Source organism: Sparus aurata, chromosome 11 (genome assembly GCF_900880675.1).
Source record: "Sparus aurata chromosome 11, fSpaAur1.1, whole genome shotgun sequence".
Taxonomy (NCBI): domain Eukaryota; kingdom Metazoa; phylum Chordata; class Actinopteri; order Spariformes; family Sparidae; genus Sparus; species Sparus aurata.
This window is the reverse complement of record NC_044197.1, coordinates 21207753-21327034: the sequence shown is the minus strand read 5'-3', so window position 1 is coordinate 21327034 and position 119282 is coordinate 21207753. Positions and strand designations below refer to the sequence as shown.

The 119282-nt window shown below is 40.4% G+C and overlaps 6 protein-coding genes across 12 annotated transcripts; all 6 read left to right on the top strand.

Moving 5' to 3' along the window:
• The first annotated feature begins 2439 nt into the window (after positions 1-2439).
• Positions 2440-19752, top strand: slc5a5 (solute carrier family 5 member 5). 2 transcript variants are annotated; one of them, XM_030434515.1, is made up of 17 exons: positions 2440-2536; positions 4675-5056; positions 5830-5895; positions 6069-6120; positions 7481-7548; positions 8313-8467; positions 9727-9867; positions 13363-13492; positions 13834-13922; positions 14694-14806; positions 15075-15145; positions 15306-15392; positions 16159-16361; positions 16481-16578; positions 17431-17516; positions 17933-18016; positions 18692-19752. In XM_030434515.1, the coding sequence occupies exons 2-17, from the start codon at positions 4712-4714 to the stop codon at positions 18788-18790; spliced, it is 1887 nt and encodes a 628-aa protein (XP_030290375.1). In that variant the 5' UTR covers positions 2440-2536; positions 4675-4711; the 3' UTR covers positions 18791-19752. The 2 variants fall into 2 exon arrangements, with proteins under 2 accessions (XP_030290375.1, XP_030290376.1); XM_030434516.1 differs by lacking the exon at positions 17933-18016.
• Positions 19753-24025: 4273 nt separating this feature from the next.
• Positions 24026-29577, top strand: cluap1 (clusterin associated protein 1). Of its 4 annotated transcripts, none has more exons than XR_003985983.1 (14): positions 24026-24115; positions 24652-24719; positions 24842-24953; positions 25231-25315; positions 25421-25600; positions 26103-26198; positions 26549-26632; positions 26730-26863; positions 27092-27233; positions 27663-27735; positions 27830-27936; positions 28178-28227; positions 28459-28518; positions 29215-29286. XR_003985983.1 is itself a non-coding variant. In XM_030433657.1 (14 exons), the coding sequence occupies exons 2-14, from the start codon at positions 24698-24700 to the stop codon at positions 29389-29391; spliced, it is 1326 nt and encodes a 441-aa protein (XP_030289517.1). In that variant the 5' UTR covers positions 24026-24115; positions 24652-24697; the 3' UTR covers positions 29392-29577. The 4 variants fall into 4 exon arrangements, 3 of the variants coding, with proteins under 3 accessions (XP_030289517.1, XP_030289521.1, XP_030289518.1); XM_030433657.1 differs by having other exon boundaries at positions 27830-27940; positions 29215-29577; XM_030433661.1 differs by lacking the exon at positions 28459-28518 and having other exon boundaries at positions 29215-29533.
• Positions 29578-30129: 552 nt separating this feature from the next.
• Positions 30130-33088, top strand: ccdc124 (coiled-coil domain containing 124). Its single transcript, XM_030433662.1, has 5 exons — positions 30130-30261; positions 30876-31053; positions 31955-32153; positions 32299-32404; positions 32524-33088. Exons 2-5 carry the CDS (start codon positions 30895-30897, stop codon positions 32726-32728), a joined length of 669 nt encoding a protein of 222 aa, XP_030289522.1. The 5' UTR covers positions 30130-30261; positions 30876-30894; the 3' UTR covers positions 32729-33088.
• Positions 33089-33819: 731 nt separating this feature from the next.
• kcnn1b (potassium intermediate/small conductance calcium-activated channel, subfamily N, member 1b) lies at positions 33820-46462 on the top strand. 3 transcript variants are annotated; one of them, XR_003985982.1, is made up of 10 exons: positions 33820-35749; positions 37305-38438; positions 38593-39018; positions 40294-40389; positions 40655-41073; positions 41275-41416; positions 42287-42397; positions 42561-42692; positions 42919-42988; positions 44512-44562. XR_003985982.1 is itself a non-coding variant. In XM_030433655.1 (10 exons), the coding sequence occupies exons 2-10, from the start codon at positions 37320-37322 to the stop codon at positions 44797-44799; spliced, it is 2799 nt and encodes a 932-aa protein (XP_030289515.1). In that variant the 5' UTR covers positions 33820-35749; positions 37305-37319; the 3' UTR covers positions 44800-46462. The 3 variants fall into 3 exon arrangements, 2 of the variants coding, with proteins under 2 accessions (XP_030289515.1, XP_030289516.1); XM_030433655.1 differs by having other exon boundaries at positions 42561-42688; positions 44512-46462; XM_030433656.1 differs by lacking the exon at positions 44512-44562 and having other exon boundaries at positions 42919-43915.
• Positions 46463-47820: 1358 nt separating this feature from the next.
• Positions 47821-59326, top strand: uhrf1 (ubiquitin-like with PHD and ring finger domains 1). Its single transcript, XM_030434150.1, has 17 exons — positions 47821-47977; positions 50371-50533; positions 50819-51085; positions 51749-51903; positions 52554-52769; positions 53109-53224; positions 53370-53556; positions 53856-53979; positions 54088-54195; positions 54318-54422; positions 54889-54995; positions 55099-55261; positions 55475-55612; positions 56187-56289; positions 56439-56587; positions 56776-56874; positions 57502-59326. The coding sequence occupies exons 2-17, from the start codon at positions 50381-50383 to the stop codon at positions 57646-57648; spliced, it is 2337 nt and encodes a 778-aa protein (XP_030290010.1). The 5' UTR covers positions 47821-47977; positions 50371-50380; the 3' UTR covers positions 57649-59326.
• An 818-nt stretch (positions 59327-60144) lies between these two features.
• On the top strand, positions 60145-107006 carry LOC115591422 (lysine-specific demethylase 4B). Its single transcript, XM_075488186.1, is given in 24 exon segments — positions 60145-60231; positions 60233-60251; positions 63042-63055; positions 63057-63491; positions 64033-64208; positions 65314-65428; positions 65869-66062; positions 75076-75125; positions 79594-79697; positions 81114-81251; positions 90008-90204; positions 90450-90697; positions 90943-91178; positions 91568-91688; positions 92611-92771; positions 93351-93555; positions 96760-96836; positions 97086-97141; positions 98062-98170; positions 100841-101029; positions 101468-101644; positions 102085-102204; positions 103282-103374; positions 104858-107006. Coding segments are annotated over 24 exon segments (3837 nt in total). The 5' UTR covers positions 60145-60159; the 3' UTR covers positions 105389-107006.
• Positions 107007-119282: the final 12276 nt, after the last annotated feature.

Sequence of the window (119282 nt, the reverse complement as noted above, 5' to 3'; positions counted from 1 at the left end):
AGAAGATGGATACCACTACCATATCTTTCCTTTAAGAAAGATGGTTGATTTCAGTCTAGCTCAGACTGGAGGAAGGGGGAAACTGCTTACCTGTACTTTGCAGATGACACAACAGTGGTGGGACGCGCTGTCTACCGCAGTGTTGTCCAGCAGGTAGCGGGATCTTTCTTCTTCCATGCAAAGATGTATTTCTACGGAGCCCCAGACATGACATGGTCTAAAAAAAATATTAAATTGTGGCCGGGGCTCCGTATATTTCAGTACTATTAGAATTTATACATTTTCATTATGCCCCTTTATGCCCCACCGACCACTAAGTATGTCCCCCTATGACCCCTATGACCCCGGCCTACTAAATACTGCCCATGACTGCCCGTGACTCACCTTAACAAACACACTGCTCATGAACCTACACACACATCGATCATTGCTCATTACATTATGACGTCTGCCACACTTAGATGCTATAATATTGCACAACACATATAGATTGTCTTTTTCCATCTTTTCCTATTATCTCACATTATTAAAAGAGTTGCACATATCCTGTTGACAAATGAGATGGTCAGAAGCATTAGTCTCTTTTATGAGGGGCTAAGAGAACAAAGCCAGGGTATGAGAGAGAACACATTCACATTTCACTTATCACTTTCACACATGAAGAGGCCTCGAAGGCCAGCGATATCACCTCCCAAATCCCTTGTGGACATGCGACAGTGAAGGAGCCATAAACAAAGGCAGATATCGGAGACAGGCAGATGAGGCCAGGAATATTTTGCTTTCTTCAACAGGGTGACGTCTCCAGGAATCATAGTTCGTGTGCCAAGAAACTGGGACCAGTTTGTGCACCACCGATGTGAGGGCTAAAGTCTAAACCACGGATTCTCCCCACCTTTTTTACTTGATTGTCCAATAATAGTATTCATCCTATCTATATGATTGACCAATGACAATTCAACACATACATTGTGACAGCAATATATAATGTATTACATGCTGAAATTCTGCATCTTTTTCTGGGCAACTGGTTGCAGTTAACAGCGTTGCTGCTTAGGGCTCTGCTGCCTGTGATTTTTCAAACAGAGAAAGTCCTTGATCAAGCTTTTTGCTTTTGCTTAATCATACAATTCTTCTTGTCAAATAGTTAACAATACGTCGTAGTCTGTCTTCTCTATTAGTCTGTCTACTTTCACCTCTCAAACAAACGAACACGCCTGACAGTACTCAACACCCTGTGCAACCACAAAGATCAAGTATAGCTGTGTTGTTGCTCACACCATTGATGGCGTGACACACGGCAGCACAGGCAGTTAGATGACATCAGGTAAAGTAAATCAATCATCAAGTCTTTTCAAGTCCATAAATGTATTTTTCTCGAACTAAAGGTTAAATACAGTACAGTTAGTACAGTTTGCGTGCTATTAAGGTTCTGGTTAACTAAAATCAAAGAAAATCACTTTAGTTCACTCAAAATCTTCAAGGAGAATTCTGCTTCTTGTTTTTAAGAAGATTTAAGTGATGACTCTGATTTTGTTGTCAATGCAAAGCTCCGAATCTTTGACTGTAAAGCTGCTGTTATCTTTGGTCTTCATGTTCGGACCATAAAGAAGTTAAGCGCACTGTAATGAGATCTAAACTTACCACCTCATATAACGTCTGTTATATGAGGTGGGAGGAAAGAGAGGTGAAAGGAGTTAGATAATAAAATCAATTCTAGATACTGAGAGCCTGAAGGAAATTCTCAAGCACATGAAGCTTCACGTTGCAATGGGGAACACTTTGATCAAGTTCATTCAGAATCCATGAGCATTACAACCATGAACCGCTCTTACCAGCACTGTCAAAAGCGCCATGGTGAGATCCAACTCCAGCATTAAAACAACAATACCACTTCTGTCAGCTGTGTTATAATTATGACAGGTTAGGCGGTGACTCAGTGCCTTATCACGTCTCCTGCCATCTCCCGAGTCAACTGCACTTTTTTTCCCCCTGTAAACTTTCTTTTGTCCAATTTCTGATCCTGTTTGCGCCACTGATACAAAATGAATAGTTCAATATTTTGGGGTATGCCATAAATTGCTTCATAGTGGAATATAATTAATATTCCCCCACACAACCCCCTGATAAACAAGGTGCACCTTTTGCTGTTTTAGTGTTGTCTATGCAGACTGGTCCCACAGAGAATTTAGGCTAAAGTATGGTTAGTTAAAATAATACAATATAAGAAAATACAGGCAACAGAAATGATCATGAAGACACGCACACAGACACACACACAGGTTTTCAGGTTTCAATTCCTCAACAGCCACTTGACCATCCTTGTGACTTAATGACCCTTTCAGCCCGCACACACACACGCGCGCGCGCACACACCTGAGCGGGAAACCTCCACGGGAACTTTCACGGTGTGCGCACGCCTCAAGTACGCGTGCACGCCCATGGAGGCGAAGCAGCTGCTGACGATTTAAAGGGCCGTCAGCACATTCCTGTGGCACTCCGAGTAAGCAACGGGACTTCATGGAGTAGCCTACCAGTGGTGAGTGTTTGGACATTTTATTCAGTTATGATTGGGAGAACAAAACATTTTTATGCAGCAGGTAAAAAAAAAAAAAAAAAAAAAAAAAGTATTTCAACCTGCTTCGTAATGAGCACATTTCAGCTGCAGCTCCCTGTACTATCAACTGTATCAGACGCATTAAGAGACGTTATTCACACATTATCGATTATTCACCTCCTTAATGAAAGAATTTTGAGTTGACTATAGACTTAAACAGGCTCCTCTCCAATTGAACGGAAACATTTTGCTCTAATTTGAGAATCACGATCGAACTTTCTCCAATTCTTTGTTCTTTACAGTGGAGAGAAAACAAAATAAATCATTAAAGGGAAATAAATCGGGGAAAATTTCCAGTCAGGTAAAAATATTCACGAGTAATTATTTTAGAATTGACTTAATTAAGATTAAGATGATTGAATTCGATGTCTTTTGAAAGCACTCGGTCCTATGTTGTAATTTAATGACTTCATCAGTTCATCATTATAATTAGCCCGTTGCTGCTTTCTTTATAACGACAGATGCAGCATTTGTCAACAGCCCATATGAGCGTCTTTCAGGTCAGGTTCAGCTGTGGTTAGTTAACCTTACACCTGCAGTAAGTTTAGTGAAAGACTGTCATCTTGGCAGCTATGGTGGAACTGTAAGGATTGCTTGAGCAGCACTTTGGTAATAGAAGGATGAGTGTTGGAAACACTGGGGAATGGTGGGTCGATAGAAATAATTGATTGTAGTGTTTGCTTTGATTGTTGGTGGAAGACACAAATCCTGATCTGCATGTCAATGTCAGGCAATTTGACATGCATTGAACGTTTGATTAAATTAAAATTGATTAAATTACAGAATTGATGAGAAGTGGGAAATGCTTTCATCAAGAAGACTTGCCTGTCATGGTTTGTTTTTTAATTCTGAATGATCAATAATTTTTATGAAAAATATTCACTTTATATTAAGTTTTTATATCAACTGTTCCATTGTTTTAGTCTCATTCCCAGAGTATCTGTCCTGCTTACAAGTAGCCTACATTTCTCAGAAGCAGCTAAAAAGTTAGAAGTTTGTGACAACTAGAGGCACCAGAGAGCAATGTTTTCATGAGCAGGTCCAGTTTGTATTTTAAGACAAGATATGCTTTCCCAACAAGAGTTTTATTCCACTTGTTGAGTTTGTGTTAGTGATGAGCCTGGAAGTGTAACAGTGAGCCATGAAGTGACGATGAGAGGAGGGAGAAATGGGAAGAAGGTTTAAAAAATAAACTACATTTGTGATATGGTTTTGTGGAGGGCCTCGGTGCAAGTGTCAGACTGTGGGTATGGAGACCATACATCAAGAAATCTTAAGGTTTGGTCTAATATGTCACATGAGGTCTATTAGGGTCCCCCAAAGGAGATTGCGAGTTAACTTCCAGGGTTCGTCAGACTTACTTTATTGTCCAACCGAAGCAGGAAAATAGCCTCGGTGTGCTAATCTTTCATTCTTACATCGAATTGTATGTCCTCAGTTTGTGTGGTCACAGATTCTTTGTTAAGAATATTTCAGGGTGAGAGATTAATTAACTTAACCGTAAACGAGAAATGCGAGCTACAGATGTATTATTTCTGTTTAAATGATTATATAAACGTGCCTGAGTAATATTGAATGAACATCCAAAAGAAGTATGTTAGCCTTTGACAACAAAACAAAAAACATCACATTAACAAAATTAGGATCTCTCACTATTACAGCCATCAGTGCAATCACACAACGTCCAGCAACACTTTCATATTTAGGTTCACTGTAGTTGGTAAAAAAACAAATTTGCATTTGGGATAAAGGAACCCTTGCAGATATTCTGTATCGTCGCCCTGAGGCAGGCAGCTCAAACTCATCTAGCTGCGTCTGTTGCTTCCTATTATCCTCCCTGCAATCTTAACAAACCTGTCATGCCTAAACCTTATCATGGTTGACAACATGTTAAAAAGATGTCAAAATAACACTGTATTTTTGGTGAGAAAAAGTGAATGTAAAGAGAAGTTCTTTTGTTTACAAAATATGATTTGTTTATGGGAAAGTGACAAATATTATGCCTTGTGTCTGCGTCAGCTGTTGTATGGCCACTAAGCGTTGTGCATTCCCTCCGACAGATCTACCAAACCACAAGGTCAAGAGCATCGAAGTGAAATGATGGAACAGCAGTCCTTTGTCTGGGCTGACTATGCAGTCTTTGCTGCCATGTTGTTGGTCTCCATGGCCATCGGACTCTTCCAGGCCCTGAAGAAGAGCCCGAATGAGGCCAGGGCGGAGGACTTCTTCACCGGGGGTCGGAGCATGCCGGCAGTACCTGTTGGCATGTCGCTCTGTGCCAGTTTTATGTCAGCCATCCAAGTTCTGGGTGTTCCTTCTGAGGCTTCTCGCTATGGTTTTAAATTCCTCTACATGTGCCTCGGACAGAGCATCAACTCCACGCTGACGGCTTTTCTATTCCTGCCAGTTTTCTATCGAATGGGCATCACCAGCACCAATCAGGTCAGAATAGGCTTCCAGTTAGTTTAATATGCTTTCATGTAATCTGTCTGCAAAGATCTAAAGATTTAAATTTTATATTGTTAAGAAATGATAAAAACTGTTCTTATGCTTTTGCAGTGCATGGTGGTCGACTATTTGGAATAATACAGAAAGCTGCTGTAAATTTGAATTGTTACCAGGCCTACAAGTGGTCTACAAAGGCTCCCATGCTAACAAACGATGTGGGTGGGATAATGTGAAAAACAGTACATTGCTGTAATAAAACTGTAAATTTACTGTAAACTTAGTATTTACAATAACTCCAGGTGCTTATTGAAATGACATAGTGTAATTCTACATCATGATCATGTATTTTCAAAGTAACATTGTCTCTGTGTTATTGTAAAAACACAATATATTGCTATGATTCCCATCTATATTACTGTGAATAATTACAGTATAGTATTGGGAATTTCATGCAATTATTAGCCAGTGATCTGCTGTTAAATTAGAGTGGTATCTGTTATTGTGTATTCTCAGAGAATCATAATAGGAACAAGAACTCTTTATTAGCCTTTGATGGGTTTGATATGAGGGTTTCAACAAACTAAACACAAGATGATGGAGCAATAAGTATTTCTTACCAAACACAAAAAGGGTCAGGATTTCTCTGACACGATGATGAAAAGCACCTGTGGGTCATTGAAACGTTGAATATGAGAGGTGAGGAAGGATGAGCGATGCGTGCAGAGATACTCCGCCGTGTTATAACTCCAGCCGTCTGCCTGTCACAGTACCTGAAGATGAGATTTGGCCGAGGGATGCAGCTGCTGGGGAGTATCCAGTTTCTTGTTGCGACGGTAAGAAAGACATCACTGTGTTCTCTGACACTCTTCAGCAAATATTTGATTTGGTTTGGACTCAGTTTGCTAAGTCATCACCAGTCAGGCATTTTTGTAATGTCCACAGACTGATCATGACGTCTAAAACTGCCTTAGCACGGTGATTGTCACTATTGTTTCCTCTTTCTCAGCTGCTTTACACAGGAATCGTCATCTATGCACCCGCCTTGATCCTCAGCCAAGGTAGGAGAGCACTTCCTGAAACCCACCTGTCTTGAAATGTTATCAATCACTCATATGTCCAAGGTGAAAGAATAATTAACTAAAGCGTAAAAAGGATGTTTAATATGAACCCTGGACAAATGTGAGCTACACCATATACACCGTAAACTTCTGAGTCTCAAAAACTGATGCTTCAAAATTACCAATTAAAGTAGACTAATAAAAGTTGATTGGCACATACAGTTTCTTGACTTTTTCAAAGTAATGTCAACTTTGTACAGTAATGTACAGTTTGTAAGGAAACTGCAGAAGTTACGTTTGAGGTTATATGAGAAAAACAATGAAAATGTTTACTTGCACACTAATAAACCTGATCATTATCTGATTAATGGCGATTATTCAAGCGGTCATGTAAACAGCCTAATGTGATATGCTTTATCCGTAAAAGCTGTTATCAGATTGTGAGAAATTTTATAAACACACCTAGTTTTTTCCTCAATGTCACCTCTAAATAGTTTAACCACCAGCACAGGTGTGAAGATTTTATACTCACTATGGATTTACAGAAGAACGATACCTGCAGGTGCTGGATTAGATTCAGTTGGCAAAACAATGTGATATTGGTTGACAACAATAAATCATGAGTTCAGTTTTACCACATTATATGTTTGATCCCACGGAGATGCATCGCTAGAACTGGGACGCAGGCAAAACTGTTGTTTTTCTGACAAGCTTTGCAGCCGGCAAGTAATAAAAATACATTTAAAACATTATAACAAGTAATTTTTATAAGATAAGGCACAAAACACCAATCATGACCCTCATCATGAATACAAGGATGCAACAGTGAAGTCCAGATTATTAAATTCTGCTGGTTTGATTCCCCTGGTCTGCATGTCGAAGTGTCCTTGGGCAAGATACTGAACCCCAAACTGCTCCTGATGTGCTGGTCGGCACCTTGCATGGCAGCCACTTCCATCAGTGTATGAATGAATTCATTACTGTAAGTTGCTTTTGACAAAAGCATCTGCTAAATGCCCTAAATGTAAATGTAAAAAAAAAATGTAAATGAACCTCATAAACCATTGCTGATTGCTACAGTTTAGGTTTTCTCTTCCTTCCTGATGTTACCAATACTGTCAATTCCCCACCAAAGACTATATATTTGCTTAGCACACAGCCACACCAATGCAGAGTTTAACCTTATTCGTCCTGCGTGAGAAAAAAGAAAAAATTAAATAACAGTTTGTATGGAATGGCTGCAGGTCAGACAAAGCTTTATACATTATTTTCAAAGAAAAAGGGATCTTAAAAGTGAATTAAAAGGGATATTCTGTATTGAAACACTCTAAGAAATCTAAGAAACTCTTTCAAATTTCAGCTACTGGACTCAACATGTGGGTGTCTCTATTTTCTACTGGGATTATTTGCACCCTGTACACCACACTGGTAAGATAGTTATTTTTTTCATGTCATCAAACCAGCACAGTGCTTTGACTGTATGCTTCAGACAAGAGGTTTTTATTCAGACACAAATGCTCATTCAGAAATGCATATGAGTATTGTGCAACTATCTGGCAGGAGTCCCGTCAGTTCAAAATATACAATCCTCGACCTTGATGATTTTATCATAGCTGGATTGTTAGACCTTCAACCAGTGTTGCAGTTAGATATAGCAGTTCATGTTTGCTTGACCTAACTAAGGACTACTCATGCGTCTACCCACAGTGATGTTATTCTGTGTGTTTAGGGTCGTTTGCTGGAGTTGGTTGGGAGTATGATGCCACACATTTGTTGAACTTTCAAATAACAATACGACAAGCCTGCCCATTTTAATTTGCCTTCTGCAATTATTTTCATACATACAAACAACTTCAAAACTATGAGGATCGATAACGGAGAATAGAATTTTTAGAAAGTATGCAACATTATCTGAATTTGAGCGATTATCGTGCCTCTCCTCAGAAAGGATTATGTTGTTATAACATTAAAGATATATTGTCGGCTGGAAAGAACTGCACTGTGTTTCTCCTGGAAGAACCGTATTTTCAGTTATCCAAATGCGGTGCAATGTACTATAACACCCATGCCAGCCAAAGTCACTTTAGTAGAACAGCATTAGCAATGAATACATTCTGCCCTTCTTTAGTTTTTTGTAAAAGTCTCATGTTGTGGTCCTGTTCCCCTGTCTGTCTCTCCCATTATGTCAACAGGGTGGCGTGAAAGCCGTGATCTGGACTGATGTGTTCCAGATCATCGTCATGTTTTCAGGCTTCGTGGCCATTTCTGTCCACGGCACAGTTCTGGTTGGTGGCCCTGCACGGGTACTGGAGATCGCCAACAATGGATCACGGATTAATTTTAACAAGTAAAAGCACTGTTGGTTTGTTTTTTCATTTAACGACACATGACTATGAGCACACAGTAAGATGCTCACACTGTAGAATCTTATCAAATACCTACAGTTCTAAAAAAACAGGTCATGGTGTTAAGAACTATGATTTGAAATCTTTGGTAACAAAATTACCTCACTGAAATGTACTAATACTGTATTAACAGTGTTGGGCAAGGTACTTGGATAGTGTATTGAGCTAAGCTACCAGTAACTCTAAATTAAATTAAGCTTCACTACATCGAAGCTATTTTTTAAAATATATATATTGGAACAACTTTAGCATATTAACATAATTAAACCGTGTATACTCAGCAAATAGTATATTATAGTTATAGTTTTCGTTAAGGCTCTTTAGTCTGTATTGTAGTTTCATCTTTTATATTTATATTTTATATTTGAGTTGGTTTATTTAGATAATGTATATAATTCAGCCTTTAAATGTATTTGTTTCTTTTACCTACCTTATTGTTTTTGTATTTTGATATATGTTAAGTGCCTGTAACACTTTAATTTCCCTTTGGGATTAATAAAGTACTCTATCCATCGACCACTATCCAATATAACTGGCAGTTTCAAAAGTGGTATTTTTATTAGGCCCACTCTGTACTAGCTATATCTACATACATTTTAAGCTAATAATTTTGACTAACCAGCATACTTTGGTTTTGTAGAAATTGCATTTTTGCATTTTGTTTTACAAAAGTAAAAATTCAGTGTAATGTTTCTCTGTTCCCTCATTTCCCAAACTCTTACCTCCTATATGTAACGTCACTGTATTTGTTTATTATTTAAGTTTGTCTTTTTGTCTCAGGATCAATTTGTCTCCGTCCTCCTCACCCTTTGCCATCTTTCCATCAAGTAACTTAACTTACTCAAGCTCACCTGTCTGTAATCCCCTACAGCAGAGATGTTGTAGGCATCAGTCCAAGGATTGTTTTGTGATGTCACCGTGTACACGGCCGTGTATGGCGGTGGCGTCACTGACTGATCCTTTTATTTCAGACCGCAGAAGAAAACTTCGCTGCGCTGAGCTTCAGAGAGCTAAGCTACTGAAAAGCTATTTGATTCAGAAAACAGCGATGCTACCACCACGCTACTGAGAAATGTAGTTAAACTAGTAACACTGTTACTTGTAGCGACATTACTGGTTTAACTACATTTCAAACATCTACTGAGAAATGTGTAAAATGTGTATTGATTATGTTAATTTACTGTCAAGTGTTTTCTCATAGCTTTGATGTTGACCCGCGGCAGCGCTATACCTTCTGGAGCCTGACTGTCGGAGGTGCAATGGTATGGCTGTCCATGTATGGTGTAAACCAAGCTCAAGTCCAGCGCTACATCTCCTGCAGAACAGAAAGACAGGCCCAGTGGTGAGCGGAGACCTGTTTGTGATTCATATAATGTTCTAGCACTTCAGGATTTACTATATCAGGTGTTCATGCTATTAAAAAGCTTCCATTAATTGAATTTAGTTTGCTGCTCATTTTTAGGTTCATATTTTAATTTGGGGGAGGTCTCCTAGAACAGGTTTTTATGTTTTCAGTTTAAAAAACACATTCATTTTTCTCATATTGTGCATTTCTGCAGCACCTCTATTCAGACAAGTTACAATGTTATCTGTGAAGCCAGGCATGCTTCACTCACCAGCCTCGAGGCATAGTGAACTGACATTAGCAGACATGGTAACCCAGGTAACACTATTGAATCATTATTTTCTTACAGCTAACTGCAAACTGATCCCATGAGTGACTTGCTTCCAGCCAGGCTGAGCCAAAATGAATTACCTGCAAAATAGCGCCTTACTCACTTTACAACTCAACTCAACTCAACTTCATTTATAAAGCACTTTAAACAGCTGTAGCTGGGACAAAGTGCTGTACATAAATAAGATATAGAACGTAAAAAACATAAAACATAAAAAACAATATAAAAACAATAAAACAATAACAATGTTAAAACAATAAAAACAATAAAACACTAAAACAAGAGCAGAGTCTCATGATGGGTTGAAAGCTAAAGAATAAAAATACAAATATACTGTATATATAGGCTGATTTTACATGAGGACTTTGTTAAGCTAGCTAACTCACAGGTCAGGGTTGAATGCCTTCAGCTGTCACTTCAGCTTGTCTGTAGGCTATTATTTAATGTAGTCTGGCTAGGTGAGCCCGAGTGTTTTGAAGTAATTCCAGTTTGACATAGATGGATTCTTTTATTCCTCTTTCAAACCATCCGTCTTCTATGGCCAAGATCTTTACATTGTTGTCCTGAAACAACTCTGTAAGGACACTCCCACACAGAGTTTGAAAGCCTGCAACTCCCCTGCAGTTAGTTAGACCTGAAGAAGCCTCTTTGATGAGGGGTGAAACATCCTTAAAAATTAAGCATTAAGTTTTCCAGGAAAAGACACAAAACGGTTACAGGCATCCAACCTATGACTGTCATATTTGGTTGCCTTCAAATGAGGTTTAACATTCAGTTCAGACCAGAAATCTGGTCTAAGATGCACAAACATATTTCTAGTTTAAAAGTTGTTGTAGGAACATTTCCGTCGCATTTTTATCAAAAAATTAACTTAATCTGCTAGTTCCTTATAGTGTCTTCAGATAGTATGAGTGCATGAAGAGTTATGTGTTGGTTGTTGCATCCACCAACAGAGAAATGTATGTGCTTTGCTCGCATCTCTGACAGCGCTGTGTGAGTGGAGCCAGTGTTAGCAAGGAAATAACACTGGAAACTGTAAGGTAGTTTGCTAAACTAGGGTCATCTAGCTTGAGGACAAGAGAGAGGAGGGTTTTTTCTCATATTTCAAGGATCTCTAGACACAACAGGGACACATTTTTTTGTTGCAAAACCTTAAAAAGTCTTCTTTGCTTAATATGTGACCATTATATCACAAAGAAGACATACAGAAGTGAAATTACCAGTTGCATTGTGTCCTCAACAAGCTTTGGAAATAACAAAACTGACCCTCTCTTTCATTAGCAAAGTAGGGAAATTATTGTTCTGACATTAAGTAACTCAGAAGCGTTTTTTAATAAAGAAACTTAAGATTTCATAATAAACATTTTTACAGTATAAGCCAATAATCCAGGGCTCAGCTGAGGCCTGCACATGCCTCGGTGTCAGACCAGTTTTCTCTGCACAGTGTGTAAACTTTGACGAAACTTGGTGTATATAATTAGTCTAATAGCAAATGTTAGCATAGTGACAATCTTAAGCAAGATGACAAACATGATCCACTTCTTAGCTAACAATTGTGGAGTGTGCCTTTAGGTATTGATGTCTTTGGAAACACTTGTTAAGTTGGATGTCATGCTAGTTTACTGCGTCAAAATGAGAATGGGAAAGTTGACGCTGCAAACAGTAATTAGTTTTAGCTCGCTCTTCTGGTCTGGCAGGTAGCAGTGGATGCACAAGAGCATTGTTGAAGAACAATGTTGACATTGAGAGACAGAGTTTCATTATTGACACGAGTTGGCATATCACGGTTGGCGCTATTTTAGACCTCCTGGAGTTAAAAAAACAAAAACAAAAACAATTTACTGCCTGTTTACCTCGGCCTGCTTTGGATTCAGAGGAATTTCACTCACAAAGAGAAATATAATAGTTTTTCGTACGGTTGTTGAAACAATGATACTAGAATAAATAGCTGTGGATTTGGGTAGGTGTCCATGGAGACTACATACAAACAGGGTATAGAATTTTGTGCTACACCCCTGGAAATGGACTGGCATGCACAGAGTGTTGCCATGAAATCCCAACAGGTCTTCCCAAATGCCCAAATTACATCTACAGCTTCAGGAAGCATTACTCCCATGCTTGGTTATCTGCTTAACAACATAGCAAGGGGGGTGATGCAGAGTCTATCCCCTCTGGCCAGAGGACTAGAAGGTAAACGGTTCAGAGAACCACCTTTGACTCCAGGCAAACCAAGGCCAAAAGATATCATAGATAGATAGATAGAATTACTTTAATGATCCCAGACTGGGAAATTATTTAATTATTTATTTATTATGTACTCAGACTCCTAGAGGCAGACAGTCTCATATTAGATCAATAGAATCCTTATGTAGATGAGTGAAGAGAAACCTTATTTAGTTACTTAGTAGGTCTCGTGGGTCTGGCAAGGGTTAAATACTCCCCAACCAGGAAGCTGCCTTCAGAATTGGTCTGGCACTACACAGTGTTCTCACGTCTAATGCTTGTGCCTAATCTCTTCGATCAAGCTTCAATAAGTGTTTTAGCGCAATACATCCAAGTCTCCTGAACCTCCATCAGAAACAAGTTGACCAGAGTTATTATGAAGTAGCACACAACAAGGCACTGCACATATAACTGACCAATGATCCAACATGCACTGCTTTTAAATCCCCCTGTCCTCACCTGCCAACACCCCCTCTGGTCTCCAAGTGGCCTTTAAACTGAGGATTAGTGGATTAGGGGTGGGGGAAAGTGGAACTAATAATGAAAGGCAATAATGATATGAGAGGCAGAGCAGGAAATGTGAAGAATGGAATCTAATGATGGGGTGGTGTACGTCCATGGTTGTGACACATTGTCATCAGACACCTGATGGTATTCCCCTCTTATTGTTCATGTTCTGCTGACTTCTGAAGAAAGACATGGTTGAAGTAAATGCAGATGTTTTGAGGCATGACTCCTTTCATTTTGACTTCATGAATCAATGACTTAATGAATCCAAGAATCTCCTGCCTGAAGCTGACAGCTCTGTATGTTGCACATCAAGCCTTTTATTGTGGTGTAGGTGTATTTTTCCCCTGACCTGCCAAAATGAGTAAATAGTGAAAATGCAAAAGACCAACATCAAACCCTCGAGTGAAGTTTGCCTTTTCGTTTTCCAGGGCGCTGTTTGTGAACCAAGTGGGCCTGTGTCTGATTGTGGGCAGTGCAGCAATCTGTGGAATCGTCATGTTTGCTTATTACATCAACTGTGATCCGCTGAAGTCCGGGAAGATTTCTGCCCCTGACCTGGTACTCAAGACACTGGAGAATAAATAATTATAATGATCTACAACTAGAGCATGATGCTGGGAAGGGTTTTGACAACTGATGCCATGATGACTGTTATTATTTATTACAGATTCAGATGATCTTTTAACCAGATTTTAGTCTCTAAAATTATGTGACTGAGGTCAAAATGAAAATCATGAATAGGGTTATCTTTTACTGTTTGGTGAGAAAATTATTACTTTACATCACAAACAATGATTGTATTATTGTACTATCCAATGAAGAGCATCTGGAAATAGTTTGTAATTGTCCAACACAAATCTGAACTTTTCCACTCTCCCCCCCTCTCTCATCCTATGAAGTATATGCCGTACTTCGTTTTGGAAATATTCAAAAGTCACCCTGGCTTTCCAGGTCTTTTCCTCGCCTGTGCCTATAGCGGGACTCTCAGGTATTTCAATCTTTTTTAAACTAAACATAATTTCCCACTTACATTACAGGGAACCACCAGTGGGAAAAAAATAAGCAGTAGGATATTTAGATAGTATGGGGTATAACTTTGAGGTTACTTCATTTAACCTTTGCATTGTTTTACTCAGGCAAATAATCATAATTTTTTTAAATATATATTTACTTTTGATACTTTAAGACAATTTTTCTACTGATACTTTCACTAATATTGAATATTTTTACATTGTGGGATTAGTACTTAAATAAGCAACATGAGAATTTATTCTGTCTCTACAGGAAATTAATTCCATCAATCACAATATGTAGAGTTTTTAAATTGTTTATTATTTTCAGTCTTTAGTCGTAGTATCAAAAGGCAGATACCCTTGCACACTGTTGTCTGACTGGCTCTATATTTGGCACTGAATAATATTAAAGTACATTTCCTGAGAAAAATATATTTTCTTTAGAGCATTTCAAGTAACACTTTGTGTAGTTTTGGCAGGGCCGGCCCAAGGCATAAGCAAACTAAGCGGCTATTTAATTCTAAATTCAAGTTATTTACATTTTTTTACATTAAATAGGGGCCAAATCAAATTCTGCTTAGGGCCCCCAAAAGGCTTGGGCTGGCACTATGTTTTGGGATGGCAACAAACTTTATTGACACACATCTGCCTCCCCTTGTGACAGTGATAGTCACAGAATATTAATAGTTTGTAAACCTGACCAGTGAGTCAGTTGAGGTGGAGTAACTGGTCTTTCTTTATTACAGCACGGCCTCTACAAGTATCAATGCAATGGCTGCAGTAACGATGGAGGATCTACTGCGTCCCCGTCTGGTCCACATGGCCCAGAGGAAACTGATCCTTATTTCCAAGGGACTGTGTAGGTTGATTCTCAAGTCCCCTAAACTAAGTTGTTTTTATTCCAACGTGAACTCTTAAAACCACTTTTTATTTTAAACCATGACAACAATCACAATATTAGGCAGAAAACTGCTACTTGATTTCCGCCAACTTCATAGCACAGATCGTATTTTATCAGTTTCAGATTGACTCATGAGTTGATAATGCCAGTTCGCGTTCATTTTGAAACCAGGTCAAATGCAAAAGGAAACATTTTCACAGGTCATTATTTTCTCTTTTTCTCTCAGCGTTCCTGTACGGAATTAGTTGTATCACTGTAGCTGCTCTTTCCTCCCTCCTGGACTGGGGAGTACTTCAGGTATCATATATTAATATTAATATAATACATAACGTTTAATCAGTTGTGCAATCTCCAGTGCTTTGTAAAAATTAAGAATTAAGAGACAAGAATACGATTTGAACTCAGTAATAAAGTCTCATTGGTGTGTTTGGTGACTGCTTTTGTGTCCTCTATTCAGGGCTCGTTTACCGTCATGGGTGTGGTCAGTGGGCCGATACTGGGCGTGTTCATTTTGGGGATGTTTTTTCCAGCAACAAACAGGCTGGTGAGTACCCTGAATTACTTTTAGACATTTGGATTCATTTCAATGCGTTTCCTATAGAAAGTCTCTTGCTTTGTGTCGTTACAAAACCACCGCTATCCGTCAGTTGTGTAGTATTTCTGTCCTTCACCCTGTTTATTCACTAGCAAGGACCACACCTTCAACAAGAAACAATTTATTATGAAAGAAAGAGAAAACAAAACGTTGAAGATCTTGGTTCTTCGAGTTCTTCGAGTGCGTTGTGGGGAAGCTCTGTAGAGAATCCGCCGCCGCACTCAGGCAGCGACGGACCCCCGCATGGTCCTACAAAGGAGAGGAAAGAAAAGAAGAAACAGGGAGAGAGAAATTGGTTGGGGGGAGGGGCGCAGAATACGAGAGCGAAGACGAGGAAAGGGTCAGGTGGTTATTTATAGGAATATCGGAAGTTGGCGCTGTTGAGGTGTGGTCCTGCTCCTGAAACTTTGCCATATAAGCTTCAATTAAGGAAGTTCATACTTTTGTTATTAGTCATGATATTCCTCTTTGACTCGGGTGTTTGATTTCAAGAATGTCACTATCGGAAGCCAAACAAAACCATTTAAAATCATTAACTTGACACCACATTCATACAACTTTCACAGCAAACAGCCAGGTTTTCTGGAAATCACCGTTTTCCTCACACAAAGCCGACCCCAAACAACTTGCATCTACAAAGACGACCTTCTTTATGTACGGCTTCGCATTTGTCTCGAATTCCCTTCTATTAAAAGTTTGTTTCTTGGTCTTTCAGGGGGCATTCTCAGGAATAATAGTGGGCTTCTGTGTCTCCATGTGGCTCGCTATTGGTTCAACTTTTTACCCGCCCAGCGAGGAGACCATGGGTGTACTGCACAGCTTCATAGACAGGTGTGGACCCAGCAACATAACGCTGAACAGCAGCCCGACCCCGGACCAACACTCCATCTCTGTTCCGCTTCTCCCCAATAACCAGGGGTCAGTGAGTTCTTTATCGACGGATAATGTCATCAACTGTCATTAAATAGAGAACACAAATATCCTGACATCAAACAAGACACATGTGGCAGCAATAAAACAGTCTTTTCCCAAGCTAGGGGCCTGCACAACTTCTACTCCATGTCCTACCTCTACTTTGGTGCCATGGCAACAAGTTCGGTCGTAATAGTTGGGCTGATAGTGAGTTATGCCACAGGTAAGATAATAAAGAGACTACAAAAAAACTGCTGACACACTATGACACATCCTTCAGAAGAACTGTGTTTATTCAAGTCAATAAACTACAATGAATAGCCGGTATTATAGACTTGCCAACCTTCACTCCTCCTGCAATAAAAGCTTATAATGTAAAATGTTTATGAATCGGGAAGGTGTGATTCAACTTTGGTATGAATGTATTTCTCAGGGGTCAATGCAGGTTCATCAGTCAATAAGCCTGTGCATACAGGCACACAGTGATAGAAAGTAACTGAGTGCATTCACCAAAGTACTGTACTTAAGCTCAATTTTGAGGCATCTGTGCTTTACTAGAGTATTTCCATTTTCCGCTACTTTAGACTTTCACTTTACTACACTTTGAAAGTCAATATTGTACTTTTACTACTTTTATAACTTTACAAATTACAAGTTACTTTGCAGATTGCATGCTGTATTAGAGCCAAAGTTCTGCATTTTTTTAAAATTAATTTATCAGCAATCAGTCAGAAAAAGAGATTCTCAATGGTGTAAGTAACTCATTACATCTGCTGAAATTACTTTAATTAAGTCATTTTAATGCCACGAGTATTTTCCAAGTCTGTATTTTTTCTTGTACTTAAATATGCATTACATCATGTAGTGTAATAGAGTACAGAGTTCACACTTGAATTAAAATCTGAACTTTTCATCTGCAACGGTTTGCAACGGTGATGCATATATCTATATCTATATCTATATATATATATATAGATATATATATTTATGTAGAGAGAGAGAGAGAGAGAGAGAGAGAGAGAGGTATAATACTGTACATATACATACAAATTATGTTGTGTCTCTCTACACACAGGAGCAACAAAGAGGAGTCATATAAAAGAGGGCCTGCTATGGTGGGATCTGAACAAAAAGGAAGTAGAAGTCCCATCAAAGCGCAGAGTAAGTATGACTATCACCAGCTCATGCATTCCCCTCTTGTTTTATGGGTATAGAGGCATTAAAAAGGACAACAGGATGACCCAATCATCTCAACACATTTGGGAGATCATCCGTCTATTATCACAGGCTCGTTAACACACTGGATTTATTGGTTTACATTCTATAAAAGTGTGTGTTTTATTTTCTCATTTAATGTGTAATTCTGCCTGGTGCTGTTTATCTTTTCCACTGTCCAATCAGCTGCAGGTGCACGGATTTTGTTTCAAAATGTCACACATCCATTTTGAATACAATTTCACAGCAAAATGTCCCAACAAAGACTCCTTTGTTGCTGTTGATCGAGCAGTTTGGAACAGATTTGTATTGATGCTGCATGTTTGAATGTGAATGTGCTTCTTGGCTGTGTTTGTTTTAAGACTGGAAAGATGTCCAGGATGTTTCCCTGCCCTCTGCATAGTGCATGCTGGGATACACGTGTGCACATAAATAGGAGTAGCCAGGTAAAGAGATTAATGAATGAATCATTATCCTTGATTATTAGTTAACAAAAAATGTAGTTTAAGTCAGAGAAATCGGTCCCACGTTTGATCACCTCTTGGAGCTTGATTGTGATTCTTAATAACTGTGGGGAAACTATTGCTAAATTTCCACTGCATGGTGCTGCTCAGCTCAGACAGGCTTTAATCACCATAAGCAAGCTGAGTTGAGACTAGAGGCTGGAGTTGAAACACTGCAGACTGCTGATGGATCGAGGAGCGTATCGCTACTTGAATCATCTGCGCAAACCCTCCGTTTTTAAAAAGCCAAGCTAGCATCAATACCGACCAGCAATTTTTGCATTCACTCAAACCAGACTTGACAAAAAAGCTCTCAAAAAAAACAATTAGGAACGCCGTCCCTTCCATCCTCTATTGCTACTGTGTTTGTGTTGCATTGAAAATGAGCCATACCATTCAGTGGAAATTGGGCTTTAAGGTATAAATCTAATCTAATGTATGGCAGATCTACAGAAACTATAAAGGGCTCTACCCAACACCTACAAGAGTCTCAGCGCTGATTGATTAAAAAATAAATAAAAAATCATATTTGATCATGTGCACCTGGGCATTACTTTTCAGTATGTGTATGTTTAATTGTTATTGTTTTAATACCCGAATCTTGGTTTTTTTCCGCAGGGAGACAAGTTGACCGTTAAACCACAGCTTGTGCCTTTGAAGGACCTGCGTAAAGAAGAGGAGGAAGTTGGGAATATTGCATCACCATTTAGAGTTTAGGTGTTGGACAACCAAAAGTTTTTAATCCAGAATATCACAGATGGCATTTCCTCTCTATTAGCAGAGTTTTTTTTTTTGTTTTTTTTTTGTAAATTTTAGTAAGTCTGCTTTACATTTGGAGGTTAAGACTGTTTCATTTTTCTTAACATGTGAATGAAGGCTTTTGTAACTGTGCCAAGGAAGGTAAAAACTGTAATCAAATACCCTCTGTGGTTATTTAAATTCCTTTAATGTTGAAAGGCTCTTGTCTCTTGTCAGGACATCCATGCTGGTATGTCCCATTACTGTAGCAATGCCCACCTGCACTTCAGCCAGTGTTAATGGACATGTGACAGACAGGAGTCTGTGTCTCCACACAGAGTTCCCCTCCTTTCATGATGTTACGTGAAGCTTCCTCTTTAACAGACAGTAAAGGGAGACTTGGTTTGTTGGTTTTCTTGGACTCCTATAAACGGGAGATCTCCCGAGCAGTTATGGCTTTCAGTATGAAAGGTAGTGACACTGTAAAGATTGCACAAGCATTTTCAGTCACAATAGGTCTTTCAAAACTTTCAGATTCATAGGTCATCGCGGATTTCCAAATCAAGTCAGTCAACCTCACCAGGGACCTGTTAAACAAACAGAAGCAGTAACCAGCATCATTATCGTCTATGATGTAATAATAAAAGTCAATTTACCATAAAACCCGAGGTAAGCTCTACTCTGTCCTCGAGTGAATGCAAAGAAGCAAAGGAAGGAACATTAAAGGCAACTTCTGTTAATTCTGAATAGTTTAGCACTTTGGGGGTCATTTTCCCCCTGGGTTCCACTCTGGCTGCCACTGTATGTGAGACACTTGTTTGCTCCGGTATCAATGCAAGAAGGATTAAAGTGAGATTAAAATAAATAAACAACACAACCTTTTTCTTCCAAAATGAAAACTGAATTCATGAAGCAATAAAACACACTGATGCCAAGTTCAACGCTAACTTTATGAATCTTCTTGTGGTGGAATTTCCTCTCGCTTGACCGTTCAGGAGTGATAAAGAAGATTCAGAGACACCAATGACTTACGCTGAGATAGTTTATAGAACATGGCTATGGAGGAGCAACATAACATCACATCTGTCTGCACAGCGCTGCCATGATAATTCTCCCAAGGCTTCCCCAACGTCCAAATGATATCTTACAGCTTTAGGAGACAGTGCTTCCATACATGGTTATCTGTTTAACAACATAGCAAGGGGGTGATGCAGAGTCTCTCCCCTGTAGCCAGAGGACTAAGAGGTAAAATAGGTCAGAGACACTTAGTCTGTAAACATAGATATATCGAAGGCCTCCTTACAAGGTTTACGCAAACAGGTGGCTTAGCTTCGGCTTGATCGTCAGACATCTGTTCTGTGGACATATCCATAGTAGAATGAATATCTAGATTGCATAGACTATGAGAAGATTCCTCGTAGAGCAATTGACACTATCATTATCCAGACTTGAATGTCTGTACAAGACACGTATCTTGAGTGACCAGGGAGAATCATAAAATTCCCCCAGACTTCTCACCTGTTCTACTGTTCTGCTGTCTCAGAATGAATCCCATGATTGCAAACACCATCTCTTTATTTTAGATGAAGTTTTATGGTACATGTTTATTGCATATCTTTCATAAAAAGTATGGAAGCAAAAATGAATAAAATACAGTCCAAGAGTTTCCTTTCTCTATTGTTTTCACCCATATCCATTTGTTTGTTGGTTGGTTGATCTGTCTGCAGAACTACACAAAAACGACTAGACAGTTTGTTCTGTTTCTGATACGTTGTTGGAGGGTGGATTTTTCTCACCTTCTTTAACATTGTGAGAAAAGGCTCTTGGTTGTTAATTTCTCAAGGAATGAATGAATGAATGAATGAATCTTGATTTTTTTTTTTTTTTTTTTTTAAATCAGGTGTATTTGGTGGTTGGTATCAATCTATAAGTGAGTACATTTGATGTGGTTCCTGGATCTGGTGGGCTTAAATTATGGTTAAATGGTTCGTTTTCATGACTGAATAAACTGATAAACAAACTAGCCTTAAAGGACAACACAGTTTCATACTGTTGTACTTTATATATATGTGGCGGACCCTGCCCCCATTCTAGCTTCAAACTTTGTTCTGGGGACCTTATTCTTCTGGGGACCGCTTGTTTATTCAGTAATTGAAAGAAAAAATATGTATTATTTTCATTATTACCTCTAAAAATTGAACATATTAATATTTTGAGTTTGAATTTCTTCCCCCAACCAACATAGTGCCCCTTTAAGCAGTTAGGGGTATTTTAGAATTTGGAGTGACAGAGGGCTGTTGAGGTTGATAGTACATTCAGGGAGTGTTGGGACTTGGTGGAGGTATGTGCTCTTATGATTGCCACTCTAATGTCAAGAATGAAGCTGGGTCATAAATCATTTTCTGTGAGAGTATCCTGGCTGTAGGTCAAATAGCAGTGTCTCCTGAGATGGTGTTTGCCAGAAGGTACTTCACTTAAAGGCTGTGCAGGCCTCATTAAGATTACTAATCAGTGTTCGTTTTGCTGTCAATAATGGATGATAGTGGTTACAGAACCATCCGATTTTGTAATCATCGGCTCTTCCAACCAGTGTTTCATCTGACACCACATTTTTTTTGAGACATTGCTGTGCAGTGAAGTCTTTCAGCCCTCAGGAGCCCCCTACTGACTTGTGAGCCCTGCTTCCTCCTGATCCTCCTACCTCTGCCATGATCAGCCCCACATGGAAGGCTGCTCTGAGGCATCAGTGATGCACCGTATTGTGTCTTATTGAATGTTTAAGGAGGTTCACAGATGTTATTACAAAAATGTACCAGAAGGATTGGCCATCGGGGGCCCTAAACATTTGCCTGGATTGGCGCTGCATGCAACAAGTAAAACTTCTGCATTAAAAAACGTTTTCAAATAAAAGCATGTACGACAAAAATACACTATAAGTATGAATAACTAAATGTAGAAGTAAAGTTATGTTTCCGTCAATCTGTTGCAATGTTTTCTTCAGTTTATTTTCTTGTATATTTGGTAACTTAAAGGGTTTCAGGTACAGCTGAATGATAACACAAAAACATAGTATGCAGTGGGTCCACTTAAATATATATAGAAGATGAAGAGTAACATGTACTCTTATTGTAAATATTTGGCTTTTTCACGTACTTACACGTTTTCATGTACATTATCCAAACACTATTTAATTTCCTCTTTTTTTAAGTGAAATATTAAACGTATTGTATTTATAAGTTGAGAAAAAAACCTTTGTGAGGATGAAAATATGGTCACAGTTTTAACTGGAGGAGCAGTATTCACTCTTAAAACAAGATTCCAGGAAGTAACTTAACTTTGACCAAGATGTTTTTATACAAGCACATTTACTTTATCTTGTGTATAGTAGAAACCATAGCCTTCTTCTGCTTTACACCACAGTTCCACCCCTTTATTCAGTGTGTTCATTTTCAACTCTGATTTTAAGGCCCTTGAAATGATAATAAGAAGCTTTATGGTTAACATCGTGCAAGTAATAAGAATATTGCGCTTTCTAAAATATGCTGGTGTATACTGACACCTGCTGATGACTGAATGCCACTTCAAAACACACACACGCCTGCCACATTTCCATTATGGCTGCCAGACACATGAAACCAATGAGTACAGAAAGCACGTCGTATTACATGATGGTCATTTATTGCATTTTTCCTTAATCATTCACGCTTTGTCTTTATACAAAAGTACGCATAACATTTTCCACACACTCCTCTCTTCCAGAATTAATCGTTAGGCCTGACTGGTCTGTCTTTAAAGTTGAGGGATCGTGCTTCTGTGCACATTGGTCCTGAACCCCTCAGCCACCTCCATGTTGCTGCTGCTGCGTCGCAGCCCGGTGCCTCACCACTCATCCGCGGCCCTGTTTGAGTCCTCGTCCGCTACGGCACAGTCCAGGCGCTGAACACCAGGAAGCGCCAGGTCCCTTTCGTTTAGCTTCTCCAGAAACGAGGAGAGCAGACGTTTGTTTAAATGGTCCGTCAGGGTCCTTTCTTCTTCGACCCGCTCCTTGGCGACGTTTCCACCAGACTCCACTTCCTCCTCCTCGGCGTCCGCGCTGTGCTGCGGAGGGGCCGGCCGGCGGTTCAAGGACAAGCCGTTCGACTGCTCGTCCTCCCCGGGCTGCTGCTCCGTCCAGCTCCCGGCGTCCGCCCCTGATTCCGTTTCCATCCGTGATATTAAAGTGGTCTGCAGGGCGGCATTCTCCAGCTCTTTCAGGCGTTTACTGTGGAGGCCGCAGGCAGGAGGAGGCTCATTACCAGCCGGGTTGTTGTTGCTGTGAGGCGGCTCACCAGTTTGCTCCATCATGTTCTGCGTTAGTGCAGCCCACAGACAGACCTCTGAGGGGCAGGCTGACGGGTGTCGCCCCCCTGCGGCCAGACACGGGCACTACTGCGTCAACACGCACACTGTGGACCTCTGCCAGTGAAAGAAATTGGTAGAAGTGTATGCATCAGTCCTTTAATCACTTAAAAGCACTCTCACGATTACACAGTGCTCCATTTCATGTACGTAGAAAAAACAATTTTCAATTAAGGAATAGTACAGGAGCATCATATTAATTTGTATGTAAACTTCATCTTTGTTCTAACTAGTAACTAGAGCTGTTAAAGGAAAAAACAGCAGCAGCAAACATGCTGTTTGACCACACTGAGAGTCATGCATGTGTGTCAATGGAATGCTGTCCAAATCAAGTGATGTATAGAAAGCTAGCTGCAAGATAAAATGTAGTTGGGTAAAAATTATATTTTCTGCTGCATGACAGCGAAGAGTAGGAATAAAGTGCCTTAAGATGGAACTCAGAAAGGCCCTATATAAAATGTGTATGTACATCTATGTATTATCTATCATAATAATCTTAATAATAACATTTATTTGTAAAGATATTTTTGGTAGTGCAAATGTAAACACTAGACAACAAACATAAACAGTAAATTCTGACCAGCTTCAAATTAATACATTCATAAATTCCCTATTTCATCACTGGCCACTTCCCCAAGTGGTTTTCCAACAAACTTTGCAACAATGACAGCCCGAACTTCTTAAGAACTGTCTTGAGGTACATTTTGGCTACGTTTGTTGATTCCAAAGCCGTCAGTTGATGTCAATTTACTCATAAATGTGCCCAAATCAACATCAGAAATAAAACGCAGATGGAGCTGACGCCACCATCATTTGGCCGCTTTGAGCTTCCGTAGAGCAAGAATCGGTTGCCATAGAGACCATCCCTGGTAGAGCGAACGAACCTCTAAGCTAGCAACAACACCGGTAGGTAACAAACCATTATTAGGTCCGCAAACACGATATGGCACGTTTGCTATCTGCTGATCGGGTAGTTTATAAAAATATTCTCTTGTAGCGACATGCTAACCTGCTATTTACCTTCAGTGACATGAGGCCTTAGCTTTTTGATTTGGTCGATCTAGTAACAAGATAGCTAGTTAGCTATTAGCTATGTAGTGACAACTCTGCTAGAGAGTTCGTCTGACGTTACCTTGACACACACACATTCACTATTTTATTTAACATTAAACTTGCAGTTAGCCTTAACATAAATCACTAATGGTGCTGTTATATTGCACGAAGAGCTTTTTGTATCTTAAACCACCCTAAAATGATGATGGAAGTAGGCTATATTCATGTTATTTAAAAACACATTTATCTGAGAGTACTTCACAGTCTATTCAACACAGCTATAAAACCTTTGATGCTTTCCTTAAACGGACTCAAACGAAAATACACATTAATGTTCAGAGTCTGTAGCTTGTTTATCTGTAAACACATCTTCTCTCCTTTGCTGTCAGAAGAGGAACCAGTGCGTGTTTTGCGGTACTGTTCCTGCAGGTCAAAATGTCCTTCAGAGACTTAAGAAGTAAGTGATGCTCGCTATCTGCTCCATGCTGTATAATATAAACGATGACTTTCCTAACCAAACTGAAATCTGTTTTGTGTCAACGCTCAAGTTGGTAAGTTGTGTTGCATTTCATTTGACAGATTTCACAGAGATGATGAGGGCGTTGGGCTATCCTCGGTTGATATCTATGGAGAACTTCAGAACACCAAACTTCACTTTAGTGGCAGAAATCCTCATATGGCTTGTAAAGAGGTATACTTGAACTAAAAACAAAAGTCGAGGTTATTTAAGTGTAAAGTCCAATCCCAGAGATCTGTAATGGTTTCTGATTTTTACTCAGCTCAGTACATCAACTCTTGTTCTGTACTTTGGTTTTAACCTGCCCTGTGGTTTTGATGTAATGTATTTTTTTGTACTTGGATCAGCCAAAACTTGTGTATATAAATCATGTATGTAAATGGAGAATGCTGTAATATATTTTATTGTTCGTCTTTGGCTCTTTGTTCCTCTTTTTCTCCTTTACATGCAGATATGAGCCCCAGATGGATATCCCCACTGATGTCGATACAGAGTCAGACAGAATATTCTTCATCAAGGCCGTGGCCCAGTTTATGGTGATGCCTTTGCTTAACTTTACATATTGTACAGATTACTATTAGCTATTGAAAGCGTGCTGTTGCTGGTCAGTCTGTTCTGACCAGTGTCTCCCGTGGTTGCAGGCAACGAAAGCTCACATCAAGCTGAACACCAAGCGTCTCTACCAGGCCGATGGCTACGCAGTGAAAGAAATGCTGAAGATCACATCAGTGCTGTACAGCGCGATGAAAACAAAGCAGATGGCCCTGGGAGATCGAAGTGAGGAGGACAACAGCAAGTTTAAGTTTGACCTCGGATCACGGGTGAGATTTTCAAAGGATTATGTATGTTATGTTGAAAACCCAGCAAATGCCATATATTGTGCAGTAAAGCAGATTTCCTTTGTTTTATTAACTTACTTAACATAACATAACCTGATTTCAAAAGTTGGTCACCAGGTCTGGCCCATCTGCATGTTGACTCTCAGATTAAAACAATATAGTACAGCTGATGTTTTTAATACTTAGTAAATGTTAAACAAATATTGTATTGTAGTGTTAAGTTAATCTATAAACATTATTTGGATGGAATTTTATTAAGTTCCAACTAATTTTTACTAATTTACTAATACACTAATTTAATTTGCAATTGCATAATAAATAGTTTATACATCATTTGATTGTTAGTTAAAGGTGAAATAACTGTGAATTCAATTGACCATTTTTTGAATGATTATAATTATAATGTGTTGCCCTTTCTTTTATCAAATCCTAGGCAGAAGAGAAACTGATTTGCTGATAAAGTGTCGCTCTGTCTTCACTTTAGATTTCAGATCTTAAAACAGCTCGGCAGCTTGCATCTGAGGTCACAGCTAAAGGAGCATCTCTGTTTGATTTACTTGGAAAAGAGGTGGACCTAAGGGTAAGAGAAAAGAGACATTAACAGACACTCATATTTGTTTCCATTTTTCTTGAGTTAAATGTTTTGATAAAACCATAATCAAGAAACCATGCGCCCGCCCCTAACCCTTACCCAAGAGAATGATCTAATTTTTCTTCAAGAGAGTGCATTATTAAAGATTAATCTGACATATAACTGTTAATGGCCATCAAGTAACATTTGTACTGACGAGGGGGATAGCTTTGTTTTTCAGCAGTAAACCAAAACAGGGATGATAACAGTCACATTACAATACCATCTATTTGAAAAAAAACATCAGTAACAGTGATACAGGAGGTGCAGGAGTTAACTCATATTCAATGTCCCCACAGGAAATGAGAACTGCAGCCATCGCCAGACCTCTGGAGATCAACGAGACTGAAAAAGCCCTCAGAGCTGCCATCAAGGAGGTTTTGGTATGAATTTATCCTGAAAATGTGATATTTTTTGGGGGGAAAATTCACACAGGCCCTGTATTTATCTATGAGACGGCACTTTGTGGTCATTGTGTAGGAAAGTGTGGAGAAGACCAAAGACATGCTGGGCAATGTTGTGTCTGATGAAACCAGTCTGGACAACAAGATAGAGAAGAAGAAACAGGAGCTGGAGAGGAATCGAAAGAGGCTCCAGACACTGCAGAGTGTCAGGTCAGTTCACAACCTGAAAGGTATCAGATAAGAGTGATCCTACAGTACTTTTGATGAATTAAAAACAAAGTATGGAGTGAATGGGAATGAGCTTCAAATTTAGTTGAATTATTGGCACACTTTGTTCAAAACTTGTCATTGAAGCTTAAAGTTTTCTTTCGTCAGTCTTGGAAATGTCTGTGCTCAGCCCTTCTAAGTGCTTGTTTTTTGTTCCTGTCATATTTTTAGGCCGGCCTTCATGGATGAATATGAGAAGATTGAGGAAGACCTGCAGAAGCAGTATGAAACATTTGTGGAGAAGTTCAGAAACCTCTGCTTTCTAGAGTCTCAGCTGGATGAGTACCATAGACTGGAGCAGGAGAGATTTGAGGTGCGTGTATGATTAATAGAACATTGATTCTCAAATGTATGTGTATGTGAAACTGCTTGTATATAACTAACACTTCATTTGTAATTTTGCTGAAGCACGTTGACGCTTAACACTGTCTCAGTGATCCTATGTGTAACCCGGAGACCTATATTTGTTTGTGAAACTGAATTATAAAAACACACAAAAATACAAAATGTAAAACACAAAAATATGGAAATTAGTCAGTTTGTAAAAAATGCTTACCATCGATTAAGTCTTATTTTTTGGTCTAAAGAGAGCATAATCTTTCCTGTTCTCATGTTTTGTCTTCGGTAAACCATTGTTTTACTGCTACACCAAAGCATCTCTTGACATTCTGTGCAACTGACTGAATTTGACCTCTTCATTTTGGCTATACTGTATGCATTTGTCCGTGTCTTTCCTCTGCAGGAGGCTGAAAACACCCTGAGGATGATGCAGCACAAGCTGAGGGAGGAGGAGAGGGATCTGATGAAGAGTTCCTGTGAGACAATCAATCAAACACACTGTGAAAGCAAAGCAATAGTCACATGATCTTGAGGTTTCTTTATGATTCAAACAAAATATGTTTTCTGCAGTGAAAGATGAGGACTCTGACATGGATGTTCCAGAGGATGAAGGATCAGACAGTGACATGGAAGACATCCGACCTTCAAAGCCACGGCCCACACGAAATGGCATCATGGCAGGTAAAGGGAGGAGGGACAGACGTGATCTTTTTATTATCAATTATAAATTGCTTTGAAATATTTGCGAAGACTTAAGTTAATCATAGACAAAGCTATCTCCCTTTTGTTTTGCTTGTAATGATTCTGATTTGTTGTATATATATCTGCAGTTCAAAAATAAATGCCCTACATCAAATTTCACATAACTTAACAGCCTTCTTTCACATAAATTGAGTGTTGTGTCTGTTTGCACCATAGAAAGAGGAGCGCGGTTTATTGGGAACATGCAGGGCGGTGATAGTGATGAGGTCAGTAGCAACATCTATGCAAGATTCCTTAGTTTTCCTTTCCTAAAGACTCTTTTTTTTTGCTGATTCTGCTCCTAGTGGCCCAAGATGGTGCCCTCTGTGCTGTCGCTTGCTACACAATGACATGCTGTGTACTTCAATATTTAAAAACGTTTCACATCCTTTTGGTGTTCCATCTTGTACTCTATTCCATAATTTGCCTTTCTCTGTTATTCACTTGTATTTTAAAAGCCCTCTTTAGCTGTTTCCAGAAGGTCGATCCCTCATGCCAAAAAACAAAGGAAAGGAAAGGTTTGTGCAGGACCGGGATGTAGTCCACTACTCAAACATCTGTGTGTTAAAGGAAAAATCCACTCTCAACTTATCAGTGGGGTTTGTTTACCCAAAGCTTGCAGACTTGCAACAGTTTCTGCACTCTTGCTCTGCATGTAAGACTCTCAAAGTACACAAGAATATATGACTGTTTTTCTGCATCATACAACAATAAAAGCACGCATACAGTCACAACCTCTCTACCCTTGTCTTGATGCATCTAAAGAATTAGTATTTCTGTCTCTTTTTAAATTGCATTTTGGCTGTATAGCGTGAAACGTTAGTGCAGATGTTTTAATGCAGATGTTTGGGATGGATTTTTCCTTTATATTAGGTAAATGGTTTAACTGGTCCCTGTTGTTATCTGGCTCAAGGTGGACATGTCCCAGTTCAATAATTCACTGTCGGATTAGTTCAGGACAGGGTGTGTTTTCATGTCAGCTGAAGAGGTGATTGAGTCGTTAGATCTTCCTGCCTGATTAACGTTTTTGTAAGAAATTAGTTGGTTCAGTGTTTAGTTAGAATGACAAAATGTCCGTCCCTGTTGTAGTTCCACACTGTGTGTTGACTATTTGACCATGAAAGTGAAGATGACTATACGTGTTTAATATTTGATTCTTAAAACTATGAGCTTTTTGTTTTAATTGTCGTAATTATGTGTCCCTGCTGTTTCAGACTGAAGACAGCGAGATCGATGTGGACGAGGATGACGAGGAAGATGAAGAAGGAGAGGAGGAGGAGAGCAAGGATTTGGAGGATGACAGCCTGGAGGGCCCAGTGTCCAGGGGTGCTCGGCCCTCCAGGGCGGGCATGAGACCGCCTCTGATGGAGGAGAGCGACAATGACTTCTGAATGAAGAAGACACACACTGACAGACATGCAGATGAGCTCCAGCTCAGATTAGACCATCATTAGTTTTCAGAAACATGTATTTATCATGTTCCGTCATGTTGTTATTGCATTGTAAAACATCAGTATAGTTCTTACTTTTGAATATATGTGTAAACTGTTTGCCTTAATAAAATATTTTAAATGTTATTCCTCTTCTATGTATAACATTTTATTTTCTTTCAGGTCAATCAATCCAGTATTGAGGTGTTTAGACGTTTTAGAGTGTAGTGTAGTAGATTTTGCGCAATGTAGCCTTAATTTTAACTGTGCTTAGCCCTTGACATAAATAATACTTGGTCAGATTTAAAATTTGTATCTAAATGACGTATATATTTTCTTTGACAGTAAAAGAAATTAGGAGGATTGTACTGACGACATGCTCAGTGACTTTAAGATGAAAACAATACGAAATTCAGACTGAAACATACAATGAAACAATAACAAACTTAATGAATACTTCTTGAGGATGGCTTACAATGAGGCACATGTGTTGCAAACAGACCTGAGATTGAGATTCAGGTGAAGCTGTCTATGACATAATATTTCATCGCTGGCAAAAAATAATGCTTCGTTGCATTTTAAAAAGCAATAATACTGCTAAACGGAACAAAATACGTTTCTTGACATTGAGATATCAATACAGAACAACTAAAAGTATTCAGTTATATCTCTAAAGTCAAGTATAAAGTCTAAAAAAGTGGAACGTCTCACCGTTGATCGAGCAGCTACGTCATCAGAGTGCGCGGTGCTCTCAGAGAGGAGGTGGCAGATGCCTCTTCGAAACAACAGCCAACTGTCGACTACTTACGACCAGTTTTTCCTATCATACTGGTATGTCACCATGTTTAAACGATTGCATGTTGTGATCATTATCCTCTTAGCTAAACTTCGGTGATACTAAATTTTGACTGGTCAGCTGTTTGACAAGCAAACCATCCTTGTTTTTCAGGCGAACATCAGCTAGCTAGAGCTAACTAGCTACACTGACAGGCAAAACTGAAACAATGTGTAGCCCGTTTTACAGAATTCCGTTAGCCTAATGTTTACTTAAAAAAAACTCTTCTTTTCCAAGTCGCCTGTATTGTTAAACTGCGTGTTCCTTAACCCAGATGTGCACACAGATAGGTAAGCTGGTTCTGGTAGATAACTAGCAGGCAGCATTGACTTGCGTTACCTTATGCAAACGTTATAGGAAGTTAATTTAGGTAGACTAATGATACTAACATTACATGCTTCTCAAAAGAGCTGCTGCACATTGCCCATCGTTTGTTTTTGTCAGTATTCATGTGATAAACGCCAGTCAAAGTCTTTGACAAAGGCACTTACTTTTTTGTAGGGTTTTGAATCACCAAATTGTACTGGAAAAAGACAATATCGCTATCTGACGCCAGCCTTGAAAAGTGACTTGTCAGTCAGACTATTCTGATTTTGTTCTTGTTTCTCAGCTGAAGAGCAGCTGTTGGGATGCCAAAGAAGTTCCAGGGCGAGAACTCCAAGGCGGCCACAGCCAGAGCCCGCAAGGCTGACGCCAAGGCAGTGGCGGACGCCCGCAAGAAGCAGCAGGAAGAGGATGCTCTGTGGCAGGAGACTGACAAACATGTACTCAAGAAAGAGCAGAGAAAGGTGAGCTGTCTCTCAAGGGAAGTTTCGTGTGCAAACTGTGGATTTTGCATAGTTGTGCAGCTCAGTTTGACTTCGAGGATATGCAGCTCCATCTTTAATCATGTGTGTACGAGTTATGATTGAGAAACAAGTGACAAGGCAGAAAATCAGGATTACCACAACACTCTGGACAGGAACCCTGCTTGTGGCTTCTTATTTATCATGCACAACTATCCTCATGTCTGAAGTCTAATCAGGTGACAGTTATTCTGACTTGACTTGACAATAAAACTGCTCAGCCACATATTCTGCCATTACAAAAAATATTCAGTTTTGATTCCTACACTGTCAGACATGTTTATAACTGAGGTATAGTTTCTGGGTGTGTCTAATATTTTGGCCCAGTCATTTGTATACATGAGAGGGACAGAATATTAGAACACCTTTTTTGACAGTGTCAACATGACTTTGAACATATTTGGAAGCTTTGGAGCAACATAAATCGTATACATGATTGATTCTGAGAGAGGGGGAATTTCTTTCGCTTTACTTACTGCACTGCACTGTACTGTACTGCACTGCACTGCTATCACTCTCTTAGACACGCCCCCCCCCCCCCCCGTTTCAGCACGGCCTAACTTCACAACTTGCCATTTACCAGCAGAAGTCCAATGACTACAGGTGACAGTCTTATGAGGGCTTAACATGTGATACATTTCAGCATTACTTCTCACACCTTGTAGTATTTACTGCATTGTCTTGATCCTCAGTGCTGTCAGGGGCAAATTAGCAAAGCTTGTTGAATGGTGAAAGATTGCGTATGCCGTGATACATGTAATAGCTGAACAGTTGTAAAACAGCAGATTTTACAGATTGTAGCAGAAGTACAAAAGTCTGATGAGAAAGCCTTCTGTCGTTGCAGGATGACAAGGAGAAGAAGAGACTCGAGCTCTTGGAGAGGAAGAAGGAAAACCAGAGACTTCTGGATGAGGAATCTGCCCGCATAAAAGGCAGAGCCCAGAGGGAGGCTGCACTTGGAGGAAAAGTGACTCGTGCCCAGATTGACGAGGTGCTTCAGAATGAGCGGCTGAAGCAGGAGGATCAGGAAATAAAGCCGAAAGGTAAAGTTGAGGTTGATAATGATGACTAAATACTCGGGCTACAATAAGATACAATCTGATGAAGTCTGTTTCGGGTTCAAATCAATGATTTTTATTTCCCACGGCATCCCCTTTGTCATCTTTCCTGTAAAATGTGCTCCTACAGAAAAGAGCCACCTGGAGGTTCCCCTGGAGGAGAATGTGAACAGAATCATTCCTGATGAAGGAGCCGTGGAAGCCAGGACAATAGAAGACGCCATCGCTGTGCTCAGGTACTGATTGGCTGGCCATTCATACTGTGTGTGAATTCTCTAATGTTGGGTACAGTTTAAGAATCTTAGGCTTACAAAACATGTGAATCCCTCGTACATCCCTCTCTTCCTGTCTCCAGCACTGGACCTGAGGACTTGGACCATCACCCAGAGCGGAGGATGAAAGCAGCGTTTGCTTCCTATGAGGAGGCCAACATGCCTCGCCTAAAAAAGGAGAACCCCAACATGAGGTTGTCTCAGCTGAAGCAACTGCTGAAGAAAGAGTGGATGAAGTCGCCAGAGAATCCCCTGAACCAACGCTTTGCCACCTACAACACAAAATGAATGCACTGTTTCCCCCCATGACTCCATCGGAAAACTGTCTGCCTATGCACATTGGAGACTTCCATTTAAAAATTTGAATAATTTCATCTAAAAATGAGCGTTACTGATGAGAGCCGCCCAGAAACAATCTCTACAGTTCCAGAGGACTTAGATTTGTTGGTTCACTCACTAGAAGGGACAAGCTGATTTTCCCTTATCAAGGCCACAACTGATCATCATGTCTGTGCACGTGGCCTCTAATAAGAAATTAAGCATCTAATAAGTTTGATTACATCTTTTTTTTTTCTCTAGCACTTCTGGGGAGATGGGAGAGCAGATGTTTTGAGAGTAACTTATTAAAGTTCACCACTCGATCATGAACATCTCTTGTTGCTTCTCCCTTGTTCTAAGAAGGCACATTAATCAACTCACACACACTGAAGTCAACATTTTTGCCAGGTGCGGCTGTTGTACGATCCTTACCCCGAAAATCACATGACAGTTACAATGACTTTATCTACAAAGATATTGGTCAATTTAAAGTAGTTGCTTAAAATTATGTATTTTTTTCTGTTACTTTGGCAAGTGACCAACTAGTTTGAAATGCGCTGTTTGTTTGCTTAAATAGTGAAGTGGTTTGACATTGAACATAAAACCACAGTGAAGTAACAGCCTTACTGTGAAAATGTGCATGACAGCGTTTGTCTACTGAGATGTTTTTCTTGTCATCAGGTCTGTCAGCTAGTAAACAAGGACCCAAGATGCTCCTGAAGAGAGTCGGTTAACTGCAGCAAATGTAAAATGTGACGGCCTTGGCCGCCGATTAGGGCTGTTGTCTCATAAGCTCAAGTATTTTCACAAGATAATTGTAGTTGATACTTTCCTCCCAATATTTTAAGGCGTCGTTCCAAGCAGAGGTTTATCAACTTTAACCAATAAAAGAAACTGTCACCTCGTGGCCTGATAACTCTACTGCAGAAAATACAGGAGTAGTTCTGCAGTTCTTTACAGGCTGACGGATGCTCTTCAGTACGTTATTAATGACAAGTTTTTTTGTTTTGTTTTTTTGCATACAGCCCTCTCCAGGCTTACGCAACAAATATGATATGTGAATATGTTTGTTTTGTTTTTGTGATCATCTACAGGCCTCAAACTGTGGCTGCCTTTGGCCTCCCTTATCTGCTCCAGCAGACTTGAAGGTTTCATTATCTGCACAAATGTATTGGTGAAATGAGATTAGATGGATGGTGACTGACTGAAAACAGAGAACACTCAGAGCTGTGTTGGTGCTGTGGTGTGTCTGTTTTTGAAATAAGTAATACAAAGTGCAGAACCGGGTCGTACACTGCTTTCCGAGGAAATGTCTCCAGTAGCCAAAACAAAACAACTCTAATCCAATTAACCGCACCAACAAAATGAACGCCTTAGGGACATATTTTCTGTTTGCTTTTGCCATCCAATCCAACATTTCCGGAATTATTTCTGTACGTGCTCAACACAAACGTGGTTGTACTTGTTGCTTCTGAATTAGCTTGCATTCATTTATAAGGCCAGCAGTGGTGTCCAGCGCTGCCATTGGTCACAAAGGTTTTCTCCAGCACAGCAACATTTATATACTGAGCTGCTGAGGCAGCAAGCTGCAGGCTTTGTAGGTTTGTCTGATGCTAGTGAGAGAGATAGACAGCAGGAGGAAAAACTGAGCTTTAGCAGCCTAAATGTAAGAAATGTTTATATATACTGAGATCACAGTTAAATTAAACTGGTGTTATAAAGGAAATGGGGTTCAACAAAATAAGGCTCCTCCAGCAGCCTGAAAATTACAGGAAAAAAATGCAGAGTGTAGCCATTTACACATTTTAAATGCTTGGTAAATGTAAAAAATTGCTGCTATGATTAGTCGATTGATCGATTATCTGCCAATTATTAATTGATCATAGGTCTGAGAAGTTTTTCAGCTTCTAAAATGTGGACATTTTCTGGATTCCTTTTGTCCTCCATGACAGTAAACTGAATATCTTTGGCTTGTGGACAAAACCAGACATTTGAGGAAGTCATCAATTAACATTTTTCACAATTTTCCAGCATATCATGGCCCAGACAATCAGTTAATCAAGAAAATGAATGACTCAGTCATTGATAATGATAATAAATGGAACTCGCCGCCCCTGTTTTTTGGATGATAATCAAGAAAAGCAATTATGCTTCTTGAAAGAAGTTTGTATTTTTTAAATGACATGTACTTCACGCTGGAAGGCATCAGACCTGTTTCTTCTTTGCCTTTTTGTCTTTCTAAATGGCACAAAAAAGAAAAAAAAAAAACACTTCTGCAGACCAAATGCAGATTTTGTACATCTGAGATGATGGATTTCATCGTATATTTTAAAAATAATATTTGTAATCTTCTTTTTTAAAGTAGAATTATTGTTAGTTATTCTCGTTACATTTGTTGCTTCATCTCAGACAGATCTGAGGAGGCTTAGCACTCACTGGCTGTATCCATTCAGAACCAGATTTTTAAAAAGACCACCTTTGTCCAGTCGGGCTGCTGTGGCGGAGGAGATAAGAGACTGTGCGACGGCCTTTGAACCACAGAGCTTCAATGACAAGTTTTTTTGCGTTGTACACAACCAGTCCCTTTTCTTTCCCCTAGCAACCAATCAGCCCGTTCCCAATTTATTGAGATGTCTTTGAGCTTGTGCTTGTGATGTTCAGCCTTAAAACTCTGGTCTGATGTTACAGGTTTTTTTGTTCTTCTGCATTTAAACCTGTCACTGCACCCTCCCACTCCCTGTCCATTTGCATCGCAACCCTTTACCAGGCCAGCTGCTGCTGCCCTTTTCTTTCTTCATGTTGAATTCTAATCATTACTTTCAAAGGAAAGCGTCTCCAAAGCTCCTTTATCAAGTGTCCGTACTGGGAGGAGGCAAGCCGCTGTCCAACACCCACTCAGGCTGCTCCTCTTCATCTAAACACTTCTGATCTGCAGAGAGGGAGCAACCTGCCTTTTCAAGTTTGGACGGAAATAACATATGGAAGAAGAAGGTAAGGATCACCAGTAGAAGTGATGATTTGTTTATATGTTATTTTTATTTATTAAGGAGAAAGTTAAAAATACAGATGTTGAAATGCAGCCAAAGGGTTATATTTCAAAAGAGGACAACCACCAGTTGGATTGATTAGGCTTGCACTCTTATAAAGTGTTTCGCACTCACAGAAAATTAAGTTGTAAAGCCTGTTAAGATCTCACGCTGTTCTTTTTTTAGCTGCGCTTTAGAAATTAACCATATAGTATGCCTTTTATACATGAATCGGGGGGACATTTGTTATGAAATAAAAGTTTAATTCCAAACTTTTCTTTTTTTGGTGGTTGAAAGATGATCACTGTCAGTGCTCCGTCACAGTAAAAATGATAAAATGGTAGAAAACTCAAAATAACATCTAATCGTTAAACCTTCAATTTAAATCTTTAGCACAATGACACTCAATGATTCTAAATTATGAATTGCTTTTCTCCAAAGTGATCAGTATACATCTCTGAGCCGTGAGCGGAGGGTGGTCACATCTGCTTCTGACAGAGTGTTTCACATTCAAAACCAGCTGAACACACAATTTGAGATTTAACAAATCATTGCCAAAGCTGAGTAAACAGACCACATGTAAGCACAGGAGTGTATTAATAATCAAATTACAACCCACTGTTGTGTTTACTTTGAATTGACTGCTTTTCCTGAGCGATGGTCAGTCAGGGATCTTTCTCCAGCCTGGACTTTATACCTTATGTTCACATATGGGATTTGTTTATGACAGAGGAGGAAAGATAAAAGTATCAATTAATGGATAAAGCGGGCACATCATTCAGCAACATCACAACATCCTGCACCCAAGTGCGTTTCAGGATCTTTGAAATTACTAATTTTTCTATTGCACTTATCCAGTCGACTGACCGGCCACTTGTCACATTCACCCATTCATACACTTCAACATGCAGCCAAAGGAGACGGGGAATGGAACCAGCGACCTTCCGATTACTGGATGACCAGCTCTGAATTCACAGCCTCCACAAATGAAATGATTTATAAACCATTCACTAAACAATTATTTATTTTGGAGTTGCAACTGATGTTCATAATGCTTTATCAATGGTTAATGGGTACTGTGTTCATCTGTAAACATTATGTGGATGGCCATTTTAAAGCCGCGGCTGATGTTCATAAACTTTTCCAATTGCTTTGTGATTAGCTCTATAGAATTTCAATGTTTGTTAACAGTGAAATAACTATTAACTTAAGTTTAATTAGCTATAAATTTAACATTTATTCATGATGGTTATAAAATGTAACTGATCTTTATTTCATGTCATCTGGCTCTTTTCTCATCTTCCATCTTTCTTCACAGTCTAAGGTCGGGAGGGAAATTCTGGAGAAACAGCTGATTTATTAAGAGAATTATTCCCAAGTCGTCAAATACTGACGCTTTGGGTCGCAAAGTGTGTTTGTATTTGACGACTTGGGAATGAGACTCAATCAAATATCTCAAATGTCTCCAGAATTGCCTTCACGAACTTTAAGAGTGATCTGTGTATGTGATCTCATTTCAGCTCTGCAGTGATGCCATGAGGTTGATTTTAGTTAAACCCACCAATGCAACACGTCGCCTTGACTCAACGGGTGAAGTCTTCCACGATGGGGACCACGCTCATTGCACCTCAGGAGGTCCGTCACGTCTGACAAAATCTCCTGAGGGGGTACCCGACCGATTCTCTGGTTCCTCTGTGGAAGCATCGTCTTCCCCGCAGGAGACGAGTCTGTGCTGTGTTTCATCTTTGCCCCACGAAAGGTCAAATGGAATCAGTCCACCAAGAGTTTCAGGTCAGATGTCGCCACTGAAAACCCGAAACTTAACTTTGTCACAGCTGAGTGACCAGGACTGGCTGCTGCTTTGTGGCCAGGTTAGCAGCGTAGGAGATGATTCGCCCTCAGCAGAGAGAGCAGGGGCTAGTGTGGGACATCCAAACCACAGTGACCGATGTGGCTGTTCCTGTCCTGATGCACACCAACATTCAGACGCTTCGAGTTTTCATCCGCATTCCAAACGGGGCACAGTCCAAGACTGCGTCTCCAGAGTTTCAAACAAGAGAAGCCTTTCATCTTCACCACAGACCCAGCTTTTCTCTCAGTGCACCCAAGCTCCAACCACTTGCCAGGTTTTACCACAACAAACTAACCAAAGGGATCTTTTGAAACCTGCGACAAACCATCCACAGGAGAACCTCATGCTCCAGTGCAGTGACCAAGAAGGTCGGAAGGAGCTATTGCAGCCTTGCGATCATTCTAAATTTAAAGACGTAGGCCAAGCAAATTTATTCAACATCCCTCTGAACTCCATTGGATGTGCTGACACAAATCAGAAACATCTTCCTCAGCCTGCTGTCCCCGCAGACCTCAACTGGAGAGAGCTTTTTGGTAAAGAACCACTGCTTGTTCAGCAATGTCGAAAGCATGACTCCAACTGCTCAATGAGCGGCGATCAAACCTGCAAGTCGTCCGAAGACCCCTCCATTGTCCTCAAGTGCCGTCACCTCCCTTACAGACCTTTAACCAGCGCTCCGAGGGTGAAGAGGTCGTCTACTCCGGCCAGTAGCAAAAGCGTCCAGTCCTTCTCCATCAGCCAGTATAGCTCTCTGGACAACCCGGATTTAGTGGAGGAGAGACCTAGACAGCGACAGTGTCAGGTACATAAATTCTTCCTGGCAACTTTATTTAGATCTTCTTAAGTTAATCCGGGGAGACTTTGCCAATATTTGCCTGAAAAGGAAAGTTCAGTCCCTGATTGGCTTGATGCCATCCCCTGTACTGACTGACCATCACTTTCACTTTCTTTTGCAGACTAACTCTCAGCACCTCAGTGGATCCAAACCGACTCCTCTACCTACTACTGACATGTTTGAAACTGGTGGCATAGTTAATGGGGACGCATTGCGATCTCTGAGCGGCCACAGCACCTCCAGGTCCAGTCTCGCAGATGTTCACTCAGGCCAGCAGCCTCTTCAGCTTCTTCACAGCGCCATCCTGGAGGATGCCTTCTCCAAAGTGATCAGAGAAGATTCCAGCAAGGCCAACAGTGAACACCTGACCAGGGAGGACGGTACAGTGCCACAGAAGAAGACCAAGGACATTAGCTACCGGCTGGGTCAGAGGAAAGCTCTCTTTGGGAAGCGGAAACAGTTGAGCGACTACGCGTTGGTCTGTGGGATGTTTGGCATCATCGTCATGGTGATCGAGACAGAGTTGTCAAGGGGATATTACAGTAAGGTATTGTACTCCTCTGTCGACTCACTTTATTTATAAAATAAAGTACAAAGGAGTGTATGGTAGAGCAGAAAAATTAATCATACTGTAGAGTGGTTTGACATTTTGTACAAGTATATCAGGTTTTCATCACTTGCCCCTCTAGTAACAACTGGTCTTTGTCTTAAGTCAGATGAGAACATTTTTCAGGTTAATTTCTTCCCTCTCCTGAGCCATGCACATGCCAGCCTCAGGATGATTGATGCACTATGGAGCCAGTAGCCCCTTTCACACAGGAGAAGACGCATTAAAGCCACAGCGGCAGTTCGCCAATTCTCCGCCGATGGTGATTAACACAGAAAGAAGCATCTCCGCCTTAAAGACGAAACGCTGTGTAATTCACACAGAAAGCCGGTGCTGCGGCTCCTAAAAAGGCATGATGGTACACTTCGTGATGATGACGTCAGTGTGTTTTCAAGGTGTTTCCCCGGTGTCCCCCCTGTCAATCTAAACCCGTGGACGGTTTATAATCATATTGATGCTGTTATAATGTGTCGTGATAGAGATCTCGATCCACCAGACATCCTGGAAAGTGATACGTTCTTCGCACTAAATTACATAATTACATAATCGCTATCAGTAAACTGGAAGCTGTTTGGCTCTCTCACTCACGGGGACGGAGGCTGATTTCTGGGGGAAAGTTCACTGAAGTCTCGGTCGGGAGGGCTGACCGTCGCAGTGATTTCTTTTTTACAACAAACACTTGGTGAGTTTTTTGCCAGTGACAGACGCTGATTTTCGGGCATTTTCGGACATGTAACGTTGCTTTGTGGGACGTTTCTCTTTATTAAGTTGAGTGAACTACCTGTTTAGTTAACAGATCATTCGATCGACATGCCCTCGATATGCAAAGCCGGCATATCCATTCACACTGGTTCAGTTCGCCAACAATGTGCCTCTGATACTACCTCCAGAGGCATATCAGCGCCAGAGCGAAATTTCACCCTCGCTGCCCCCGAGAGATTCACACTGAGACGAAGGCGGGGAATAGGCGCAGGAGCCCGGCATCCAAAAGGCAGTGTGAATGGGGCTAGTGAGATTTCAAAGAAGTTTATGTAGTTTTCGCATTCTGGTCTTTGAATAGTCTGTTTTTTTCACCTAAGCACTTGTTTTTGAATATCTTGTGCATCTATATTGCACAAAGTGGAGTACTTTGAGGTCACAAAATGGCATTTTTTTTGCCAGGTGCCTGGAAGAACAATTATTAGGTGTACATTAAGTGTTGTCTTTGTCTTACAGGAATCCATATATTCATATGTACTGAAAGGCCTGATCAGCCTCTCTACTGCTGTTCTTCTTGGACTCATTGTGTTGTACCATGCACGGGAGATTCAGGTATGTGGATGAATCAAGGGAACTTAAAGCATACAGTGCTTGGTACCTCTGGTAAACCTTATTGTTTTTATTGGCCAAGTCAGCCATGTGGTTCATCTGATTTTGGGGCACAAAAGTAGATAAACTATTGTCTGATTACTGTTTTGATAAAGGCTAAATAATCTTTTAGTTTAAATGAAAAACATCATCATGCACCAGTACAGTCCCTGTTCTTCTTTGGAGGTCAATTGGGTCATCATCCTTAAGTCTTCTCTTCTTTCTACAGCTCTTCATGGTGGACAACGGAGCAGACGATTGGAGGATAGCTATGACCCCCGAGCGCATCCTCTTTGTGGTGTTGGAGCTCTTCATCTGTGCCATCCATCCGATCCCGGGCCAGTACGTCTTCACGTGGACCGCTCGACTGGCCTTCAGCTACACGGCATCGGTCGCGGACGCCGATGTCAACATCATCCTCTCTGTGCCGATGTTCATGCGCCTCTACCTGATCGGCCGGGTCATGCTGCTCCACAGCAAGCTGTTCACAGATGCTTCCTCCCGCAGCATCGGGGCTCTCAACAAGATCAGCTTTGACACCCGTTTTGTGATGAAGACTCTGATGACCATCTGCCCCGGCACGGTTCTGCTGGTCTTCAGTGTTTCCTGTTGGATCATCGCAGCGTGGACAGTGCGCGTTTGTGAGAGGTATCAGCTTAAAACTTCTAAACTTCTTAGGCTACATCTTACATTAGTAACCAGCTGCATTGCTTCAGTATAACAGGTTTGTGTATTCCTATTCTCCATCTTCTTATGGTGGTTATCCTTTTGAGTAAGACAAATCAGTGATATTCTAGTATTTAGGACTTGCATCGCCTGCTGTTACAACCAGGTTTCTTTTCTCTCCAGGTATCATGATGCACAGGAGGTGACCAGTACCTTTCTTGGAGCAATGTGGCTGATCTCCATCACCTTTCTGTCCATCGGCTACGGCGACATGGTCCCCCACACCTACTGTGGCAAGGGGGTGTGCCTGCTTACAGGAATCATGGTGAGATTGCGGTACAAAATCTGGCCTTGAATTTAGAATAAACATAGTATGTTATTTGTGAATAAACTCATATCATTTATATAAAAATTATGCAAATTATATAAAGATCAAATGAAACATTTAAATGTTGTTGTGTTTTCACCACAGCTAAAGCCAATACATTTTTACCTAACACCTCGATATATAATTCATGATAATTGTAGCTGGATGGAATATCATTTTAGCCTCTACAAAGAACTTTTTTCTTTGATTCTAGCAACCACTTTAAACAAAATATGATGAGGGTGAACAAACTTTTAATGTTTAGAAATTTCACTTCCGATCATCCTGGCCACAATAATTGTAATTCACAATTTTATCACAATAACCACCATTAAATATACTTAAAACTCTTATATTGGCACTATACTTGACCTGTTAAGAAAGAATATTGTGCAGAGATGGGAGTGGAGACTGGAGGTGTTGAATACATTTACACAATTCAATCTAATTTAACTAATTTTTCGTAGGGGATACCATGTCAGCCATGGTAACAGGCTTAGTATTTTGGGATGACTGAAAAGATGTGGGCTCCATCCTTGTGATAATTCACAATAATCTGGAAATGTACATAGGAGTGTACGCTAGTTAGCTAGAAAGCTTTTTAAAGTAATCACAATTATCACAAATTCACAATCATCCCAACTATGTAAATTCACCACAATTTAACTTATCCCAAGTGTTTTTAATATAGATTGTATAGAGGCATCAGTATTAAAGACAAACTGTTTCATAACCAGGCAAAAGATCCTCTGAGTTCAGCTTGGAAGTTTTACTTCTAGATATATATAGTCGATGTTATTAATGATTGTGATGTGCTCTCCTCCTCAGGGAGCAGGCTGTACAGCCTTAGTGGTGGCTGTTGTTGCGAGGAAGTCAGAACTCACCAGAGCTGAGAAGCACGTCCATAACTTCATGATGGATACTCAGATCTACAAAAAGGTCGTTTTTCACTCACACATACAAATTGATTTGACTTTTTTAAACATACATTAACAGTAAACTTACTAGAAAAATAAAAATAAATAATTACGACATGAAACAAACATGATCTGCCACATTCCTACTGTGCAGTTTCATCTGCTCGGTGTTCTTTCCTCCTCAGATTAAAAACACTGCAGCCAATGTGTTGAGGGAGACCTGGCTCATCTACAAAAACACCAAGCTGGTCAAGAAGGTCGATCGTGCCAGGGTACGCCATCATCAGCGTAAATTCCTGCAAGCCATTCACCAGTAGGTATGAATATGTCATCGCCAGGGAGTGTAGCATAAAGACAAAAAGAAAGCTCATTCATATTTCATTATCAATGTTGGTAATAATAATGATCGTTAGATACAGTTTGTTGACATGTTTATTCATTTATCTATGTAGGTTATGACTTCAGTTGTTGTCAGCACAAACTGTTCTCTGCATTTATTTCACTTTGCACAAAAGTGACTTTGGCTCTGATTTTCACTTTTAGACTGCGAGCAGTCAAACTGGAGCAGAGAAAACTGACTGATCAGGCCAATACAGTTGCTGACGTTGCCAAGGTTTGTATTTGAGGTGTCATTCACAACAAAATTGTCAAAGCACAAATATTTTGCTTATTGTAAACCTCACTTGAATGTTTGACATTCACTGTGGAATGATGTGTTTAGCAGAGTTTCACACATTCATCGGCTGAGGGGAGAGAGTGTCTCTGTGCTCCCCTGAACCAGTTTACCACATGAAATTACGAGCAGGTTTTTGTTACATCACGAGTCATTTGGAAGTCAATCATGGTGCAATTAGCAGCACTTACAAGTGTTAAGTGCAAACTTGATGCCTCAAGTACTTTAAGTAGGAGACACCCTGTGATCCGGCCGATTTGCATTTTCATAAATTACATATTGTTCAATGTGTTCTTCTCCTGAGAGTTTATAAAATGTTGTTAAGAAATAATAGTGTAATATGTAATTCCGCTTTCAGTTGAGTTTTTCATGATATTGTGTTTTTACAGTGTTTATTTGTGGGCCTTCCATGAGTCCATCCCACACATGAAATGAAGTGTATGGAGCACTGAAACAAGTCAACATCAAAAATAAATAAAATAGCCAGAGAAATACATTAACATGCCATCAAGTACGACAAAATGTAAGAATTAATGAATTAATAAAATGCAACATAAGTTGATATTTCTGGATTAATTTCTTTAAGGGATCTTTTGTCCTCATGGAATCTAAAAAAAGTTGTTTTCACTATATTAGCTTATTACCTCGAGTTGCCCTTTAATCACTATTATGATAAAACACACACAATCTTTTAAGAAATTCACATTTGTTCGGTTTTTACTTTCAATCATGTTAATTGGAACAACGGGACTTACGATTTCAGCATTGTCTGTGTCTGTTCAAATAAAACTTTAACTGTAAATGTTCAAAGAAAAGGAAAGAGAAAATACAAAAATAATACATTTGTGTGTGTTTATTTATTATCATTTATTCATATATAAACACATGAATAATTTAAAATAAATGAATAAAGGGGGTATAAATACAAAGGTGAATAAAAACAAAAGAAAATTCAAACCATGTTATGCTCCATTTTACAGATTAATTAATGCCTATAGTTATTTTTAATATTTCTGGTGCATTTAATGGCATATCATTTAGTAATTGTTAATTGTTTTATTTTTGATTCTGACAGTTTAAGTTCTCCATATGTATGCGGTCTTACACTTCATCTTATATATGAATGGACTCACCGAGGGCCCACAGTTTCACTGCTGTAAATACACCATATCACAAGGATTATGGGGTTTACATTTTACCCTAACTAAAATTCACGTCTCGTCTGTTGTTTTTCTACTATGCCAGTGCTTTGGCAACACCCACCTTTTTACCTAGCCTTTCTTTTTCTTGGATATAATTGTATTTTTCCACCAGGGTCGAGTAGATGATTGCAACTTTTCTGTGTTTATGATCTGTATTCAAAAATGTGTGATATTGGGGAGCGAGGTCCCCCACCACACCAACCGTGAAGTCTCCTCAAAAGGACTCCAGATGTGTGAACTGTCCTCCCCGTTGCTTTCCAGACTCAGAACATGATGTATGACCTTGTGTCGGAGCTGCAGCACCGCAGCGAGGAGCTGGACAGGAGGATCGTCGCTCTGGAAGACAAACTGGACTCCATCCTTCTCAGTGTGCAGTCGCTGCCCGTTGTGCTTTCTCAGGCAATAACAAAGCTACAAAAGGATTTCCTGGACGACTTGGCCTGTCGAGTCCATTTCCTGTCATCCTCCCTGAGCTCTGAATGCTGTTCAGTCCCTGCCAGGCCGCTCTGTCCAGGACCCACCACACCAGAGACACCATACAGCTCCTAGGCCACACTCAGTGTTTTTTATCTCTTTAAATGTTCATGCTGGGAAGGATTTTCTCAACATGCACACTCTTTTTTTGTAGTAGCACTCTGCTACACATTCATAAAGTTACACACATTCACCCCTGGGAGTTACAGCCGCTGTCTCATACTGAGCAGGTTCAATGAAAAGGGAAGTGCCTCGGTTAGGGGATTCTTGAGGAAGGGGAGATCATTATTCCTTCATTTCCTCTGCTTGTCAGTCCAGGGAGCAGGTTTTCATCTGGAAGTACACAAACATAAGTCCACAGAGCCTCTGTTGATCCATATAGGAAGAGGATTTGTAAGTTGGCTTCATGGAAAATTATAATGTTACTGTCAATGTCAATCAAATCCATGATTAAAACAGCTTATCCTGTATACACTCTAATCATTAATTCACGCATAAAAAGGAACTACGAATGATTTTTTTTCAAGGACACCTCTGAGCTCACAGACCTCACCTGAACAAGCCTTATTTATTTTCGCTCACCAGTCAACTAATTTGCTAAATGTAATAAAAAGTTAATCCTTGTGGAACTGGAAACATTCTTATTAGATTGTTATATTCTTGAAGGCAGCTTTGATTGCTGATTATCAATGATCGTCTTAGAAGTATACAAGTCACTGTCTTGTTCCTGCGCTGAACTGGCAGTGAAAGTGATGGAAAAAGCTGTCTCTCCTTTATGGCTGAGGTTGTGTAGTAGGGCGTGTCCCACAAATGAATATGTAAAACAGATGGTCAGACCAAACCATTATGATTGTGCCAAATGCCACATTAAAGCCTAGAGGGGGAGAAACATTGCAGTCTGGGCACCATTTCCTTGTGATATAACATTCATTTAATGCAGCATCTTCTTTAAAAGGCCCTGTAACTTTTCTCTTTTCACATCATTGTTATCTTGGTTGATTTGTGCTCCTTTTGTAACTACATTTCCATATGGTGATTTGCTGCTTCCTGCTTTAGTATTTTTTGAAGTTGGAAACAGTTGAGAAATGTTTGTTTGAAATAAAGATAATTCATATTTTAGAACTTGGGAAAATCCTAGTCCTGAAACCCAGAGTTTCCCTTAGGCTATACTACATTTATATCTTAGTCTGTTTGTATGAATGAGAAGTCACAGGTGTACTTTGCAGCTGTCACACATTGTACTTTTTTATCTAATACATTTAGGCCCTTGCCCTTAGCCAGCAATACGGTCACCAAGATGTGGACCTCAGGAATAATTTCCTTTTTTTAAAAAAAAAAAAAAAAAAGGCTTTTTTTAATATAGCCTAAAAAAACAGCGCTGATAACTGTCTAATCAGAAGTTGAAAACATCTAGTCAATCCTTTAAGTGTCTGCCTGCAGTGCTACTTTTATTTTATGTATTATGTTCACATAATTGCTGATGATCAAGAATTTGTCACTTGTTGGTGTACCTGTTGGTGTATAATAACAACAATAATGCAATATATTTGTGTTTACACTTCAGGGACACAGAATGGGAATAGTGTCCTGCTGTAAATGTATCAGGTTATCTTATCAGGAGATGATGATTTGTCATTTCACCACAAATAAATACACATATATGCTCACCTCTTTTATCATTTCTGGTTGAAATAAGTCAATTCAATCCACATCAAATAAACAACTTGGGGAAAAGACAGTAGTTTGTCAGTGTTTTCTTGTCTTTTTTAAGTTACTCACTACTCAGGTCATTTTTTCAGTAATTGTACCCTCAGTCAAGTGGTTATTTTGATGACTTGCTTTACTTATACTCTTGATTTTTGGCTGCTCTCTCTTCCTCTTCCCCTCCTTTCACTGCTTCTAAACTGACAGCTGCTGTGACGGTGTGGGAGAGACAAAATGAAGAACAGAGATGAAGAACATGGAAAAGAGGAGAAACCTGTCTGTGTGACTGCATTAGTTGAAGAATGAGACAACAGTCAGGTGCTAATGGGTAAAACTCCATCAAAAAGAAAATTGGGACTTTTTAACCCTGGTTATGACCTTGAATAGGCCTAAGACTAACTTGTTTCAGAACACAACATATAACTCAGTCAACATGATTATTCTGTCACAGGTTTCCTTATGTTTCTCTTGGTGGAACTTATGAGTAAAATGATGATTCTCTTTGAAAATGGCATCACATAAAGGTCACTTGTGTTACAGAGAGATTTGGGTTTTAGGAAATAATTTATGCTTGTCAGGTTAAAAGCAAACTAAGCATAGGCCCCAACTAAAAAAACATTACCACTACTCACTTGACTGTTTATTCCGTGACATGTATTAATTTTTATTTTGAGAATATTTTTTTAACACATTTCTTTTGAATTTTACTCATATCCCTGACTAAATTTGTGTAGTGAACATGTTTTAATTATTATTTTTATGACTGTTTTTTTTAATTGATGGCTGGAGGGCCAAAATTGAAATGAGAATGCCATAGCCCAAAAGGATCCGAGGGCCTCAAGGACACCCCAACCACAAATTTAGCAAACAAACGCAACAAAATTTATATAATCTATGTACCCAAAGTAGATCCTTCCCTCGCATAAACGCATGCTTCTGATTTTCAAGGAAATAGTTAGAACTGAGCTGGCCTCTTCCGCCTTCAGCTCCCGCCAAACAAAAGGAGACGTAATTGCACTTCATTAATTAAACGGCATTCATTGAGTCAATCCGTGGCTTCCACATGAAAGTAAAACATACTCAGGCAATTTGTTTGAAGAATGAGGCTCATTGTGAGACCAAATAATGAGGCAGTCGTGTGTCAGAGGTGATAAACAACACGACCAGTGAGGTTGTTTACCAGAACCACCATCTGTCTCTCCGGGTTACCGGTTTACAGGGCGCTGCGTAATCTCGCGATAACTTCTCCGGAGGCGAGCTGCACCCACGAGAATGTCGTTTCGCGCGCTGAGGCTAAGCTCCAGTCACATTTCAGATTGACAGCTCCGCCAGCCAATGAGCTCAATTTGCCCAGAGGAAATCAGCCAATGGCGAAGCGGACTTTTTAAGAGCAGGCGGGCTATGAAAGTCTTGAAGAATAACTCATTGATCTATCTCCAGCAAGGCATAGAGTTGGTCGTGCAAACCTTGCTTTAAGAGTTATTTGGAGAAAACGTGCGCGTTACTCCTTAAACGTCAATTTCTTGCTTTCACTTGGACGAACAAACAGGTAAAGCAGCTTTTTTCTCATGTTCTGATAACTTTTACAATTGAATTCATTGATATCTTCACTCACTAGCTAGCTTACTAAGGTTAGCTAACTTGACAAAGTCCTACCTCGTTTCTGTTTGGTTTGATGTGGTGGACCAAGTGCCCTGGCCGGCCAGATGTTAAATAAAAAATGAATCAAATCTTTCCGTCACCAGGACAGTTTTCGTGTTGTTGAATGCACACCGATTTCTCGTTGGTAACACACAAGTTGAAAGCTTTCTTAACAATAAGTTGTAACGTGGTGTGCTGTGGCTAAGCATTGCTGGGTGGGTGATAAACTTGACTGTTTTCTTGTGTTGTTTATCTGTAGTAAAGCTGCACAATGTGCAGCGCATGGTAGCATTTCAGCCAGCCTGGCTCCCCCACGGCTTCCTGGGAAGCAAAACAAATACGCTAACCTTAAACGGATTGTCTATTTTCCTGTTATTCCAGTATTGTGATGAATTAGCTCATGTTTTCGTGTGCATTTTGAAAACAATGAATGGTGTCGGTGAAATCACGCCTCGTAGGTTGGAGGAAGTAGTTTGTTTTTGGTGTTATTACTCGTGTTTTTGCCCCCCCACTGGTGTTGGTTCATTTCGAGCCAGCAGAGCGAACAGGACCTCAGCTGAGAGCGCAAAAGTAAACGGCAGGCAGCCGTCGAGCTCGCTCGTTACCACCGCTTTAGAACAAATCACGGCCTCCGCGGGCAAAGGACCGATTTGGTATTGTGATGATCGATTTAAAACTACAAACAAGGTAGTATTTCAGCGTGCCTTATTGTCAGAGAGCGAGGGCACATTGTTTGCTAGCGCTCCCTCCCGTCCGGATGTGCTCGCTTTAAAAGAACTGGGAGTGGCCTGCAGCTCAGTTTCCCGCACTGTATTTAAATCAGCTTGTTCCCTCCCTTTCTCATACTCTGTGGAGGTGACAGCCCAGTGCTGACAGCAGGACAATACACGAACTGAGACTGCCTTAATCATATTTCTACTACTGAGAATCATTTGAGTAATTCACTGAATACAGTTAATGTGATTGAGACCTTTTTTGAAGAAAAATGTCCTAGCCTTGAATTATGAAATTGGCAGGAAGTTTGTGCTGCAACAATGCCCACACAGTCCTCTCATAAAGCAGCAATCCCAGGATGCGTTTTATGGATTTAATGATAGAATATTTTAAAATGTGACATATTGGTCAGAGTTACAGGTTCAGGAAGCTCTGACAAGATACAACACAAAGTTGAATACTTGTAAACACGAGGCATGGGTCGACATGAAACAACAATCATGTCACTCTTACTCTGTCCACTTACTTACTCTGAAATCACTTCAACCTTAAATTCGGTAATGATGACTAAATCCTTAATCATAAAGTCTTTTGGCACAAGTAGATGGTGGTAACCAGATCTCTCTCATGTACAAAGTGCAAGCCATGCCTACATCTATGGTGACAGGCTAGGGCAATTAAAAATAAATCAAAAACCAATAAAATACTGTACGACAGTGAGCTAGGCAGCTTTTTAAAGTCATTTATGTAAGAATACCCCTTCATCTTCATTCATGATTATCCCAATAATGAAAATTCACCACAATAAACTTTTTTACTGCTGTCTGTAAAAGTCTTTTTTGTTCCAGCCGTGGTAAACACAACAGTGCAGTAATAGTTAAAATGTGTTACATTACAACAATATTAATTCATGAATTAATTTTAATCTTTTAAAATGAAAGTTGGCTACCTGGTTGACAATACTAGCATTATTAACTAACAGATATCTATTAAATGGCATGTTTGATATCACGGTGAAAAGTTGACACAACATCAAGGAAATGAATTAGAATTTTATGTAAAGATAAATATAACAAGGGTTGTGTTCCATGTTAGGAACCACAGAGTCTAATTTACTTCTGGAGTAGGTGGGGCTATGTTGACATGCACTGCTGGGGAAACTCATTTAAATATTCAGAATCAATATGTATATACTTAAATATTTTTACAACACTAATCTGAACAGCCTCAAAAGGATATTGATCCACATTTTGATTGTATGCAAATACATGTACTTTAATCAAGACAACCAGTGATTAGGTAACTAAGACTAATAAACATCTCTCATCACACTTTTTATACAGTTTGATTTGTACATTTATAACATGTAACCAATTTTGTGTTATTTGCCAAAGATTTTTGCAGTGACCAAACTCGAATGCAAATAAATAACAATTTATAGCAGACAAATCCGCTCAGTCTGTTCATTATATTACACAAAACTGACTAACTTCTGAGCACTATCAGTTTTAGGTGATTATGTAAATGATTGACTAAAAAACAAATTATTGTGGTTATAATGGGTCACTGTTTGGCTGTTTTACACAGGGCAGCTGCAATGTGGATTCAAGTGCGCACAATGGATGGGAAGGAAACCCATCGGGTGGATTCCTTGTCCAAACTAACCAAGGTGGATGAGCTCCGTGTCAAAATCTTTGAGCTGTTTAAGGTGGAGCCAGAGAGGCAGAGGCTGTTCTACCGTGGCAAGCAGGTGAGGCAGCAGGTTTACAATGTATTTTAGAGATGTATTGTTGATGCTCTTCATAGTAGCATTTGTGTGTTAGTAAGTCCAGGTCTGAAAGCCTCTCAAAGTATGAGTGTTTTTATGAAGACAACCTTTTTAGGTTTACATAGATGATCTAGGAATTTTGAATAAAAAAAGTAAAATTTCTTGTTATGACAAAACATCTTTTCTGCCGCTGAAACAATTGAAAAAAAGGAAATGCTGCTTTTTTTTTTCTTTTTATATCATATTTTTGTGTTTTTTTTTTTCCAGATGGAAGATGGCCACACCATATTTGACTACAACGTGGGCCTGAACGACATAGTGCAGCTGCTTATTAGGCAGAAGGCGCCCCCTGGTGATGTCGTTAAAAGCAAGGAAAAAGAAGCTGAGCTCTCCGACTCTGATTCTGGTTGTGGCTCAACTCAGAGCGAGTCTGACAAGAGCTCCACTCACGGCGAGGTAGAGGGCCAGACTGCCGGCACGTCTGCCCAGACAAATGCAGCAGAGCTCATCGATCCAGGGTTTGGATTTTACAAGGTTAGTTTTTATAAGCTGATCATTTGGTTCACTTCAGTTGTTAATATTTAGAGTTTACAGGTTACTTTTGCTCTGTGGGGTGGGGGAATAAAATATATCTGTTGGGGACAGGTGGTTAAAGGCTATAGTGAACAACCTGCTTCAGCCAAGGTTGGGAAGAGGTCATGAACCATCTACAGCTGATGTGGCTATTTTGGGTCCTGTGTTTTTGTTGTTGTTGTTGTTGGGGCCTCCATGGCCAGTGCAATTGGTGGATGCTTGATCATATTGAGATCTGTGGAGTAAGAGGGCCAATCGGCACCAATGGCTGTCTGCCATGTTCCTCCAGCCATCCCTGAGCAGTTTTTGTACTATGGCAGGTTGTATTGTCATGCCAGGGGCACTGACATCAGGGAATGCCATAGCCGTATGGAGTGTACATGGTCTGCAGTGGTGTTTCCATGGTTGGTGTGTGTCAAAGAACATCCACCTGAATGACCGGACCCAAGGTTTACAAGCAGAACATTAGATTGTAGGGAGAGGATCAATGTTATTCACCTTACCTGTCAGTGAATTTGATGTTTTGGCTTGTAAGTGGAACTTTGTGGAATCCAGTTACTTTGTACTTCCTCTGTAGACTGTGAAAATGTATAATTTGACCCAGTGTCTTTTCTGTTTCTGAAGATCAATGAGCTGGTGGATGCAAGGGACCTGAACATGGGAGCTTGGTTTGAGGCCCAGATTCTGAAAGTTACGAAGACAACAAAGACTCCTAAAGAGGAGGCTGCGGAAACCGAGCCAGCAGAGGAGGAGACACTCTACCATGTTAAATATGAAGAGTAAGAATCTTTGTCTTCTAATGATCAACCTTTTCCAAAGATTTTGTCCATCAGTAAATACCCAAAATGAATGTGTCCAGTCTCACAAAACTCATAAACCAATAACCATCCACCTGCAATGTGGGGTTTGTTTTGGTTGTCAGAAATTATATTTGCAGGTGGAGAAACTAAATGGTTTCAGCAGAGAAAATGTTAAAGTCTGTAAAGTCAAAACTGAACATCGTTGTTGATAAAATTACTATGTATTCATTGTGAAAAGTGTTTTTATAATGTTGGCTTGCTGTGTGTATTACAGTTTGCTTTCTAGAGTACTGATCTTTCTCAATGAGTTTGGAAACGTGAAACGGTTGTCTCCTTTATCATATATTGTGTAAATATGTGAAGAAAGACGTAGTGGGATAGAAACATGGTAGATTACAAGGTGCACCCTAGCAGCTGAAACATTAGGTTTGTCGTGGCATCCTTTGCCCTCTCTGAGAGGCGCTCTTGTGTTTGCGAGCTTGCAAGTACGTTAATGTTGGAGTTCTAAGTAGTGTAGTTGTGCAGACTTGCTGCACTCGCATACATTCAGCTATGTAGGATGCACCTGTGGTGATTTGTGGCTCACCTCTGAACAGCAAACTGACATGGCATCATGTTTACTGTCACAGCTACCCAGAGAATGGGGTGATTCAGTTGCTGGACAAGGATGTTCGTCCACGGGCCCGTACGGTGTACCAGTGGCACCAGCTGGAGCCAGGAATGGTCGTAATGGTCAACTACAACCCAGACGACCCCAAGGAACGCGGCTACTGGTATGACGCAGAAATCCAGAGGAAGAGGGAGACACGCACCCTGCGAGAGATCTATGCCAAGATTATCCTTGGGTAAGAGTTTTAGCTTGTTGTGGTTTAGTTGTAGCATTCTGTAGTAGAACAGAGTTGAGAACTACCATTAGGGCCGCAACTTAAAATTATTATCATTATCAGCTAAACTGTTGATTTCCACAATTACATCTGCAGTAGCAGGTTGGCAGATGTAAGTTTCCTACTGTGGTTTTAAAAGTAGATTGCAGTGTGGTACTATGTACTGGCAACATTTTAATGTGTTCAGGTATTCACTATGATAGTCAATCACCTTACTTTTTATATTTATCTATAATATGTTGCAGTCATCTGTCTGTACAATTCTCAATTCTCCCTTTTAAGTTTCATTTGTGTTTGCAGTGATGCTGGTGACTCGCTCAATGACTGCCGGATCATGTTCCTGACTGAAATCTACAAAATTGAGGAGCCTGGTTCTCTGGGTGAAACCCCAGCTGGATCTGAGAGTCCGCTTAAAAGTAGGTTTAAAGATTAAATGTTGACCTTTGTGAAAGCAGCCATCAAAATTGTAAGCAGTTTTAACCCCCACCGCTCAACCAGATCACGTTCAAATGCTTTATAATAAAATGGAACATAATATAATGAAATATCTGTATTCTCCAGGATCAAATGGGCCTGAGTGCAAGCACTGTAAGGATGATCCCAAGAAGAACTGTCAGTGGTGTAACTGCCATAGCTGTGGCATCAAGCAGGATCCTGACAAACAGCTGCTGTGTGACGAATGCGACATGGCCTATCACATTTACTGCCTGAACCCTCCGCTCACCTCCATCCCCGAAGATGAAGACTGGTCAGTAGGATTAGATTTACAACTTTCTGTCTCCATTGAATACAATCAAATATATGAATGATATTTTGTTTAATGTAGTCATAAAGTCAGAATGTGTCCAGGACCTTCAAAGTTTCACGTGTCGCTCATTTGTTCTGTAGTTGACTATTTAAAGCCTTAAGGTATCGGGGCTGTTTGGCTGAAATTAAAGAAACCGAACATGACACTGTTATCATTAGTCAGAACTCAACCTGCTAAACTTGTGTTATGAATAAGTTGAGCTTGACTTGACCCTCACTCTACCTGTCGTACTGTCTCAGGTATTGCCCAGGTTGTCGCAATGACACCAGTGAGGTTGTTAAGGCTGGAGAAAAGCTGAAGGAGAGCAAGAAGAAAGCGAAGATGGCTTCTGCCAGCTCCTCCAGCCAGAGGGACTGGGGCAAGGTGAGTGCTCGGCTGACACAGAGCTGACGGCTTACATGCAAGCTATGACTTTATGCGTGATGTTAAACTCCATCATTCTCACATGCAAATCATGTGCTCCTCTCCTAGGGAATGGCCTGTGTTGGTCGAACTAAGCAATGCACCATCGTCCCATCCAACCACTATGGCCCGATACCCGGCATCCCTGTCGGCTCCCTGTGGAAGTTCAGAGTGCAGGTCAGTCCAACAACAGGAGCATTAAATTAATGCTATTACAAAAACATGCTGCATTAACAATACAATAGGTTTCTTGGTCATCTGTTCCAGTGGACAGTACTAATGTTTATTCTGCTTTCTAGGTCAGTGAATCTGGTGTCCACAGGCCACATGTAGCTGGGATTCATGGCAGGAGCAATGATGGTGCCTACTCTTTGGTCCTAGCAGGAGGCTATGAGGATGATGTGGTATGCCTTATTTTTTAAAATTGTAATAACAAGTCTATTTCATTGATGTAGTATAATCACAAATTAGAATATGTATCCATAAAGCCTTGATTTGGATAAGGAAAAATGTCTTAAACTCACTTTTTGGGGAAAAGGGGTGAGGGTGAGATTGGTAAAATGGTAATGTAAACAAATAAAGAATGTGGATCAAGGAGATATCAAGCAGTTTTTAGGTGTTGCCAGACCTGTAGGACCTGAGCAACAGGAAACTACCCTCCACCATGGAGACCTAGAAAGAGGCAGAACACATTAAATGATCCAGACTTATCTTAAGTATAAGGGGCTCAAATAATATCTGTTTTTAAATGATCGGAATGGATGTCCCGTGAAAGTTTGAAGCAAATTTGTTTCCATGCAACCAGTTTAGGTTAAAAACCTTCTCTTTGTATTTGTTTGTGTAATATTTGTGGGTGTTCTTACATTGTAGGATGATGGTAATGAGTTCACTTACACTGGCTCTGGGGGGCGAGATCTTTCTGGAAACAAGAGGACTGCTGAGCAATCATGTGATCAGACACTCACCCACATGAACCGGTATGACTCTAAAGGACACAACATACTAAAACTGCCTTTAAATCAATTTCTGAATTGTTTTGCCCTATCTTATTTCTAATCTAATTTGTCTGGTTCTCAACAGGGCCTTAGCTCTCAACTGCAACATACCCGTCAATGCCAAAAATGGAGCGGAGGCCAAGAACTGGAAGGAGGGCAAACCGGTTAGAGTTGTGCGCAGCTGCAAGGGTCGCAAGCACAGTAAATATTCGCCTGAGGAAGGAAACCGATATGATGGCATTTATAAGGTATGAGGGAAACACTGAACAGGTTTCTGTTTGTGCTTTGCAGCTGTCAAACTGGCTGAACAATTATGCCAACTTTTAAAGTATCAAACATGGGGTGTGACAATTGGTTCGTTATGTTGATCAACAGAATGATTCAACTGCAAGGATTTGCTGAAATCTTGTAACTTTTACCATGTTTTTGTGGTTTTAGTTCATGTCATTGGTTTTTTTCAGATTGTGAAGTACTGGCCAGCAAAGGGCAAGTCTGGCTTCTTGGTCTGGAGGTATCTGCTGAAGCGTGATGATGATGAGCCAGCACCATGGACTAGGGATGGCAAGGAACGTATCAAGAAGCTTGGTCTCACCATGCAGGTAAAGATGCATTCTACAGTTTATGTATACAAAAAGTCCAAATATGGGTTTTCAGTGATATTAGGGTGTGATGAGCTTCTAGTTACATCCACAATGCAGGGTTCACGATTTGTCTTACAATTATTTTAATACAGGTGTGACAGTAAATCCCCTTATTAAGAATGAAATGTGCAAAAATATTTGTTTTTAAGGCTGCCTTTTCTTAGACATTTGTGTAAGATACGAAAATAAAGTGTTCAATGAATGAAAACAATTGCGTTGTTTTGAAACAAAGTCCTGATTCTCTCAATTTAATTGGACAACTTTCTAACCTGCTGATCTTGGCATGATTTTTCATCATTGTATTAGCATTATGTGCTAAGAATATATCTTTGATCGACACCTTCAACTAGTATATTAAGTAACGTGTCAATATTCTAACATTTGCAATTGTAAATAAAGGAAATGTGTTCAAATCTACTCCATGTTTACCTGTTAAAGAAAATGTAAATAAACATGCAAATATTTGCTGTGCTTTGAGCTCATTGCTAATAATGGCATAGCTTTAATTTAAATGGACTCCTTCTTGTTTCAGTATCCTGCTGGTTATCAGAAAGAGAAGGAGAACAAAAACGAAGTGGAGGAGGCGGCGGCGACACCCAGCAAGGCAAAGAGGAAGAGAAAATCTCAGGGCAGCGGTAAGTTCTGTGTTTTTTACTTGACCAGAGTATTTAACAGGGGTTTGTACAAGATTGCTGAAAATCATCCCGGGCCATTCTTAATTCAAGGAGCTGTGGAGTGTAGAGGTTGCTCGTCATGCTTAAGTATTAACTTTTCTTTCTATCAGAATCCACCAAGACCTCACCAGCCAAGACTCCTAAGAAAATGAAGGTAGAACAGTACAAGCTTACCAAGGAGCAGAAAGCGCTCATCAAGAGCGACGAGGCAAACAAGAAGGTGTGGGGTGAAGCCATGGAGTCACTGTCGCTTGGACCGGTGAGAATGCCTGTTTTTATTTTGGAAGCTTACATGAAACTGTATATGGTAACAACAAAGCAGTAAACTGAGCTTGGAAATTTTAAACTGCTTCTAGACCTTTTTCATTCTAAGAGGAGCTTTGCTGAGTTTTCAGCTGCTGTAGTTTGTAATTCATTTTTACACATCGTTTTATTTTTCTTCTGCAGAAATTCTTGAACAAAGTTGAAGAAGTTTTCCTCTGCATCTGCTGCCAAGAAGTGGTCTTTCAGCCAATCACCACAGAGTGCCAACACAATGTCTGCAGGGTAAGAAACTTTCATGGTCTCAAAATTTCAAAACCCGGACTCTGTAAACTATGGAAAGCTGAATTCACAACTCTGTAGCAGTTGCAAAAAGTAAACCTATACATCAAAATTTAGAAATCAGTGAAGGAATGTTCATGTTTGTTCTATAAACAGTTATGGGATGTTTTCAATGAATAATGCACTTAACAAAACTAAAAACTCAACACATCTTTCAGAAGCTTAAATAAAATATTTATGACTTTTAAGCACACAAAATGTTAGTTCTCTCAGATTTTGAGCAGATATCTGTTTATCTGTCTGCTCTGGACATTTTTCTGCAGTCAGCATTACAAATGCACCGTCCCTCAGTTTGTGTCTCTGAATCTGCGTGTCATGAGTGTTTGTGACTGAAAAGATATGTTTTTTATTTTATAGTGTTGCATTAGTGGTGGTTTGACTGGTTATCCTAAATGTCATGGTAGTTGTAGTAGCTTTTGATCAATGTCACGTAACTACCTTACACCTGCCTCAGAAGAAATGTGACTGAAATTCTCAAATGACATTCTGAGGAATGCAGGAAAGCATTAAAGAAGCTTACAGCAAACTTAAAATCACAAATTGATATTCATTTATTTATTTTTCCTCCAGGAATGCCTTCAGCGGTCCTTCAAAGCAGAGGTGTACACCTGCCCGGCCTGCAGGCACGACCTAGGCAAAAACTACTCCATGGCCGTCAACAAATCCCTGCAAGACATTCTAAATCAGTTTTTCCCAGGGTACAGCAATGGGCGATGATTATTGGTTCTGCCTACTCGGTGCTTGAGGAAACGTGATGTAAACTGTAAGGGGAATTTTCAGTAGAGGCAATAAAGAATCAGTTTCTCTTAATATATTTTTAATGATTATAAAACTACATTTTTTTGTGGACTTCAGTGCTACCATTTTTCACCTTGGATCTGCCATGATGCGTAGTTACCGATAATTGAAAATTCCCTTGTGACTGTACCATTACTCCGTTAACGCCTTCAACTGTGATTTTACTCCCCAGCTTTTCATTCTGTTCCATTAACTAATGCCTAATGTTATCCATGTAAAATGTTTGTTACTTTTAACAAAATCCCTCCATGTTCAGCACTCCTTAAGAGAACACAAGTCAAAGGTGGTTTAGCCGTTTGCCCAACTTGTTTGGAGATTATTTTTTACATGGCTGTTAGAATCTCGATTTTAGCTGGTCTGCCGTTAGTTTGGCTGTGGTTGGTCATCATTTTGGTGCCATTTCTTAAAGATCTGATCATTACGGCCTGTGTTCTACATCACCTCTAACTGGGAAGGCTTCATGTCTCCTGTGTCAAGTTACCTGTCTGTACTTTGTAAACAGTGAGACTGAGGAACTTGCTGCAGATTTTATGAACACAATGCAGCTTCCTACACAAATTATCAAGATGATAGTCTTATGTGTTAGTCCTGGCGTGATCAGATGATAGAAATTGCACTAACATGACATTTTGTCGGAAAAATGAAATTACAGCTCAAATATAGATGAGACTGAACATACAAGCACAAATAACCTGTTAAGTTCTTTGTTTTTTTTCCTTCAGCAGTCTGAGAGGAAGTGTCTTGTTGGCGAGCAGTGTCATCAAATGTGGCTGGCCTTTCTAACTTTCTGTATTGGTTCCTATTTCCACTATATAACTATTTCCATGCATTCATTTTATATTTCTATTTGAGGGTTGCTTGAAAAGTTTCTATGAATTTGATAAAACTTTGAATGCTAAACACATTAGATTCTTGACGTTCTTATATTTTGTTTTATAGATTTGGATTCCCCGTGTTTAAATAAGTTCCATTTGATAAAGTCCAAAGAAACAAGTGCTTAACCAAGAGTGTAGTGTAGATCTCCCATCTATCTAGCTCTTAGACATTGTCCCTGACACTCAAACCCAATTGAGTCTAGAAACTTTATTTGTACTTTCTGCTAAAAATTTAAATTTGTACTTTTTTTTTTTCTTTCATTTTTTAATAATCTATAACTGCCATCTGTGGGGTGGGGGGTTCATTCAGGCTGTTGTCTCCTGTGGTCAATTGTACTACCTGACCTCAGTTTTAGAAAAACAAAATGCTGGGATTAAGTTGAACAGGTAATTCCACACACTCTTCTTGAAATTTGATATTGAATCAGCTAAATTATCTGAATTTGTTATATATTTTTCTGTTGCCTTTTGTCTTGAATATGAATATTTGGTGTTGAATTTCAACAATAGTGTGTGTGACAGTGTCCATCCACATGCCAGCATTTTGAGTTTTAACAGGGACAAATATTTGCATAGACTGGGAAATGTATATTTTCAGAAATTGTATAATTTTTAGTCCATTTTTAGTTTTGATATGTAGTTTTAGAATTGCTTGCACATGTTCGGTGCAAAGATTTGTCAATACATTTTCAGTGTTATTCAATAAAAACGTGAAAATTAGATATCTTGTCTCATTTTTTTTTAATTTTTTTTTTTGGTATGTAAATGATCTTCGCACCTGGATGGATGGAAATTCTTTTAGCTTGTCCTGTTTCCCCATGATACCATGGTTTTCTGTTCCTCTTCATTGCATGCTTTGGGGTACTATTCAGCTGTCATTTAAAATTTGTAGCGTCTTCATTCCTCAATTTTTGCACACTCCACTGAAAACAATGCTGGAAATACTCTACCTGTTAGCACTATGCTTAACTGTCTAAATATACAAAACTAAATTGACTCTTTTTGATTAAACTAAGTTTTTGTATCTAAGAAGAAATGTCTATATAGATGCATATAAACATGCTACAATGTATATTTCCTAATCAAAATAATAGTATTCAATGATAGATTTAGGGACAAAAACAATTTTAAATGTTCTTATTGTTACCTACTAAAAGGTAGGAAGTCAAATTCAGAGAAACTGGGAAAGGAACACCTTAATGGAGCATGATGTGGTCTTGGACGCACTCCTATCGGGACCATCATCATGAGGTTACTGGTAAAACACGTTTATTTGCTTAGTGGCTGTTTTATTTTTGTCATGGTCAATAGAGCGTAAAGCCTTCGTGAACCCGGCAGTGTCTACGTGAGACGCGTGCACATCGCTTAAGTACAAGCACCGGTGACAAATAGTAGTGAGTGCCTATCAGCATTGGTTTACTTTTGTGTCAATAAATGAAGTAGCCAATCATATTGTTGACTTTGTCGCCAAGCATTCTATCATCCGGGTGATTCAACCAACCGCAAGAGGTGCTTTCTAAAGTGGGCGTGACTCCCAAATAGCTCCAGCTAGCTAATGCTAGAAGAAAATCGATCAAGGGAATTTTTACAAAGCGAAACCAAATCGATTGAACGAAACAGAGAGAGGACACTACTTTGCTGCAGGAGGTAATGTATTTCAAACAGGCTCATTTTATTAATTCTCGATGACCGTATGCTCGTGTAATAGTGATGTGTGCTGTCTTTCGTCGCGGTGTTTTGTTTTTTCTAAATGCAGATATGGAAGTAGCTAGCTAGCTGCTAGCCTGTGTTGGCTAAGAGCACATAAACGTTTGGATACGGCAAAGTGCAGTTCTGCAGGAACGGTTGCTTTCACGTCTTGGCACTGTAGGAACCTATTAAATGTCAAAGCGAGTTGCACGATGTATTCATTTATTAGCGCGTCAGCAACAGTTTTTTGTTCGCTGTCATAGTAGATAAAATGCTAACAGTTAATGTCAGTTGTGCAGAGCCATCGTCGCCCTTAGCAGCAGTAGCCTAAACAGCTCCGTTTAAACAGGGCAGCGTCCCTTTACTCACACCAGGCAGATAAAGGAGTTAGCCATCAGGGGTTACGTTACAAAAACAATTTATGCGTATTTGCGTCTCAGTGCTCATTGCGGAGGGCAGCGTGCTGCAGTATTAAAATTTCAGGCCCGGATGGAGTTAAAGGGGCTTTGTAGGCCCATTTTGTTGTGGTTAGACAGCTGGGGGTCATGTGGCCTTACACCTCCTTGAATGGGTCAGTACTGGTTTTAAAGAGAGTCCTCGCTTGTGAGACAACGTTACACAATTTTGGATGAGTGGCTGTTAAACATTTTTAAGTAATGCTTGCTGTAAATTGCCTTTTTTTGGTTACTTTATGAACCTCCAGATATGCCTTTCTCAGTCACTAAGGAAGACACACTGTTGTGTTGGAGTGTGATATGTTTATAAATGTCATTTTAAAGCAAAACATGGCTAAATGCTCTACTTTCATTCACGTAGTTGAAAGCTGACTGTGCCGTTTAAAGCTGGGGGCATGTTTTCCTGCACTACATTGTGCTTCATGCAAATGACTAGTTGAATTGTCTCCATTTGCCTTGGACTGCAGTAGGAACTCACAGTGGATCCTAAGTGAGTGTTACTTTTTACCTTGTGGATGACGGGTGTTTCAGGTGTATTTATTTAGTTTAAGCCAGAAACAATATTCAGTATATCAAAGCTTGTTTAAGTGTTTTAAAGCAAATTGTAATGTTAAATGGGTTATCATTTTCTGGCATACCAGTCCGAAAGCTGAGATCTTTTTATAAATCAAGACATCATTATTAAACCTGTCTATATTGTCAAGTATGGTGAAATTTTTTTTGACACATTTATTACAGTCACTGAGAAATACTTATCAAGGTTTTTGGCTGTGTGGTTGACGGTGCCAATGTCATGTCAGTTCAACTTCAATCAGATAACCTCTTCATCTAACAGTTAATTTATTGTCACCTGCATGTTTTGAGATGGGAAATCCCTCAAAAATAACGGATGCATTGCGCATCTCTTGAGAAGGATTCAGAATCTTTCAAGAGCACAAAATTATGTTCTACTGAAAATACACATGTCTATTCTCTCTGTGGACTATAGTGACTATAGTGCCTATAGTGTGTGTGTGTGGGGGGGGGGGGGGTTGCATAGCAAAATAAGACCCATGTAGAACATATGGTGTTTTCTCACCTAAATTAAGCATAGGTGCACCGATCGCACTCTATCAGTTTCTTTTCTTCAACTGTCACAAGTTCCCTGAGCGCGATGTGACATCTATTTATTGCTTTGTTTGTTATACCAACAGCCCAAAACCTAAAGATATTCACTTTAATATAACGTACCATCCACTCTCAAACAGATTATGCTTGAAAAAAATCCTCAATATTCAAATTCCTTCAAGAGTGAAAGATTTCCAATAAGTTACTGACTTAATTTCTTTTAACTGACTAATAGATTAATTGATTAATTACACCAGTAACTGAAAAATTGAGCTGAAATGCGATCTGTGCTCCTGTGGCCTTGAAACTTTCAAGAGAGTTTGCTGTACTTGGTGCTCCTGTAGCCTCAGGGCTGCTACAGTTTTACAAAGTCGGTTGAGTATGCAAACATTAGTCGCTAGTTGTATCAGTATTAGGCCGCTGGGTGGAATATCTTGTAAAATGCTGTTAAGTCCGAGAGAGAGAGAGATGAAGAAAGAGAGTCTGTGGATGCTGGACAGAAAGGGAGAGGGGCAGTTAGTTAATGATGTGAGGGAAACAAAATTCACTTTATTTATCATCTGTTATATGCAAAAACAGAAAGGCTTACTAAATAACACAGGGCTTCCTTCTGAAATGTTGTTAAGCCCAGTAGTAGTGACCTTCCAGTTTTGTTTCTCAGAGTAATTTTTACCTTTTACACATTACTGCAAGTGGTATTCTTCAGTTGAGTATGGATACCCGGGTCCAGACAAACATTCAGAAATGGTGTTCGGTTTGTTTTGTTTTTGGTCACATCAGTAGTAGTAGTTACTGCCTGGATTTGTTTCCATCATTTGTTTCCATGAACACTAGTGACAAATTAGTTAGTTTTGAAAAACTGAAACTGAAACTAAAACTGACAACATGTCTGCTGTTATGATCTCTAGTTTTATTTTACCAGCACTTTATGTACATTCTTCTGCCCTTCACCTAATGAGCTTCATTGCTCTTAAAAGGCCACCCTTGCCTTGTGGTTATGTTGGAAATGTTATATTGGAAGCACCATGCATGCTCTACTTTTAATAACTTCTAGATGCTTAATCCACTGAACCTGTTGTCCACCATGCAACTGCACCCAATTTGTTTTTTAAAGAAAGTTCGTGGCAGTTTGACAGAAGCTGAACCAGACTGATTATGCTCTGATTGCCAATGCTCCCTCCTCCAGGTTTACCTGCAACCTTTAAAAGACCCAATGGCTACAGACATGCCCATGGACACGGTGCCGGCTCCTCACCCTGTTCCAGCCTCACCCCACGACACTGCCCCAGACTCTCCTCCTGACCTCAGCCCCAGTGCAGCCCAAGACCAGATTCCTACCCAGGAGCCAGCAATAGCTGAAACGCCTGAAACAGCGGGGTCCTCAGAACACGATGCTGCTCCAGATCTCATCCCAGCTCAGTCCATAGACCAAGATGTGGCCTCAGGCCTTGTTCCTGGTCCTGACCTGCCCCCGCCCCCTCTGGTGCCACCAGTTCTGCCTGTCCCACCAGCCAGCACCAAGAACCCAAGCTGCAAGATCATGACTTTCCGCCCGACCATGGAGGAATTCAAAGACTTTGCTAAATACATTGTCTACATGGAGAGTCAAGGAGCTCACCGTGCTGGTCTGGCAAAGGTGAGGACAGCACACATGCATTAACACGCTCTCCCGCAGTCCTGTTATGGTGAATTTTAATTGTTACACATTGAATCCTATCAGGAGCTATTGCCAATTCCTTCCTAATCTGGTGTAGTCAAGCCCTTTTATTTAAAACAAATATAGATGTCTACAACTATCAAAACTATATTTACAAATGCCTGTTACAGGTTACTTACAAGAAAATCACATATTTTGTTTTGTATAGAAGCAAAAACCCAAATATTTATAATATTATATATTATAGAAGCTATTGGTTGGCATTTAATGTTATGTTGTGTTAAAAATGTATGTTTAGTCAAATAATTAATAGATAAAGAGTATCTGATTATATGAGTATCAATTTCTCAGGATTTGAATGTCAGTTTAAAGACCTGAACCAACCCCAGATAATCCACAATAAACTGGATTGGCTGTTGGTAATATTCTTGTTTACTGTCAAGATGCATGTACTCTACAACTCATTGTGCCAGCTTACCAATGTAAACAAATGGTAAAAAAAAACTGTCTCCTTCGTCAGGTGATTCCTCCAGAGGGCTGGAAGCCGCGGAGGTCCTATGACACCATCGAGGATATGGTGATTCCAGCTCCCATCATGCAGGTGGTGACCGGACAGTCAGGTCTGTTCACTCAGTACAACATCCAGAAGAAATCTATGACTGTGAGCGAGTACCGCAAACTGGCCAACAGTAAGAGGTATGTTCCTGGTCCAGAGGTCTTTCTCATGATTGCGGTTGTTTTTTTATCTTCATGGACAGTTCAATATTTCGTTTAGGAAGCACTGAATCTAATGATGTGAGGCTACTATGTTGCGTTCGTCGACCCAAGCAATATTTGCTCAGTTTCATACAGGTGGTGGGATACAATTTTTCCTCTGACGCAACCATTTAAAAGATTTTTTAAATTTAAAAAATGATATATAAGCTTAATGATTGAGGAAAAATGGGTTTATCAGTAAGACTGTTCATATGAAAAAGTTAAAAGTTCTATCACTTATCCAAACACTCCTACATCTGTAACAATGTCATTTGTATCTTTGATTGGGATGAAACTCTATCAGCAAGAAAAATTGTTTGTTTTATTGCTTGAGTTACACTAAAGTTAATGTCAGTGGCTGCTTTTATTGATTTCATGTATTCTCCATTTGCAGATGATACTGTCTCCAAGGAGATTTCCTCTGATTCATTTAATGATAACAGGATATGAACATGCATTTAAGAGTGTATTTCAACTCATCAATGTAAAAAAAACAAAAACAAAGTTAGAAACCAAAGAAGATGAAGGAAACTTCTATAGGGAGTGTATGAAACCTTGTTGATGCAGGCTTGCTTTTGAGTGTATTATCTGCCCTCTAGTGGTTATAAAATGCAAATTAAGTTTACTAAAGACAAAAGTTAAGCCATATCTATATTTATACAATATATCTATATCTATATGATTTTGTCTAGGCATGGGCATGTATAATACTACAATCTATTTCATGTAAAAATGGCGAGATTGTCCTTATTCTTTTCTGCTGTTGAGTAGTTAAAGCCAATATAAAGAAATGTCTCTTATTAAAAGCATCATGCATCTGCAGCATAAATTGAGAATATCAGCATGAATAAATAGCACATGCTATAGGAATGTATTTATCCTTCCTTATGGTCCTTTGGACTCTTTTGGTCAGGCTTCAGTCACTAACCGGTAGCTTGCTACCTAACATTGGTCTACAAATTGAACTGAAAACTGTTAAACTGCTTATCGTACTGGGCCATCGTCCCTGCTCACTGTTATAATTTGACTGCCTGTGCTTTTTCAGGTACTGCACACCCCGGCACAAAGATTTTGACGACCTAGAGAGGAAGTACTGGAAGAACCTCACTTTTGTGTCACCCATTTATGGCGCTGATGTCAGTGGCTCCATCTATGATGAGGTGAGGGTTGTTTAAAAGTGCTCACTGGTCAGGGCTGATTTGCTGACGTTGCTGATTAGGCTAGATACTTTGATAGACATGCTTGGTCGACTGCTTGGTGATTTTTTACATTTATTGTTTTTTTGTAGTGACGATAGACCTTTTTTAGAATTGCTGGTTTACAGATATCATTGGATAATAAATAATAAATGTAGTAATATTATTTTCTTGATATATGACGGCTACTTTAAAAAATTGTTTTTATGACCTGTTGCCAGCATCAGAAAATTTCATAGTGTTGCTGTAATATTCTGTTCAGTGAATGTGACACTGTGACAACCAGATTAATAATCGGTATAGTTTTGTTTGACAACAGCACCACCTGGTGGTCATTAATAGACTTTCAGGACTGATTTGTGTGGTGTGCGAACTACTCATAAAAATGCCTGTTGTCTGTTCAGGACATTCACGAGTGGAACATTGGCCACCTCAACACATTGCTGGATATGGTTGAGCAGGAGTGTGGCATCGTCATTGAGGGTGTCAACACTCCTTACCTCTATTTTGGCATGTGGAAGACCACGTTCGCTTGGCACACTGAGGACATGGATCTCTACAGCATCAACTACCTGCACTTTGGACAGTCCAAGTCCTGGTGAGTCCTTTTTTTTTCTTTCTTTCTTAAAGCTTTCTTTGGACACAGTCCTGCCACTTGTCATTTTATAAACCTGGGCTTGGTGCACAGAGATTTCATTTTTGTTTAAAAGATAAATCAGTTATCAAACTAGCTGCTGATTAATTGTTGATTAATTGACTAATCAACTAATCACAGCAGCTCCATGTGGAGTAATGAGCGTGGGGGTCCAGGGGCATGGCTCCCTCTGGCCTCTTGCATGTTATCATGCCATTATTACAGTAAATAGACCGATCTTAATTATTTCATGTTTTAAAGATTTTGTTTGAAAAAGAAGGCTGCCAGAGTACAAAAATCAAACACAGTGAATCGCAGCTTGTTTGTCAAAAGTCTGTTATTAGAATCAAAATCAATGATGAAAAATGTTGGCTGTTTGGCCGGCAGCTGGTGTTTATAGAAAGCACTGCCCATGACAATGTTGAGCATATTGAAAAATGTAGTTTTCTCTTTTTGTCTTAAGAAGGTAATTTATAAATGGTACTTGGGGTGGAACTTGGTTTGAGAGCCACTTGTATGAAGAGACAGCCTTCCTATTACTCAGACACAAACTTGCGCACAGGGACAATAGCACAGACATACACACTAAAGGAGATCATCAAAGCATAGTAGTCAGGACAGGAGCCCTGCGGCACATGTTCTTTCTCTGTCACTGTTCCTGCTTTTTCATCAGGCCTGTATCGTACACCAGGGTCCCTCAACCCATTTATCTCAGTGAATCAGTCCAGAGCACACATGACAGACCAGGGCTAGAGGGTGGTAGGTTTCTATTGGTTATTAAACTACGCAACTGTTATGTCAACTTCATCATTGACAGTCCTTCAATTCTTGTTTAAGGCTTGTTTAAGACTGATCAAGAGCAGTGAGCTAAACATATTTATACATTTGTTGGAAATCTGTTCATATATGCTACTTTGAGCATGATGCTGTGTGTTCACAATACGAAGGCCTATCATTAGTTATTTCAACATCTGAGTGTTCCTTATTTGGCAAGTACCCTTTTTTTGTGTGTTTGGGAATTGACCTTTGAGGTTTGAGGACAAACGCCAACCCTAACCCAGCTGTTCTGGTTCAGAATTACTTGCAAATGTTTCCTTTTTTGTATTTGCCCTGAAATATCTCTATGATTTATACTCGGATTTCTCAAGAATTGCGATGTGTACAGTACATTTCAGAAGAATGTTGAAGAAAAGAAAAACGGTACATCATGACGTGATTTTTACAGGCGTTTCACACAAAAAATGTTTTTGTGAAATATTGTATTGGTGATGATCATTGTCTCTTGTCGTCCTCATGTACACTCCACATGGCCGAAGCAGGCGCCTACATTCCCCACAGTGCACTTGGCCACTGAGCGCCTCTGGAGGCAATTTATACTTTTATACTGCTTTTTCCCATTTTCATTTGTACTCCCAAAGAATTGTTGAATTTGTAGTTACCCTTTAATGACTTAAAGGACAACTGAATTACAGAAATAAAGCAGAAAGGTTCAAGAAGCATTTGTAGAGTACATGTAAGAAGGCTCCTGCAGAACTTTCTATTGCAGATTTCACAGTTCTTGTGATAAAAAGCTGAATGAGGGGGGGGGGGTGCGGACGCTCGTCACTGTCAGTCCGGGGGGGGGGAACGCTCGATCGATCATGGCCGTCAGCCGGGGGCTCGTCGCCGTCAACCGGGGGGCGGACGGACGGACGGACGCTCGTCACCGTCAACCGCGGCAGCCCACAAACACCCGCTATAAAGCAGCTAACATTGTTGAGTATAGCGGCGCTGACCTAGCCGTATAGCGGCGCAGCGCCGTTGTTCCACCGTCTGGGGAGAACCCTGGTATAGATATCACACTGCTGGTCTGCCCATCTGGAGTCTGTATTTTACAACACATTAATGCATATTAACTTTCTTGCTTTTAAACTTGCTCTCTCCCACTTAGACTTCCACTTACTTTGCCCGTACCAATTGTCATTTGTTAAGACTAATTCACTCTCGGGTGGATGGATGCACACGATTCATTTCTTTTTGAAACATGGCCCTTTTCTCTTTCCTCTTTTTTTCTCTCCTCCGTTTAATTCTCTCACTTGGTTTTATTCTCTCTCTGTCACTCTTTCTCAGTGCTCACCGCCTTTCCACCTTCATTTTCTTCAGAAATTGAATCATTTTCACTTTTACACTTGTGTGTGGTGGGGTAATTACAGGTTGTTAAACAGAGCATGGCCCCTTAAAACACACACATACACAGACACACTCTTCCTCTCCTCTCATCGTGCAGCCGTTTGTGAAATTAAGTCCATTCCCCCTGCAACTTGGCTCCCATCAAAGTCAGACCCCACCATAACGACTGCTACTTCTACACACATGCATACACACACACTGGCGAATGTGCAAAAGACCTCAGCCATAGCAGGCTGTCACTTTCTCCCTGCCTTTATCCCTCCATCATTCTTTTTCTCTTTATTTTCATTGCCGAACCCCTCTCAATCACCCCTCTACCCCAACACACAACGATGGATCTGCTGTCAGATAAAAGATTAGCCTCAGAGCATGCGAGGGGAAGGTGGGGAAAGGCTGACGAAAGAGAATTGAAAGGGATATTTTGAAGTGCATCCCGGCTGCAACTTCCCAGTAAGGGAGGAGTTTATTATGAATCCATCAGTCCTCAAGCTTTTCTATAGTCTAAAGGTTTTGAACCATTGTCGTTCGACAGTTTTTTTTTGTCCCTGAGGAGAGAAATGGATAGCTGAAGATCTACATTTAACATTAGTTGGGTTGGAACTGCAGTTTGGATGTTGGGTGGGGTCTTCTGAGCTTTGATTTAGTGTGTGCACTGAATGAAGGCCCTTTTTACAGCTCCCACAGTGGTCGCATTTAATACGTTTCAAGTAAGCTCTAAGAGGGTCTGAGATCCACTGCCAGGAGCATTCCTCTTGTCATGATGTGCCCCTCAGGTGCACATTTATATGTGTATGCATAATATTTCCCCCTACATATACATTCAGGTGCACATATACAACAAAAGCTTTTGCTTGTGTGATGATGTAGTTAATTAGAAGGAGAAATTAAGTATGTTTGATCAATGTTTGATAAGGCACAGAAATACAGCAAATGTGAAGTGAACCTTCACTGAATGCTTCATTTCCATTGATAACTTTCGTATTCCCGTCAGATACTGTCAATAATGGAAGTGTTAGCTATCTAAGACTCCAAATAACAACTAGGATGCTAACAATCTGATAACAACTAAAGCAGCCAGTGGCACCTAACTGTAAAGCCACCATCCCTGGCAGCTACTTTAAAATAAAAGCCAGTGTCAATCTTAATACAGTGAAGTTTGTTAATTTTATTTCATGTGGTGAATGAACTGTTACAAATATGCAACACTGCAAAGGTAGCAGCTGGGGTAACTGCCCTGAAATATTATGACTGTCAAGCGCTGCCCATAACTGAAGATGTTCCTATTAGTTTTTCAAGCATTTAGTCGACTGTTTGACTAGTTTTTGTATGTGATATTAAGTTAACGATTTAGATATATATTTTTTGGCAACAGATGAAGCAAGCTGCCTATTAACAGTGGTTCTAACAGCAAAAGCAGTAACATAATGATCCTGAATGTGTCAGAATAACACACAAGGAGACAGGACAACCTGTAGTCTATTGATTTCAACACAGTATAATGTCACACAAGTCTCATTAAAAACACAGAATAAACAACTTCCAACTTCACAAGACATTAAGGTGCACTCTGTATTTCAACTGCACTTCGGGTTTTTTCAAGGACAGTTATGATCGGCTTAAATTGCACATAGTTGTTCTTTAAGAATATTTTTTTAAATAAAAGGAACCTGTACTTGTCACCATTGAAGTGCAACAGTAATTGGTTCCTCTTCTTACAAAAGGCTGTGAACTAGAAATCTCTAAATTAGAGGAATAGTCATCTAGTACATGTAACGTGTCTGTAGTGGTGCAAAACACCATGCTGTCTGGCTTCTCATGCTGTTGTGACAGCTTAGATCCACCTTTTGAGGAACGCTGTCCAACCATAGATAAATCATACTCTTCCTCAGAGAGGTGGAAAAGTTCAAGCCTTCATTTGCTGTGTGTTGTTTATTTGTGTGATTCTCTCTCTGCTGCCAGAGTGACAGACGTGTTGCTGCTATGGCAACTGTGGCCTTAGGAGGGAGGGAACAGGAGGAGACGCGCTGATCGGCTGATTTGTTTAGTTTGATGTTGGGATGGAAGGGATCATCTGAGGGATGTTCTCTTGCGCAGGCTGCTTTGCTTTCTGCACATTTACACAGAACCCTCTGCAATGTGAGGCTTCCCAACGATAAATTTAGCTTTAAATGAATACTCTCGACATTTCAAGAAATGTGCTTCATGCAGTCTTACAGAGAATTACAGTAAAAGAATAATCAATATTAATTTCATCTTCAAAACAGGTATATCCCTGATGTGTTTAGCCAAGCTAAAAACAAACACTTGTCACACACTTTACTTAACAGCCACCTTGTTTAATCTTCAGGGTATGGCTGAGTAAAAACATAATGTCCTACCTGACATCATAATGAGGAGTTCAGTGGGAGTTTAGTTGAGGTAACAAGTTGTAAAATATCTAGTTATAAAAGTGTCAAATGCTGCCAAAGCACGAAAGAGCTCAGCACACACAGGCTATGACACAAAAATTGTCTATTAAAAGTCAGAAAATAGTGGAAATTGTTCCCAAAGCACACAATGTCATCCTCATGTGTGTTGTTTTGTCCACAACCCAAGTATATTCACTTTACTATCATAAAAGGAGAAAGACAACAGAAATTTAGCCAATTTGAGAATTTCTTTCTCTTGAAAATGACTCAAACAGATTGATTGTCAAAGAAATAGATTATGATTGTTGACAATTTATCAATGAATAGATCCAGCAGTATTTTCCAATTCCTAAAACCTACCTAAAGGTAAACAATGCACAGTGACCCAGAATCTGGCCATGCAGGAAAAGGAATGCCTGTTTGTGTCATCAAAATCCAAAATCCCAGGATGGTTTTAAGTTGATGCAACATTTTCTGCCCCATAGTCACATAACACAAGACAACTCTAATATGATAACCTGGTTCCTTACCATTGTGTTAATCATGATTAACCTTAAAAATATGTGATCATGTAGAGAATGATTATGGTCTTACAAAGTCTGAAAACCAGCAGATAACTGCCATGACTCCCAGACAATCCCCTATATTTCAATACCTTTATTGCTCATCAAATGTTACTTTCTTGCTCCCAAATGACATGAAGGACTTTGGTCACAAGCCTCTAATGTGGGATACCAGGCCAGAACAATAAACGGTGGGGAAAGCTGCACCTCCTTGAAACTCAAAACTTTCGTCTACAGGTGGCAGTGTGGCACCATGTCTTGGCACTTATGACTGCAATCGACTTTGTCTTGTACTTTTTTTGTTTATTATTTTTATCTCCCCTCTCTCTCTCCGTCTTCTGCTCTTGCTCTTTCCTTTTCTGTCTTCCCTTAAGTGTTGTTGCTTCTCACCCGCTCTCCATCTTTGTTCTTTCATTCTTCATTTTCACCTCGCTTTCTCCCTTTGTTTCAAATATCCATGTAGTTGTTGAGGCTTTGAGAAATGTTGGCTTTTTTCACCCATAGTTCATTGCCCAATGTCTCTAGAGGGTTGGACAACCTGGAGGATATTATTGCAGTAATAAAGAGCATTTTAACAACTTCACAAATCTGATATAGATTTGAGCTTTTCCAGCTTCCTCCAACACTGTTTTAGAAATAAACTTGCTTTCATGAAAGACACAAAGAGTGGGCTTTAACTGCTCACTTACACAGATACCTCAGTTTCAAAACAAAGCAGTAATGGACAAAGACATACCAGAGTGGATCAAAGCAAGCTGGTAGCAAGGACTTAAAACCACTGTCCAGCAAATGTGGAGAAGAATAATGATTGCTTTTCAGTATTTGTTCATGTGTAAGAGAAGAAGAGGGAAGGGTGGTGAGGTGTACGTCATGGGTAATTACATTTCTTAAAATGGTGAGTGTTGAGGGCAGTGAAATAACCCAGCACTCCCAAAACAGTAATTTCTCCTCGTCCTGCCCTTCACCTGTCTCTTAATCCTTTACAACACCCTCTCTTTTCTCCTTCTTCTCCCCTTCAAACATAACTTTCAAGTATCTACACAACACTGTTATAAAGGGCAGTGATTAATACTGTTGTGTCAGCTTTAATTCTTAAAGTATATTCAGTCAACTAAGCAATTTTTCCATTTCCTGCCATTTGCCTAAATTTGTATATTGGAGTGATTTTACTGTCCATTGAGGATTATTTTCAATATTGATTAATGTCTTGATTAATTTCCGGATTAATTGATAACCTTTAGGTCTATTAAATGTAAAAAACATTGTGAAAGTTGCTCAACATTCTAAACACGACAAATTTAAATTGCCTCATTTGTCCAAAACACAGTCCTCACAGTCCACAAACTCTTCATTAAATGACAGAGAAAAAGAACACATCTTTACATTAAACAAACTGAAACTAGGAAATGTTTTGCATATCTGCTCAAAAAATAGTTAAAATAATTGTTCGATAATCAAAATCGTCTTATGGATAAAATGTTACAGCTCTAGACTGTACTTGGCTGTATATAGCTAGTAACATGCACATAACCATGTGTCTTTTGATTGTGCCATTGCTTTGTCAGTGTAATAGTGCAGACTTACTTATCTAAAAAAATGAACAAATATCTTTATTTTTTCCCCCTTTATTTCCCTCAAGCAGTTTCATCTGATCTCTGTTTCTTATTGTAATATTTGAGTCTTACTGGGCAAATATGTTGCTCAAGGTGAATGTTGTCACATAGTATGGTGTCATTGTATCTCTGCCTTAAGTCTCAGGCCCAGCATGAATTTGCCTCTAACAATGACTTTGCATTGACTTTGTATTCTGTCATATTGCTTTACAATATGAACCTTGAATTTGATGGAAATACTCCAAAGCAGTGTTGCGTAATGTTGCTCCAGCTTTATTCAATACCATCAGTTGTAAGTTCTTAGGGAAAATAGTGGTTTCAAGACACATTATCTTGAATTCCAAGAAGGCAGCCCAGTCACGATCTATTCCACAGTCCATTTTAACATTTATTTTACTTGCAAAATCCTGGTCAAAAAGGTCTTAAAGTTGTAGATTCACTTGTAGATAAAACTTTGAGATTCCATGTAGATTAGCTTTGGGGCAGAAAGAGCCCTAAGGGTTCATAGGTCAAAGATGTAAATATCTTGTCTTGTTTAAAATAATATTTGAGAATATGCTATACATACTGAATGCAGTGTTTCCCACAGGATTTGGTGAGACTAGGAGGGGGTGGACTTTGCACGAGGGAGTCTGTGGGCATATTCGTCCAGAAGAAAACTTTGCACATTTTAAAATTAAATACAAGTACATCTCAAAAAATTAGAATATCATAAAAAAGTTCAATATTCTTTGTCACTCATTTCAGAAAGTGAAACCCATATATTATATAAATTCATTACACATAGAGTGAACTATTTCAAGCCTTTATTTCTTGCAATTTTGATGATTATGGCTTACAGATAATGAAAACCCAACATTCAGTGTCTCAGAAAATTTAAATATTACAAAAGATCAATAAAAAAACAAACAAATGTCAGGCTTCTGAAAAGTATGTTCCTTTCTATGCACTTACTTGGCTGGGCCTTCTTTTGCATGAATTACTGCATCAATGCGGCGTGGCATGGAGGCAATCAGCCGGTGGCACTGCTCAGGTGTAATGGAAGCCCAGGTTGCTTTGATAGTTGCCTTCAGGTCATCTGCATTGTTAGGTCTGATGTCTCTCATCTTCCTCTTGACAATACCCCGTAGATTCACTATGGACCAGCTATTGGTGCCTTTGGCAGTTTGGGCAGGCGCCAGGTCCTGCTAGAAAATGAAATCAGCATTTCCATAAAGCTTTTCAGCAGAAGGAAGCATGAAATGCTCTAAAATTTCCTGGTAGATGGCTGCGTTGACTGTGGACTTCAGAAAACACAGTGGCCCAACACCAGCAGATGACATGGCAGCCCAAATCATCACTGACTGTGGAAACTTCACACTGGACTTCAAGCAAGCAAGCTTCTTTAGCATTGAACTTTTGTGGCTTACCCTCTTCGTGGAGGGTGTCAATGACTGTCTTCTGGACATCTGTCAAGTCAGCAGTCTTCCCCATGATTGTGTAGCCCACTGACCCAGACTGAGACTGAGAGGCTCAGGAAACCTTTGCAGGTGTTTTGAGTTAATTAGCTGATTAGGGTGTGACACCATGAGTCTACAATATAGAATTTTTCACATTATTCTAATTTTCTGAGACACTGAATTCTGGGTTTTCATGATCTGTAAGCCATGATCATCAAAATTGCAAGAAATAAGGGCTTGAAATATTTCACTCTGTGTAATGAATCTATATAATATGTGGGTTTCACTTTCTGAAATGAGTGACAAAAAATATTGAACTTTCATATGTTATTCAAATTTTTTGAGATGTGCCTGTATATCCGTCTGGTACACTTCAAAAGAACAATTCATTCACAATTTACTCTACTACACAGCTCTGGCTATGCAATGTCGGCACAAGCCTATAAGATATAGTCAATATCAGTCTATTGCTTTTAATCTTGTAGCCTGTTAGTCCTCACTGACAACAAGACAATGGGTGCCATCTTAACTATATATTGTCTGGTCTGTGTGGTTGAGGTTGCTGCTGGAAACAACGGCCATTTCATGCGCAAAATGTTGGAGATCTACAGCTCTTAATATGACCAGTGAAAACATTTTTGGAACAATATAAGACTATGGCTGGCCACCAGAGTCTCATTAATTAATTGGAAACATTGTTGAATGTGAGAAGTTGTTGGCACTCTTTCTTGGTAACAGGTCAACCTTTCACTTAACTGATCACCTTTTTCCCCCTCCCTCTACAGGTATGCCATCCCACCTGAGCATGGCAAGAGGCTGGAGAGGCTGGCACAAGGTGAGGCACTGATGATATCAATTAAAAAACCATTTTTGCCCATTTTACCCTGTCTTAGCTATGTTTGTCACATAAAGGGAAGGTGAAAGTGCTTCAAACTGTTGAGCAGGCACCATGAAATACACATGCTTCACATTTAGCACATACACAGAAGTAGCACACATCCAAAGCACAACTGCCTGTTATCCTTTTCACAGGACAATAACAAAGTAAAATAGCACCTCTCAGTTACGCACAACACTGTTCTTTGTGAGGACCACTGTGTATTAACAGTTTGGTCAACACTGTGGGCCGCACATTGAAGAACCCTTGCATGTACTCAATTGGTGAGAAACTTCGATGTCCCACTTTCTCAGCACATACAACAACATGGATTTCGCCTGGCTGTGCTTAAATGGAGCTTGAGAAGCAGAAGCAGCTTGAAGCACTTAGTGTGTGCACTGACTTGTACTGAAAAGATCAGGAGGACTGTAGATGCTGAGCTCAACTGAGCGTTCTGCAGAATGAGTTGGAGGAATCTTTCTCAAGCCCAAGTCTCACAATATGTGTCACAGCCCAAGTTCATTGCAGATTATTACAAAATCAAATATGCCAGAGACATTTATCATCAGGGTTCTTTAGAGTTTTGAAGTGTGATTGAAATGTTGACTGTTTTAAGGTTAGGAATAAGATTGAATTCCAGTATACTACATTAAATGCTTGATTTTCAACATAAAATTGTACAATTTCAACTACACAATCACTCATCTAAACCAAAGATCATTTTAAAAAATCTCTTATTGTATCATAGTATTTGAAATTAAATGTTACAGTAGTCAGTGTTGTCTTCTGGCATTGAAACTAGCAAGCGTTGAATAATCGCTATCAAAACATACAATAAGGTTTAGATGTGATGATAAAGGCTTGGAGAGTATTTAAATTTTAGGTACTTGAAAGGAGGCATGTTCCATGACCATTTTTTTCCTTACTGATTCAGATACCCTGGCTTTGTGTATCGGCTAATACGGAGCACCAATTCAATACCAGTGCATGTTAGCTGTATAAACCACTAACCCTGTATGGATGTGTTATCATTGCAATCATTTTTGTATGGCCTGGCTCAGGTAAAACCTTGCAGAGAATGATCGCCATACAACACTTTTATAATCTATTTGATTTTCAAAAAAAGCAAATAAAGAAATCTAGGTGAAAAATAACAATTCCTTTAAAGACTGTTAAAGTGCAGCCACTTATTAAAAAGAAAAGTTTAAAACAGTAGTGCAACAACAATTATTTATTTTGCCCGTAACTGAATAAACAAGCTGTTCTCAGAGGAAACTAAGATCCCCAGAACAGTTTGAAACGAAAAAGGTGGCAGGATCTGCCACACATAAACAAAGTAAAACAGTATGAAACTTTGTTGAACTGTCCAGTCAGTTTGTTTATTTAGTTTATACAATCGTTTGTTTAGGCATAAAATAAATCAGTCATTAAGATATTCTTCTCTTCTCTCTTCTTATTAAAATTCCCTCCCCAAAACTACAAGGTGGATCTTTTAAGACATGCTTAGGACAATCAAAGATTTTGCTATAATGTCCACAGTCCTCTAATGCTGTGGCATTAACTTTAAAGATAGAGGTGTGACTCATAAACATGGCTCCATTTCATGCTTAATTTCTTGTTTTATTGATAGCATAACAGCAACCACAGCAGTCATACTACACAGATTGTCTTTGTTGAGTGGGACAGGTCTTTTAAGCTTGTCAACTACTTCTGAATATGGACCAGGAGGTGTTCCTCAAGACAGAGCCTGGATATTTCCAACACAAAAGGAAAATTTAATTAGATTTAACTTGGATGAGACTTGAATTGTTTTCAAGAAAGAAAGAAAGAAAGAAAGAAAGAAAGAAAGAAAGAAATAAAAAGTTCAGAAAACAGTCAAATGGAGGGCATTTTAACCTATAAGGTTAGAAATTGTCAAAAGAAACAAACAGCTTTCTTTTTACTGAATTTTTACCAGATTTGGTAAAGAAATAATGGTAAGATCAACTGGCTAGTATTTCTAGTCTTGATTAGCGAGGGTATTAGTGTGTAATTGACTAGTTATCTAATCCTGCATGTCTCTAATCTGGATCTCGATATAAGTGAAGGGAACATTCCCTCAGCAGCTGCAGCAAAAACCCGTTTGAAAACTAAACCTAAATAGATTTGATAAATGAGTCCAAAGGATTCGTATTTGATAGTGAGTTCAGTGCTTGGTTCAAAACACACACTGTATACAGCTTTTTGTCACTCTTCATCTTTGCATCCAGCTTTCAGTCACAGTCAGTTTGCAGGCTTTCTCTGTGCTACTATCTAAGCAGCTGGCAGTGGGAGGAAAGCAATGCCAACGTAATTTAACAAGCACCCACTGACTTATCAAAGCCATCGTCAGCACAGGTAGCCAACTGTTTACGAGGTCCTAAAAAGACAGTTATGGGCGCAGTAGGAATGCCTAATGGGGCTGGGACAATGGTCTTGTTACTTGAAAACTCCTCTCCAAACATTTGACACAGCGACAGTAGTTACTCTTATCGCTCCTCATCTCCACATTATTTTTAGTCATGGCTTCTCACTAGCTGGGTGGGGGTTGGGGGGTGGTAGGGGAGTGTGCAGGGTTGGAGGCAGGAACTTAATTTTCAAACTCAAAAGGACAGAATGAAGCCTTTAAGTTAATATTACCCCGCGGAGAGCTCAGAGAGCCAGCTGCATTTTAATGGGGATTAATACCCGGGCTCTGTCGGCACATTATTCACCTTTATCAGCTCCAACAAGCAGGCAGGCGATGAGAGAATAGAGGCCCTCTCTCCCTCTTTTGCTTTGTAGGGTGGAACAGAGGCTGAAACAATGCAGTGAAAATGAAGGATGAAATGGGCACCGATTATACTGTCAGTCACATTAAAGTTTAACTGGGTGGAGGCTTGGACGGACCCCCCTTTGAGGCACCAGCGGGTACAGACAGTAAAGAGTGGGAGAGCAAGCGATGGAAGAGAAATTCTTGCTTTTGATTATGTAGAGACAGTCTGAGTCCCTCTGTCTCCAAGAGCAAAAGCAAGCCTTTGTTTTAGAGAGAGAGTTGGGGCTTTGAAATCCCAAAATGTCAGAGGGGTATATTATGATCTCAAAGCAGTCTGGGTTTTTAAGAAAGTAGGGTGGTTGTTTTGCAACATGAAAGTGCCATTGCGAAGTGTCAGCAGCTATGCATGTGTGCTGTAGCTTATATTAATTTTAGTTGTAGTATAGTTGCAGTCAAAAGCAGTCAAATGAGTTTTTTTGAAGTGTGAAGACTGCAGATGTTTTCTGACAAATGACCTTGTGTGGCATAGACACCAATAATTGATGGTAAACAAATGAGACTATGGTAAAGACATGTGGTCATCTCTGAACGGCAGTCTTGTTAGTGCTGCTGCTTCTTAGTTCAAAGTAATCGTGCAATATCGATACATACTATTCTGCAATTGCATAGTAGATCTTGAGGCAAAAGTTTTTCTCTTGGTTTGTGCTGAATGGGATCAAGAATTTTTTTAAAGTGGCACCACCCAGTCCCAATTTTCTAGTGTAGTCTTTTCTAGGAGACATAATACAATCCAGCACATATCCCGTGAAATTGTACTGGGAGGCACACAAACAATGCATTTACATGCACTGTTGTAATGTGATTATTCCACACTTTGGGCAGTAAATTAATTCACACCCATGTCAATAGCAAACTGGATTTCCTTTTCCAGGTGGTGGGATTAACAATAATATAGTAAACACGGCTACAGTTCTGCTGGGGAAATCAGTTGAATTGGCAAGGATTATCTGGCATTCTTTGAAATACTTACTTGCCAGCTAGTCACTCCTCCAAAACTGCAGGAATAAATACTCTTGTAAAGCAACATCTTATCACTTAGAAGTTTTCTATTATCTTACATCAGAAACATGTCGAACAATACGAATCAAAATACATTTAAATATATTCCATAGATTTATGGAAGTTGTCACATATATAGTAAGATAAAGTATAGACAAAGTGTAGAATCCTTACTACTGATCAGACAGCATGTGAATTGTTGAATTCAGAACAGTGTTTCAGTATATTTTTTATCTGTCTATATTCTTTTATCATGTTATGTTATTAACAACACTTGGACATCAAATTGACTTGCTGTTGATTATTTATTTAAAATCTCAGTGTTAATATGTAAAAACAGTTTTCACCCCTACAGCATCTCTGCAATATTGGTATCGAGGTATTTGGTCAAAAACGATATTGATTTTTATGCACCACGACATAGCCTAAAAATATCACAACATTATTTAAAGGTCATGTATCGTAGCACTACCACACAAACAGCTGCATAATGTTTGTAGTCCTGGAGCTGCTGGTATTTGAATAGGTATTCATGACTTTATCAGACAATTTGTTTAGATCACATATCCCATGTGCTCTGTTCTCCTTCTTCAGGCTTCTTCCCCGGAAGCTCCCAGGGCTGTGATGCTTTTCTTCGCCACAAGATGACACTGATATCTCCATCCATCCTGAAGATGTATGGCATTCCTTTTGACAGGGTGAGTGACAACCGGTTCTTTTGCGTGACATAAATTTAATACAAAATTAAATATTATTAATTTTTGTTTAAGCACAAGAGGTAAACTCTGTGCTGCTGCTGGATACTTGTTTATTGTCAGTTAATTTTTTATCTAATAAGTGACAAAATTCTACCATGGCTAACAACCCAACATGAACATTTTTACATATTTAATCATTCGCAGTGCTTTATGTTAGAACTGCTACAGGCTGTAATAATGATACAGTAGGAGCAACACCCTCTTTTGTGGCTGCTATTGGAAATTAATTGGCTTATTTTCCAACTTTCTGTTTCTGTTTGATTTAGAAGTTCATCTTAATCCGCACAGTCAAAATATTAAGTCATACAAAGTTCTCCACCGTCAGCAGACTGTTACCCCTCACCCTATTAATCTTCTCACTCCCCCCTTAGGACATCATTATCACAGTGAACATGTTACTTGTAACACACCTACAGTATCTCTCTCAATTCATGGGTAAAAATAAAACCGTCTTCTTGCGCTTTTGCAAGAGCAAAAAAAAAAAAGGCGTTTGATATCTGAACCACTGCCTTTAGTTGAGGAAGTTCATCTCCCACTCTCAGCCTCAACCCCTGTTTCTTCCCCTCATGCCTGTCACCTTGTCTGGCTTGATGTGTCTTTTGAATGCCTGGATCCAGGATTCACAAAGAAGTTGAGATCAGCAACCAGGCATATAGGGCTTAAGTTTTGGGGCAACACATTAAAAAAGAATGTGCTTAACTTGTCCTCACATTTTTAAACATTCTCAGAATAACTCCGAGCTCATGGGAAGACACTTGGAGCAGCAGTCATGTTACGCTGAATTAATTTTGCTCGCAAGTCAGAAAAGTGTAGAGAGAGTTTTTTTCTGAGGAGTTGAACTCTTAGAAACTCAATGGCACATGTTATGGATGTGAAACTCATAATTTATAACAGAATACATTTTTAGATTAGATGATATCTTAAAATTGTGTTTTTAAAGGCCAAAGCCAGTTTAAACTAATTTTTAAGGAAGCCTTTACAAAATAAAACTAAATGTCCGATAAAGATATCAAAACTGTCGAGAAATGACCATATTCATAATAACCGAAGAAAGGCTTGAACAAGTGTTTGCTCCCAAACTAATTAGAAAAGACTTTCCCTCCACAAGAAACCTAATTAGTTTTTATTTAGTGAGTATGAGATTCATATTTGTCAGCATAGACTTGGTGCTAATACATCTTAATCTCAATTTTAGTGGTGACTGTTGGAATTAGTTTTGCAGAAGGGGGATGGGAATTTAAGAAACCTTTTATACACATGCACACATGAGGCATTTTTATATATTAATTCTTTCATTTATGCATTTTTTAAAAATTCTAAAATGTCACAATACTTGTTTTTGCTCTGTCTGAACAGATCACTCAGAATGAAGGGGAGTTTATGATCACCTTTCCTTATGGCTACCATGCTGGCTTCAATCATGGCTTCAACTGCGCAGAGTCCACAAACTTTGCCACCTTGCGCTGGGTGGACTACGGCAAGATGGCTACCCAGGTAAAATGAGACGGACGGACAGTGTATATATTCATCATGTGGCAGGAGATGAAGTCAGTGTAACAGAGATTAAAGTGGTAAATTCCACATAGTGAGATCTATACACATTTAACAAAACACGTGAATGTTTTCTTATTTTCTGTAAACTGTAAACTATTGGCATCAGAAGTGTGAATCTATTCAGAAAAGGTATGACATTTTTAAGTGAAAGTAAACATCTTACACATGGCGGGGTATGCATATCTAACACTACACTTGAAGAGGTTTGATCCGATGTGTGATTCAGCAGCAACTTTGCAGCCTTCCTGATCTAGCTGTTTGGTTCTCTGAAGAGATGAAGTAATAGATCTTATCGAAATATAAAAGCAGCGTCTGGTTCTGTGCTGCACACCATCTGTTACCGACACTAACCGTCCCCTCGTATCCTTTCATTGACTCAAACTGCTGCTTTGCCTGTGGGCTGCTGAGCATGAAATTGACAGGGTATAGGTTGGTTGTGGACTGGAGCCCAACTACAATGTCCTCTGGAAGAACCTCCCCCTTGTCTCTTTTCTATACATTCCACTTCATTTTCTTGTTCAGTTCCCTCACTCTTCCCTTTCGTATTAGTGTTCACATATGTGTGTATGTGTCCCTTTTTTCCTGCCTTCTCTCTACTTGGCTGCATGTCAGATTTATGAGGTGCCAGTTTGCAGAAATACATCTCCCTCTCGTCTCCCTGTTTCTCATTTTCGGCTTTCCTACTTTGCCCGTGTGGCCGCTTGTAATTTAAAAACCAGTAGTCCAGGCTCCAGCAGTTTTTCCCTCCATCCTACCCAGTGCTCAAGGGAGCATCACCACTACACTTGTCTCAGTCTGATAAAGAAGAGCGGTCCACTCTGCACTGCTAATCCGAGTCGACAAACCGACAGCGCAGCAACGCACACAGACAGAGGAATTTGAAAGAGAGCAGCTTGGCCGATGAGACGGGCTCTTTCTGCCAGTCTATCTCCTTCTCCTTCTTTGTCTTTCACACTGATGTTTTTATTCTCTTGGGGTGGTGGAATGGCATGCTGGTCACACAGATTGTCCCGTAACCAGTGCTGTTTAAAATCACTCCTACCAGGTGTACTGTATGTCCGCGAGCTAGACCCTGAACCCATTCATGCTCTGCTGCTCCTCACTGGGTGTGGCTGTCTTAAATGGCATATTTTTCATATTTCCTCCTTAATGGTTCGTAAAGTGTTTTGAACCATTTTGATATTTCTGGCAGTAAATTAAGCCTTTCTCTTGACTGCCATAATAAAACATAGCGAAATAATGCCATTACATGAAGACAGCGACATTTGCTTCCACAGCCACTTTAAGTGGCTCTTTTAAACATCCTCTCAGTTCTTGAGAGTGAACACTTAACTACAGACACATCTAAAGAGTGTATTTGTCTCCAGAAAATGTCAATATATTGACAGGAACGGGCTACCTTTTTTTATATTTAACTCCAAATGCCTGCAGATCCCAAAGAGTTTTTCAGTCAAGTTTTTAAATACAGTTTTTTAATATCTTTGAGATCAAACCAGCCCTTTTAGCAATACTATTCAACAACAACAAAATAACACCTTTGTCCTTTCTTTAGCCTTGGCCAACTCTATACACTTGGGGGTCTCTTAGGTCAGCCTCACTTGTGCGGGGCAGTGTTGAATTGAATTGCTGGCAAACTTTAAATGCATATTTTGGAATTACAAGAAAATGTATTATTAATTAACTACTTACATCATTAATTATGTCCAAATGTTGTGGTTTCTTTGCTCCTCTATGACATCAAACTGAAAATCTTTGAATGGTGAACAAAACAAGACATTTTAGGCGAGGGAAACATTTTTTTCTGACATTTTATGGAACGAGCAACTAACAGATACATTGTAAGTAAAACTAATTTATATTTTCCTGGTTACTCCATGTGTTTAGTTTTAAGTAAAGGCCTGTACTGTGGATAGTTTTGTGCTGCCTTTTCAGTGAGATATTGGGCTGTAATTTTATTTCCACTCCACTTCAATTTCATTTTAGTAACTTCTGTCATATACACATAGTTATACAGCTCACCCACAACAGCCACTTGCTTGGCAACAATGAAGTCTCTCATTCTCTATTGTACTTTAACATAACTCCCCTAATCTCTCTCTCTCTCTCTCTCTCTCTCTCTCTCTCTCTGTCTTTGGCTTGAACAGTCATTTGTTAACTCGATAGGCCGTCTCCCCTCCCTCTCCCGCCCTCCCCCTACTGAGCTTGATTCTGTCAGCACCAAATAGGACAGTGAACGATGGGGCTCGGGATTGAATTTGTCACAGTTTTGGGGCTGCCAGCACACGATGGAGGGAAGAAGGGAGTGAGCTTGGGCATTCTTCACGTCTCTTTTTCATGTCTTCTTAAATACAAGCTCCCCAACTGCTGACCCATCTGTCTGACTTACTAAGCGAACACACCTGCAGTCAAAGAAGGCCTACTGTCAGCACACCTTCCATGCTGTCAGCATGCAATTAGACTTCCATTATTTCAGACATTGCAGCCTTTATTAACCTTCTCCTCAACCTTTCTGACTATGCTTTAAGCAAAAGCCATTCCATTTCTTATTTTTGTATTCCAGGGCTTCAACAGACATGACTCACTCTTCACTCTAGACTCAAATTGACTATTCTAGGGATCAAAAAACAGCATCTGTCCACATAACCTCACCTTCCCAATAGGTGCCTGGGAGACATTTTTCATACTATTTTGATGTTGTCACAAAGTTAAATCAAGTGCTAAGAAAACTCTTTGTCAAGTGGTTTAAGCTGTTGTGCTATGCTTAAATAGCTACACTGATTTGAATAAAGCACATGCAATTTTGGCATGTTTGATTGAGAGAAGTTCAGCTGGAGCCCACCGAGGCACTGCAGATGGCAAAAAGGATCTTGATCAGATTATTTCTAGTAGTTATAAATAGTTTTGTCTGCTTCACCATTATGCTGCTGAATGTTAACAGTTCCTATGTTCTGGCTCTGTAGTGTTTTCAGTGAAAGTTTGTTTGGTGCTCAAACACACTTTGCGACTGTTCCCGCAGGCCTACATGGTGATTTTTCTGTCTGGGAGAGAAGCAGAAATCATCCTCCCAGTTTCTAGACTAAATCACATCACTTTTTCATCTTGAGAGTGAATTGCAGAGGACTCACTGTGCACTCTAATATTTGTTTGCAGACATGTCTAGTTTTGGCGTGGCCAACATGCTGTGATTGGACATGCTGATTTGTTATTAGATGTTGCTTATGTTCAACCTCACCTATGTGTGAGACATAAAAAAAATGTCTCACACATTCAATAAAGACAGTTTACCCAGACTTTCTTGATCACACCAGTGACCTGAGATTTGAGCCCATTAGCAGCCTTTACCACAATAAACCTCCAGTACATCACAGATCAGAATCTTTCTAAATTGCATTTACTGAGGCAGTGTGCTAACATGACAAGCCCAGAGACTTCTATATCCCGATGTTGGTGAAAGTTGCTGTTCCAGGAGGGGCTATTTTTTCTGTTTCTAGTTCATTTACATGTTACGTGGTTGACTGATGAACTTATTTTAAGGATGGATGCATCAGATCCCTCCAGTGTTAAGACGAGCTCTGTAATACCCAGTCCACCCTGCCACTATTCCCTGCTATTAGAGGGCAGCCATAATATAATGAAGGAGTGGATCAGAGACTTGGGGCCACACAGTGAGATTAGCGGGAACAGTTTCATCACAGTTGAAATATTGCTGACATTTAAGAAAAAACTTGGTGCAACATAAACTAGAGAGATACAATACAATGCTATATAAACTGTTTGTCATGCACACAGTATTAAGTAGTGTATGGCTTTCCCAGCTGTAGATCAGACATTTTTATATCTCCCTCTTTCTATTCAAGATATTAAGCAGCTGTTGCTGGATTGTGGTGTATATTAATAGATAAAGAAGGGAAGAAAAGAGAAATTGGAGTAATTTAGATTTCTTTGTCAGCATTTTCTCTCCAGCGTGCATCTCAGTTAAAAAATGGTTGTGAAACAGATGTTATAAACTTCAGATACGTTTTCATCTCATCACAGCAGTTTATAAGAGTGTGTGTGATGATAATGACCGATTCACTATGACAATAGGCTAATGAGAGCCAACAGTCACTTCCAGGGTAATTTGAATTGCGGAAATACACTCCTAATCAAAATTTTAAGACCAGTTGAAAAATTGCAAGAATTTACATTTTGCACTGTTGGATCTTAAAAAGGTTCTAAATAGAGTTTCAAAATGCAAAAAGAAGAAATGGGAGTGACACAAAAAAAAATTTGAGTAAGCAATTTATTGAAAACAACAATTAAACTGAAATAGGCTGTTCATCAGCTGATCAAAAGTTTAAGACCATAGCTCAAAAAAACCCTGAAACCCCCCTAAAATAGAAACAAAAGTTTCAAAAAAGGACTCGGTAATGAGTAGCTCCACCGTTCTTGTTGATCACTTCAAAAATTCGTTTCGGCATGCTTGATGCAAGTGTTTCCAGGAGGCTAGTGAGAACATTGCTCCAAGTGGTGAAGATGGCTTCACGGAGGGCATCCACTGCCTGGAACTGATGTCCATTTTTGTAAACTTCCCTTGCCATCCATTCCCAAATGTTCTCAATTGGATTTAGATCAGCGGAACACGCAGGATGGTCCAAAGAGTGACGTTATTCCTCTGGAAGAAGTCCTTTGTCAGGTTGGCATTGTGAACTGCAGCGTTGTCCTGTTGAAAAATCCAGTCATTACCACACAGACGAGGGCCCTCAGTCATGAGGGATGCCCTCTGCAACATCTCCACATAGCCAGCTGCCGTTTGACGCCCCTGCACAACCTGAAGCTCCATCGTTCCATTGAAGGAAAAAGCACCCCAGATGATGATGGCGCCCCCTCCACTGTGCCGCGTAGAAAACATCTCAGGTGGGATCTCCTTGTCATGCCAGTAACGTTGGAAGCCATCAGGACCATCAAGGTTAAATTTTTTCTCATCAGAGAATAAAACTTTCTTCCACCTTTCAATGTCCCATGTTTGGTGCTCTCTTGCAAAGTCCAAACAGGCAATTTTGTGGTGTTGAAGGAGACAAGGCCTTTGAAGACATTTTTTGTTTTTAAAGCCCTTCTCTCGCAGATGCCATCTGATGGTTATTGGGCTGCAGTCGGCACAAGTAACGGCCTTAATTTGGGACGAGGATCGTCACGTGTCTTGAAGGACAGCCAATCGGACCCTCCTGCTCAGCGCCGGGGAAATTTTTTTTGGGTCTACCACTTGACTTTTTTGTTCCATAACCCTCAGGATCTTTTAAGAAATTCAAAATGTCTGTCTGACTACGTCCAACCTTAGCAGTGATGGCGCGTTGCGAGAGGCCTTGCTTATGCAGCTCAACAATCCGACCACATTCAACGAGAGAAAGCTTTTTGGCTTTTGCCATCAGGAGGTCATGACAGTGTGAATGCCTGACAGAAAATGACATTGAATCCACATTTTTGCGCAGATTTTGGCTTTTAAAGGCTGTGGTCTTAAACTTTTGATCAGCTGATGAACAGCCTATTTCAGTTTAATTATTGTTTTCAATGAATTGCTTACTCAAATTTTTTTTTGTGTCACTCCCATTTCTTCTTTTTGCATTTGGAAACTCTACTTAGAACCTTTTTAAGATCCAACAGTCCAAAATGTAAATTCTTGCAATTTTTTAACTGGTCTTAAAATTTTCATCAGGAGTGTATATGAGATCGCCAAACTTTTTTATTTCTCTTGCCGCATTTAGCTATACTGTCATACCTAAAAAAAAAGTTGTTATGTGTTGCTCGCTAATGTCTTTGATATTTGTTAGGACTGCATGATACTGGGGAAAAACTGGCATTGTCATATTAAGGTTTATCTGCAATATGAAAAAAGGAATTTTCATGACATTGCACGTCTTGTGATGTGACTTTTACGCATGCACAAACTGCGATGTTGATACTGAAACACTACTTTGTGCCATCCTAATATCTCTCAAACAGCAATATCTCACCACTGGTTGGACAAATCTGCTAGGTTTTAGTACAGTCAAGCCAACAAAAAAAATCAATCTTTTTTTTTTGTCTGTAGCAAAACAGGCAAATTAGGTTTCCAAACTAACATTGTTGAAAGGGTTCAGGTGAGTGACATACGAAAGCATCAGACATGAAAAGATGAATGACATGTAAACATTTTCTGCATTTTGCATCTTGACAAATTGTGATTACTTGTCAAATCAGTCTTAATTTTTTGGATCATCTCTCTGGTTATTGCTGTCCTCATCAAAGCCATCGTAAAGTATTTAGTATGGTCAAAATTTTCCATTTACGGTTGGTCAGGTCACACAGGTCAGACTAAAACCCTGTTTTGCTATCAGTTCTTGGCGCATCTTTTGAATCCACATATCCATACAGAGTCCCCAGGCTCTGGGTTTTCTGTGTCTCCAACAATTTAGCTTCATTAGGAGCCGAAGTATACTTCAGGGCTCATTGACTGCCTGCCTCAGGGTGAGTTTTTGTTTTCTCAGATCTTGTGCATTTCCAAATCAGTTTCCCTCCTCTAATTAAGTTTTTATATGATAATAAAATGGAACTCGTCCTGGCCCTTGAGGATGGCAACAATCTCTATAACCTCTTAATAGTTTCGTGAATATAAAATCTGCCATTCAATCCTTTTACAATAGTAAAACGCAGATTCTGCCAGGTACAATCAGTGCAGGAGCAATATTTATCTTGTGTTCTTGTGCCTCTATAGTTTTCTGGCATGTTGCTGTTTTTGTTAAAGGTTTCATGATTGTAACAATCAGCTGCACCCATGCTCACTTGCCCCCCTCTGCCCTCCCACTTTCCACTCGAACCCCCCCCCCCCCCCCATATTTTAATGTTTCCGTCTGTCAAGTGGTGTCTAGATGAGATGTAGGCTGGATATTGTTTTGCTGGGGAGGGTGAGCTGCTGTGTTTCCAGTAATTGAACATAAGGTTCCCAGTACAGCTCAGGAAATAATAGGGCCAGAATGTAATACAGCAAGCAAAGCACAAAGAAAATATTTCCCCATCCATCCCTCCCTCTCCTCCCCCATCTTGGTTTGTTTCATCTCCCTCCTTTTGTTTCCTTTATTCCCAAACTTCTCTCTGCTGTAGCTGCCATTTTCTCTTACACTCAGCACTGTGGTTTCATTTTAAAGGTCTGCTGCTCCTCCTGTCACCAGACAGCAGAATGATTAATTGACCTGTATTGTCATTATGGGTTAGGGTTAGGGTTAGTTAGGTTTGTGGAGTCACCTTGAAGTGTAAGTGCTCATAGATTGTAGCTATCACTCTCATTTACCTCTGAACTATTTGCACATTACCACATTTACCAAACGCTTATTACCTGCAATATTTGACTCACATATTTTAGAGGTCCAGTGTGTAGGATTTAGGGGCAGAATTGTAACCTAATAACTTTAATAAGTTTTCTGTTATCATTAGTGTATAATCACCTGAAGGCTGAGTTTCCATAACCTTAAAGTAAGTCCTTTGTATCTACACAGGGAGTAGGTCCTCTTCCACTTATGCCTTTTTACATCAGCCCAGAGCAGACAAATCCAACATCGGCGTTAGAGAGGGCCTTCTGCATTTTTCATCTTTTCTGCAGCCACCATAGGAACAATGAGGAAAGGGTTGTGCAGGCTAAAAAGATGGAGATTACTCAATCCTATGCACAGGACCTTGAGAGTATATTTGCTCATTGCAAATTTTTAAACTCATGGGACACCAATTGTTGCAAACTTCACTGTAACCTTTTTGCCTATCTGATGTGTGTGTTGTGTTTTTCTAATGGAGATTACTGCACTCTAAACTATATGCCTCTTGGTAAAACAAGAGCCAGCACAATGTCACTGTTGTTAGCACTATTGCCTCACAACTAGAGGATCCTGTGTTCGAATCCCGTCATCTTCTCTTTGTGCTTGCATGGTAGATAGATTTCTATTTCTATATTTATTTCCTCTGCTTCTTATTCCTCATACTAAGTGACTCTATATGGTAACTGCTGTTGCTCTCAGCTCAAATTCAACCTGATCATATATACTTGTTTATACACAAAGTGCTCTTTTTACTCCTAACTGCAGTACTATGTATAATACCAAGAAAAAACAAAAACACTCTTATTAGTAAATATGTTGTCAATCCTATACAATGGCTGCATGCATGTTTTATTAATGTCTCTCCCTCTATATAATGGATCTAATTAGGTTATAACAGGCATGCTATTTGCACTAATTTCAAATAAAAACTTGGCAGAGTGCATTACACACGTGCCTTACATGTGAATAAAATGATAAATTAATTATTAAACATTACAAATTCATTATATGAATTCATCTAATTTAAGTTCAAAGACCATCTCTCTGAAAAGTGTGATTGCTGCTGCTCTCCCCTGCTGTTACTTACCATCCTCTTCGATCCATCCTCATTTTTTGGGCTTCTTCATCAGTGTGCCAAAGACTGTTACGTCCTCTTTTGATCACTCACTGTGGAGTTTTCTGTCTAAAAGTAACAACTAAAAGTGTCATCTGTAGCGCCTGCTCCATATGTAGACAATCAGTAGCATCCTCCCACTGCGGAGCATTTTCTTTTTCTTTTTTTTTTTACTGTGCAACATATTTTGCTCCATGCTTTACCTGCAGCTATTCTCTAACTTTCAGTCATATCTTCTTTCTTCACTTGTTCTTCTCTAGTGTACCTGCCGTAAGGACATGGTGAAGATCTCCATGGATGTGTTTGTGCGCTGCCTGCAGCCAGATCGCTACGAGCTGTGGAAGCAGGGCAAGGACACAGCGGTGTTGGATCACCTTAAGGCCACTGAGCTTAGCAGCCCCGAACTGGAGAGCTGGAGGCAGCAACGCATAACGCATCGGGCAAACCTACTGCGAAGGTGAGAGGTCAAACTACATACTGTGTCTGAATTCTGAGGTTTTGATATTCTTACACAAATTTCTCTCTTGTAACTGTGAAAACCTGAAGTCATTTTGGTTTTCACACTACATGACAATTTGTGACAATCTTGAGTCTCATGTGCTACTTTCCCAAACATACACGGAAGCTTTTGTTTGCAAGCAATAGATAAATGTACATATGTTTTCATATGAATTTATTACATGTCTTTGTGTCCCACCCCAGAGCCATGCAGAAGATGAAGCAGCTCCGTCGTCTAAAGCTGGAGGAGGTGAAAGTGCTGGCAGAAGAGGGCATTGAGCTGAATGCTGCTGATTACCAGCGTCAAGTTGAGGAGCGCGAGGCCCAGCGGAGGCAAGAGAGGGAGGAGCGTCTAGCCAAAGAAGCCATGATGACACTGGAGGCCATGGAGCGTGAGGAGCAGGAGGCTGCCGAGGCTGCTGCCAAAGCAGCAGAGGCTCCAGCTGTAGAGGGTGAGGACAATATGAGCATTAAGATAGATATTTTTCTATCTGTGTCATATGCTTGCGTGTTTAAAACCAGCATAGTTGTTTTATTTTGAATTTTACTCGATCTTTTTTATCTTCTTGCTGCTGGTTCATGAAATATGAAAAACTGAACTTAACTCGAAACATTCCACATTCCAAACGTCACCTTCCTCCTCAAAGTTTGTGATGAGTGAAGTTTGTTTTCCTCCATTTCCCTTTGCCAACAACAGAACCTGAGGCCAAACCTCAGAACTTGATGGAGGACATTGAGAAAAAGAAACCCAAAAAGCCGAAGAAGACTACAAATACCTCCATCACTGGGTTTGAAGAAGCGTTTGAGCAGTTTGCTACATCCAATATTAAAACTTCAAATAACGTTAGTTTTGCTGCAGAAGTGGCGAAACCTCTTATCCCAAAACAGAGTGACATCCCAGCAGACAACAAGCTGGATGTGAGTGCCACCCAGGTAAGACTATCCAGATCAAAGTCAATTGTTTTTTTCCCTTTGATTTGTAATTGTGTCCAGCATTGCAGCACACTTATCTATCTCACGCAGCAGTTGCTGCTATTTCAATATGGAAAAATGAAGTTGCTTGATCTGAAAATAGAGTTGAACCTCTAAATTTTAATTGTTTTTCAGCTGAAGCATACCAACAGTTACTGAGATCAGTTTGATGCACAAATGTAATACTCTGAAGGAATCGGACTGTTTCACAGATGACTATTTACAGAAATCACGTATCCATACTAAACAGTTTACAAAATCAATTTTAACTTGTAATATTTTGAAAAGATTGTAATGATTTGCTGCTGCATATGTCAAGGTCAAAACACTGAAATATTGTGTTTTATCAGGCATGCTTCTCCAAGATGAAGATGCCAACAGAGGTCAAAAAGAGTCGCCGTCACCCCCTCAGCAAGCCACCCAAACGCTCCCCTTTGTCCATCTTAAAGCAAGATCCGACCAGCGAAAAAGGTGTGCATCCGTCATTGTACATTTATTTTACGTTGAGTGTATGAGTGAATTTTTAAAAAGTTGAAAAGAGTTAATCATTACTGAATACTAACAGTAACATTTTAAGATTATTCACATACAGTGTACCAAAAACATGATCTTCATCTATCATTATGCTTTCTTTCCCTCTGTCCCTTACTTTATTAGACTCACTCATTTTCCTCTTCATCACGCTACTTAAAATGACAAAGACACACCATTTTTGTTTTGATTATCGATCTTGAGAAAGAAAAACAAGCAGGACTAAAGCTCCTTGTGGGGATAATGAAATCAAGACTGCAAGGCCTCTTTTCACTCCCCATCCCTTCTGTCTGTTTCTTCTCATTTTCTGACTGACACTTATTGATCCAGGGATCATGACTTCCAATTACCTGCTTTCAAAGTCACTTTAAGTTGGCAGCAGGGGACCCGACTCTGGGCCTGTCCTTCAGAAGGGTGGATGAGGCACAAGGAGAAAGAGAGGGAGAAGAGAGAGAATTCAATGGCAAGCTTTTGAAGAGTTCCTCCTGCCTTGTGTCCAGGTTTAACAAACACTTTGGATCAGTAGCTTCAGGGGCTTCACTGAAAAATTGATTGCAGACCCCACAACAGCAAGTTGTTGACGTCTGTGCTATTTGTGCTCATCGGCCAATTATATCAGGAATGGTGGTGTTATTGTCTGGAACAGAATGTGCTATATTTGTTTCTTGGCAAGGGCCCCCTTATTAAAAAAAGATCCTTGTACTTTTCCAAAAATGCTTCACATGCATTTCAGAAGGAAGTAAAATCATTACCAATGAGGATTCCTCCAACATCACTTCTGTGTGCGTCACTGATTCCAGATTGTTGTTATGTCTTTGAGCAGCATGTCTTTAATGTCTTTATTTTTGTTTTTTACCAACAGAGCTGTCCTCCCCCATGCCGCTGGAAAGCGACATGAAGAAACAGGAGCACCTGTGGCAGAATCAGTCACCCAACTTCCTGGCAGAGAAGGCCTTCAATGCTGCAGTGGCAGCACTCCAACCACACTGTGCAATCTGTTCGCTCTTCTGTCCTTACGCAAAGGTACAGCCACAAACTACAGCACATGCACACATGTGTCAGTGAACTGGAAATGGTAGTGATTGAAGTAGTAGTTACACAATCAGTAGTATTGTATGTATTAGTTCAGCAATGTTAGTATAAGTGATGTTGAGTGGCAGTAGTTTAGGTTAAGGCTGCAACTAAGGATAATTAACATTATAGATAATCTGGACATTACTTTCACGCTTAGGTGATTTCATTTCAGTCCATGAGGTATCAAAAGAAGTTGTGAAAAATTCTCACCAAAATTTTCAAGAGCCCTGAGTGATGTCTTCAGATTGCATCATTGCTTCAAAGACTCTTCATTCATTATCAATTGAGAAAGAAAAGCATCAAGTCCTGTCATATAAGAAGCTGGGACCAACAAATGTTTGCTAGATTTTTTCTAGTTTCTATTGACAAATCTTTGCAGCTCTCATGTAAATGTAACAAAAAAATTGTTTGTTAACTATCAAAACAATACTATTTCAATGTACACCGGCTGTTGTAAAGTCTGACCAATCATCAACAACAAGGTTAAAATACACTAACTGCATTATGTTCAATTTCTGGCATCTCCAGCCACAGAAAGACGTCTTTGTTTCACCCGACGCCCATCGCGCCTCCCTTCCCAAGCATGGCAGTCGGACTCGTCCACTGGTCCCAGAAATGTGCTTCAGCGTCGGTGCACGCAACACTGAGCCTCCGCCCACCAACTATCACATTGCAGAGGATGGCACCAGTGTTCTGCTCTGCTGTTCATCTTGCCACATGCAGGTTCACTCCAGTAAGTATAAAACCAGTCAACACATCTTAAAGGATGCTTGCTATATTTGAGTAACACTGGGACCAAGCAAAGTGTGTTCAGCCCTATTAGCAGTGGAGTAATAACAACCCAGGAATGGCTGCAGGAGATAAAAAATTGTTTTTCCATTCATGTCTAAAGGGGGCTTCCATATGATGAGCTGTAGATATGTGAACACAACACAGTGTTTGTATGCTGTTAATGAAGAGTCAATAGTCAGCTCACAGCTGCAGGAAGCTTAATTCTAGCTTATACACTGATGAAGCTCTAGGAATTATGAGAATAGTCTCTCAGAACAGCCTCAGGTCTAAACCTGCATTTTGACATTTGTTTTTATTGACTTTGTGAAATAAGTTTTATCATTTAACATCACATACATATGCAGGATATACATCCTAACAGATGTGTAATAGGACGAAGTATATAATGTCTTCATTGCTTTACACTCATTTGTGGATTAAAAAACTAGGAAACAGTACTTGTGTGTATTGTTGTAGAAAAGTTATGTTTGATTCTGTGGAGGAGGCCAGCAGCTGTGGGTACACTGCAGTTTGAGTCATAACACTCAAAGTGATGTACTCAGCCAACTACAAACATACACATGGACTGATGAGCTTTACAGACAGGCTCTGCTGGGCATTTCACTACTCTTCTTTATTCACAACTTTTTATTTCTGAACCCTTGAGAATAGAGTTGAAAAATAAGAGGCACAGAGTACGAGACTCCACTACAGCAGTGTGACAACCTGTCTATTCAATTCCCCTGTTACCACTTTCAGTGAGGCTTCATAGTTTAACTCTCCTTGACTCAGGTTAAACTAGCTAAGTGGCTGCTCAAGCAACGCAAAGGCCTCTCTGAAGGCTGCACACTATAAACTTCCCTTGCTCTTATTTACCGTGCTCTCCGCTCTTAACCATTTTTTACAAAGAAAGCCGACTTTCAGGGGATATGGCTTCTGTCAAAGCAAAGCATGAACGGAAAGGCAGCTTGTTAACTTTGTATATGAGCCATGGGATCACTGTGCTTGACTCTAATTCTCATTGCCACATGTTAACAACAGTCATGGTACAGATAATAGAAAGAAATGCTAATTTTGTGGCATATGTGAAAAAATACACTACCAGTCAAAAGTTTGGACACACCTTCTCATTTAATGGTTTTTCTTTATTTTCATGACTATTTACATTATAGATTCTCACTGAAGGCATCAAAACTATGAATGAACACATATGGAATTATGTAGTAAACAAAAAAGTGTAAAATAACTCAAAAGACATTTTATGTTTTAGATTCTTCAAAATAGCCAGCCTTTGCTTTGATTACTGCTTTGCACACTCTTGGCATTCTCTCGATGAGATTCATGAGGTAGTCACCTGAAATGGTTTTCAAACAGTCTTGAAGGAATTCCCAGAGATGCTGAGCACTTGTTGGCCCTTTTGCCTTCACTCTGCGGTCCATCTCATCCCAAACCATCTTGATTGGGTTTATGTCAGGTGACTATGGAGGCCAGGTCATCTGGCGCAGCACTCCATCACTCTCCTTCTTGGTCAAATAGCCCTTACACAGCTCAGAGGTGTGTGTTGGGGTCATTGTCCTGTTGAAAAATAAATGATGGTCGAACTAAACATAAACCAGATGGGATGGCATGGCATGTCGCTGCAGGATGCTGTGGTAGCCATGCTGGTTCAGTGTGCCTTCAATTGTGAATAAATCCCCAACAGTGTCATGAGCAAAGCTCAAATTTGGACTCATTAGACCAAAGCACATATTTCCACTGGTCATCATCTCCATTCCTTGTGTTTCTCGGCCCAAACAAATCTCTTCTGCTTGTAGCTTTTCCTTAGTAGTGTTTTTTTAGCCGCTATTTGACCATACAGGCCTGATTAGCGCAGTCTCCTCTTTACAGTTGATGTAGAGATGTGTCTGCTACTAGAACTCTGTGTGGCATTCATCTGGGCTCTAATCTGAGATGCTGTTAACTTGACTTGGATGAACTTATCCTCAGCAGCAGAGGTGACTTTTGGTCTTCCTTTCCTGGGGCGGTCCTCATGTGAGCCAGTGTCCTCGTAGTGCTTGATGGTTTTTGTGACTGCACTTGGGGACACATTCCAGGTTTTTTTTCAAGACTGACTGACCTACAGTTCTTAAAGTAATGATGGACTGTCGTTTCTCTTTACTTAGCTGAGCTTAGCTTTACACAACTAATGGTCCCAACCCCATTAAGAAAGAAAGAAATTCCACAAATGAACCCTGACAAGGCACACCTGTAAAGTGAAAACCAGGTGACTACATCATGAAGCTCATTCAGAGAAGGCCAAGGGTTTGCAGCGCTGTCAGCAAAGCAAAGAGTGGCTACTTAGAGGAGTCTTAAATATGAAACATATTTAGAGTTATTTCACACTTTTTTGTTTACTACATAACTCCATATGTGTTCATTCATAGTTTTGATGCCTTCAGTGAGAATCTACAGCGTAAATAGTCATGAAAATAAAGAAAAACCATTAAATGAGAAGGTGTGACCAAACTTTTGCCTGGTAGTGTAGTTTAACAGTTACACTGATATGTCTGCTTGTTGATTTATCATGTGTGTCATGCTGCACCAAGATACTTAACAGCAAGGACATGTGCACATGTCAGTAACACACACACACACACACACACACACACACCAACCCTCCTGGGTTCTTATTATCCCTAAAGCTGGAAGGCCAGTTCATTAGTCATCCAGGGATGAACTGGGCTCAGCTGGAGAAGCAGTGCTGCAATTGATAAGAGGACATGAAGCAGAAAGAACTTCTGTCAAAAACAGCAGCTCTGCGCTCGATCCTTTTGCTCCTCATTGTTTTGGATTGGACATTAATTTAGAAATTATTCAGACCTTTTAAGGTTTTGCATAAACATTCAGTCCTTCTGGTTTAGGAGTTCTGATTAGAGATGGTGATGAGAAGATCGGGCGGAGGTCTATTCATAATGTTACCAAAGTGGCTGGTTTTATCAAGTGGTTTGTAGAAAAGTACCCAAGTATTTTAATAGATATTTAATTAATGCTAGAGTTTGAGTTGCCATGGAGCCCATAGTTACTGATCATAATTACTGTTCTGCATCCAGATGGTGCTTTGGAAACATTCAATGCAAAAAATGTTAAAGGAAATATATTGGAGCTATTTATCTTTCCTCTCTTATAGGTTGCTATGGTGTGAAGCCAGAGTCCATCACTGAACCTTGGATGTGCTCCCGGTGTGTGGCAGGAGCCTGGACAGTGGTAAGTTTTAAAAAAGCAATAATTTAGGGCTCCAGTCCAAGTCTAGAAAAGCAGTTTGATATTCTCTTTGATATTCTCAAAGAGAAATAGCTCCAAGTACAAAATACTTAAAAATACTATAAAGATTAGTTGACTAAGTTTCCCAACAGCTATTACAATACCAATCCATGGTATGAGAGCTCAGAAGATCTGTGTTTGACCTGTCCCTTGCTGCCTAAACTTCATCCTCATTTGCTTTCTCTTTTTCAGGAATGTTGTCTCTGTAACTTGCGGGGAGGAGCTTTGAAGACTACCACAGACAAAAGGTTTGTGCATGTGCTTTGGTTGTAAGGTGGCAGTTTTTCATGTGTGCCAAATTTGTTATGACTGTTAGAAGTAACAAAACATCAGAGGCCATATTAAAATGTCTTTGCCAAATAATTGTAAAAAATTGTCAATTAAATTTTAGTAGAATATTCAATAAAAAAATATTTTATTTAGTATCTAGTTCAGTTTGGAGATTTTGATTCTTAAAAATATTTGTAATAAAACTAAGTAGCTAAAAGGACAAACATTAAGCAACACTGTTATCAAATTCAAAGAGAAGTAAACCACAACACACACAGGTTACGAAATATTCACATAACTTTTAACAAATTCAATCAAGTTCTGTAAATTGCTGTTGGAACAGAGTTTGTTAAGAAATAACTAGAGTTTTTTTGGTACCCGTATCGGATGTCCGGCCTTTACTGTCGAAAATCTATGTACTGGTATTGGTGAGTACGTTAGTCTATGCACTGCTCCGATACCATGTAATTTAGAACCATCATGTCATAGGGACCCTGCTACTTACCCGTGAACTCCCTAAGCTCTGCTCAATGTTACACAGTGGAAATCAATTGCTCTCAAAGCCAGTACAGGAAGTTGCACTGTGCTGCCCCTGGCAACTACTGTTTTTAGAGCCCCGAAGAAGAAGTTGATTTCACTTGAGTCGGACAAAGCTACCAACATGTCAGCTACAAAGCATTTAACATCTTCTTCCTCTTCTTATTTATTTTTTAAACCCACACTGGTATCAATGGCCAATACCCAAAGTCCAGGTATCAGAATTGGTATCAGTAAGGAAATAACTGTGTCAGAACATCTTTGGAAAAAACTGAAACAATTACACATAAGTTGACAATAGCAGCCTGTTGCATTTTTGAAGACTTAAGTTTTTATGGAGTGTGTCTCCCTTTGTAACCAGGTGGGTCCATGTCATCTGTGCCATTGCTGTGGCAGAAGCTCGTTTCGTCAACACCATCGAGAGGGAGCCAGTGGACGTCAGTGCCGTTCCAGAATCACGCAAAAATCTGGTTAGTAACTACAGTGTAGTGAGACGGAGCATCAACAAAGCAGTTTTATTTTCTCTAAGTGTGAACACAGTGTAGAAACAGAGTAGAAAACAGGTCTTGCTTGTGACTCAGGTGGGCAACAGCTCTGTTGTTTAACCACTGAGTTATTTGGAACCAGTTTTCATTCTGAACCGGTTCTCGATTGATTGGATGAACTGAGAGAATATTTGTGCTGCATAAAACACAAGATATTCACCCTTTGGAACAAACTTGCTGCCTAGTTGGGAAACAGTGGAACTGTAACTACTGGTGTCTAACTAGTAACTAGTGTCAAATACACAGCATTCCTGGAATTTAAGCGCATGTGTCAAAGAAAGATGTTTCAGCACATCACTGGTGTTTGCAAGTGATCATTTTACAGGTATTTCAACGAGTACTGTTCTTGGCTATGGACCATTTCTACCTCTCCTCTATGACTCCTTTTTTTGAAAGTTTCCAGCAGCAGAGACACGAGTTTGACTTGATTATATTGCAGTGTGAAACCGCCAGAAAACCACACCAGCATCCATGAAAGGAATTGATAAGCTCAAAGACATACGATTCCAAATGATCAGACAATTTCGTAACGGTTGTTAACTGGAATGGGTTCTTCATTCCCATCCTTGTTCCTACTCACTATATCTGGTACTCTCTCCATTGTCCTCCTTCCATGGTGAATGGACAGATCATGTTTTTGTGGGCTGTGGAGGACATGGGGTAACACATATGTGCTGAGGGGAACGACTGAATAATTAGCTGTCATTTCTGAGCCAAATGAACTGAATTGATCCCAAGGGGAGGAGGCAATTTCCTCAATACTGCCGTGTCTTTGAACACATGTCCTGCCCTCCAGTTCTCCTCCCCAGTCTCCACACCCCCTCCATTCACCTGATTCCACTTCACAGGCAGCTGCAGTGCTTGCTGGTGCATTATCACAAATCTACAAATAATGTCACCTCCCTCCTCTCCTCCTCTGAATAATCTATCAAACAGAAGCTGGGTGACATTTGCTGGGTGACTTTCAAAGCAGCTTTCCTCCATGTCTTCTTAAAAGGCGATGAGAAGAAACTCTGCGGTCTAATGATTCGGATGACTGCGCTGATCAAATGTGAACACGCACCCTTGAAACCAGTTAATATTGCACCGTGTTCAGCAGTCTGTGTTTTTCCTCCATCTTTGAACATTTGGTTTTCAGGGACGGAGAGATTTCATAGAAGCTTTTTTTGTCTTCGTTGTGTCAGAATTTCTCAGGCACAGTAACGCAGAGTGAATCCTCACAAGATGTAGCTCTCCCAATAGTGGTGTTGCATCTTGCACCTACAGGTACCTGGATTTATTTTCTTGTGAGAAAACAGCCTCAAGCCAGGAAAAACAAGCTGCTTAAAAAATCATCATCAACACTTTTTAAAACAATTTTTCACCTGTCATTCCAGGTAAATTCTCCTGTTGCATTGGAACAACACACAAATGATTTTTATAATTTTTTAACTGCTTCTCCAATTTTGGAGTCTGCACTATACATAAGAGGATGGATTCAGTGCAGCCATGCAGTGTTTCTTTTTTAGGTTGACATGCCAGGAGAAAACTATAAACCATACCAGCCCATGAAATATCACACAGCACTGCTCTGTTGAGAGCCGTTGTACCTTTCTTTCTGCACCAGTACAAAAATGAAGTATTGGCACTTTAATAAAGAATTTTTATTTTTTATTGATCGGCCATGAGCTGCACAACAGCTGCTCACAGTGTGATTTGTCAAAAGGAGGAGGAAGATGAAGAGGGAAGGATGAGGGATTGGAAAGACATAGTGTGTGATGATAGATCATCACAATAAAACCAGTTCATAGAAAGACAGCAGTGACATAAGATGAGACGCCTGTCAAAGCTGTTGGAGTAATAGGTTTCTGTTCGATCGAAACTTGTTGTCATGGGTTGAACATTTATAATTCGACTTTTCTCTTATTGAATGTATTTTCTGGCAGGTGATATCTTGATAGATAAATGTTCTTATCAGGATATTGAAGGGAAATAATGTTTCTGAAACACACCTACACCAGTGTATATAGAAGGTGACTCAGTATGACAAGCCAAATTCCTGCACATGCTGTTAATCTTTCCTTGTCCTTTCCCGAGGGTCAAGGGACAAATGAGGGATGAGGAATGAAAGTGTTAAGACAAAGGGGGGTAGATAAAGGGTTGAAGGATTCAAAGTGAACTGAAAATGAAAAATAAAGGTTGGGGGTTTGGAGTGTTGGATGTAGAAGGGTCTTGGTGGAGAGTAGACTAGGTTCCTGGCCAGGGGCAAATATTTTGTTGGCTGTTGGTAATTTCACACTCAGGATGTGGGAAAGGAATGAAGGGATTTGAAAAGGAAAATGCTCCAAGGGAGGATGGCAAATTCGTGTATGATTGCGAAAGAGTAGAAGTTGAACAAGTGATGCAAGACTCCATGAAGCATGCAGGAATAAACAGAAAGAGGGAAAAAGTTTTGAATATCATAAGAAGTTTATGTTCACTGGCAATGCCATAGTACAGTTCCCATGATCCTTGAATGTTTATGAAAGAGAATGCAAGAAATAAATCCCTGCTCAAGGTCGAGGTGAATTCTTCTCCAACCTTAATCAAACTCTTCATTTTCTGTTTTATTTTTAGAAGTGTGTATTCTGCCACAGCAAGAATGCAAATCAGAACCGCGGTGCCTGCATCCAGTGCTCATCTGAGAAATGTGCCACCTCTTTCCACGTCACCTGCGCCCAAATCGCTGGAGTCGTCATGACGCCAGCTGACTGGCCGTATGTGGTGACCGTCACTTGCCACAAGCATAAACGGGTCCCTCCAAAGGTAAGGTCAATCAGGATCTTGGTACTGTACAGTGAAAGGAGTAAAGTGGCTGTCCTCCTGATAATTCCTGAGCTCAATCAGAGCTCTCTTAAAAACATATGTTTATTTCAGAAGCTAAAATCTAAATTCTGTGTCCGCTGGGGAGTTTGTCTCCTGTCAAGTTTTTATCTACAGCTCTTAGTTTTGCTACGATAATATGTCATGCTATTTGCTCCAGTGACAGGAGCATTGGTTAAAGTATAACTTTAAATGAAAATAGATTTTTAACAATTCAGAATTCAATTTATTTTATGCTGCAAGTCATGTGTTGTAAATACGTGTTGTGTTGTTTTAAATGGTAAGTGTCTTTTGGGATTTACTCTAGAAAGATTGCTTTCTTCTTTTTTATTTTTTGTTGGCTTAAACCCAAATTCTCTGGCCGAATTTCTCTCCCTCCAGCCTCGGAAAGCGCCCAAAGCTCCACCGGGTCTGACCCTGGACCAGAGGGTGATTGGTCGCAACATTGATAGTTGGTACTACCACTGTACCATCGTCGGCATGGCAACGCAGACATTCTACGAGGTCAACTTTGACGACGGGTCGTATTGTGACAATGTGCACCCAGAAAACATATTAGTGAGTGTTTTTACAGTGTAGACACTGACAGCTGCGTGTAATTTATAGAGAAAACGAATTTAATTCCCTTTCTTAACCTAGGAGGAAATATCTAAGCAACTACCATATGCTTTGTTCCTGTAAGCATCTTTCCACATGAAAATGTAACATGACTTATTGTAACTTCAAATAACCTTTAATAACTCACTGCTATATGTGAGCAACACACATAACTTAAATTGAATCATCTGCAGCCAAGGAAACCGCTTTAAAGTGGCTTGTTTTTTTTTTGTTGTTTTTTTTAATTCCTCAGTCAAACTTCATCATCAGGGACAATCAGGGACTTAATAATAATAACATTTTGTCTGTGAGAAGCTCAATTTCAAGTAATAATCCATGTAAATCAGGAGTTCGTCCTCTTTGTCTAAATCCTTTTACTCTTCTCCCCCCTCCTCCTTCAGAGTCATGACTGTCTACATAGCGGCCCTCCTGACGTGGGAGAGTTGATCATGGTCAGCATGCCTGAAGGTCAGCTCCTCAACGCTTCCTTTGTCAGACAGCACACCCTGCAGTTCTACCAGGTGAGGAAAAACCCAAATATAAGATGGCAGCCTCAATCAGTTCAGGCCAAACCTTCTGAACTCTGTGATTAAAAGTTAGAAAGTCATTTGTTAATACTCTGTGGCAATAGCATAACTTGCATATATCATCTGATGCTCCTCTTCCGAATGATCTGGAAGTGGTTGAACAATGTTTGGTAATAGGGTCCTCCATCTCATTGCCTTGCCAGCCTCTGGTTTAGTTCCCAGATCTAGTATTTATCAATGTATGAAAAGCTTTGCTGCCCTCGTAGATTATGAGCGAACATTTTGATACAGTGTGGCATTAAAACATAAAGTGGAGAGATTTAGCATCACTACATATTTGCCCCATAAATTCCCCAGCATGCACCATAGTGCTTACAAAGTGGAAAATGCGGAATTGGAGAAGATGATTCTCTGGCTCTGGTGTCAGGGGAAGCCATCTTTAAAAAAACACTTGCATACACAGATACAGGAATGTATTGGCAGTAAAGTTTAAGTGAAGTTGTTCATCTTAGATTTTGCTAGTTTTGTGAGCTTATCTGCAAATGTTTTTTCTGACATACACACACAGAATGGGGATTGTGTTTATAGAGGCTGCATCATAACCTAAATATCAGTTGCTGAACAAGCTATTAAACTCTTTCTGTATTTTACTGTGCTCCCTTTATGTCCCTGTGATGCCCGTCTAGAGCGGCAGCACTGAGAGAGAGAGTCCTAAGAGAGGGAGAGTCCTGTTAAAGAGGAGGAGTGCTGTTATAATGAATTCAAAACAAGCCTCCAGCTGGTCACTGGGTCAGGGCCACAACCCTGACCATGTTCATTTTGTTTTTTATTTTTTTGAAATGCTTAGTTGATGCTCCCATCCAGTCCGTGAGCACCTTTGGGGTACAATGTCATGGCCAAGGGCATTCTGACAGAACACACGGTTTTCTTCACTAACCACAGCTGTGTCTTCTTTTGCCAGGGATGTAGTTACCTGCTGAGTTGTGTTTATTTGGATATTATATTTGACAAACCAGATGGAAATGTTTATGAAAATGTTAATTAATCCAAACTTCTATTATATCTGCCTAGGTTGAGTTTCAGGACAAGAGTCAGCTGCTGCTTAAACCCTCAGAGATCCATCAACTGGATCAGGAACTGCCCAAGAGGGTCCGAGCCAGACTGGTGAGTACATTTACTGAAACTCTGTATGGTGTGTGAGCAGAGTAGAAAGCAATGGGCTCCTCAGCATTCTTGTAATAATAAATAAAGGGGAAGACACCTCAGCCTGGCAGCTATCTGGCGGGGCTCCAGAGTAGATTTTAGCATTGGATTCCGAGGTGAATTATAAGAAAAGGCAGACCAATGATAAGCTTGTATATTTCAATAAAACAACACCAAAGTAGTTGCAGATAAAAAAAACAATTTGTTCAAGCAGCCAACGTTTTGCAGCCCACGGAGAATAAAGGCCTGTGTGTGGGCCACAATGTGTAGGTTGTTTGGTTTTAATAAAATGTAGTTTTGTGGGATTTGAAGAAAAAGTGTGTTGAAACATTTATGAAATACTAGATCAGCTTTTCAGAAATATTTGTCTGAGGAAAGCTGTGATGATTTTTAAAATCCTAATAGATTTTGAAGACAGTCGGTCCTCACATAGTTAACTGGGCATCAATTTTGTATTTATAGAATATTCCTTTTTCCTTTTTGTGTTGCAATTAAAAAAAAATGCAATTTAATATAATTTTAAACCATTATTTTGACAATGGCCATAATGCCAATCAACTGCCACTTGTCCACTTGGAAGTGACTGTCGTCAGTGCAATGTCAGCGTGATTTGGTCTATATTAGATATACACTGAGCAGCCACAGCATTAAAACCCCGGACAGGTAAAGTATATAACATTAATCATCTTATTGTAAGGCAGTGATCTTCTAGGAAACATTTGGTGCTGGCATCCATGTGGATGCCACTTGATACAATCACTCACCTAAACACTGTTGCAGACCAACTACAAACCCTCATGGCAACATGGCTGCTCAGGATTGGGCCGAGGAAAGAGCTTAAGGCATCCACCTTGCCTCCGAATTCCCCAGACCCCAATTGAATTGAGCATCCATAGGATGTACTGCACCAAATCCAATCCGCCGACAGACACCTTCAGAGGTCCTGTATTAATGCCTCAACAAGTCAGAGCCAAGTCTGATCCTTGAAGACCCCAACGTGGATCAGACTTGCCTCTGGCGCATCCACACTTTAAACTTGTTGTCACGCACCTCAGACTGTTCCTTCGGCAGTTCTTGGAATGTCACAAGGCACATTGAGGGCCTCTGCCATCAGGGAGTGCCATTGCCACGAGGGCGGTGTACTTGGTTTGCAATAATGTTTGGGTGGGTAGTTTGTGTCGGGTCGCAGCCACATGAATGCCAGGACCCAAGCAGAACATTGCATTGTAACAAGATGATCAATAATATCCACTTCACCTGTCAGTGGTTTTAATTTTGTGGTTAGTGTATTTTTACTCTCCTAATTAGGACACTCAATTAAAATGGTAGATCGTAGATTTATTGCACTGTATCGTAAACAGGGAGTGATTTTGGACAGAGCAAGAAACTCCTGATTAAGCAAATGTGTCCTGACTTTGAGTCTGTACCTTTTTTTTTTTTCCAGGCCATTAATGCACCACAACAAGAGGTTTCCTCAGCAGATGAAGCCCAAGCAGCCAAACGCCGCTGCCTGCCCTCAGGTTCAGCCCCGCCTACCCAAACCCCCATGGAGACAACCAGTAACCCCGCCTGCCCTCTAACTACAGCCCCGGTAGCTGCATCAGCAGCACAAAATCACAGTATTAGTACACCGCCGACCTCACAACCTCTGTCCCAGCCCACCACGACCCCACAGGATGTCCCCACCCCAACAAGCAGCATTCAGATGGACACTGTGACCCAAATGGACACCAGTGTTGCCCTCACCGACGCACCAACAGAGTCGGCCCCAGCCTCGGACCCGGTGCTGACTCCGCAGTCGACCCCTTTTCAGTCGACATTGAACTCTGACCCCCTCCTGTCCGTTCCGTCCCCTCCCCCACCCCCCCAGCACATGGCTGACGGCTACATGCCGAGCAGTGGCTACGTCTCCTACATGGAGACCCTCCTCAATTCACATTTTCCTCAGGACGGTGGCCCCGGTCCCCTGTATTAAAAAATCAACTCCACCATGCTATTACTCAGCCAGTGGAGGCAGAGCCCATAGAAAGTAAGCTAATGGAGGTGGATTCTACTGAGTGCTGTATTAATGGACACAAACGTTTCCTCTGTTGGCTCTGAGGGCAGGAGCAGGAGAAAACACGGACACACGAGCACTCTTTTAATGCATGTAACTTTTATTTTTTTTAGTTTTAATGTATTTGCAGTGGTGCTTCAGCCTGCTCTGAAGCAGCAGCTAAAGAGGACACATTATTTTTTTCTAATATTATTGTTGTTATTATTATTATTATTATTATTTGGTTGTTGGTTTTTTTTAAGGTCTTTATGCTTTTTTCTGTTTTTGGTCAGCTGCTGTGCTTTTCTTCTTCCATCTTAATATGAATACTTGTCTGGGTGGTATCAACTCCATACCTCGTTGCATTAATCCAATAATGGCACACTCCTGTTTTTTGTTGTATAGGAAGCTAATTACTATGATCATGCCTCTCAGCACTGAGGCCCTGGTGGACTTTACTTCTTTTTTTTAGACTCAAATAACCAGCAACAAAATATCTATTTTTCAATCAAGCCACTCATGGCTTTGAACTGGTGGAACTCAAGTGTCACACTGTCCATCTGCAGGATATTTTCACTGAGGTGTTTTATTGTCAGATTGCAAGAGATACACAGGGGGATGGGGTAAAAATGTATTGTAGGGGGAACTCAGTATTTAAATGTCTTAGTCAAATATTGAAAGAATTATTTGTAATAGAAGAAAACCTGTTGAATGCAAACACTAGTAGATTTGTCTGCAGGATGCATTGACTTTTTGTGAAGATGTGTCACAGTAGTTAACAGATGAGATCTTTATGTATTGACGTCATACAGTCATTTTTTTGGTGGCTCCACTTTTCTCACCCAAAAACTGTCTCAGGGTTCCTACATGTGGAAATAAATTCAGTTCCAACATCCCGGTCTTTACACAGATAAGGAAGTGCAGAACAGCTCAGAAGGCTGCATCAGAATGTTCTTCAGTCATAATTGGCACTTCAAATCTGTTGCTTTTATATTGTTAGATTTGCTCCCGTTAACAGTTTTTCAACTATACTGGAGGATGCCTTTGTTTACTATCACTTTTGAAGTCAATTTAAAAGATGAAAGTCTGGAAAATATGTAGGAACCCTAAAGTCTGGAAATATTTTGTACCATTTTTGGTTTAAAATATATGTATAAATCAATATTGTATATGAATACTGTTGTCCGTTTTACTTTATATGTTCATTTTCTGAACTGATTTCAAAAACTTGGCCGATCCAACATGAATACCTTTAATTTTTTGACAGATTTACTCAGTTTGTACCCATAAAAACAGCTTTTCTTTTCCTGGATGTGGCCATTTTTTTGCCACAGAGGTGCTACAGAGATATTAAGTACTGATGAACTGAGTTTCCTAACACTGTCTACTTGTACTGCAGGCCTTGTGTATTGTGAATGAAATTTGTAAATGTCGCACATACCTTTTTTCTCTGCCATCACAACCGAGATGTTGGAACACATCTGTGTTCTTGTATCTAAATGATTTCCATCAAGAAAATCTGATTTCAAAAGGGATTAAAGTGGGTTGCTAGTTGCCAGCTCGTCTGTGTTTTGTGTGTTCGGTAGCCCAGGGATTCAAAAAGTTGTTTTCTGGCTGGAATTGAAAAGACAATGAAAAAGTTTTCTCAGTATCTGCTGACACCTTCTGATTATCATGGAATATTGAGGGATGGGTGGTGTTGATTAAAAAAAAAAACAAGTTTTTGTATGCGCTCTTTCTGGAAACTCAGTTCTCAGTTATTGATAAACCAACCAGAGAGGAATGTCTGATACTGGCTGATCCAGTCTTTCCATCTTTGGACAGAGACAGGGTAGCCTTTTTTCTCCTGTCATACTTTATGCTAAGCTAGCTGTCTCATGGCTGTAGTGATCCATCCACCAGACCTGGATGTATGAGAACCAGGACAGTCAGTATACAGTAAAGTAAAGTACATTTTATTTGTACCTTTTACGGTACTTATACATTATCAAAACAAAACTATAAATCCAATGATTATATAAACTGGGTGGCTTAATATTTAATACATCACAATTGTTAAGGTAATGAAAGTGAGTTCCACCTTTACCAGCTTCAGCATTCAAGTAATGCACACATTAATGCATCCACAACTAGAATGGCAGTAGTAGAGTGCATACCTCCACCAAAAGGTAGTCAGTCCTCTTTTGTACTTGTAGTGAGAAATAAACATAATTGTTTGTCTGTTGAGAGAATTTAGTAGTAGTATTAGTATGTGAGACACTGAAGTCTGAATTTAAGTGTTCTTGGTTCCAATAATATTCTTATTTTAAACACCAAACCCTTACACAGATGGCTTCAATACAAACCTCAACACAGACATTTTGACTTTTTGCTCAACCCATTGATAATCAATAATCTGTTTTTATCATTTATCTAAATACAACCTTCTGGTTTAGGAGGACCGATCCCAGTGCTAACGATGGGATCCAACATTTTGCTTCTTGAGGAACATGGTACCAGATCCCACATCACATTTTTCTACATAGAAATACTTGAAGGCCTTGACAAATTGTTATTTTTTTCCCCCATTCATTCATTTATTAATAGTGAAATTTAATTAAGGCCGTCTGGGTTGCAGTGGGTCTGTGGTGTGTAATCGCCTTTTTAAGGCAGGATCCTCCGCCACCTCCTCAGATGAAGAAATTGTGTGTATTTACAATAATCGGCAGTGCAAGAAGCTGTTCATTCCTCACTGCAGTGTCTCTTTGGCAGGATTTCTGGATTTGCACATTAAGCACACAGCAGGGCAGCGTGTTTTAGTGCTTCCTCGCTTAGTTTGTCATCGTTACACAAGCAATTTTTAGATTGTTTGGATGGCGTTTCCTGTTAATTATACCACCTGAAACTCCCTCAGAATAAGCTCCACATTTAGTTCATGCTCGTTCATGAGTAGAGACCCTAGTGATGCTACGAGCAAAGTTTCATGTTGTGTCGAGCCTTCTTAGTGTTCTAAAAATAGCGATTTTAATGCTAGCATGTCTTGCCCCATGCACTCCCGTTCAAAATTAACATGCCCAAAACCGAAACTATGGTAAATCTTAAAAGTGCCTCTTTCGTCGTAATTATGCTTTCACACCAAGGTTTGACTCATATTCAATCCCAAATAAAGCCTTGGTTGCTTTTTGGAGAGAGTTTCGCTTTAACAAAAAAAATAACCCTACTTTCCATTTTCCCTAACCCACAAGATGTTCTTCTCCCAAATCCTAACCAAGTGGTCGCGTGCCTAAACCTAACCAGATCATAAGCAAGCACTGCGTCGTCACCAGATAGAATAGAAAACTGAACTGTAAAGTTTCAGTACACCCGTAGTTTGCAGAAACCAAAGTAACCAACATTTATTCTGGTGATTGGGTTGAAGACAATTTTCTTTTTTTATCGCTGTCTTATCTCGCTGAGGAAGCAGCCGTTGATTGTCATACTCTGTCGGAGCTGTCGAGGAAGAAAATGACGCCATACCCCGTTCGCCACAGGACAAGAATACACCGCTGACAAACACGATGGGACCATTGAGGAGCCGCTTTTTTTTTAACAGCATCAGTGTTTTCCCCCTTCACGTCCGGAGACTAACAGGATTCACTTTGACTCTTCGGTGTGAAGAGCTTCTGAATTTGGAAGGAGCCCAACAAGAAGCAGAGAGAGAGAAGGTCAGTGGAAGAACAAGAAATCTGTGTCTTATGGACAAATCGTTAATGTGGGCTTGTGCTCGCTCTCTCTTTTTCTCGCGCGCACACACACACACACACACACACACACACACACACACACACACACACACGTGGACCACTAGCTGTGCATATGCCAAGGCTGCATTGCCCTCGCTGGATCACAGTGGCCATTAACATTCTGAAGTGCCCGCTGTGTCTTTGGAGAGGAACTGGGGACGTGCCAGCTTGGCAATTACTTTAACAACTCCAGCGTTTGATTTCTTTATTCAGTTGAACCCAGCCAGAGGTAAAACTAAGGAGAAACTGGAGGAGGAGAATGCCAAAGGAAGTAAAAGTTTGGGCTGACCCGACTGAAGTTCAACAGGGAAGGTAACAGAGAATGCTTGGTAACACCCGACAGTGGTACGAACGAGGAAATGACGTGACCGCGCACACTCACAGCTGTGAGTTCAAAGTTTGTGACAGCCGGCGAGAGAGTCCGTCGCCACCGAGATGTCCTTGAGGCCGACACTGAGACCTCTAACCCGCCGGACGACTATCAGACAGCTGAATGGCTTGCATGGAAATGGGAATCAGTTAATGCGGTGGGATCTAATTGCAGATGGAAGTGGCAATTATGTTGACAAGCTGGTTGATATGACAGGCTCCATTATAGCCTTAAGCTTTTATTACATATTCTGCCTAGTAAATCACATCAGTGGAGCAGTATTACCATAATGACTTAGTGGAGCTCAGTCTGTCAACACAGTCCCTGGTTTCAAGGGGACCGGACGGAGAAGTCGGAGGTGGCTGAGCTTTATGAACTTCAGAGAGAAAGGACTTTCAAGCGACCTAAAGTGCGGAGGCCATGTTGGGCATCGGCTCTCAGGTAAACACCGGCAGCGCTGAGCAGACAGAAACAAATGGAACTCGAAGGGTGAATTTCCCCGCTGTTTGTGTCTCGTTAGCTCCATCGCTGCGCTGCTGTTGACACAGCTGGTTTGTATGTTAGTTAATTTATCAAGCGGAGACGTTAGAAGCGCGAGAGCATGTTCATCTTTCACTTTTAGCGGGGGGAACATCTGCCGGGAACTGCTCAAGCCACTACAAATATGAGACAGATGCGTCGGTGACAGGACGGCACGTAAGGGGACACCCCGAAGTGAATGTTTTGTTGGCGCAGTCTGTAAGTGTGATTTACTTTAGCAGCCACACTCGTATGTGTACAAAGAAGATTGAGATATGCAGTGTGTTACAAGAAGGCTTGGTGTCGAACATGAGTGCATCCAGGAGAAAGCAGGCAGGCTGGCAGGATACAGAATGGTGTGGGCTTACCTCCAGTCAGGAAGAAGTGGCTAGCTCCGACCATCAGCTCCCCACAAGCGACCAGCTCAGACACTTTTACACTCCAGTTTTTCGTCGCTGGAGGGCGATTCCAAGGTGAAACAGAGCTGGAGATCGGAGGATAAAGGTTGCTCTGGCATTGGGTCTCTCACGGTTGTGTACAATGGTTCAGTGCCAAAATGGACACCGGATGCCTTTACACAGAACAGAAGCCTGATCCTACTGGGACTTAACAAGATTCAGGAGATAACTGTCTTTGGGGCCTTAACACAGTGGGGACATTTCCTTTAAGTAATTAATGAATGGCAGGATTTTTTTTTCTCCTTCAAACTTTTTTGGAATGAGGTCGATATTTCTGGCCTTATGCATGCGAAACGCAACCTCTCTTCTTCATCCGGTCCCTGGCCTGCTTTGTCCGCAGCATGTACTATTTTAATGTGATAATATAATCGTGTCACTTCTCCTTTTTGCTAGTATTTTGTAGCTAAATGTTTGGTATGATGCGTGGTGTACATTTCTTTTTTTTTTACTATCATTCCAACACACTAACACATGTGGCCTTAAAAAAGTGGTTCACCAAAAAAAAAAAAAAACAACACTCCAAAACGACGTTCTCAAACCACATCTGCTAGGTGATCTGATCACCACAGTCAAAAATAACAAAACACCAAAAGAGTACTTTTTTTATGACGAACATTTTGTGCTAGCTGTCTTTTGCAGTCTTGGGTTATACATTTTTTATATTTGCCTCTGTGTGCATGTGCCAGTGACCGTGTACACGCCGCTAAAAGCTCTGTAAAAGGAAGACGGATTAGCAGGACAGTTGGGCTTCTTACAGGAAGTGCACCATATGTTCTCGCTAAGGATCCTCAGACAACTCTAAGTAATAGATGTGCGAGTGGCTACACCTTGCAAACGGTTCCATGTGGATTAATTGTCTGTTAACGCGTGTTTCTAAACAAATGCATCACGCTTTGATCTATCAATCCCCCTTTTTTTTTTTTTCCCATGTGAAAAGGTTTCCTCTATTATGGATGGAAACTTCTTTTTAGTGTGTGTCTCAGACGTCTTGTTGTGGCGCTGCGGCTCTTCTGCTCCGCCGCTGTTTTCTCCCCATTTGTTCTCTCTCGGCTCCATACACAATTAACTGAAAAAAGGAGAGAGGCTTGTTGGAGAGCAAGAGGGAAAAAAAAACCCCAAAAAACAACAACAAAAAAAAAAAAAACAATGTCGGTAAGTGCCGGGCCTTATTAATGAAGTGAATCTTGTCCAGTCACACACAACAAATAAATGGCCGCCCCCTTGAAGCTCTTAATCGGCCCATTAGTCTTCGAGCGACCAAAGCCTCCTCTTTTTTTTTTTCTCCCTCCGTCTTTGGCTTGTTCCCTCTAGACCACACCAGATACATCCATCACCCTGTATTTGCATGCCAACCGCGCACGCTGACAGAGCTGAGTGCACAGCTGGAGACGCTACATCATATTTAGCTCCTTACTTGTGCCATAAACACCGTTCCCCACATCCTGGGCCCGTCTCCCTCCATCATTTAAATACTCGCACCACTCCCTCTTTTCACGAGCAACCTGGAAAGTCATCCGTTCCGGAAGCCCCGTTACATCTTGTTCACTTGTATCCTCAACTGCTTGCACAAAAAAAAAAAAAAAGTGCTCTTGTCTTCTTGTAATACTTCTTTCCCCCTGCACTTCTCTCTCCTACACCATCATTTTAAGGACGGTTTTGTCCCATCCGCCGTCAGGCTGCAGTGACTTTTACCAGCCGATCTATGAATTCAATCTTGCTCCGTGACTCACTGTAAACGGCTCTGCAGATGAGAGTGCGTCTAAACGGCTGAAATGAAAGATGAATGCGCTAAGTAATGACAGGGTTTGCTCTCCTAAGTCGGCCTAATTAATCACCAGACGGCGTCCTGTGCGGTTTAAAGAGCTGCACAAACACAGAGTCGGAGGCGCGGAGAGCTGGCATGCTTATCTGTATGTGACCTGCGCTTGCTTTCCCTCCACTCTCCCTCCATTTCTCAGCCGCCACGCGCTGCACCCTCTGCTAATTCAGCCGCTTAAAATCTCATTTCCGACACAATTAGCCTTTAGCCCATCTGAGTGCCGTCGCCTGTGGTGTGTTTTTTTTCTTTTTTTTTTCCCCTTTCATCCTTTGTGAACGTTTCCTCTTTCACTCCCCGATAAAGATCATTATTGAGGTTACTGAAAAGGAGTTTTGATCGTTTACAGGAGAAAACATATTAAATGGCATTTTAGCAGGCCCATTAGGACACTGTTGAAGCCCCCGCTTGTTGCCACGCCGGGGTTATCAATGCTACTGGGAGCCTTTAATTCATTCCTTTGCGAGAAGTTTTTTTAATTACATTTGCAGCGAGAGGTTTCACTGCAGCACCGCCCGCCCCTGCTGCTGTTATTTATTTTTTTGTGAAACTCTCGACTGCAGAGCTTGCAAAATGAGGACGCTCATCATTTTCACTCTGCGGCAAGTCACCACATAATTTTACTGCGTCTGCTCTGCAGCTGCTTCTAAATGGGTTGATATGTCGGATGCACATTTGGGTAATTTTCGTTGGGATAAATGCACAAAGTGTGTTTTCTTTGCCAGATCTGTCTGTGAAGTCTCCACCTGATTATGTTTATTATCAACTGTCGTCAAAGCCCTCAACATCGCAGACTTTTAAAGTGGGGTTGATAATGTGGCCTGGTAATGAAATCTGAACGTCAGCTGGGTTTTCTCAGGCTACAGCCCAGTTGTCGAATAAAGGAATAGGTGCAACTTTGCTCGTGGCATACGCACCATATCGACTATTTCTACAATATGCATCATTTCAGGTTCAGATTACAAGTACGTTTGCTTTGTTTCATACCCTGAGTTGGCGTAACATGTTGGTGACAAGGCTGCAAAAGCCAAAGACTCCAAAAAAAACTTGTGTTTCTAACAATGCATCAGCACACTGAGATGTCACAACATAAAATGGAAAACCAAACCTAAAGACAATTGAAGTGAGAACAGATGTGGTTTGCAGAATCGACCTGGTTGCAGGCTGACTCTTGAACGCTTAACTCAAAAACAAAAAGCCTAAACAATAGCTTTCTTTTTGATTGCTGACTACGCAAAATGCCATTAATATTTATATATATATACACACACACACAAAGTTGCTGTCTTGTTTTGTTTGTCAATGCAAATTCTCCCAGCAGCCAGTGCTGAAGGGTCTCTGAGCAACTTCTCGTTAGCATGCTCACAAGCTAGCCCCCTATTTCTCCCAAGCTCCCGTGCTAGGGCTGCAAACACCAACATTCCCCTGGTAGTCCAGCTAGCTTCATGGCTAACTGAGCTAACAGAAGCTCCAGTCATGGATGTATAAAAAGGAATACAGTTCGTTATTTCGATGATAAGTTGCCCCTTTTTGTTGGGAGAATTAACTCAAGGTGGCTAATTCTTTAATTAAATGATGTCCCTTGATGTCCTTTCAGCACTAAGCCTATGAGGGTGATCTCGTGGCCACAATGTGAGCTGGAAGCCACCATTACAACTAAAGAAATGTATGGTACATGATTAGATCAAAGTTAGGATATGGTTGTCCGACTGGATTTTGGTGGTGGTTTCTCTCCAGCTTTTATTCAGCTGTGTTACACCCATATATCCAACAATTTCCAAGGAAATCTGAACTGAGGGCTTGGAGATCTCTTGCCTACAGGGAAGCAAACTCGATAACTCTTCATCACGGCCAAAATGCCAAGAAGTCACACTCCATTTCAGCATGTGTGAACGCTCAGCTACATGGTGGGTCCTACTCCCTCTACCTATCTAACGACGGCTATTTCCCGTCGCGAGCAGGAGCAAATGTTCTCGAGCGAGGTGGGAGGGTCTCTGTGCATCCAGGGAGTAGCTTGGGAAGCGCCTGATTGGAAAGCTGAGGGTAATTATGCAGCGAGAGCTCGGCTGCCCCAAGGTGAGAATGAGAAAGTCGGAGGGCAGAGAGGGGAGACGGCTGCAGAGGGTCGAGACGACAGAGAACAAGAAGATCCTGACAGGTACACAGATGGGGTGAGAGACAGGTTTGTGGAGCAGTAGATAGCTCGTTCAGGAGGCGGGCATTTAAAAAAAGATGTATTGCAGTGGTTTTGATGTTTCTGTACCAGCACTGTACAAAACTAATGCCAGGCACAGATGCTGCGTGATGGGCTGTTGGACAGACTCAGACTGAGGCCTCCCTCAGTGAAAAACCCACACAGACAAGTTTCAGTAGCCACCAAGTACGATGAAGGAGGAGTTGGAGTTTCTGAAGGACTAAAACTCAAAACTAAATAGAGGATTAAATAGAGGATACTAACGGATGAACAGACAGACTCTTCTGAACTGTTAGAGGTGGGGTGACCGATGCCGGATGTTGCTTTTCTTCCTTTTCAGAGTGGCTTGGAGATGAGTTGCAGCTGCTTTGGATTCAGTTCTTATTTAATCGTGCGTCTTGGTTTGCGAATGAAGTAACATCAATTCTGAAAAGTGTCCTCATTAACAATATAACACGACACCAAATCAGCTATGATAGTGAACCCTGATGTGACATGTACGTACGTGTGTCTGTTTGATGTGTTTGCGTTAACATTTGTGTGTGTGTGTGTTTGTGCATGTTCATGTTTCGATGTGTGCGTGCCTGTCTGCCTGTGCGTGCATGCGTGTTTGTCAGCGGGCGAGAGAGTGCGAAGAGAGATTTCTCCCCCATAATTAGAAAAGCCAAGATGCAGAGGGAAAGGGAACACTTTAATGCGGCTAATTATCCTCCTCTGCTCGCTCGCCGCACCTGCGCCGCCGGTGGAGGAATTTCATTTGAATAAAACTGAATCAAATCCGTGTCAGAGAAAATGATGTGGGTGTATGATTGCGCGTGCGTTTGTGAGAGCGCCAGGGTCAACATTAACAACCGGAGAATTAAAAAAGAACATATTTGTTACTTAATCAAGAGCGGCTCTCTTCTCAGTGAAACCGAATAACCTCATTTGATTAACTGTTGGCTGAGTCAGCAGAAGGGAAACTCTCCATCCTTCATAGCTTTAATGAGAGGCTGCCAGCCAACAGGGGGCGCCAGAGCATCAACTGTGCAGCATCAAAATAAATGCTTTGTTAAACAGTTTAATTGGATCAGTATACCTTTGTCAATGTTTCTGATCTTTTTTGCTGTTACACTTTATTCACTTTCCATCACCTGGATTTCGAATAATGGCCTCCTTCAGTCAGAGGCCTGGTTTTAATAGCCTGTAATACACAAACTTGCCAGCGGCCTCAGGCCAGTATGTAAAACAAGCCTTCAGGGCGTAACAGAGCGTCACATTGTAGTGGCCTGCAGTGAATGTGTAAACAAGGCTTCAGTGGCGTAATTTTAGCAGACAAGAATGCGTGCACTTTTTTAAATGGCCACTCAGCACATCGCTGGATGACACTCATGTCTTCTGCTGCAAAAGTAGAACCAGACATTTTGTAACACGCACACCTGGATATTTATTTTTAACACAGGCCACAGTGCTATTTTCCGACTGTACTCTGATCCAGTAGCGACTTAGCAGCTCATCTGGAGCACTTAGAGGTCTGTCCGAAACATAATGTGTTTTACTCAGGAAAATTACACCTGAAATAGCACGCTCAGCTGACGATGGCGGACTACACAGCAATGTAGATTGCCTCGGACCGGACAGCTCCCTTCCCGAATTACACGTGCCAAGCAGCCCAACATGGTCAAGATAGATAGACCAAAAGAGGAACGCTCAGGGCATCAAACGTATTATCGTAAATAAATGAAAAAAAGGGTGATGACAAAACCATGGCAAATGTTGCGGGTCTGATCAATTTCAGTGTTTAACTCAGCACCTCCACACTTGAATAAAAGCTACCACCCTGTTGCTAATATTTTGGGTGCACCCCACCATGTGAGCTTATTTGTCATCTAAGTTAAAGACCCTTAGTGTTTGTTTCCATTTGCAGTGCATTAAGCTGCCTTAGCTCTTAAGTTTCTACAGCTACAATACCTCCATGAGTCTTCTGAGGGACTGAATCAAATATAGATTAAAAGTTTGCGCACGTGTATTAATTATTTCGAAGGAGCTAATTAAAGGGGAACTCCGACAGTTTTACAAAGTCTGTCTACAGGACTTAGGAAGTGTGACTGCGTCAGTGAAAAAAGGTTGTGTAAAACCTTTTGTGGCTCCAGAGAGAACTCTGAAGTCTGGTTTAGTTGCCTCAAGGAATTCTCGGACGAATATGATGAATACAAATTTGAGAATGAAAAAAATCTGGTGGTGAGGATTTAGAAAGAAGCAACTTCGTCAGACCCCTTTAGTCTGGTCCTTCATGAGGTGCTACTAACATAACACCATGGATAGCTATTTACCACATCTCGTACTGTATCACAGGCTGGAAAAACACTCGCTCCTCCAACACCAACGCTTAAGGCACTGGACAAAAAAATTTAAAAATAATTAGCAGAACATTAATATCATTCAGAAGTTAACCTGAGAACGTTTTGTGAGTCTTGCTGATGCAAGTTAGTGTCCAAAGTGATGTCACAGTGCTGCTTTGGCAGCCTGGTTGTGTTTCCATTTTCGGTGTTCTGCCTTCCTCCCTCATTTCTCCCTCACCTGCTCTTTCCCTGTGTGTGTGTGTGTGTGTGTGTGTGTGTGTGTGTGTGTAAGCATGGCAGCAGAGTGGCACACCTGCAGAAGATCAGCTCGTCATCCACTGACTTCATCTAACTGGTCTCTCCACCACTTCTGGCGCAAGATAGTTGCATCCAATGCTGTGACTTCGTGTCCTCTGTGTTTTTGCCTTTGTGCTCATGCCTTCCACTTTGCCTTCTGCAGAAATCTCCAGCACCATTCTGCTCTGCGTTCCTCCACGCTGGCTCCCCTCACCCCTCCTTCCCTGCCAGCCTGCCTACCTGCAACCCCCGTCATCTCATCCACATCACCCTCCAGCACCGTTTGTTAAATCTGAATCTTCGCTTCAGTACTTCCTGTCTCCGTTGTCTGCATTTTAGTTCTAGAAATACACTCCCACCTTAACAGAATCATCCCCACTCAGTTCAAGAGGGCTTCCCTGATTTAAAATTTAAGATGAAATCATAGCCAAAACCAACATTTCCAGGAATCATGTACCTGTCGGGTACAGGGGAAGAAGCTAAAAAGGCTTCTTTGGACTTGTGGAAAGTTTGCGGTCAATCCTGCCACAACGGTCTCCCGCCTTTCAGATGGTCTAACTGTGCTAAAAATGAGCGGTGCTTTTCGGCAACGCTTTCTAAAACCGAAAAGGAACAAAGGATGAAATGAACTGCTATGTAATGTAGTTTACATAGCATGGGCACAGTGGCAAACGTTGTCCTTGTTGGACAATTTATACGTAAGCTGGCCGCGATAACCACATTTTCCACATAGAGATACTTTTAATGGACATAACAAACAAGATTGCATATGCAACATTCGGAGAAGGAGGCTACACTTGTAAGCACGCAAAATGGAGCTTCTTCTATCTGTTGCGAATGCCGTCAAACATCGAATAATAGCTTCGTCTTCCAAATCCACGTCTTCATCCCGTCTTCGTTTTCTGACCAACAAGCAGTAAATGGCAAGCAAATCGTCACACCAGCACAGAAAATCCACGATTAGAACAGAAGTTGGTTTACCGTTTCACAGCGCGATCAGAGAAGAGTGCCTGACAGAGCGGAACTTCTACACGTCATCGACTCAAGACACGCGTCATCCGTTTGAGACACGCCCTTCAAGAAGGTAGCGCGCTCTGCCAGCGGAGACGAGATAGGCCGGCAGCTGTGTTCCCCTGCCGACGGAGCCCTGCACATATCTGTTAATCTGTTTAGCTTATTCACCTTCAAAATGTCTTTATCCAGAAATAGCGGGCTCAATATATTATCAGGGGCCGATACGGACTAATCTGTCTCTTAGGAGGCTCCCACAAAAGAAGAAAAAAAGAAGAAAAATCAAGACATGTATTCATCAACTACTGTCTTCATTTGTTCCAAACGCGGAGACACATATTTCACACATATTGCACGCAGGAAGGGCCCTATTTCAATTACATCCTATTACAACAACCATCACATGATTCATTATTTAGTATCTCTGAAACATTAAAGACTCGCTGTCGGTATAAGAGAGATTTTTTTCCAAAAGATGACTTCAGCAGGTTGCCATCTTTAAAAATGAACCATAATGTCTCAGTTTTACCTGTTAAAGTAGGTGTCACAATCTCATTCCGGAAAGAAAAATTACTTTTCATCACCCTTCATGTCGACACACACACACACACACACACACCCCTCTATCAGGCTATCGCCATGTTTGATGTATTAACAGTATAAAATAGGAGCAAATCCATCATTTTGAATGCGCGGGTGACATCTCATTCAAATGGCAGATCTCATTTTGCAAAACGAAACATCCGATCCATACGCGAATCGATTCACGCCAGCTGTTATCACAGCGGCCCTGAGCATCAATCTGCGCAGAGAGCTACATCTGCGGCGCCGATGCAACAGATGATGAGCTGGCAGCGCGGAACCTGGAAATGGAGACGTCAACCTTCACCGTATCTGATCGGCCATCCCTCCTTAAACATCTGACAGGAGTGCACCACGGGATAAACCAGCCCTCCCTCCTCGGCTCTTCCCGTGTCAGCTCCTGGATCGTTATCACAGCACCCCGACTTCGGTTCAGCTCCCCTTCAGAGAGAAACCTGTTATTGTTCTGGCTGATCGAAAGCAAAGAAACACGTCCTCCTCTCCG

What these genes read in the sequence shown, in the direction of transcription:
- slc5a5 (XM_030434515.1), top strand. Translation starts at nt 4,712, where the DNA reads ATGATGGAACAGCAGTCCTTTGTCTGGGCTGACTATGCAGTCTTTGCT. An exon ending in GCACCCTGTACACCACACTG is followed by an intron (nt 7,549 to 8,312) that starts GTAAGATAGTTA and finishes TTATGTCAACAG; the next exon opens with GGTGGCGTGAAAGCCGTGAT. An exon ending in TGGACTGGGGAGTACTTCAG is followed by an intron (nt 15,146 to 15,305) that starts GTATCATATATT and finishes TCCTCTATTCAG; the next exon opens with GGCTCGTTTACCGTCATGGG.
- cluap1 (XM_030433657.1), top strand. Translation starts at nt 24,698, where the DNA reads ATGTCCTTCAGAGACTTAAGAA. An exon ending in TGGAGCAGGAGAGATTTGAG is followed by an intron (nt 27,234 to 27,662) that starts GTGCGTGTATGA and finishes TTTCCTCTGCAG; the next exon opens with GAGGCTGAAAACACCCTGAG. An exon ending in GGATCTGATGAAGAGTTCCT is followed by an intron (nt 27,736 to 27,829) that starts GTGAGACAATCA and finishes TGTTTTCTGCAG; the next exon opens with TGAAAGATGAGGACTCTGAC.
- ccdc124 (XM_030433662.1), top strand. Translation starts at nt 30,895, where the DNA reads ATGCCAAAGAAGTTCCAGGGCGAGAACTCCAAGGCGGCCACAGCCAGA. An exon ending in TCAAGAAAGAGCAGAGAAAG is followed by an intron (nt 31,054 to 31,954) that starts GTGAGCTGTCTC and finishes CTGTCGTTGCAG; the next exon opens with GATGACAAGGAGAAGAAGAG. An exon ending in TCAGGAAATAAAGCCGAAAG is followed by an intron (nt 32,154 to 32,298) that starts GTAAAGTTGAGG and finishes GTGCTCCTACAG; the next exon opens with AAAAGAGCCACCTGGAGGTT.
- kcnn1b (XM_030433655.1), top strand. Translation starts at nt 37,320, where the DNA reads ATGAGGTTGATTTTAGTTAAACCCACCAATGCAACACGTCGCCTTGAC. An exon ending in ACCATGCACGGGAGATTCAG is followed by an intron (nt 40,390 to 40,654) that starts GTATGTGGATGA and finishes TTCTTTCTACAG; the next exon opens with CTCTTCATGGTGGACAACGG. An exon ending in ACAGTGCGCGTTTGTGAGAG is followed by an intron (nt 41,074 to 41,274) that starts GTATCAGCTTAA and finishes TTTTCTCTCCAG; the next exon opens with GTATCATGATGCACAGGAGG.
- uhrf1 (XM_030434150.1), top strand. Translation starts at nt 50,381, where the DNA reads ATGTGGATTCAAGTGCGCACAATGGATGGGAAGGAAACCCATCGGGTG. An exon ending in TGTGGAAGTTCAGAGTGCAG is followed by an intron (nt 54,196 to 54,317) that starts GTCAGTCCAACA and finishes TCTGCTTTCTAG; the next exon opens with GTCAGTGAATCTGGTGTCCA. An exon ending in GATATGATGGCATTTATAAG is followed by an intron (nt 55,262 to 55,474) that starts GTATGAGGGAAA and finishes GGTTTTTTTCAG; the next exon opens with ATTGTGAAGTACTGGCCAGC.